Source organism: Stegostoma tigrinum, chromosome 11, assembly GCF_030684315.1.
Source record: "Stegostoma tigrinum isolate sSteTig4 chromosome 11, sSteTig4.hap1, whole genome shotgun sequence".
Classification (NCBI taxonomy): domain Eukaryota; kingdom Metazoa; phylum Chordata; class Chondrichthyes; order Orectolobiformes; family Stegostomatidae; genus Stegostoma; species Stegostoma tigrinum.
The window spans coordinates 18,060,698-18,178,927 of NC_081364.1; the positions used below are offsets into that span (position 1 = coordinate 18,060,698).

The following is a 118,230-nucleotide window of genomic DNA, read 5'->3' on the forward strand; positions in this document are numbered from 1 at the left end:
TGCACCCCCTCCAGTGCTAGTATATACCTTCTCAAGTAAGGAGACCAAAACTGCACACAGTATTCTAGGGGTGGCCTCACCAGGACCCTATACAGCTGCCTCATAGCCTCCCAGTTTTTAAACTCCATCCCTGTAGCAACTGCTGTTATTCCTACCAAAATGGATGACCTCATACTTATCAACATCATACTCCATCTGCCAGACCCTTGCCCACTCACTTAGACTATCTATATTCCTCAGCAGACTTTCAGTAAGGATCTTCTGCACATTTTGCTCTACCACTCAACTTTGCAAATTTTGACACACCACACTTAATCCCCAACTCCAAATCATCTATGAAATTGTAAACAATTGCGGCCCCAGTACTGATCCCTGAGGCACACCACTAGCCGCTGACCGCCAACCAGAAAAACACCCATTTACCCCTACTCTTTGTTTTCTACTAGTCAACCAATCCTCTATCCATGCCAATACATTACCTGTAATACCATGCAACTTTATCTTATGTAGCAGCCTTTGGTGTGGCACCTTGTGAAATGCCTTCTAGAAATCCAGATACACCACATCCACAAGTTCCCCAGTATCCACCATACAAGTAATGTCTTCAAAGAATTCCACCAAATTAGTTAAACGTGATCCACCCTTCATACACACATGCTGGGTATTCCCAATTGGACAATTTATATCCAGATGTCTTGCTATTTCTTCCTTAATGATAGATTCAAGCATTTTCCCCACTACCGAAGTTAAGCTAACTGGCCTATAGTTAGCTGCTAACCTGCTGCTTTGCCTTACATTAATTGTTATGCTCCCTGTACGCTCACTCCTCCCTTCCCCCCTACTTACTAGTTTAAAGTCCTATTGACCATCCTATTTACCTTTTTTGCCAGAGACTGAACGCAGCCCTGTTCAGGTGGAGCCCATCCCCGCGGTATAGATCCCTCCTGCCCCAGAACTGATGCTTTTGCCCCATGAAAAGGAAACCCTCTTTCCCACACCACTCTGTTAGCCACGTGTTTACTTCCCTGATCCTTGCCTCCCTATGCCAATTTGCAAGAGGCTCGGGCAGCATTCCAGAGATTATGACCCTTGAAGACCTGCTTTGTCACTTTTGTTCCTAGCTTTTCATAATCCAGAAACAGGTTTTTTCCCCTAGTCCTGCCTATGTTGTTGGTACCTATGTGGACCACAATGACTGGATCCTCCCCCTCCCTCTCTGATATCTCTCAAGCCGGTTGGAGATGTTTTGCACCCTGGTACCGGGCAGGCACCACACCAGGCGGGATTCTCTATCCTGCTCACAAAGGATACTGTCTACCCCCTGATGATGGAATCCCCTACAACTACAAACTGTCTTTTAGCTTCCCCCTCTTGAATGGCCTACCCATGGTGCCATAGTCAGTTGGCTCATCCTTCCTGCAGCCCTGTTCCTATCCACGCAGGGAGCAAGTGACTCATAGCCGTGGACAATTTCAAGGGCTGCGGCTCCTGTGTTTCTGTCTGTAGAGTCCCTCTACCTGCCTCTCTCGCAGTCACGCACTGCTGTCCCTGCCCACCGATTGAACTAACATTAGTTAATCTACCAGATGTGGCTGCCTCCTGGAACACAGCATCTAGGTGTCTCTTCCCCCTTCCAAATATGCTGCAGTGTTTGGAGTTCGGATTCCAGCTCATCAATTTTGACCTGGAGCTCCTCAAGCAGTCAATATTTTCTGCAGATGTGGTCACTCCCATTCTCAATGGGATCAGCTATCTCCCACATCATACAGCTACAACACATCACCTGGCCTGCCATGTCTACTTAGCTAATTATTTAAAATTAGTTAGTTTGTTTTTACTTTTGCAGTGTTGTCTCTTTAAGAGTTCTCTGCACCAGTGATGCTTGGGAACATCACTATAGAATCATAGAATTCCTACAATACGGTACAGAAAGAGGCCAATCATCCCACTGAGCCTACACTAACCTTCCAAACAACATCACATCTACACCTCCACGCCATTCCCATAACTCCAGATCGCTAATCCACCTAGCTTGCACATCTTTGGAATGTGAGAGGCAATTTAAACACCTAGCAGAAATCCACACAGACAAGGGGAGAATGTGCAAACTGACACTCACAAACCTGGGTCCCTGACCCTGTGAGGCAGCAGTGCTAACCATTGTGCCATCCGCTTACAGGTTTCTCTTCAGGTCTCACACCATTCTGACTTCGACATTTATCTCACTTCCTTTACCATCACTGGATCAAAATTCTGGATCTCCATCAGTCATTGTGGGTGCATAGCTACACCACATAGATCTCAACTGTTGTGAAGGCAGCTCAAAGGCATTTGGGTACATACAATACATCCTGGTCTTGTCAGCAATGTCCATGAATGAAAAAAATGAAAGAAAGCTTCTTTGCAAGCAACGTGTCATAATTGAGGCAGAACATCCAGCAAATGAGTACTGGAAAGAGCAAATTACTGTTTGTATATAGATCCTCCTTCCTGCCTTCTTAGGCTGAACTAGATTGTACCGAAGCTCAGCATCCAACTCAATCCTGAACTGTTTGAATGCCCAAGGTTAGTCAATTATCAATTCTATTCGTTTGTAGCTCCAGAGCACCACTCACTCAAATTGACATGAAGCCCTTATTTATTCCTCATCAGTTCCAAGCTTGACTTCTCTTCAGGAATCTGCTGAGTTTCACAGATACTAACTCTAACTCATTTAAATGTCAATGTCTCACATCCCACACTAAATTCACTTATCACCCCGTCCTCATTAATGTCCATTTTCTCCCTGTCCTATCATATAAAAAGATTGACAATTCCATTCTCTCTCCATAGATTTTCCTGACCTTAGTTTAAAACATTATCTGATCCTATATCTGCATGTATGTCATCTGGATTTCTAATTCCAGCCCCTCATTATTGACAGAGCTATCAAATCTTTTGGCAATAAGCCCTCAAAAGTCCTCCCTCAATCTGTTTGCTTCCCTATTTTTTTTTGTTCATCCATTCGATGAAAGCATCACTGTCTAGACCAGCATTTACTGCCCAGCCCTAACTGTCAGAGGGCAGTTAAGAGTCAACAACATCGCTGGAACTCTAGAGTCACATGTAGGCCAAACCAGGTAAGGACAGCATTTTTAAAAAAATAATATTAAGGAACCGGATGTGTTTTTCCCAACAATTGACAATGGATTCACGGTCATCATTAGACTCTTAATTCCAAATTTCTATTGGATTCAAATTCCACCATCTGCCATGGCAGGATTCGAAATAATGTCTGTAGAACATTACCTGGGTCTCTGGATTAACAGTCCAGAGATAATGCTGCTAGGCCATGGTCTAAATCTGTCTTGATCGTCTCTCCTGATCTTTAGAAGTCTTCTCAAAATTTGCCATTTTACCTACTCTTATGGCTGCGTAGGGAAGAATGTGGTGACAATCAATTCCCACTACTCCATTTTAAAGGATTTGATTTAATCACTAAAATAGCCAATTGTTTCCCTTTTGTGCTGCTATCCAGAATAAGAAAGCTTCAGTCAGCTTCTTTTATCAACTCAAAGTAATCTGTTTGTTCAATAACAAAACTCACTCCCAAAAACTGGCAACACTAAACATCTAAACTATGATCCAGAATTACAAAAATCTCTTTAGTTGTAAAACAGATGTGCTTTTACAACACAAAGGACTCTGCAGAGATGAAGGTTAAAGAAAGATAAAAGAAGAAAGTAACCTTATTTCCTAATGATCTAAAAACAAAGGCTAAAACTTGATGAATTCTCACAGTCTACCAGGTTTCTTGTTGACAGAATCGAATTGCTGACAGCTATGGAAAATTTCCAAACAAGGCTTCAATTCAGATGGAAATTGAGCTGTAACCAAATGTTTGGTATAGGTTACAGCACAGCTTTTCATGTTTTACAAGGTAATCCAAATCCTCAAGCATGGGAGCTTTATCAAGTTCCCAAGTACTTCAGTCAAGAGAGGGAGAGAGATAGCCTTTTCAGGCAAATTACAGCTTTGGAGGTTTTCTTGCTTCTCCTAAGAACCACCAGTTCCAGAATCCAAGTGGAGTTGCTGGGTGATCATTACTGCACAGTGCCCGTAGTTTATTCCAAAGCCAAGGTTTCCATCAAAAAGGACAATAAACCCCATCTCTTATCCTCCTAAAAGCTTTGTTTGGCTATTTTACCAATTTCTGTAATCAACAGGTGGATTGCAGCCCACAGTAAGCAATTGACCTTATCGCCAAGAAACCACTTGGATTCCCTTCAAACTCTTTTCAAAACACATTTTAATCCAGAAAGTGTCTAACCAGCTCAATATCTTCTGGACTTCCACGTAGACATAGAATCATACAGTCATACAGATGTACAGCAAGAAAACAGACCCTTCAATCTAACTTGTCCATGCCGTGCAGATATCCTAAATTAATTTAGTCCCATTTATGAGCATTTGGCTGATATCCCTCTAGACCTTTCCTATTCACGTAGCCATCCAGATTCCCTTTAAATGTTGTCACTGTACCAGCCTCCACCACTTCCTCTGGCAGCTCATTGCATACATGCACCACACTCTGCATGAAAAGGTTGCCCCTTACATCCCTTTTAAATCTTTCCTGTCTCATCTTAAACTTATGCCCTTTAGTTTTGGATTCCCCTAGGCTGGAAAAAAGACTTTGGTTATTCACCCTATTGATGTCCCTCATGATTTTATAAGCCTCTATAAGGTCACCCCTCAGCTTCCAATGCTCCAAGGAGTATAGTCCCAGCCTTTTCGGTCTCTCCCTATACTCAAGGCCTCCAACTCTTTTCTGAGCCCTTTCAAGTTTAACAACATCTTTCCTATAACAGGGGGACCAGAATTAAATGCAGTGGCCTAACCAGTTTCCTGTACAGCAGCAACTTGACATCCCAAATCCTGTAGTCAATGCATTGACCAACAAAGGCAAGCGTGCAAAATGCCTTCTTCACCAACCTGTCTGCTGGAGGCTCCACTTCCAATGAACGATGAACCAGCACTCCAAGGTCTCTTTGTTCAGCAACACTTCCCAGGGCCTTACCATTAAGTGTATAAGTCCTGCCATGAGTTGCCTTTTGAAAATGCAGCACATCGCATTTATCTAAATTAAACTCCATCTGCCTCTCCTCTGCCCATTGGCCCACCTGTTCAAGGTCCTGTTGTACTCTGAAGTAACCTTCTTTACTGTCCACTACACCACTAAGTTTGGTGTCATCAGCAAACTTATTAACCATTCCTCCTATTTCACATCCAAGCCATATATATAAGTGACAAAAGGCAGTGGAGCCAGTGGAGCCAGCATCTATCCTTGTGGCACACCGCTGGTCAAAGGCCTGCAATCCAAAATACAATCCTCCACCATCACCCTCTGTCTCCTACCTTCAAACTAATTTTGTATCCAAATGACTACCTCTTCCTGGATTCTATGTGATCTAACTTTGCTAAACAGGCCACCATGTGGAACCTCATCAAACACTTTGCTGAAGTCCGTGTAGACAATGTCCACTGCTTTGCATTCATCAGTTTTCTTTGCCACTTCTTCAAAAATTTCAATCAAGTTAGTGAGACACTATTTCCACAAGCAAGGCACATTGACTACCCCTAATCTGTCCCTTGACTTTCCAAATACATGTAAACCCTGTTCCTCAGAATCCCCTCCAACAACCTACCCACCATTGATATCAGGCCCACTGGTCTACAGTTCCCTGCCTTCTCCTTACCATCTTTCTTTATTAGTGGCATCATGTTAGCCAACCTCCAGCCTTCCAGCACCTCACCTGTGACTATCGATGACACAAGTATTTCAGCAAGGGGCCCAGCAATCATTTCCTTAGCTTCCCTGATCAAATCCCAGGGGTTTATTCACTTCTATGCATTATAAGACATCCAGCACTTCCTCCTTTGTAATATGGACACTTTTCAAGGTATAACTATTTATTTCCACATCCTTCTCCAGAGTAAATACTGACACAAAATAATACTTTGTCTATCACCCATCTCCTGTGGTTCCACACATTGACGGCCACCTTGATCTTTCAGGGGCCCCATTCTCTCCCTAGTTACTCTTTCATCCTTACTATATTTGTAAATTTTTTGAAGATTCTCCTTAACTCTAATTGCCAAAAGTATGTCATGCCCTGTTATCGCCCTTCTAAATTCCCTCTTGAGTACACTCCTACTGCCCATTTACTCACCAAGATTCACTTGATCCCAACTGTTGACACCAGCTGTATGCATCTTTTTTTTACTAACCAGACCCTCAATTCCTCTAGTCAACAAACTAAATTTAAAACAATCCCAACACTACTGATTATCAGACTCTGATCCTGTTACATATTGGAGGATATTTTTGACACCAACATAAGTAATTTAATGCTTATCAGGTTTATGGAGAGATTCAAATCAAAGTATATGTTGTTTCACTCACATCCCAAAATGACTGTTTTTCACTCTGGAAAGGAGGGAAAGTGGTTTACGTCTATTCTGAGAGAGAGAGAAAGAAAGAGATGCAGACAGATGATCCGACAGTTGCTTCTGGCAAGGTTGCAGTCCCCAGCAGAACTCTGTTTAAATCTTGCCCAGAGAGGCATGGACGCTGGGCCAGATCTAGGTTAGGAGCAAATTAATTCTTTGCAGTCAAATCCCATTATATCCTCCGTGATGTGTGAGGCCAGCTTCGGTGAGCACCGCCCCAACACATGGAGTTTTTGCCCATACGCAAACAAACATTACAGCTGGAGGTGCTTACTCAGCTCACAGCCGCCAGAGGAAGGGAGACTGACTGTTCTATACGTGCTACACTGCTGAAGAGTCACAGGAGCTGCGGTTTTATTTAGGGATGTGTTCGCATTTGAAGAACAGATTTCTTCAAATTCAACCGTGAAACGGAGTCACCGATTACATGCTCGAGTTAATGAAAATCCAAATCTGGGTCACAGATACCTGCTGCGGAAAAAGAAAAGACATATATCGAACTCAGCTGCCTGCCCAAGAGGATTTGCTGGATTCTGAAAGTGAAAGGGATTTTCTGTGCCTGCAGCACCTGGTGAGTCTGAGCCTACAAGGAGGCTGTAACATTACAGACTGTGAGACTCAGGTAATTCAACAGCAGGTAATGTCACTGAGGATTTCAGACAGTTGGTATGTTGCCGAGGAAAATTGCTAGCGGCTGGGTAACCATGGAAACCTGATAGCAGTAAGGTGATCAAGGAAAGTAGATACGCAACTGAGGGCTGGATAACCAAAGTCATGAGGTAGAGACTGTGGGAGTGAGGCGTGCGATGGTCTGTGCGTAATGCAAGAGTGGATACGTTTAGATCAGAGGACAGCAGCTGCGTGGCCAAGAATACGCGACAGTGGCTTTGTGCTGGAGGATCAATGAGGATATGAGGCAATGTCTGCGCAACGTAGGGCACACATTGGTGGTGTGAAGATAGTTTCTATGTGAATGAGGACACGTGACCCTGGCTTTATGCTGAAGTTAGATGATGTCTGACTGAACGTAGTGCAAAGGCTGAGATAATGCTTGGATGGCCAAGGGCATGTGACAGACGCTCGCTGAGTGAAAGTATGTAATTGTGATAATTGGAAAAGGACAAAATAGTTGTTGCAGGCCAAATGAGGTGTGATATTTGCTGTATGACAACGGATGAACAGATGGCAGCGTGTGATGGCACAAACAGTAAATGCAAGGACTTTGATTCATATTCCCATACCTTTTGAAACAAAAACTACATATCCACAATTGAAATGTGAATGATCTACTTTATAATGGTGCATCCTGACTTTCAGTTGATGAAAATCGCTCTTTTTTAAAATAAATCAATATGCACATTGAATTTATTTCTTTAAAATTATAAACAGGTTCACGGCTGCAAGGGCGCAAGTAACGCCATGGTAACAATGATGCAGCATGCACATAACATTAATGAGGCATGACTCGTAACCTGACTGTGTTGGATAGCAAGATATCCCATTGGCTTTACATGAACATTCAAGCTTTAAACAAATAGCTTAAATGTTGGAGGAAAATTAATCCTTTGAAGGTAACAACAATCTGATCATCACATTATTATCACTATTGCAATAATGACATATTTCCATGAAGGGGAAATGTTCAAAAGTCCCGATTCAACCCTTCTTGTTCCTGATGTTAAAAACAAGCCCCCATTTGGTCACCTTCCCAGTCTATTCACATAGTATCTGCGTGGAGTTTGATCCCTCTCCTGGTTTTAAGGAATACGAACAGGAGTAGGTTATTCAGGCATTCCAGCCTGCTCTGCCATTCAATAGGATCGTGACTGATCCAACATGCCTCACGTCCACTTTTTTGCATTTTCCCCATAACCCTTGATTCCCCGACTGATCAAGGATCTGTCTCTTTTAGCCATAAATGTACACAAGGACATTACCCTCTCCCAGCTATACATGGCAAAAAGCTCCAGACTCACAATCCTCTGAGAGAAGAAATTCCTCCTTGACTCAGCCTTATGTTGGTGTCCCTTCATACTGAGACAATACCCTCTGGTCTTAGACTCTCCCATGAGGGGAAATATCCTCTCAGCGTACCTCCTCACCCATTGCCAATTTTGTCAAGTGTTTTGGGATAATTTGTGACCTTGACAGTGTTACATATAGTGCACATTGTCTTTACTTTATGACCTGTAGATCACTGAAAAACTGGTACTTTTCATTTCTGCCCCATTTAATATTGAAAAGTATCTGCCCTGGTTACATTTTAGCTGTAGTTTTGCTGCATGTTTTTATTAACGTTCTTCCAGAACAATTTTCAAATTGAATCTCACGAAGTGCTTCAGAATTATTTCCATATTTTGGGCCCCTTTGGGGCCATCACAGAGTAACAGTCTCAATGTCTGAGTTTGCACATAACAGCAGTTAAGTGCAAAGTGTCTGGTGGCGTCTACTTAGGTTGGGATGTATGCCTGGGTGTGCATATGCATATGTTTGGAGGAGTGAGGAGTTTGGTGGCATTCATGAGCTAATGCGTTATGGGTCAAACCAATCATCTCACAAGGGTTGAACCTTGGAATCCCATTCCACTACCTTCCCCATGGTAGCCCAAGCATGTGTTCAGTAGTGTGAATGCTAATGCTCAAGACAAATGGATTCAAATTCCACCATGACAGCTGGTGAAATTATAATTTAATAAAATCCCAAATTAAACGAAACTGCAAAACACAGCTAGTGTAATGGCGACCATAGAATCACTGTTAATAATCTAAAAGAATCCGTCTGGTTCACTAGTTTCCGTCACGGAAGGGAATCTGCCATCCTTGCCCTGTTTGGACTACGTGTGACTCCAGACCCACAGAAATGTGGTTGATTTTTAATTGCTCTCGGAATGGCCCATAGTGACAACCAATTCCTAGGTAGTTGGGAATGGGCAACAAATGTTAACCTGCCAGTAATGCCCAAACCCCATGTGAGAGTAAAAAGAGAACTTTAGCCAGGACAAATGCAAAAGCATTTTTAACTAAAGGGAAGGCAGTCTGATATCTTGAAAAGGGGAATTGAGTGTTCTAGAGGCTTTAGCAACATAATATTCGATTTCTTTTCAGGGGGCATAAGGCAATTAATATAAGGATGAATTTTAAACTTTAATGTTCTGTATTTAGAGTTTTATGTAGAATGTTTATCTAGAATTCAGGGCAGAGATTACAGTGATCAATTTCCATCCCAAATGATCTCCATTGGCAATCTGCTTTTTATGTTCAAGTAGGGGATTGGGATATGGTGCGGAACAAAAACCCCTAATGAAATAAACATGATAAGGATTTCGATGGAACAGGTTTGGTTACATTTGATATGAACTTAGCAAATTTACCAAAACAGGTTGAACATATGGAGACTTGAACTTTTGCTCCCAAAGCAGAAGGGCAAAGTTGAGAGAATTCTCATATCTACAAAGTATCCCAGATGGTCAGAGTTTCTTTCTGGGAGACAACAGGTATTAACAGTAGTTGGCCCTCAGTGTGGAGGCAGCAGAGAGAATGCCAGGGCTGTGTGAAATGCCAGTCTTAGTGCTCCATGATTTGTATTAAAAGGAGTAAAGTAAATTCAGCCCACACCCTTTACCCTGCATGCTCCCAATGCCCCATTCATTCCAGCCCATGATGTTGCACCCTCCACCCACCAATCAACACATTACCCCTTATACCTCCATACCTCTCTGCCTCTTACTGAAATCCTATTGGCCTTTTATTGTCCTATGCCAATTTAATGCAAACCCATGCTCTCACCCATTATCCTTTGTCCTTACACTTTGGCAACTCATCCTAAATCCAAACTATGCCACATTAAAGTTTTAAGTCTCTGTTCCTGACTTTGCTATTCTTTAAAAAAAACTTCTATTAAAAATTCATTCATTATATTTAAGTTCCATAAAATACTTAATTCTTTATAAAAATAGGAATTCATATTCATAATCACACATCAAGAACTTCTTAACTACTTGATGTCAGTGAAATTATAAAGCAACAGGCACACTGCTGTCATAATAAGAGGTTACAAAATTAGCCCTGTAACTCAGACCATATAATGATATCTCTTAGGTTTATATCAACAGACAGTGAAATAGCAAACCTAAAGCTTTTTTTTAAAGTTAAAGGCCATGATAGTAAAATCCTTAACACCTCGATAGTTACAAAGAATTTATCCACTTTTTTAAATACGCTGCCAGAAGTAGATACTTTAGATAATCCGATAAAGGGCACTTTACCTCTTCCAAAGAAGACCTTACCTCTGAAAGAGCACCTTACTTCTTCTAACAGTGTTCCAGGACCAATCCAAAAAGTTAATTTACCTTACCAAAGAACTGTACTAAGTTGAGATCATCTCCCAAAAAGTGTAAAAACCCATGCACATGTCATGTTTCGGATGTCCCACTAACCAAAAAAAAAGTCTCTGTTTCAATGCGGCTGTTTTCTGAACCATGGAACCATATAACCTCTCCCCGTTGGTTCCTGCATTCCACCTGCTAGAAATACCATCCAACCTTGAAGTGGGTTGTACTCTGTCTGTGCTCACATGCAGCATCTGCTCAGATTAAAAACCAAAAGAACAGTGGATGCAGGTCTGAAGAAGGGTCACTCAACCCGAAACAGTAACTCTGATTTCTCTCCACAGATGCTGCCAGACCTGCTGAGCATCTCCAGCAATTTCTAATTGTTCAGACTGCCTCACTGAGACGGCTCCTTTTGGTGCATCACTTCCCAAAATGTTTGAGAGTTTAAGATGCATCGAGACAGAATTTAATCCCATTTGAAGCTCATGTTCATTTTCAGGAACGTCTCAGCATGGGTGCAATCTGACATCAGTGCAGACATTCAAATGGTATGCAAGTGTCATGTAAATGTATCATTACACCTCTCCCAACAGCTGGGACTGTACGGAGCAGGTGATCTGCACACTGATCTTACTGACCATTTGAATGTTGCAGGGTTGCCTCCCTGAAATTCAAGGGAATAGAAAGAGATTGTTTACTTTTCTATTAATCTCTGCTTGATACACAGCTTTATCCTTTGGTGCAGAAGAATGTCTGCAAGAGAATCTCTAGAGTTGGGGGAAAGCCATTAGGCCCATCAAGTCTGCACCAACCCTCCAAAGAACATCCCACACAAATCCAGAAACCCCATAAAATCCCAAAACCCTGTGTTTCTGAAGGCTAATCCATCTGGCCCTCACATCCTTGAACATTCCATGGCCAATCCAACTAACCTGGACTGTGAGAGGAAACCAGAGCACTCAGAGATGACCCACGCAGTCACAGGGAAGACTTGCAAACTCCATACAGGCTGTTACCCAAGGGTGGGATTGAACCCAGACAGCTGTGCTAACCACTGAGCCACCGTGCCACTCATGGAATCAGAGATAATGGGAACTGCAGATGCTGGAGAATCCAAGATAACAAAGTGTGAAGCTGGATGAAAACAGCAGGCCAAGCAGCATCTCAGGTGCTCCTGAGATGCTGCTTGACCTGCTGTGTTCATCCAGCTTCACACTTTGTTATTGTGCCACTCGTGGTAGGTGTTTTGCTGTTTCTGTCAGTAGATGGCAGCACATTTAAAACACAATATGGTAATTTAATCTGTTAGAGGCCTTTAGTTGGCACACTTCCACCTACGAGAGATGATGGATGCTCAGCACGCGGCCATCTAGGTTGGTGTGTGGAGTGGTATCTTAACTTGATGCACCTTTTTTGATGCATGTGAAGACCAATATTAAGAGTTTGGTCCTGCCACAAATGCCACACATGAAGGTGTAAAGTGACTTTTCTGGTTGTCGTTTTCAGCGCTGACAACTGTCTTGCAGCAGCCCCAGGTCATGGTGGTGGTGTACCCCAGATCATAGGGGCTGCTGCTATTTCCCCCTTTTGCGGTTAGTAACCCTGAGGTGTGATAGTCAATGTATAGGACCTGCATTATCCACTAGGCTAATCCTTGGGCACACCACTGGCCATCTGTGTCTAGCTACCTTACCATGAGGAACGTGTTTGGTAAAATGTTTATAGAGGCACATAATTTCTCTTTCCAAATTTGGAGGAAGCACTGATGCATGGGTACTAATAAAGTGAGGGAATGGAGAGACGAGATTGTTCCATAGAGAGTTATTACTGATTCAGTGGGTTGAATGGCCACTTTCTGCAAATTACTGTAAATAAAGATGGATATACTGGAGGTGATAGCCCTCACATCTCTTTATGACGTTAAATCGGAATATCAATTTGAGTAACCTTTCTTTCCTCCCTAGAATTTTAGTCTGACGTAATAACTTTGCGTAAGATATTGCATGTGAGCTATGTATGAATGATGGGTGTTTCTCAGTGAAACAAACTATTCTGAAATTGAAATGAAACATGATAGCAACCAGTATATTCCAGTGAACCAAGCTAGAATCTCTTAGACTCCTTCTCAAGGCTGTACAATTTTAAAGAGTTGCTTGCCTTGGTTAAGTGAGTTTGTTCGCTGCTCACCTTATGTGCTTTCCATCATTACTAACTGTGGAACTGCCTGCCAATTCGATTTCAGATATGAAGATTTCAGAGTTCAAATCCATCTTGTGATTCCAGGTGTGTGAGCAATGAATAATGGAGAGCATTCACTGAGAGTACTATTTATTTTAGCCCAATGTTATGGCACACCTCTGGTGCAGGTGGAACCTTAACCTGAGTCTTCTGGCCCAGAGCCAGGGACACTACCACTGTGCTGTGAGATTTTTCTTGCGAATGGGGGTAAACAGTGAGAGATTGATGACAATAATTAAGTAACACATTGCAAAACCCATGGAAACTGCAGAACATAGCATCTGTTCTGAATGTGTAAATTGCAGGAACAGTTGGGTGATGAAATCATGAATTTACACAGTGTTAGTGATCTAAGTCAATGGAAATAAAGGAGCTAGTCGAGCTGCTCATTCATCTATATCATGATAAACAGATTGCTGCAGGCAAGGAGGGAAAGAGAGAAGAAGGGAAGAGGGAGGAGTTTATCAAAGCAACTCTATAATCAGAATATCAATTAACAAGTTCCATCTTGTGTATTTGGTATAGCGAGCAAAGGGAGTTTATGTACTTACGTCAAAAAAGCTGATAAGAATCTGTTGAAACCTTATTTTCTGTTGTGCCCTCACCTTGATCTCAGTGAGTCTTTATCTACATGTATACATGTGAGATGTTCTGTTTTGGTACAGCTAGCATGGTTTCTGGTTGAAATAACTGGAATTAACCATGTAGCATTTGATTGATATGACCACAGCAGTTTTTTTCTCTAAACAGACATTCAAGTGTTTAATAAAACAAAGGGAACTGCTAGATGCTGGAAATCTGAAACAGGCAAAATCAGAAATTGCTGCAGAAACTCAGCAGGTCTGGCAGCATAGGTCACTGCACTCAAAATGTTGACTCTGTTTTCTCTCCACGGTTGTGGCAAGACATACTGAGATTTTCCAGAAATTTCTGTCTTTGTTTATTACATATGTATTTAAATTTCATATTGCAAACCTACCATGCATTAATCCAAAGAAAAGATCGATGTGGCAATTCAACCCTTTTGGCCTAAGAATTCTGAACTATTTCAACGCCATTCATGAAATAATAATGTTAGTTGTTTTTCCTTTCTCTGTGCAACAGTGTACAATTGTCTGTATTGAATTCAACCTGCCTTTGTTCAACCCACTTAGGATTTTGCCTCATTCATTCAGCAACTTTAAGCCACCTCCTCTAGTTGTACCGTTCCTCTTAGTTTTGTATCATCTTCAAAACTGACCATGTCTCAGAGTTTCTGAACACAAAAGGGTAGAAATTAAACCTCAATATGACATCAAACAAAAAGGGTTGATTTCAAGGTCCAACAACTTAGATCCAAACAAAACCCATTGGGTCAAGTCACTTTTCGCAGGAGGACTAATTTAATTTTGTGAAAAACGAAAGGCTTTTTTTTTGTATTTTGAAAGCATTTGCTATGAAGATGCAGTGCCTGCATGGAGAAGCATCAGTGCTACTATGACTTGGGCTTAGTGGTTAGCACTGCTGCCTCACAGTGCCAGGGACTCAGGTTTGATTCCAGCCTTGGGGAACTGCCTGTGTTGAGTTTGCACATTCTCCCTGGGTCTGTATGGGTTTCCTGGGGATGCTCTGGCTTGGCCCCACAATCCATAGATGTACAACTTAGGTGGACTGGCCATGTTCAATTGCCCAGCGTGTCCAGGGATATGCAGGCTAGGTGTATTAGCCATGGGAAATGCAGGGTTAAGGGGATAGGGTATGGAGGAGTGGGTCAGGGTGGGATGCTCTTCAGAGGGTCAGTGTAGACATGATGGACTGAATGTCCTGCTTCCACACTGAAGGGATTCTATTTCCAATCTATGACTCTACAGTTCACCAGAGATCCTTGAATTTTCCTAGTTGCCAAAACATGCAAACTGACATACTTGGGTACTCTTCATTCTAAAAAATGTAGGTTTAAAGCTGGAGATAGCGAGAACTGGAGATGCTGGAGTCAGAGATAACACAGTGTGGAGCTGGAGGAGCACAGCGGGCCAGGCAGCATCAGAGGAACAGGAAAGTTGACGTTTCGGGTCGGGACCCTTCAGAAATGGGGAGGGGGAAGGGAGCTCAGCAATAAATAGAGAGGAGTGTTGGGCTGGGGAAGGTAGGTGGGATGGTGGTAGGTGAATGTGGGCAGGGAGTGGTAGGGATTGGTCAGTGAGTTATATTTTCAAATTATACAGGTGTGTGCCTATAGCAATGCATCTCCATCAGGTGCTTCCCAGCAGACAAAAACATTGTTCCAACCAATCCCAGACAAGGATCCTCAAGTTATTGCAGTTCCAGATGGGATAGCCCAAATTGTGGCTGAGGAGGAATGGACTGGTTTCCTTTCTGTACTTACCAAACCCCTCAGTTAGTCTCAACAAGATCAACTTAAAAACAATCCCTCCTTTCTCCCAGATCAAAATCAATTTCTGGTTTAAAAGGGGCTCATTTAATCAGGCTTTCTTGAGTTAATAAAATGGTGATTTTATTAATTATTAAACCCAAAATAAATAATAACACACCACATATACACATACACTCACAGATTAGAAATAAGAACTGAGTCCAAAAAAAGACAAAAGTTAAAAGGCATACAGATCAGTCTCTCTGGTTCACTCATGTTCATGGGAGTTAAACAGTCACTTTTTGTTGTTTGTGAGTTTACAGTTCGTTGATATCCTTTTATGCTGTTTTCTTTTGGCTGGCCTTTTGGCTAGTTGGCTTCGAACGCTCAGTGATGCAGGGGTGTCAATGCAGGGGTAATTAGTGGGTGGATCTTTGACTGTGACATTTACATCACACGAGCATTCAAGCCCAGGCTAGTATATAAACCTAAAGAAAAGCATGCATTTATTTGGTACCTTTTACAACCTTCAAACGGCCCAAAATTCCTTTCTTTATAGAGTATACAGTGTAATAGAGACATACAAATTAGGAACAGAAACAGGCCATTCAGCCCCTCTAGCTTGCTCGCCAGTCAATAAAATCATTCCTGATTGGATCATGGCCTCATCTCCACTCTTGTGTATATACCGTGCCCCCCCCCACCTCCAATCATATTGACTCCCTAATTAGTCAATAATCCATTTGCCTTAGCCTTAGAATTATCTAACAACCCTGTCTCCGCTGCTTCCTGTAGAAGGCAGCCTCAAAGGCAAAATGACCCTCTGAGTGAAAAACTCCTTCCCCATCCACATCTGAAATGGGAGACCCCTACAATGCAGGAGTTTTGCCCCTACACCATATCCAAGCTTTCCATGAGCAATACCATGGAAGCTTGCCCAGCACTTATGTAAATTCTCTGTGTAGTACACCTCCTCATTTGAGCGAGATGGTTTCCTGTGCTCTCAAAGCAAATGGAGCTGCTATTAGTTTGATTTCCACAGGCTATGCTTTTGGAATGGGTCCAGCAGCTGTTTATTCTGACAGGAAAATGATTCCAAGAGGCACGGACAAGCTAGGACAATGCTGTGAAATGAATTTATCACACATCATTGCCACTGCTGCAAGAGCCAGCCTCCCATCTCAATCTGTTTCACTCTGATGATTGACATCACAGCAGAACACAACATGTTTCCCACTTGACAGTGAGTGCTGGTGCTGATTATATTGAAGTCACATCCAGTTAAAGTGACAGATGACCTGGAATACCATGCTTTTCCATCTCAGTCCAGGAGGACATTTTTCTGGAAGATTTTAAACTTGTGGAAAATTTGGCGACTGGGGGCGTTAGTCAATGTTTCCACACAACATACAGATTAGTCTAAGAAAGATGACCAAATTATTCTGTGTACCCTCAGTGCACATTAACTTTCAAAATGTGGATGTTAAAGCAGAAAAAAATGTGCAGGATTAAACAGAATTCCAATTCACTTTTATTCTGTACTTTCCTCTTCCTATTCCCATGTGCAGTCCATTTTCACAGCAATCATGGGACAGTTTGTGCAAAAGACACATCTTTAAATGTGAATCATGGAAAGAATGAGGTGTGAGTATCTTCAAACTGCAAAGGCTGCTCTGTCCTCATCTGACATCTGGCTAGCACTGCTGCCTCACAAGACCAGGAACCTGCCAGCCTTGGGCAACTGTCTGTGAGGAGTTTGCATATTCTCCCCATGTCTGCATGGGTTTCCTCTTGGTGCTCCAGTTTCTTCCCATTGTCCAAAGATGTGCAGTTTAGGTGGATTGGCCATGCTAAATTGCCTATCGTGTCCAGGGATGTGCAGGTTAGGTGGAGTAGCCGTAGGAAATGCAGGGTTACAGGGATGGGGTAGGGGTGTGGGTGTGGGTTTGTGTGAGACACTGTTCAGAGGATCAGTGTGGCCTTTGTGGGTCAAGTGGCCTGCATCCACGCTGTAGGGATTCTATGGTTCTGTCACATGAATACAGACACACAAACTATTCAATTATAGTATCCTCAAACTCAGCAGAAACTAGTGTTCAAATCTGGCACATTTCTGAATGTTTCAATATACTGCATCCTTTTAGTCATATTTTAAACCATTGTTTTGACACCTTCTCGAATTGAGGCTTGAGTTTTTAAAGAGGTGTACAAAACCATTCTGGACCACTCCTCCCTCTTTAGGCTATTCATTTACTGAGATGAAATTCCATCAACCAGAAACTAATGTTCAGCTTCTTTCACAGTTTCATGGCTATTAAACCATTTCATGCAGCAAGACCTGGACAATGTTCACTCTTGGGACAATAAATGCCTTGTGCTATACATGCTACACAAGTGCCAGCCAATGATTTTCTCCAATAAGAGCATCTCAGCACCTCCTCTTGACATCCAGTGGTAATGTGTTCCTTAGGGAGGACCAACTATTGATGATCTTGTTTCCATCATAAGGTCAGCAGCAGGGATATTTGCTAATGATATTTTCAGCATCATTGCAACTTCTCAGATACTGTACCCATGAGCATCAGGCTCAGTATCATCAGTGGCAAGTAACAATTGAGCGACATAAGTTCAATTACCTCAGTTGTATTGCCTAGCATCAGCAGAAACTGAACAGGAACGGCCATATATAGACAGTGGCTTCAAAGGCAGCTTAGAACCTGGTAATTCTGGTGTGTGAGTCACCTTCTCAAGACCAACTAAGAACGAGCAATAAATGCAAGCCTTTTCAGTAATAGCTACATCCTATGGATGAATAAATAAAGTAAGTTTAGAAAGCTGCAAATACTATGAACGTGTCCATTTAATGCAATTTTTCAACTATGCTTTATTTTCCTTTCTGTTAATATTTGAGTGACAACAGCCACAAGCTTTGACTTGTCCAAACTTTGGCTTGATGAGATGTTTTCAGTGAATCTTAGATTTGCACTGGTTTATGAAATCTTGAACTTGAGCACAAACCATTGAGCTTATTTATTTGCTGTGTGAAATCCCCTCACAGTTACTGAGATGTTTCCAGGAGACTGCAAATGTTGATGCACTCCCAGGGACTCCCTAGTCTTAACCTCAAAGGATCTGCTTTCAAAGAGAAACATTGCCATAAATTATTTTAAGAATAATGGCAATATTAATACCATACAGTAACACATATCAGGAGAACAATTTTAACCTATCTACTTCAGAGATAGTAAGAACTGCAGATGCTGGAGTCTGAGATAACACAATGTGGAGCTGGAGGTGCACAGTGGGTCAGGCAGCATCGGAGGAGCAGGAAAGATGACATTTTGGGTCAGGACCCTTCTTCAGAAAATCTGTTTTCCTGAAGAAGGGTTCTGACCCAAAACATCGACTTTCCCATTCGTCTGATGCTGCCTGACCCGCTGTGCTCCTCCAGCTCCACACTGTGTTAACCTAACTGCTTATCAGGATTAGATTCAACCTTGCCAAATACAATTCACAATCGATACATGGAGAGTAAAATGGTATGGACTATGAAACAGAAATTGTGTCCAATCCTGTAAATTGCTCAACAAATACCTTAGGATAAAATTTGTTCTTTAGGATCTACAAGTACAAAAATGATATGATTAGTAGAAAAATGTTTGGTATTGTGAGCCTCCTAAAGACTTCCTAGGGACCTATAGTTTGAAAACCCAAGGCTTAGATCTTTGAAGTTGTATATTCTAGTTTCCATTTTCTAGGATGAAAATGTCACATACATACAAAGGTTACTCCAGGCACCACTACATATAAATCAGACCATTACGTTAGGTCCAAACACCCCCATTTTTGTGGTGAATAGTTTTGGGGAAAGGCTAGGAGGGCAGGAGGAGTCAAACTTTGATCCACTTTCTCCATTTAAAATTTAGACATTGGCAGCTTTGATTGACAGATGAGGTTAATTGGTTCTATATAGAGAGCACACTGGGTGAATGTACATGGAACTGCCATAGGCTGGCATGGATGGTACAAGGGACCACAAAGTAGCATGATTCAGCATGGATGTGATATGGGGAGTATAAGGAAGAGTGAAAGAACATGAGAGGTGAGGGTTAGAGGGTCTAAAATTTAAAAGCAAGGACAAAGACACAGAACACAATGAGGTGACCTCTTAACCAACCTGCCTAAGCACTAAGCAGAACCCATGATTTCCCCTGAGCCCTTTCCTGTGGTGAAGGTGGGGGCTGATTTCAGTTAACACCGCACTCTCCTGAGTGAAAATTCACCCTTTCCAGGCAATTTCTTTAGAGTTGGGCACCTTGAGTTGGGAAACTGCCTGTGTCCTGCTCCTTGCCTCCTGAATTAAAATCTAGCCCATTAAAACACTTCCTGAGATTTATTCTATCATCAGAAAAGCTAGAGGTTTCTAAACAGTCCTGTGTTAACAGACAAAATGAAAACCCAAAGAACTGCGGATGCTGGAAATCAGGATTTAAAACAGAAATTGCTGGAAAATCACAACTGGTCTGGCAGCATCTGTGGAGGGAAATTAGAGTTAACGTTTTGGGTCTAGTAACTGTTTCTCAGAACTGGATTAACAGAACATGGGTAGGGTGAATAGCACATCTGTTCCCCAGGGTAGGGGAGTCCAAAACTAGAGGGCATAGGTTGACGGTGAGAGAGAAAAGAATTAACAAGGGCCTAAGGGGCAACTTTTTCCTGCTGAATGCATGGAATGAGCTGCCAGAAGTGGTGATGGATGCTGCTACAGTTACAGCATTTAAAAAACATTCTGGATGAGTATATGAAAAGGAAGGATTCAGGAGGAAATGGGTCAAACTCTAGCAAATGGAACTAGATTAATTTGGCAAAACTGGTCCACATGGACAAGTTGGACCAGAGGGTCTACTTCCGTGCTGTATGACACTAGGGCTCTATAACTGGATCAAATGCATTAAGAGATGATGTCCATGGAGACTCGGGGAAGGAAGTCCCAGGTAAAGTAATTGGAAACAGATCTTCCACCGAATGGGCTTGCTGGGTTGAATGATTCTTTCCCATCTATTATTTTTTTTATGTTGCCACTGAATGCTGCAAATAGCAGAGGTTTCAGAAAGGACTTCCAGAACTCCACAACACCCATTTCTCTGACAGCTGCTTCGTCAGTTTGTCTTATGCTTTCTATTTCCAGACCAATTTTCAAATATGCCAGCTAAGTTACCATGAATCCTCAGTGCCTACATTTGTGTTGAAACCCCGAAGTACAGAATCTTACCAAGCGGCTTCTGAAAATCAATCGTAATTACATCTGCCAGATAGACCACAGCAGTAACTTCAGCAAAAGTCAATTCTGGTTAAGTCACTTTGCACGGGTTAGAGGAAACTGAGTGTGACTTCTGCCCAAAGCTACGACAAGGCTGATTTTGGGAATTCTGGCAGGAAATGAGTCTGCTGCCAGCTGACTGGTCACGTTTATGGATGGAGTTGGGAGTTATTTTGCAAAGAAGGCCTTGAACAACGCAGCACCAAGACAGTGTATTTTCGTTGGCCAAGGAGATTTCCATTAAAATTTAACTTTAAAAACTTCCGGAGCCTTTTCACAAAGGAGATCGCCAATAAAATTTAGCTTGAAAATATTCCCGGGCCTTTTTACAAAACCCTTCAATTTTCTAACTATCTCATAGATGTCAACACAATTGAACTGGCATAGGACTGTTGCATTTTTAGCTGCTTTATATGGATTTTAAATTGTGCCTGAGCATTGCAAGTGATGGATTTTGAGGCGCAACCCACCTTGAATGGTCGATAGAGAAAGACATTAACATCTCCTCCAATTCTGTTTGTGAAGCCAATCTGAATACTGCACAAATTAAACTACTCTGATCCTCTGAAATGGGCTCCAGTCTACTTAAATGAATGTCAGTCATATCCCCTTCCTGCCCTCAATGAACAAGACAGAAATGAACAAAACACTTCTTTTTTGAATTGGAACAATTATATTATCAATTCTCCAATTCTCAAGGACAGGCTCGTATTTTTGAATCCTATAAAAATGAGGTAGAGACAATTACAAAAAAATTAAAAATAAGGTTGTTCTGGAGACATATTAAATGACTGAAATAACACGATGGGTATAACTAAAGTAATAAGTAATTCAAAACTGTACAAACTAAGTGAGGTAGAGAGATCATAACAATTTATCCAGATAATGGTGGCAAAACAGGACAGTAAGGAAGGTTTTACAGGAAGAGAACATTGTAGTGGTGTCACATGTAGCACGACATGAACCCAAGATTACGGTTCAGTCCATCTTCATGGGTACACAACTTGGCAAACAGTTTCTGCTCCGCTATTCTGCATTGTTGTGTATCTCAAAGGCTGCCTTGGAGGACATTACCTGAAGATGGGAGGCTGAATGTCCTTGACCGCTAAAGTGTTCCCCGACAGGGAGGGAACATTCCTGTGTGGTGATTGTTCTGTGGTGTCCATACATCTGTTGACATGGGTCTCATCAACATACTATGCCTCGGGCATCATTGTCCACAGTGTATGAGATAGACAACATCGGCCAAGTCACATGGATACTACCATCACACACGGGAATGCCACCCACCTTGCATATGGCAGATACAGGTAAGGATGGCAGTTTCCTTCCCTATAGGATATTAGTGAACCAGATGCTTTTTTAAACCAACAATCGATAATGGATTCACAGCCATCATTAGATTCTTAATTCCAGATAATTATTGAATTCAAATCCCACCAGCTGCCATTGCAGGATTCACACCTGAGTCCCCAGAACATATTCTGGGTCTCTGGATTAAGAGTCCAGTGATAATACCACTAGGTCATCACCTCTCCAGTTAAATACTCAATTAACTAGAAGTTCACCCTGGAGCTTGAAAAAAATCCACCAAATTCATAAGAAACTTCAATGACAACCTGTAGAACATCATTGTGGTTTGGAGCCAGTCCAGCCTACATTGGAGTCTTCCGCCCTTTCTGTCAGTCGCAGGCTTTTGTGTTATTGTAAAAAGGTGTGTGCATTTATACTAAAAGGTCAGAAATCCCATGACACCAAGTTATAGTCCAACAGATATATTTGAAAACACAAGTGTTCAGACCGTAGCCCCTTCATCAGGTGACAAAGGAGCAAGGCTTTGAAAGCTTGCGCTTTCAAATAAACCTGTTGGACTATAACTTGTCATGTGATTTCTGACCTTGCCCACCTCAGTCCAACACCGGCACCTCCACATCATTAAGAGACAGGTCTGATTAGAGAGAGTGAAAAATGAAGTAAGTTGTAGATTGTTTCATATTATACTACATTGGACTGGATTCCATCGTGTGTATTTTTAGGCAAGGAAGGCAGAACAAACAGAATTTTAATTAAGGAGAATGTGAATAAAACCCAGTTAATAAATATTAAATTCATCTGGACTGAATGTAATAACAAGATCAGACAGAGGTATGGAAGGAAATGAAATGCTGATTGTGTCTGGCCAAGTTGGATTTTTAAGGAGTGAATTGCAAACTGTAATCTCTCCCCAGCTACTCGCTCTCCCTCCCAGCAAACTTATACTTAAAAGGTGAGCTACTCTTTTCAGTGAACCCAGACAATGATTATTCACCTATATATGGCATCATAACTAAGCCTTCAACTAACTTTTGTTATGTCAGGAGGATAATTTAGCCTCCCTCTTTTTAACTCCGCTTTGCTGCTGCAAACAATGTTTGCCTTTATTTTTAATATGAAGGTACATCATAAATGAATTAAAGATGTATTTATCGAGATCAAAATAAAAGAGTCAATTAGAGGGCTTTCTGAAGTGAAAGTAAGAGGAGTTTTATTAGCTGCCAACCCCGAAAAAAGACACATGGTATCAAACACAAGTACAGGTAATAAGTACAAAAGAAGACAGTGTCTGGTAAGATAAAGACTAAAAGTCTAAATGTTTAAAAGCTCTTAAGCTCCTTGAGAGTGTTATAGTTTAAGTCTGAATTCACAGCCGTTTAATACTTTGCCAGAATTCTTAACAGTGGTGAAGTTTGTGGATTTTTTTTGAGTTCTCAGTGAATGGTTATTTCCCCAATGAAAGAAAATGTGCAAGAGAAACTCAGCACAACCGGTAGCCTCAATGGAGATGGAAGTAGAGTTTGCTTTTCAAAGGGTGCTGTTTATAAGATGCTAAAGGAAGCAGGCAGTGAGAGATCATCTTTCAGTTCTTACTTACAAATCCTTCTCTCTACCCTACATCCAGAAAGCATTGTTTGAAATAAAGTTCGGTGTGTATTCCTGAGTCAAGTTTGATTGTCTTTTCAGTCTGGTTAATGGACTGGTGAGCCTTTTATCTCCCACTTCTGAAATGATCACACAAGTGTGAGATAAAATAGGGGACATAATTTTCTTAATGCTCACTTTGGTTTTGATGACTTTAGACAAAAGTAGTAATTCCTATGCAGCTTCATTTATTACTCATCAAGCTTGCTTCAGTTTCTAGTCAGACAACCACAGCAATCATTTTAGGTCCACGTGTCTTCCTTTTTACAAACCATTTTAATCATGAAAGGGCTCAGCTATAACAATCAGAGAATAAAATGTAAAATTCAATAGTCCTTATTTACCATTATCATCACACCTTATTTGGTGTCTACATGTAAAGTGACATTAGTGTTCCTGTTTAGTGACTAGATTAGGTACCTTGCCCTTACACTATCAACAAGCCTGAAAGCATAGACCAGAAGTACATGATTTTGATGGGGTCTGCTTTTCTGACCTGTCATGAGCTTGTGCTTCCTATGCCCATGGGCTATTTGAACTTCTGTGACCTGAATTTCCACCACTCCAGCCAAATGCAACACATTCCGAGAATCACTTTTGCTGACATTACAATAAACAGAGGTGTTGGAAATAGTATAAATATTTGAGAGAACTGCCTTGGCTGGGAATGCAGGCAGAGAGAACAATGAAAGGCTGGATTTGGAGGACATTTTGAAGTGAAACCATTAATTAGAAACATACATCTTTCCAGCAGCAAGTCTGTCTCTGTATTACCAAAAGGTTCAGGCTTGGGAGAGGTATGCTTCCCACTGGTATGGTAACCAGTGCCAGGATCTGAGTCAGGAAACTACAAGTGAAAGTTGGATGGGTTGATCCAACAGTTTAATTATTTTTAACTCCTTGACCGTCTTGTCTTTTCAAACTGTTCTAAGATCTTTCATGAATTGAGATGTAGTTTTATCATTAGAAGAGAAATTTTAATAAGTTATAAACTATTAGCGCTGGCTGCAGTGCAATAGAGGAACTCTTCTCAGTTTCCGAGAATACTAGTCACAAAGTGGGAATGTCTCAAATTGCTGTGGTCTCTGAACAGCTGCCACTCTCAGATGTCTGATTTACACAGTGGATATGCTTTTAAAAATGTATAGAATGCAGAGACTATCTGACCATTTAAGACTTCAGGCAAGGTACAGGCACAAATTCAGCATTTCGCCACTGTTATGCTTGTAAAGGTCGCAAGAGCCCTGGTCTATGACGCAATCAAGTTAAATCGTTTTATTCTTGTTAATTAGCTACTATGGTTAATTAAGTATTTATTTACTTGCCCTTCAATCTGCTGTTATAGTTGTACTCTGACCACGCATGACAAACAGCAAAATGGATTTCAGATACAGTCATAATCAGTGAACAAAAAATTTCTGAGGGAGAGGCCGAGAAACTAAATCAGTAATTTGTTTTGCAACCTCTTTAAGGTGTGGGACAATATTCGTTGGGGCAAGATATCTTGTTTTATATAGGCAAAATATTGTAGATGCTGGGAATCTGAAATAAAACAGAAACATTTGGGAATAAACAGTGGCCCTGGCAGCAACTGTGGAGAGACAGAAACCATGTTAATATTTCAGACAGAGAACTGGAAAAAGCTGGAAATTTGACAGGATTTACAACAATATTGGCTTATATTTATGCAGTGCTGTCAATGTAACAAAAAGTGTCCCAAGTTGACACACAGAATGGTTACAAAATTAAACATGTCACAGATCAGATAAAAAAAGGTTTAGATCAACAGCTTGGCCAAAGTCTTAGAACCAGTTCTGAAGACCAGTCATACCAGACTCGATGCCGGAAATCAGAAACAAAAACAGAAATTGCTGGGAAGTTTCAGCAGATCCGTGGAGAGAAAGTAGGGTTGGCATTTCGAACCCAGTGACCTTTCTTCAGATGCTTAACTCTGTTTTTCTCTCTGCAGACCTGCTGAGTTCCTGCAGCATTCTTTGTGTTTGTTTCAAATTTCCAGCATCTGCAGTATTTTGCTTTTGAATAGGAATGGAGTGAGGTAAGACCAGTCCCACAAAGCTCAATGACAATGGTGGGGTGTTGGAGGGGGACAGTGTGGTCAACAATTTCAAAGGCTGAAGACAGTTCAAAAAGAACAAGGAAGAAGAGTTTACCTTTGTCTCATTCATGTGGAATGTAGTTTAGGAGTCTGATAAGCTAGAGTTGCCAATCATGTTTCAATGTATTCCTGGAGATTTCATCATATGGAAGATTTTACCTTCCTTCAGCTTTTAGTCAGCTAACATACCCATTCTTAAAATGTGTCCCATGAGGTAATTTAAAGAACTCCAATTGAGCAACTTACTTAGTGTCCTTCTTTTGCCTTCTCCCTGTGATCCTGAACGCTGTTCCTTCTCAAATAACCATCTAATTCCCATTTGACTGTCTCAACTGAACTTGCCTCCGTCATCTCTCATGATTTTGAGCACTTCAAACAGATCTCCTCTCAGCCTTCTCCAAGGAGAACAGTCCAAGTTTCTGGAAATTTATCTTCATTATTGAAGCTACTCAATCTAGTTCCAATCTTGAAGCTTTTTCCATACTCTCGCCAATGCCTTCACATCCTCCTTCAGATGTGGTACCCAGAACAGGTCATATTGCTCCAACCAAGGCCAAATCAGTGTCTAACACAAGTTCAGCACTATATCCTGGCTATTGCACACTACATTCCGATTAATAAAGTCAAAGATACAGTATGCTTTATTAACTGCTATCTCAACATGTCCTGTCAGCCTTAATAACATATTATTATGGCAAGATGCTGGACAAAGTTTAACAATTTGTTATGATTCCAAATGGGATGCACCAAATCATTCCTGTCCTCTTCAGGAGGGATAAACTGGCTCCTATAAGCTATTCAACTACCTCCCTCACTTGGTTGTGACAGGATCAATTTAAAAATGATCCATTTGCTGTGGATACCCTTATATCAGACCCAAATGAGCTTATGTTTTAAGGGAACCAAGTTACCCATGCTTTCTCGAATGATCAACAAAGTGAGTTTATCAATAACTAAAAACAAGAAGGAAAAAGTAATACAGCGTACATGCACAGGGTAGAAAGGAGAGGTGGCATTGTCATTGGCAGTTGGGCAATTGATCTTGAAATTCTTGGGTTCCTGGCTTGTAAAAATTCTGTAATCCTGATTTCTTTTGAAGAGGCTGGGAGCATCAGAATGAGTGATATCCTTTCCCCTTCTTTTACCTGCAGTGCTTAAAATGGCTGTTTTCAAGCTCTCACAGCATTCTAGTCCACGCACTACAACATCAGCCAATGACACACACCAACAAGCGTAGCAGTCTGTTTTCTATCACTTTTTTTGTATATTTGGTCCAAATACGTTCAGCAACTGGTTTTAAGCTGAGGTCTAGAGGAAAATCAGGCCCGTTGTTATCTCTTCTTCCTAAGTCTCTCCCAGTTTGAAGTTTCCCAGACATTTTAAAAGTGCACTATTCCATACATTATGATCATCACAGATTACAATGCTTCCAAGTTTCATATCATATATATCAGGACAAGCAAAGATTTTAACACTGACTTCTGGTGAACTCCACAAAAAACCATTCCTCAGCTCAAAAAAATCTATTAACCACTACTCTCTGTTTCCTGTCACACAACTAATTTTGTTTCCATGTTGCTATTGTCACTTTCTTTCCATAACCTCTAACTTTATTCACAAGTCTGTTGCATGGCTGTGCAAGAGATGCCTTTAGGAAGTCTGTATACAACACACAGCATTGCTTTATTCAACCATCTCTGTTAACTCTTCCAAAAACTTCAGAAGACTAATTAAACATAAAATTCCCTTATGAAATCCCATACTTGCTCTCCTTAATTAACCTGCATTTTTCCAAATGACTAAAGTCCCATAAGACCATAAGATATAGGAGCGGAATTAGGCCATTCAGCCCATCAAGTCTGCTCCACCATTTGATCATAGCTGTATGTTTCTCAACCCCATTTCCTACATTCCCCCCATAACTATTGATCTCCTTACCAATCAAGAACGTATCTCATTCTGAGGAAGAGTCACCAGACCCAAAATGTTAACTCTGAATTTTTTTCTTCACAGATGCTGTCAGATCTGCTGAGATTTTCCAGCAACTTCTGTTTTTGTTCCTGATTTACACCATCTGCAGTTCTTTAATTTTTTTTAACAGCATTTCTTTCTCTGTCTTAATGACACTCAATGACTTGGCCTCTACAAGGCTCTGCAACAGATTCACCCCCATCTGGCTGAACAAACTCACCCTCATCTTGGTCCTGAAGGATCATCCCTTTACCCTGAGGCTGTGCCCTTAGGTCATAGTCCCTCCTACTAGTGGAAATGTCTTATCTGCATTCACTATATCCAGGTATCTGAGTATTCTGTAGGTTTCAATGAGGTATACACTAACCTATCTAAACTCCATCAACTACAGATCCAAAATCCTCATCTGCTCCTCATATGACAGGTCTTCATCCCCAGTGTCATTCTTGTAAACTGCCTGTGGACTTCCTCCAATGCCAGCATCGACAGGAGGCCCAAAACAGCTCACAATATTTCAAATGTGAGTTAACAAGAGCCATATGCAGTATCAGAAGTGCACCTCAACTCTTGCATTCTAGCCCTCTTGAGATGAATGCTAACATTGCATTTGCCTTCCTAATTGTCAACTGAAGCTATATGTTAACCTTAAGAAATTCTGAACTCAGACTCCCAAAGTGCTTCAGATTTCCAAAATCTTTCCTAGTTTAGAAAATAGTCCGTACCTCTATTCTTCCTAACAAAGTCCATAAACTCAGACTTTCCCATTTCTATTCCATCTGCCAACTCTTTGTCCACTTTCCTCGCCTGATCAAGTCCTTCTGCAGCCTCCCCCGCTTCCTCAACACTGTCTGTCCCTCCACTTATCCTTCTGTCATCTGCAAACTTAGCAACAATGCCCTTGGTTCCCTCATCCAGATTGTTAATGTGTAATGTGGTTCCAACACTGACCCTTGTGGAACTCCTCTCATCACCCATTGACATCCCAAAAAGTAGACCCCTTATTTCTCACTTTCTGCTTTCTGCCGGTCAGCCAAACTTCTATTGCTGCCAGTATCTTGCCTCTAACACCATGGGCTTTTATCCTATTTGGCAGTCTCCTTTGCAGCACCTTGTCAAAGGACTATTCGAAATCCAAATGGATCACTTCCACTGGTCACTTCCAGGGCCTTTGCTGTATGCTGTGCCTTCAGTCAATTTTGATATCACATGTTGCGGATCACATTTGTTGAACAGGAACAACTATGATGTGGGTGACCTCAGGAGGAGACCAGTGTGACTTAAGATGGTTGCAAATGTTTCAATGGCTCTTCAGTAATAGGCTCTCTGTTGATGGAGGATGAGAATATTTGCGCGTGTCCTTCTGCAATGAGTTGTTTAATTGTCCAGCACCATTCACATTTGGATGTGACAGATCTCCAGAGCTTAGGTCTGATCCATGAGTTGTAGGCTCACTCTGCTCTCTGCCTGTTACTTGCTGTTTCCTCTGTTGTCATGCAAGCGGTCCTGTGCAGTGGCTTCTTCAAGTTGGCAACTTATTTCTGGTGCACCAGTTGCTGCTTCTGGCAAATTCTCCGGCAGTCTTCATCGGATCTCATTGATCCCCAGACCTGATAGCATACAGTTCTGGTCACCACACAACCAGAAGGATGTGGATGTTTCGGAGAGGGTACGGAAAAGATTTACCAGGATGTTGCCTGGTATGGCAGATTTTAACCATGAAGAAAGGTTGGATCGAATAGGTTTGTTTTCACTAGAGCACATGAGGTTGAGGGGCGACCTGGTAGAAGTTTATAAGATTGTGAATGGCATGGATAGAGTGGGAAGTATGAGGCTTTATCTCAGGGTGGAAAGGTCAATTACTAGGGGACACAGGTTCAAGGTGCAGGAGCAGAGAGGTGAGTTTAAAAGAGATGTGCGAGACAAGTCTTGCACACAAAAGGTGGTCGGTGCCTGGAACATGCTGCTAGAGAATGTGGTGGAAGCAGACACAATAGCATCATTCAAGAAATACCTGAATGAATACATGAATAGGAAGGGAGCAGAGATCTTATAAGTGAAGACAGTTTTAGTGTGGAAGGGTAAAACGTGTTGGTGCAGGTTTGAAGGGCCAAGGGTCCTGCTCCTGTGCTATATTGACCTTTGTTCTTTGTTCTGATTGTAATAGTAGAGTGGGAGATATACCAGGCCATGAAGTTACAAACTATGGTTGGATACAATCCTGCTGCTGATGGATGCCCAGTCTTGATATTGCTAGATCAGTTCAAACTCTAGCCCATTCAGCATGGCGGTAGTGCCACACTGCACAGTGGAGGGTATCCTCAAAATTAAGACAGTACCTTGTCTGCACAAACACTTGTTGTGGTCATTCCTATTGATACTGTCTTGGGCAGATTTATCTGCAACAGGCAGATTGGTGAGGATGTGATCGAGTTGGTTTTCACTCTTCATCTTTAATACCTGATGCAGACTCAATCCAGTAGTTAGCCCTTTAGGTCAATCAGTACTGGTGCTGCAAACTCCCTCCTGGTGATGATGCACATTGGAGTGCCCCACCCAAAGTACATTCTGATCCCTTGCTATCCCTCAGTGCATTTTGCAATTGGATTTCAACATGCAGGAGAACTGATTCATCAGTTGAGGGGGGTGTAGTAGGTGGAATTCAGAAGGTTGTTTCCTTGTCCATGTTTGACTAGATGACAATAGACTTAATCTAGTCTGGAATCAATGGTGTGAACTCCCAGTTCACCTCCCTACCAAATGTACACCGCTCTCCTGCCTCAGTTTGTTTGCCTTGTTAGTGGGACAGGATAGTGATAATGGTTTCTGCGATTGTTTGTAAGATATGATTTTGTGAGTACGACGATGTCAGACCAGCCTGTGGGACAGCTCCCCAATATGTACAAGTTCGCAGTAAGGACTACTTTGGTCAGCAGGACTGGGTGTCCCATTGTCATTTACTGTGCCCAGCTCAATATCAGGTGGGGAGTCAATTAATTTTCCATTAATTTTCTCAAGCAGTTTGATACAGCCGTGTGGCTTGCTAAGTGCACTCAACTGTCAGCCACATTGCTGTGGGCCTAGAGTTACATGTAGGCCTTACCAGTACTGCTGATTCTCCCCAAATGACCAAATGTATTCAATGTTATCACCAATAATGTCACGCTCACCCTAACTGTGGCTAGTTTTTCTTTAAATTCCAGAGGCTTATTAGCTAAATTTAAATTCCAGCAGCTTACATCTGGGATTTGCATTATGTTCCCTACAGTATCAGCCTGACCCTGGATTACTAGGTAAAGTCAACAGAGTCGCACTCTCACATTGGAGAGAGAGAGGGAGAGACAACTGATGGTGAGTTTAACTTGCGGGTCACCTCATTTCAGGCAATGGGTGAGTTTGAGAAGGTGGGATCTTAGCTGGTGCGTGAACTGACCCCATGCTGTTGGTAACGCTCCGCATTGCAAACCAGCTGTCCAAGCTGACTGGTCCAGTGACATTACTACAATGGAACTGTCTCCCCTCAATTAATAGAGTCAATAAAACTTCACTTTGGTAGCTTCCGATCAAAGAAGATTGTCAAACACCAGTGGAATATAACAATTTGTGCCTCAGCGTGATCTCTGGATCACAAGACGCAGCATCACTGCAGTGGCTTCAGTTCTGTAATCACCTGCATGGCCTTCATCTGATGTTCTGTTATCTTCTGATAGCGTCTAGCGTGACTGATTCAGACAGTGGAGACAGTGTGTATTTTAGTGAAGGTTAGAGAATACATGAGTGCTCAGTAATAGGTTTTTCTTTACCCTGGGACTGCAGAAGCATTTGGAGTAATTCAGACATTTTTCACTGACAGTTCATGTAGACACCAGGACCCAGGTCAGGTATGAATGTATGTATGGTTTATTATCCTTCTTTGCTGTAAGAGTGCAGAGAGAAAGATGTGCATGCCAAGCATAGTTTTTAATCTCTAATGGATTGGGAGGAGTTCTATTATAATTATTTTTAGTTAGCATTCCGGCAGACTCCAGTTGATTTTAGCACTGTTGTCTAAGATATCAGAATAATTCAGAATTCGCTCTGACCCCGTCGCGATGTGGGCTATCAGTGATTTCCATTCACCTTGTACGTTCACTTTGAACCTACAGTAATTGGTCTGTGATTTGTTATTTTAAAAAGCTTGCAAAACCATTTTCGCCGTTGATTAGATACTGCAGCAAGGGAACGGAATAGTGAACCACTGGCCCCTTGCACTGTAAGGCTGTGAGAATAAACAGGATCGTTTCATTCCGGAGTTGAGTGCAACCCAGCTTTTGTGTCAGTGGCTTTTCATTTGCAAAGATGCAGCACTGTCTCTGCAGATCTGTTCCTTTCATGAGAACGCATTGCCATCACGAATTTCTGGCTTGCACGATGGGCAGTTACACACACAAGTTCAACCTCTTTCAGCCATTATCTGAGGTGGTAAAATGACCACATTTTAAAAAATGACATATTTCGCAAAGCACTTTTGTTTTGGACAAGGTGACACCTTTGACCTAGTTTGTTAATATAAGTGAATCAGTGGACTGGAGTGATGTCCGAAATTGGGATCTTGCAAGCTGCTAACGTATACAACACAGCGACGTTCACTGCAGGGTAGTGGAGTTCTCTCACCATTTGGAAATATTTGTGGAAAATGCCCATGTATGGTGAGGACCCCAAGGATGCAGGAAAGTTGTTGGCTATGTGGTGGGTAAAGTGTTCACTGACTTCCAGAAATATTGGTTTCCTCTCCTGTTACAATTTGTGTGGAGACAATTTTGGGAAACATGGAGCTCCGATTATCTTCCTTGAGAGAGAATGGACAGGCAAATCCAGTGTACATGGCAGTATTGGCAATAAACTGCTGCACAGCTCTGTGTAACCGTGATGTGGGTGCTCTGATCTAATACAGCAAAGAGCATACCTGAACATCACGCAGTAATTTTTTCAACAATCCTGGATCCACACTTGGCTGGTCCCACTTTCCCTTCACCCTCAATTATTTGTCATTAAATCTGTAATGCTATTACTTATTTTAACCAGGGGTGTTGTGCTGACCTAAATCCAACTAATTGTTAAACAATTCCCCAAGGTCAACATTTTATGCTCCATTGTGCACAAAAAGGAGGCTTTTCAACTTTAATATATCAATGCAGGCTTGCCGTCAAAAGTAATTTAGTGTTTTCTTAGACATTCCTTCGCTTGTTCCTCAAGCCCATTTCCTGATGTAAGATTGTGACTTGGGAACCACAAATTTGAAATTCCTGCAGCCCAAAGGAAACATTAATAGTTACTGATCCATCATTGCATTGTCCCAGTCTGAAATGCCAGAGAGCAAATTGGTGCTCGAGGGACCATACATCCAATCTTTGTCATTCATGGCAGTGGTAATGTCGTTGTACTAGTGAGGTTCAAGTCCAGCTAATGATCCATCAGCATGAGTTCAAATCCCACCACAGAAGATATTGGAATTTAAATTCAATGAGTATATCTAAAATAGAAAGCTTGTATCAGTAATGGTGACAAAAAACAAAAATTGCTGGAAAAGCTCAGTAGGTCTGCCAGCATCTGTTGGGAGAAATCAGAGTTAACATTTCAGGTTCAATGACCCTTAGAACATAGAACATAGAACATTACAGCACAGTACAGGCCCTTCGGCCCTCGATGCTGTGCCGACCTGTCATACCGATCTGAAGCCCATTAAGCTTCTTCAGAACTGATGGTAGCTAGGAAAATGTTGGTTTTTACTGCAGAAGATAGGGTGAGCGTAGGGAGTAAAGAGTAAACGATAGGTGGAGATAGAGCCCAAGGACAGAAAAGAACAGTCAGACAGACAGAGGAGTGGATAACGATCAACCTGGGAGAATGAATAGCCATTAGTGGACTATTAGCGGCTGACAATGGATTATATGTAATAACAGACCATGTGATAACAAGGTCTGCTGTGTGGGAGTTGGAGTAAGGGCATGGGAGACGGTGCCTGAAGCCCTAAAATTGTTGAACTTGATATTAAGTGGAGAAGGTTGTAGAATTCCCAAGTGGAAAATAAGGTGCTTTTCTTCCAGCTTGTGCTGAATTGTACTGGAGCACAGCAGCAAGCCTGAAACATGGTGGTGTGTTGAAGTGGCAAGCAAATGGAAGTTTAGGGTCTTTTTTGCGGACAGAACATAGGTGCTTGTTTACCCAGTCTACACTTCGTTTCCCCAATGTAGAGGACACCACATTGTGAGCAGCAAATGCAGTAGTCTAGTTTGGGTGAAGCAGGTAAAGCTCTGCTTCAGCTGGAAAGGTGTGTTTGGAGACAGAGGAGGGAAGAAGTAAACAGACAGGTGTTACACCTTCTGTGGCTGCAGGGGAGGGTGCCATGGGGCTGTAGGGTGTCAGCAGTGGTGACCGTGACAACTAACGTCAATTGTTATACAAATTGGTTCACCATTATCCTTATGGGAGGAAATCAGCCGCCCTTACCTGGTCTGACCAACATTTAACTCCAGGCCCACAGCAATTTGGCTGACACTTAATTGCACTCTGAAATGGCCGAGTAAGCCATTGGAAATGGGCAAGAAATGCTTGGTTAGACTATTCTGTAAGTGTAGGATTTTTAAATGATTTGTCATGGTGGCAACATTTGTATTGTGAGCAATGGCTGAGAAGCTTTGCGATACATAACCCCCCTTTCTATTAATCAGATGCAAATAACAATCAGCCTCATCTTCCAGTGGGATTCATTGCTGCATCAAAAAGTGACAGAGTGGATCTGGAACCTGGCAACCTCCTCTAATTCCAGCCCACTTGTCCCAACATTTTCCCAATCTGCCAGGCCCCAGATCTTTACTGTCTCAAATTTTCAGACACTTCTTTCTTTATGTTGGCCATTGGAAGGTATGGTGAAGACTGCAGCTGACTCTGTCCTTTTTCAAATTCTGTTTAGAAATGGCTGTCTCTCCTGCAGCTGTGCAAAGGCCTAAACTTCATTTTCTGTGGGCAAGTTTAGTTTGAATCTTCCAAAGTATTTCAGCAGTTTCATCCCATTCAGTGATTTTTTGGTAGTAAGGCAACAAGTGAGATGCAATTTTGAGGAGTTAACTGTGGAGTGATATGATCCAGGCAATAATGTAAGCTTCCATACAGCTACCCATCTGTCCCTTGGTTGAACTTGCTCTCCCAAAAATGTTAGGATAATGTTGTCATTTGAGAGCTAAATCTGGCCCGTAATCTGTGTGCAGTCCTGTTTAGCGTGTGATTAATCTATCAAAACAATATTTTATCAGTGAGATTCTGGATTTTGAGTTCAACCTAATAATTACAGCATTCAAATTGAGCATTATTTCAGAACTTTAAAACTCTGGGGGCGATAATAGCATATGTAATGTTACTGGACTAAGTAATTCGGATATTTAATCTAATTCTCTAGGGACATGGATTTAAATCCCACCATGGCAACTTGAAGAATTTAAAAACTCAATTGAACTAACAAACGGCCTGGACATAAAATAAAGATGCCATGAAGCTATTATTGATTGTCATATGACTTACCTATGTGATTTACTAAAGTTCTTCAGGGAAGAAAATTTGACTTCATGTAGCCAACATGTGACTCCAGATTTACAGAAATATGGATGGCTTTAAACCACCTTTCAGTTCAAGAGGTAGTTATGGTGGGCAACAGATGGTGACCTTGCTAGTGATGCCTGAAATAAATCTTCAGAGGCTGGCATCCCATCACCAATCACCCTTTATTTACAAATGCATAGCCTTTGACAATAGCACTGCCTCTCACTGAGTCAGGCATTCAGGGTTTCAATATCCCCAACATTCACCCTTTTATGTCAGCCAGCTCTCCCTGATTGGCCCAGATTAACAACCCCAACCAGGTAATTCATATTCTATGAAGTCCATCTGGCTGACTTTGTTACAGTCACTATAATGCCCATATCACATAGAAAAGTAAAAACAATTGAAAGCTATCCATAAACAAATTGATTGCTGGCCACTGATTTGGTTCATTGCCCACAGTCACAAGAAACACTGTTAAAACTCAGTGTGCATTTTCCTCTATGCACTAAATATAAAAACAATTGCAGACTTTCTCAAAGAGACCAAGAAGTACAGAGGATCAAAGTCAGATTTGCTCCGATTAACAATGTTTACTTTCAGCACACTTAAAATGTCACACTTTGTGTAAAACACCAACAAGCACAACTGAGCAATCTTTAAAAAGACACAAGGAAAGATCACTTGGTACAAAACCAAAAATGCTGCAGGTGCTGGAAATCTGAAATGAAAACAGAAAGTGCTGTAAGAACTCGGCAGATCAGGCAGCAGATCTGTGGAGAGAGTAACAGAGTTGACGTTTCAGGTTCATGACCTTGTTTTGGTATATTTCCTGCTGCTTCTTCCATTAAAATAGCTTGCACTGTTTCAAAATTTACCTAAAGCTATAATTGTTTTATTTAAAACCTACAAATGGGTACATTACCTCACAACCAATTTCATCAGTTTCATCAAGTTTTTAAACCTGAATTAAAGAAAGACAAGAAGCCCAAAAGTCAGAAAGAACAGAAGAAAAACTTGAATTTATTTTACACTGTTCATCACCTTGGACCTTCCAAAAGCTAAATAAACAGTCTATGAAATACTGTTAAAGTGCAGCTGGTGTTGTAATTTAGAAAATATGGTAACCAATTTGGGCGAATGCAGTATTCTCAAATAGCAGTGTGATAATGACCAGTGACCTTTCGAGATCAGTGACCTTTCTGATCTGAAGAAGGGCCTTCAGTCCCAAAACATTAACTCTGTTTCTCTATCCACAGATGCTGCCAAACCTGCTGAGCTTCTCCAGAACTTTTTGTTTTTGTTTCTGTTCAGTAATTTTGATGGTTAGCCAGGATGCTGGTGGTAGCTTCACTGCCAGTTGCAACGTGTTCCAATGTGGGTTCTTTGGATCATGCAAGCTCTGGCCAGACTTCTAGGTCACTGTTAACCAACAATGACCAAGATATTGAAACACAGAAAATAGAAGCAGGAATAGGCCATTGAGCCCTTCAAGCTGCTCTGCCCTTCATTATGATCATGATTGACCATCAATTCAATAGCCTGTTTCCACTTTTTGTTTGATCCCTTCAGCACCAAGTGCTATATCTGACTCCTTCTTGAAATCATACAGTATAGCGAGTTTTGAGAAGATTTGTAGGTCAGGTTGAGGTTCTGGATGTGAGTTTGCTCGCTGAGCTGGAAGGTTCGTTTTCAGACGTTTTGTCACCATTCTAGGTAACATCATCAGTGAGCCTCCGACGAAGTGCTGGTGTTATGTCCCGCTTTCTGTTTATCTGTTTAGGTTTCCTTGGGTTGGTGATGTCATTTCCTACGTTGGTGATGTCATTTCCTGTTCTTTTTCTCAGAGGATGGTAGATTGGCTCCAAATCAATGTGTTTGTTGATGGAGTTTCGGTTGGAATGCCATGCCTCTAGGAATTCTCGTGTGTGTCTCTGTTTGGCTTGTCCTAAAAGACCCTATACAGACAACAAGCAAAACAAACGTCATCTACAAAATACCTTGCAAGAACTGTGACAAACACTACATTGGACAAACAAGCAGAAAGCTAGCCATCAGGATACATGAACATCAACTAGCCACAAAACGACATGACCCACTATCACTAGTATCCTTACATACAGATGAGGAAGGACACCGCTTTGATTGGGACAACACATCCATCCTAGGAAACCTAAACAGATAAATAGAAAGCGGGACATAACACCAGCGTTTCGTCGGAGGCTCACTGATGATGTTCCCTAGAATGGTGACGAAACGTCTGAAAACGAACCTTCCAGCTCAGCGAGCAAACTCACATCCATCATACAGCATTTAAATTACTGGCAAAGACCTATACCTCGGGTTGCAGATGAAGTTGTTGACTTATTCGCTGAGCTGGCTTGTTTTCGTTCAAACGTTTTATCATTATGTGACATCATCAGTGGAGCCTCTGATGAAGTGATGTTGTTCTACTCTGCTTGGAATTTATTCAGTCTGGTACGTTATGGTGAGTACTGTCATTTCCAGTTTTGAACTGTATGGGTTTGTACGTGGGGTCCAATTCTATATATTTGTTGATTGAAGTCTGGGTGGAGAACCATGCCCCTAGGAATTCCTATGCGTGTCTATGTTTGGCTTGGGCTACTGTGGTTACTTCATACCAGTTAAACTGATGGCCTTCATTTTCTGATTGTACAGATATTAAGGAGAGAATTCCTAGAGGCATGGTTCTCCACCCATCCTTCAATCAAAAAACATATAGATTGGGCCCCGTATATAAACCCGTACAGATCAAAACTGGAAGTGACACTACTCACCACAACGACTGGACAGTATAAATTCCACGCAGAGTAGAATAACATCACTTCATCGGAGGCTCCTCTGATGATGTCACCTAGTATGGCGACAAAACATTTGAATGAAAACAAGCCAGCTTGGCGAGCAAGCCAACAACCTGGACATACAGTCTTTTCAACTGCTTTCTGTAGTAGTGAATTCCACAGGTTCACCATTCTCTGGATGAAGAAATTCCTCCTCATCTCAGTATCATACGGCCAATACCTGTGGCTCCCGGTGGTAAGGCTAGAATGCAGTATATTCTAAGCATGTTCAATCTCACAGCAGAATACTTATATATGATTACTGAGGTCACAGTGGCATCACAGCATACCTCAGAGGCACATGTAAGTATTAATTTAACCCAATTGTCACATGTCCTTTTTTAAATAGTACTGTGAGATCTTTTGTGTCCATTTGAGAAAGCCCTGCAGTTCAATGGCTCACCTGCTGACAGAGCAGCACCCCTCCCTGTTGGGGAGTGTCAGTTTAGATGGTGTGTTCAAATCTCTGGAGTGGAACTTCTGCTGTCTCAGAGCTGACCTACCTGATTGAACAAAGGTGCACAGTCAGCAAAGTTAGATATAAAGGACAGACTGGGCAGGAGTTCTCAAACATTATTCTTCAGAAGCTCCTCCCTACTCCTGTGTTAAAAAAAATTCCATAATCCCCCGTAACAAGCAATTTTTCCTTTGTTCTATCAGTTCTGCCAAAACAAATGATTCTTGTCCTATTGTATTTTATGTTTGACTCATTAATAAAGCCAATTTAGATGCTTATAAAGAATCAAGTTTTGCCAATGTGAAAGTGACACACTTCTATTAGGACACACCTCCACTTATAGTAAGAACCAAACAAAGATTTAAATAGCCACTTCCACATTTCTTTGATTTTGCAGTGTTAACAGTAACTTTATATTCTGTTAGCTGTGCCTCCTCTACCTCCTTAGTGTTTCTCAGCCCTAATTGTTGAGGAAGGATCTGTAATATCACTCTGTGAGCTCTGTTGTTTTGAAGCTGATGACCATATTAAAAATGCATTTCCATCTGGTATTTATTGTCTTTGCTTACAATGACTTTTCATGGGCTTTGTAATTTATTATGTTCCTGCTAAAATAGTTCAATTACGCCTTACGTAAAGTAGGAGCATACTAGGTAACCTAACACGACATTCATTTCTGTACTTCGCAGCTTGTAATAAACCCACTTCAATCAGGAATGAATGTAAATTCCAACCTTGAAAACATCCAAAGCATCAACGTTTCAAATGCCCTTCACCAAAATGTGAGTAAGGTACAAGATCCAAACCTTATATGGATGGTTATGTCATCAGATACCCCACGTCAATGAACAAAACATCAAATGCCCCAAGTGAGTGAATTAAGGATTACATAACCCAAAACCTCCTGGAGAGTAGAATTATTGAATCCCTACAGTCTAGAAGAGTCCACATTAACCTTTGAAGAACGTCCCATCTAGAACCACCTCATCCCTGTGGCCATCCATTTCCCATGGCCAATCCACCTAACCTGCAAATCTTTGGACTGTGGGAGGAAACCAAAGCACCTGAAGAAAACCCATGCAGACACGGGGAGGATGTGCAAACTTAACACAGACAGTGACCGGAGGGTGGAACCGAACCCAGGTCCCTGGCGCTGTTACTGTTCTTTCTGTAGATTTTGACCCGCTGTTTTCCAGCCTGTGTGTTGTTGAAATGATTTGATTTTTATCTCTCCGGAAAATGGACACTTTGTTAATTGGGATCGGGAATGTGCACCATGTTAATCCCTAGCTCTGGAGAGATGCTGCCCAATATGTTGCCAGATCTAACCTCCTCTTCACAGGCTATAGAGGCTGCTGGCTTTGGGGGTTTTTTTCTGCTCATTCATTCACAGGATGAGGGTGTTTCTGGCCAGGCAAATATTTATTGCCCATCCCCAGTTGCCCAGGGGACAGTTACAAATCAACCACAATTCTTTCGGTCTGGAGTCACGTGTAGATCAGACCAGGAAAGATTTCCTTCCTTAGAATACTAGTGAACCAAATGGGGCTTTTATAATACTCAACAGAGGGTACAATGCTTTTAATTCCAGACTTCTACTGAATTCAAAGCTCACCATCTGCCATGGTGGAGTTTGAACCCATGTTCCCATTACCTTGGTCTGGGTTTCTTGCTTACCAGCCCAGTGAGACTGCCACTACATAACCACCACCACCTCCTCCCGGAAGGTGCATTGAATAGTGATCCCAGCACATCTGGAATCTAGTCAGAGCCGTTAGCAGAGGCAGACCCATCAGGTTTAGAAAGGTGAGGGCACATGTGGAAAATAAGGGCTTTGCAAACAGTCTCTCTGGCTGAATTTGATGGGAATATCTGCAAACACTGCTGTCTTACTTGTGGTACACCTTCACTTCTGCTTGACTCTTTTCAATGACACAACTTTAGCAGATGGAGTTGCTGGTAGCTTCCAATTGCTGTTGACTTTGATCCATTGACCTTATACACATTGCAAACAAAACATGCTGGAATTCACAATGGGTCAGGCAGCATTCATGGAGAAAGAGCAAGCCAATGTTGTGAATCTAAATGACTCTTCATCAGAGCCATCTTAATCAGAGTCATCTAAACTTGAAATGTTAACTTGCGGTCTCTCCATGGATGCTGCTGGACCCACTGTGATCTCCAGCATTTTTTGTTTTTAGTATAGATTCCAGAATTTGCAGTACGTTGCTCCAACCCGATACACACTGTAGGCCTGCACATGCCAATTCAGGAAAGAACACCACCATATTTCATCAGAGTCAAACAAATGTAGCACTTCTCCCTTAAGATTCTCAAATGAATGTTTCACTTCAGAACCTCTGAACTATGGAACATTCCAATGGTTATAACAGTGCTGCACTAAACACACCTCATTAATGGCAGTGTAGATAGTTCTACTGAATGGATGTCAAATTTGAGGAACACTTTACCAGGTGAATGTATAATAGTACGGTAGGAGGAAACACCAATAAAATAGACAGAGAACAGTTCTTTGTGTGAATGAACAAAGGACAACAGTCATTAGAGAGAGCCCCCTTCATGGTCAAAGAACGTTGGTCATGAACTTACAACAGGAACTGAAACACTTGTGAAATGTTATTTACTCAACAGGTTTGAAACGGCAATGAATAAAAAGCAGAGGTCAACAAGTGTGTTTCCCAACTTCAGATATTTTTCATTCTATCTGATTCGAAACTCAAAGGTCAGTTTTTCTGTCATCAGCCTTTGGGTGTGCCTCATTCAGTGGTTGTTGCCTCATGCTTTCATTGTATTGCTTTGTAGAAGCAACTTTGGAAGATAAAGGTGCTGAATGTGTAAATAGTTTCAAAGAACAAAGAACAAAGAAAGTTACAACACGGGAACAGGCCCTTCGGCCCTCCAAGCCTGCGCCGATCAAGATCCTCTGTCTAACCTGTCATTTATTTTCTAAGGATCTGTGTCCATTTGCTCCCTGCCCATCCATGTACCTGTCCAAATATATCTTAAAAGACGCTAACGTGTCTGCGTCTACCACCTCTGCTGGCAACGCGTTCCAGGCACCCACCAGCCTGTTCCAGGCACCCACCAGCCTGTTCCAGGCACCCACCACCCTCTGTGTAAAGAACTTTCCATGCATATCTCCCTTAAACTTTCATCCTCTCACTTTGAACTCATGACCCCTAGTAATTGAGTCCCCCACTCTGCTATCCACCCTGTCTATACCCCTCATGATTTTGCAGACAAAATTCTGTTTCTTAGAAGCAGTAACGCTTAAGTGGAAATTGTAGCTCTGTCTAACAATCTTGATCTTGTCATTTTTTTTTCTTATTGACTTATGAGATATGGACATGGATACAATGTGGATGGGGTGGTGTGTTGTAGCTTTTGCTACTAACTTTTACATTAATCTCACTTGTGCCATAGCCATAAGTTGATGAAGGAAACTGGGCTGAAATAGTGAATTGGATTACCCTGTTTATGCTCCGATACCTGGTTCCAGAGCAAGAAAATCTGAGAAAATGGAATGTAGCCTTCCCATCTTGGACAATGCAAGGAAGTTAGTGAAGTTCCTTTAAAGATAAGGCAGCGACACAGCCACAGTATGCTGTATAGTAAGCACGTTGTCCCCATGCGAACATTCTTGAAAATGGAGACTTTTCTTGAATTTTTCTTGAGTTCTCTCAAAAATTGCGACCTCTGAAACTCCATTCCTTATACATTAATTTCTGTCCTGATGTTTAATTAGTAAGTAATCATTAATTAAAGTTATAATGCTAAGTACTTCAAAATTTTAAATGCTGAACTTTTTATTTCAGGGATTAGAGAATTTCACTTCAAAGACACGGACATTTCAGACGTCAATGTGAGTTGCGAGATCCATGTGGTGATGGAGCACCGAGGTGCATTACAGACCTGGAGGCTTCTGCTCATCTGTTCCAGTCTATTTCAAGCTACCGCTTCCCCTCCTTCTAAAGGAGCAGCTCGTGACAGTTTCCTATTCAGTAATCCAACCTACGTTCATTGGCCTGAAGTTGAGCACAGCTTGAACTCAGTTGCTGTGAGTGACTCTTCCAGCCTCCCTCAACCTTTGCATGAGATGTCCAATGACAACTCAGTTCATGCCAAACATTTCTTGCCACCAAACACGAGCAAGTCCCCACGACACCTGAGGAGGTCCCTGAGAGACACTGGTTTTGATTTTAGTGGGGATGATGAGGATGTTGATAGTGAGGATGATTTCAATTTTGAAACAACTGAAGAGGATGTTTTTGAATCTGAACAGTTTATTTTAGAAAAAACATCTGCTCCACTGGTCCCTTCTGCTCGTACGAGTGATAACGCGGACTACTCTTTATTGAGGCCATTTGAAGGTACCCCAGATTACCAAGCAGTTCAAACACATCAAAGCTTCAGAAATTCTCAACATGTCAAAATAGTAGATGCCAGCTCTTTCCTCCAAAAGCCCACAGCGGCATCTCCAAATGACTTGCCCGTTTTTGAGGTCACCACCCACCACACAGTTCTTGAACAAACTGAGTTTGTGCAGCCGGCAGATGGACGCATCATCGCCCTTGGCAAAACAGCTCAGACGTCAACTCCAAATCATTCAGAGACCGAGCAACAACATTTACTTACTAGTTCCTTTGTACTGGGAAAGGAGGAGGCTGTGGTAGAATTTGAAGGACAGCCTGAATACATTTCACCTGCATCAGTTGCTGGTCCTTCTCTTGCACAAAGGGACCAATCCTTGACTAAAAATGAGCCAGGTGAGAGTTACATGATTCCTGGACCGTTGCAGTCTGTTTCTCCAATGATAACAGGAACAGATTATTCTCCAGTGACAGGTGGAAGCTCGCTCAGAGCTGGTGAGCCCAGTGTTGGTGTTCAAGGTTTCTTGAATGTGACCGATGCATCAGAAGCCGGGAGGCAACACAATTATCAGTACACTGCTAACATTGTAGAAAATGCCCTGAATTTGTCCATTTCTTCTACCACTGAGTATTTAGAGCCTGGAATAGAGAGACGAATAATTAACCAAGTTAATCCAAGTGAAAAGTCCTTTGATACAGTTGACAGTGCAACTACAACACAATGGCATAGAACACCAATGAACGGTGCTAGTAAATCCTCAGCTGCCCATCAAATGACTCACTCATACTCTACCTCGGGACATGGACATGACATTGACACACAGCCAGCAGATAACATGACAACAGTTGTTAAGGTGCTACAAGATGCACAGTCCTTTGATATCCCAGAGGCAGATCTTGATGGGAGTCCAACAGCAAGAGACATGCTTTCTACAGAGACTGTTACCATTCGCCCAACAGCAGGACTGTTGCACCTGACCATGAAAGATGGCAGAAAGGGACTGACATCAACTGAGTCACCAAGGACAGACACTTCGACTTATTTCTTTGCGTTAACTGCACAGAGACGCATGCTGTCAGTTGGGGTCAACCCTATTCATACAGCCACCAGAAATATGAGAGCAGAGTATACCCCAAGTGGCAGCTACATGGCAATGCTGCAGACAAAACCTACAGAACTACCTCAAAGGCTGACAGCAAAGGTTTCTAACAAAACACACGTTCCTACGACCCAGCAACCTGAGATTGGCACCAAATGGACGACGACCAATTTGAGTCTACCTCGGACAACATCGAGGGCTCCTTTGCCCACTTCCCATCCCACCAAAGTGTTTCAAACGGAGACATCAACTGTGAAAGGTGAGATGCTTCCCTGGTTCCATTTTTAACCACCTATTCAGTTCGTCATTCTCTCCGGGCTGATGCCATCTCCAGCTGACTGTGTGAGTGAAAATTGTGCACATGGTAAAAATCCTGACTCAGTCCACATTGTAGGTAGTCTGCAGTGAGATTTCTTTTGGCGTTAGAGCATATGTGGACATCAACTAGGACCTTTGTATTGGAGCGTTCCCAAAATCACTGGCCCTACTTTGACAGTGAGGGGAGCAGAACAGGAATGCAGCGGGTCTACATTCAATAAACAATCGTGCCTTCATTGTTAGGAAGAGGCTGCATATACTTTGACATATTGTTCCATTGGGTTTCAGGGCAACATGATCACACAGCCACACTTGTTAAACCTGTTCTTCTTTACTTTAAGATACAAGCATGAAATATACCTACCAATCCCGTCCCTTTAACTGGGGACAGTCAACACAAACCGGTTATTCTTGTTTCCTTGTGAAGGAAATTTATGCACATGTTAAATTTTGTCTACTCATCTGTGACTGAGAATACTAATTGTGGAAACAGCAATTGTGTCTTCTCATTTAGAGGCTTCTGCACGCATTCGGTATCGTGGTTCATTCAGAGTCCTTGGAGTGAGTCAGATCAGACTCAAAATGTTAACTCTGTTTCTCCCTTCACAGATGCTGCCAGACCTGCTGTGTTTCATCAACACTTTCTGTTTTTATTTCAGATTCCCGCCGTCCACAGTTCATTGTTTTTGTTTTACCTGCTTTCTGTATTTAGAACCATGCATGCACTTGCGAATGATTTCAACCGCACACACTCACTGATGATATCTTCTCATTTAGAGGGTCAGTATGCTTTTGACCAATTCTCTGCCCACAGCTAGACAGATCTGAACGTGCCCTCAAAACCCATGCTCTAGTTATGAGGGGGATTATCTACTTTCAAATACTGAACCCCTTTGGATAGCAAGGGAATCCATGTGCGCACAGTAATATGATTATGCAGCAATTGTTGGTCTTTATGTTTCAGAATATTATGAAGATTGTTACATTCTTGAGCTCTGCCTTATTATAGAGTGGGGTATTAAATGAAAAACAGATGAACCAAGTGCATTTCTGTCTTCTAGTTCTGGTTAGTTTTATTCTGTCTCAACTGCAATTTGTCTGTGTTGCCTGGGCCTCATTAAACCAGATGTTAAACATCTTTTTCAAGGTACTGCGACAGTGAAGACAACTCCACCAGTTACCAGCAAGCCTGGAACCCATCATAATGTCATGACGACGTCAGTGGCAGGCAAATCAGGTGGGAATCTGTTTCATAACTGCTGCAATAGTATCTATGGAAGCCAAACTGTACATGAGTGCCTTTCACTAGCAAGGCTAATTCCTGTATTTGGAATAGAATAAATGCTTCTCCTATGTCTGACAAGCTGTATTTTTTACTTACAGACCCCTAACACACCTTTCTATCAAAAATGGCACCCCGATTTTCTGAAAACCTGCAATATTAAAATACATTGATATTTTCTCTTTGTCTCTCTCTATCTCCCGCACGCACTCCCTCTCTCTCACGGCACACACACACATATACACGCACACACACGCACACACACACACGCGCGCACACACATACATGCACACACACACGTGCACACACACGCACACACATACATGCACACACACACACACACGTACATGCGCACACACACGCACACGCACAGTTATCTCATGACTTACTTCACTGCTATGTTTTACTTTAAACAGATTAAAGAAAGCTCTTGAGAAAGTCCAAAGTTTATTTATATGCCTGGTAATTGAAGCAGCCCTGAATCTGCAGTCACTTGGGCAAAACCTCACACATTGAGTCCTTCAGCTATACCACTTGAAAAACACTTTGCTCAGGTTGAAACTCTGTTTTTGGAAGTGAATCCAGACGGGATTCATTTGACAATTTTGACCTACTTTTTCTTCCAGCTGTTACAAGTTTTAAAGTTGCAATCAGCCCTCCTCTGTTGGCGCAGAAAGAGTACACAATAGGTTTGAATATCTAGGTGGCGCCTCAGTGTGATACAGATGTGCAATTTAAGAACAGAATGAGGGCATTTAGCTTCGCAAGCCTGCCCCGCTAATCAATGGCTGCAATTCCATATTCCTGCCTACCCCAAAAATCTTTGATTCACTTGTTAGTCACATGTCTATTCTCCTTTGTAATCTTCTTGCCCTTCACACCTTTGTTACTTCTAAGCCTGATGTCCAATGCGTGCCTGGCAGACATTCCATCTCATGTAAAGTTGTGGTCATTCAAAACTCACATCAAATCCATCACTCCTATCCTCACTGAATTCTGGTTAATAACATCTCAATTTTGAAATTCTCAATCCTGTTTGCAAATTCCTTGGCCATCCCCATCTCTACAATCTCTTTCACACCCCTATAACCTTCTGAGAAAGCTACACTCATCCAGTCCTGGTCTGGAAAGCATCTTCAATTTCAATTAGTCCACCATTGGTAGCCTTGCCTCCAGTTGCCAAAACTCTAAACACAGGAATTCCCTCACTGTCCACTTCCCTCTTTCCTTTAGACCATCAGCCTTGATATCTCCCTATCTGTCTTGGTGTCACATCTGGTTTCATTATGCTGTTGTGAAGTTGAGGAACATTTTACTATTTAAAAGCTGTTATATAAATGAAAGTTATTGTTGTGTTTACCTAAAGTTATAATCATCTGGGATTCAAGCCAGTTGAAGGTCTTTCACTCTAATTAAGTTGTAAATCACTTCATTGAGTAATTACTGAGGAAGAAACAAAGACTTGATTTTGTGTGATAAAACTGATGAGGTCACTGTATGTCGCTTTTTGTGCATGAGTGAAGTTTGTGTTTATTGAAAAAGAAAAACACCGGGTATTTAATTTTGGTTGTCTAGCTTGGCTATCCGAAAGATATCTTTGTTACTTATTATTTGATGCTATTGACACTGATGTACACATTGTAGATCAGCCATGATCTTATTGAAAGGAGGAGCAGACTCAATGGGCTGAATGGCCTACTTATGCTCCTAAGACTTATGGCCATAAAGCTTCCCTAGGCAACCTGTTTGCTGTTGAGCGACCCCAGTATACTCATCAATGGCGTTGCTATTAGATAGTTGCAAAGAAATGCAGGGTTGGGGGGGGAAACGATAGTTTTAATTCAGTCACGGGATGTAGGCATTGCAGACTTGCCCAGCATTTAATTGCTCATTCCCATTTGCCCTTGAGAAAGTGTTGGTTATATGCCCTTCTTGAATCACTGGCAGTCCATGTGCAGTAGGTAGTTCCACAATGCGAAAGGGAGATGAGTGCCAGAATTTTGACCCAGCAACACCGTAGGAACTTTAAATGGAATTGCAAAAAAGCCAAGACAGGTAATATCTGACACTGACTGCCTGAGCCTCTAGGCATCAGAGATCTTGGACATTTTCCAAACTTTACAAAACGGTCTTAATTATCATCCTGTTTCTTCAGAAAGGACAGAATGGGAGACTGGATGTGACAGTCAAACTTGTTTTCAGATTCTGTCCACAACGTTGGAAGTGTTTCACCCAGGTCTTTCATTACACTTTTTTCAGACAGACTTAATTCTATTGCCAGGAAATGGTTGAAGTTTCTTCCTCCACACTTATCCACTGGCCAGCCCATGTATCTCCAGACAGGCAGTAAAAGTCTGGCCATCTCCAGAGAGTTGCTAACAACTCTTTCCAAAGAATTCTCTTTAAAACATGTGTTTTTGAGTTATGTTAACAATTGTAACCAATCCTCATTTCAAATTTCCAATTTCAGCTTTTTTTCATACCTAACCACTTAAAAGACTGTACAGACATTCAATTCTGTCATTTCCTGCATGGAAATGAATTTAGTTTCCATGGGCCGCACGGTGGCTCAGTGGTTAGCACTGCAGCCTCACAGCGCCAGGGACCCGGGTTCGATTCCAGTCTTGGGTAACTGTCTGTGTGGAGTTTGCACTTGCTCCCCATGTTTGCGTGGGTTTCCTCCGGGTGCTCCGGTTTCCTCCCACAGTCCAAAGATGTGCAGGCTAGGTGGATTGGCCATGCTAAAATTGCCCATAGTGTTCAGGGGTGTGTGGGTTATAGGGAGATGTGTCTGGGTGGGATGTTTCAAGGGGCAGTGTGGACTTGCTGGGCCGAAGGGCCTGTTTCCACACAGTAGGGAATCTAATCTAATCTACTCCATTCTGTGATTATTATGACAAACACTGACATTATCATCTACTTAAGAAAAAATTTAGGTTGGGATACAGGGCAAGAACAGGCAGTTGACCCAATTGGATAACTCCAGCAAAGGGCTAGCACAAGCATAATGGGTCAAATTCCCTCTCTCTGCTGTACATTTCCCTGAGGGTGAATGTAACTCATCTAAGGATATGTGGATTGGGACTGGTGAGAAGTTAAAATTTGAAAAATTTCATTTACTGCTGAAATTCCCTCACCCCCACTTAATGGTGTTAACAGTTAGGAGGAGAGGGACAGGCAATTTATATGCCCAAATCTTTTAAGGATGCTTCAAGTCCCCATTTTCTCGTGGTTTTTAGCTTTGTGAACATTTTGTCATTCCCTCTTGGTAGTTCTCCACAAGCTTAAGTTAATGGATGAAAATTCCTGTCTTTTTAAATAAAAGCTGCCCCCTTTGGGCTTAAACATAGTTTCCTAATCAGTCTCTTCAGAGATAAAATATTGCTATACTCCTCTGGAGAAGGTGAGATTTGAACCCAGGTCTCCTACTCTTGAGGTAGGTATCTTATCTCTGCACCACAACAGCCTAGGCTTGCCTTCTGTTTCTTCCTAAAGGTAAAGAAATGAACCTAAAACTAGTTCTGCTCATTGCTGCTAACAGTAGCACTTATTCCAGGATTGTAGTGTGTTGTATGATGGAGTGTGTATCCTGAAAGTGTTAACTGACATCACAATATAGGCTGCACCCATCAGGGTAGATATTTTATAATCAACCCATTCAGCAAGAATATGAAACCTTCAAAGCAGGTGGTACATGAACCCAGGCCTCCTGGTACAAAGCATGGAAATTGCAAATGTGCCATGAGAGGTTCTCTTTGTTTCTGAGCCTAGGAGCTTTCTAATTAGCAATGGTCAGGGCTGAACCAATTTTCAGTCATTGTCAGAAGAGGCACTTGTCTAACACAACAAGATTTTGGAAGAAAACAGAATAGTCACTGACAGGCAGCGTGGTTTTATACGGGGAAGGTCATGTCTCACCAACTTGATTGAAATTTTTGAAGAAATGACAAAAACAATTGATGAGGGAACAGCTGTGGATGTAGTTTATATGGACTTTATAAGGCATTTGATAGAGTCCCACATGGTGGATTGGTACAAAAACTAAAATCATATGGGCTTTGGGGTAATAAAGTGTGAAGCTGGCTGAACACAGCAGGCCAAGCAGCATCTCAGGAGCACAAAAGCTGACGTTTCGGGCCGAGACCCTTCATCAGAGAGGGGGCTGGGGAGAGGGAACTGGAATAAATAGGGAGAGAGGGGGAGGCGGACCGAAGAAGGAGAGAAAAGAAGATAGGTAGAGAGGAGAGTATAGGTGAGGAGGTAGGGAGGGGATAGGTCAGTCCAGGGAAGACGGACAGGTCAAGGAGGCGAGATGACGTGGTGGGTAGGAAATGGAGGTGCAGCTTGAGGTGGGAGGAAGGGATGGGTGAGAGGAAGAACAGGTTAGGGAGGCAGAGACAGGCTGGGCTGGTTTTGGGATGCAGTGCGGGGAGGGGACGAACTGGGCTGGTTTTGGGATGCGGTGGGGGAAGGGGAGATTTTGAAGCTTGTGAAGTCCACATTGATACCATTGGGCTATAGGGTTCCCAAGCAGAATATGAGTTGCTGTTCCTGCAACCTTCGGGTGGCATCATTGTGGCACTGCAGGAGGCCCATGATGGACATGTCGTCTAAAGAATGGGAGGGGGGAGTTAAAATAGTTCGCGACTGGGAGGTGCAGTTGGTTATTGGGAACCGAGCGGAGGTGTTCTGCAAAGCAGTCCCCAAGCCTCCGCTTGGTTTCCCCAATGTAGAGGAAGCCACACCGGGTACAATGGATACAGTATACTACATTGGCAGATGTGCAGGTGAACCTCTGCTTAATATGGGATGTCATCTTGGGGCCTGGGATGGGGGTGAGGGAGGAGGTGTGGGGGCAGGTGTAGCATTTCCTGCGGTTGCAGGGGAAGGTGCTGGGTGTGGTGGGGTTGGAGGGGAGTGTGGAGTGAACAAGGGAGTCACGGAGAGAGTGGTCTCTCCGGAAGGCAGACAAGGGTGGGGATGGAAAAATGTCTTGGGTGGTGGGGTCGGATTGTAGATGACGGAAGTGTCGGAGGATGATGCGTTGTATCCGGAGGTTGGTGGGGTGGTGTGTGAGAACGAGGGGGATCCTCTTTGGGCGGTTGTGGCGGGGGCGGGGTGTGAGGGATGCGTTGCAGGAAATGTGGGAGACGTGGTCAAGGGCCTTCTCGACCACTGCGGGGGGAAAGTTGCAGCCCTTGAAGAACGTGGACATCTGGGATGTGCGGGAGTGGAATGCCTCATCCTGGGAGCAGATGTGGCGGAGGCGGAGGACTTGGAATAGTGGATGGAATTTTTGCAGGAGGGTGGGTGGGAGGAGGTGTATTCTTGGTAGCTGTGGGAGTCGGTGGGCTTGAAATGGACATCAGTTTCTAGCTGGTTACCTGAGATGGAGACTGAGAGGTCCAGGAAGATGAGGGATGTGTTGGAGATGGCCCAGGTGAACTTGAGGTTGGGGTGGAAGGTGTTGTTGACGTGGATGAACTGTTCGAACTCCTCTGGGGAGCAAGAGGCGGCGCCGATACAGTCATCAATGTAATGGAGGAAGAGGTGGGGTTTGGGGCCTGTGTAGGTGCGGAAGAGGGCCTGTTCCACGTAACCTACAAAGAGGCAGGCATAGCTGGGGCCCATGCGGGTACCCATGACCACCCCCTTTGTCTGTAGGAAGTGGGAGGAATCAAAAGAGAAGTTGTTGAGGGTGTCGGTGGAGGGTGACAGGTCGGGCCTACGGGACAGGAGTAGGCTGGCTAGATAGATACAAAATTAGCTTGGTCATAGAAGCCAGAAAGTAGCGCTGCAAGGGTGTTTTTCAGAATGGAGACCAGTAACTAGTGGTGTTCCACAGGGATCAGTCTTAGGTCCTCTGTTGTTTGTAGTACATATAAATGATCTGGAGAAAAATGCGGGCAGTCTGATTAGTAAGTTTGCAGGTAACACAAAAAGTGATGGAGTTGCTGTTAGTGCTGATGATTGTAAAAGGATATTCCAAGATATAGATAGGTTGGCCACTTGGGCACAGAAATGGCAAATGGAGTTTAATCCAGACAAACATGAGGTGATGCATTTTGGAGGATCAAATTTAGGTGTTAATTGTACTGTAAATGGCAGTACCCTTAGGAACATTAACAACCAGACAGATCTGGGTGTGCAGGTCCACAGTTCCCTAAAAGTGGCAACACAGGTGGCCATGGTGGTTAAGAAGGCATACGGCGTGCTTGACTTCATTGGCCAGGGCATGGACTACAAGAGTTGGCAAACCATGTTGCAGCAATATAAAACATTTGTTAGGCCGCATTTGGAGTATCGTGTGCAGTTTTCGTCACCATATTAACAGAAGGACATGGAAGCTTAGGAGAGAATACAGAGGAAGTTCACCAGGATGTTGCCCGGTCTTGAGGGCATTGGCTATGAGGAAAGTTTAAGAAGATTAGGATTGTTTTCACTGAAAAGATGGCAGCTGAGAGGATTTTAATTGACGTCTACAAAATTATGAGGGGCATAGACAGAGTGGATAGTCAGAGGCTTTTTCCCAGGGTTGACGTTTCAATTAATAGGGGGCACAGGTTTCAGATGAGAAGGGGAAACTTTAAAGGAGATGTGTGAGGGAGGTTTTTCACACAGAGAGTTATAAGAGCCTGGAATGCACTGCCAGAGGAGGTGGTGGAAACGGGCACGTTGGCAACATTTAAGGGGCACCTGGGTGGTTACATAAATAGGGAAGGAATACTGGGATACAGACTGAATAAGTGCAGAAGGTTTGTTTTTTAGGTTGGTTAGGGCATGATGATCATCACAGGCTTGGAGGACCAAAGGGCCTGTTCCTGTGTTGTACTTCTCTTTCATTGTTTGGTTCTTTTAAGATATAGTTAATTCCCTGACAGTAACAGGTACAATTTACATTGACCATGAGGCATGGTTGCAAAGACGATCAGGAGCCAACAATGACATGTTTGTTCCCATTAGGACCGTGTAGAATGCTCTTCTCCACCCACAGAGCAACAACAGCTTAGTGGAACTTAATGCAACTTCAACATTAGCTCGTTCGGAACTGCTATCTCAGACAAAACTGACGATCGCTTCAGATGCCGCTTGGTAAAATTGCAGGGGCTTCTTACGACAGCATTGAAAACTCTTTGAAAGCTGAATGTATTTGCAAATGACTCCTCTCTAGAAGGTTGGCAGAGGAATAAGTTTGAGGGGTCAACATTGTCAGCAATTCTATTCATGGAACCCTAGGGAGAGGATAAGTGATAACACAGGGTGGAGCTGGAGGAAGACAGCAGGTCAGGCAGCATCAGAGGAACAGGAATGCTGGCATTTCGGAAGAAGGGTCCCGACCCAAAATGTCAAGTTTCCTGCTCCTCTGATGCTGCCAGGCTTGCTGTCTTCCTAGAGTTCCCCCCAACACTGTGTTAACTCTCACTTCAGCATCGGCAGTTCTTACTACGTCCTAGGGAGAAAAGGTATTTTTTAATTAAGGTGAAGGGTGACAATTTACAGTGTGAAAAAAAACAGTGAAATTAAAAAGATGAGGAGAAAAGGCTTAAAGTAATGATCATTCCTAACAGCTCTGAGGGTACATCTATAGCACATGGACTGCAGTGGCTCAAGAAGGTAGCTCACCATCATCTTGGCAAGGGTAATTAGTGATGGCAATAACTGCTGGCACTGTCAGTGACACTCACATCGCATGAATTAAAGAATAAAAGAAACTAACACCAAACCTGGATTTCAAAAGCCAAAAAGTTGGACCAGGAGAGAAAAACTCTGAGAATTTGATCCCTTTTATGAGGTTCTTGGAAAGGGTGATTTGTCGTATGACACTATTGAATAATATATTGACTCTAATACACTTGATTGTAATACTGGACCAGAAGATTGATTTCATCCTAAATTAATTCTGGACAGTGCAACAAAATGGAAACCTGTTGGGTCAATTCTGTTTTTAGGTATTTAGTATAACCTGCAATTTTGCTCATGAAAGGTGTAGATATATATAAGCTGACAGAAATGAATGTGATGAAACATTATTATCAGTGCTGCTTGACTCAAATTGGCCAACATTTTGCACTGTCTGCTGGAACTTGTGGTTGGCTGAACTTTTCTTTTACATTGTCAGCAACTGGAAAGAAACAGTGTGGGTAAAATGCTTCAAACTATTTGATCACATGGAGAATAAACACTGACTCGTTGGGCCAAAAAACCTGTTTCTGTGTAACATTTATGCTTGACTGTTTCTTCAGATGTGATGGCTCACTTTCACATCTTTTTTAAGGTGTGAGCGTAATGGTAAAGGATTATTTTTCGTCCATTGGAGTGAGCATTTCAGATCAGCAGTTATTGCTCATCCCTACTCCTTGGAGAAGGTAATCGTAGTACAGTAGGATAATAAAAAGAGGATGATATAACTGACAATGGAAGAATGATGTCTGTAAAAGAGAGTGAAAGAAGGTGTCAATTTGGAGGAAATAAATAGAGAGAGACCTGAACACTACACTAAAGGGCTACGTGTGGTAACCTGCAATATATCTTTATAAATAAAGGTGTTACAGTAAATCAAGAGAGTAAGAGCCTTATTGAAGGCAGAGGAACAAGAAATCTCAAAGAGTGAATGTGTAGGCTAACCCTTACCCTAGCCCACAGGCCAAACATACCAAGGAGAAGTATCTAACAGCAGTAAACACCCACTATTTGGCAGACATGGAAAATAGGGAGGTTACATGAATATGCCAGTTGTGGCCAGGACCACTCATTAACACGGTCAGCTGGGTCTGATCTAAAGGATAGACCGAGAGAGGCAACCAAACAATCAGTTCCCAGAGCGAGAAGACCTACTTCCATCGATTGCTGGTCAGATGAGAATTCCGGATAACAGAGACTTTACTGTATATTTAATAGCCTAAAGCAATTGATAAAGCTGCAGAAGTGGTGGGTGCCAATTGATTTTTTAAAAATTATTAATTCATGGAATGTGTGCAGCATTTATTGCCCAGAGGGCAGTTAAGCGTCAACCACATTGCTGTGGGTTTGGAGTCTCCTGTAGGCCAGACCAGATAAAGATGGCAGTTTCCATCCCCAAAGGACATTTGTGAACCAGATAGGTTTTTCCTGATAATTAACAATGGATTCATGGTCATCATTAGAGTCTTAATTATAAATTTTTTTAAAAAATTGATCTGCCAAACCAAGAATTGAACACAACTGCCCCAGAATATTCATTGGGTCTCTAGATTAATAGTTCAGTGATAATATCACTCAACCAATGACTTGTTAGGGCAGTTACAGATCAAATGCATTGATGCATTTTTTTAAAAATTCCAAATTGCTAAATTCGTTGAGTGTAAATTTCCTCAGTAACTATAGCAGATTTTGAACACTTCTTTCTGGGGCTTTAAACTAGGCTTCAGTATTACTCATCTGGTAACATTACCACTACACTACCTCACCTACAAATGCCCCTCGTGTAGGCAGAGGTAGTACATTGGTAATGTTACTGGGCTAGTAATACTGAGGTCTAGACTAATACCCTAGAGAGAAGCATTCTAGGCTATGCTTCAGCTGACTTTCTTCTTCTCAATGGTAAAAATTGTGGTGTTGAACATTACTATTGAAGGGGGCTTGACAAATTGCCGGTTGCATCTTGTAGAATGAGTGTTCTTTTCAGTTGTGTCTTATCCAGTTAATTCACACTATTCTACCATAAAGCCAAAGACACATTTAATCTGTAGTGGGGAAATCAGCAAACAAAATCATCCTTTGATATTTTAGAACTTAATATTATAATATATTTTATATAAATTGACATTGTAAGAGTACTTTCTTTTGTCATGATTTTCATTTTGACATTCATCAATGGTATATTAAAAGTCTTGTGAAAAATCTGCAATGTTGTAACTTCCTGTTGACATCGATCAATAAACACTTCACAGAGCCACACTTCTTCAAATTCAAATTTATTTTAATTTAAGCAACTTAATTCCTCAAAACCAATGCTTCCGTGTATAGCCCCAAATAATTCACGCTCAGCGTTGGTTCTCCCAAATGTGACTCCACTTAATACCTTTCGGATACCTTCATAAGACATACATCAAAACAACTGAAAGCAATTGTTAAAAATCAAGACAAAATGAGGGAAGGTTTGGTTTTGAGCAATTAGAATAATTGACATTTTCCATCTGCAGCTCCCACTTTTCTTTCCCATGCACTTGAAATGACCCGTAAGAATGAGACGATACAACAATAAGAAATAGGAACTCCTCGAGCCTGCTCCACCATTAAATAGGGTCACTGTAAAACCAACAGTCCTCACTTCCACTTTCCTGCATTATCCTTGTAATCCTTGATTCCCTAACTGATCAAGAATCTATCTATCTCAGTCTTAAACATACACAAGAGCTCTGTCCACCGCTCCCCCGCCCCCGCCCCAGCTGTCTGTGGCAAGAAGCTCTAAGCATTCACAACACTCTGAGAGAAGAAATCCCTTTTCTCACAGAGAGATAGTAAGAACAGGATAGTAAGAATTCCTCCTTTTCTCAGCCTTAAATTGGCGCCATTTTAATTTGCGACTATGCCCTAAATTCCTAGACTTTCCAATGAGAGGAAACATCCTCTCAACATTTAGAACATAGAATACAGCGCAGAACAGCCCTTTCGGCCCTCGATGTTGCGCCAACCTGTGGACTAATCTAAGCCCAACCCCCTACACTATCTCATCATCATCCATATGTTTACCCAAGGACTGTTTAAATGCCCCTAAAGTTACCCTGTCAAGTCCCCTTACGAATCTTTTATGTTTCAATGAGATCACCTCTCATTCTTTTAAATGCTAGTGAGTAGAATCTGAACATGTTTAGGCTTTGCTCATAAGCCATACTGGGAATCATCCTCATGAACCTGCTTTGAACTGCCTCCAATGATTCAATGTGCTTCAGTTTCTCTTTCTAAGAATTTACCAGGCCCATAGAATCTCCCTAATTTTTAATTGACTTGTCAAATGAGCAAACACCCTCCATCTGATCTGCAGCTGGATCTATAAATCAAAATTTGTCCCAAGAATACATGATAAATATACCTCCCGTTCTTAAAGAAATACATGGATGTGTTGGGCTAGATTTTGTTGCAGGAATACATGTGAGGCTATAAGTGTTCACTGTTACTGAAGTTTGAAAAAAGTCAGTGTGTTGCTTCTCGAACCCATATGCACACTGGAAAATGTAGAAAATAGGAAGTCTGAGTTGTCCTATTTGCTCAGAAGGGACTTTTCTGGTACAGTGCTAGTTACCCTACCCCCAAGACCAGAGGGTCTGTGTTCAAGTCCCACTTGCTCCAGAGGAATGTAATAACTTCTCTGAATGTCCTTGATCAATGATTTAATAGTAGACCACTTGGAAACAGTAATAGGATTAGATAGAGTCAGCATGCATTTACAAAAGAGAAATTGTGCTTGCCTGGAATTCTTTAATGATACAACTTGTAGAGTTGATGTGACAGGGAAGCCAGTGGATGTGGTTTACTTGGATAAAGATGAGATGGATAGAAAACCAGTAGGTTGACAGAAACAACAAGGAGGAACAGAGAGGCCTTTTTCTGAATGACAGCCAGTGACTAGTAGGATACCACAATGATCAGTGGGAGGACTTCAGCTTTTCACAATTTATTATGCTGATTTAAATGAGGGTACTAAATGTAATCTCTCCAAAGATGACACAAATGTAGGTAGAAGAGTGAGCAGAAATGTTTCAACATGTTTTGGAGAGGGTGAGTGACTTGCATGGCATATGCAGTATAGTGTGGATAAATGTGAGGTTATTCACTCTGGGAGCAAAAATAGTAAGGCAGATTATTATCTAAATAGCTATAAATTGAGATATGGGAATGCACAATGAGGCGTAGGCACCCTTAAACATTAGTCACTGAAGTTAAAGATGCAGGTGAAGCAGTCAAGAAGGTAAATGGTATGTTGATCTTCATAGTGAGAGGAATTGAGTACAGGAATGGGGGTGTTTTGCTGCAATTATACGGGGCCTTGATGAGACCACATCATGTGTGCATATTTTGGTCTCCTTATCTGAGGAAAGAGTTCAGTGAAGGTTTACCAGACTGATTCCTGGGATGGCAGGATTGACATATGGAGAGAGGCTGAATAGTTTACGGTTATATTCCCTGGAGTTAGGAAAAATGAGAGAGGATCTCATAGAAACCAACAAAACTCAAAAAAGACTAGAGCAGTTACACGTAGAAGGGATGTTCTCGATGTCTGGACAATACAGAACCATGAATCACAGTCTAAGGTTACGCGGTAAACCATTTAGGACTGAAATGAGGAGAAACTTCTTCACCCAGAGTGTGGTGAACCTGTAGAATTCTCTACCACAGAAAGTAGTCAAGGCCAGACCATTGTACGATTTCAGGAAGGAATTGGATGTAGTTTTTGAGGCTAAAGGAATCAAAGGATATGGAGGAAAAGCAGTAATAGGGGACTGAGTTGGATGATCAGCCAATATTCTAATGATTGGCAGAACTGGCTTGAAGGGCCGAATGGCCTGCACCTGCTCCTATTTTTCTTGATTAAAAAAGTCACTCCTCTGGAAGTTGAGCCACTCGCCTGAAATATATAGAAAAGGTGAAATACGTACCCACTAAATTCACCAGAAAGAGTCCATTCAGTCTAAGTGATTTTTTTAAAATTGCGTGATGAGACTTATTTATTACTGCTAAATAATTCTGACACTGAAAATTAAATTTATAAGAGTGAAGCCTCACTAATTCAGATTTATTGTTGTGTTAATTATTATCATTTAAGAACATCTTTTCCGTCTGCCTCTCATATTCTCATCTTTCTTTACCTCTCGCTAATTTGCTTTCAGAACCTGAGTTGATATTGCATTAAACATCTAACGTGCACTTCCTGGTTCAGAACCCACGTTATTCATTTGATCTGATTGTTCAATGAGAGGTGGAATTACTTGTGCTAGTTGCACAGTTCTCCATTCTCTTGTAGAAGTTGCTTCATCATGTGGGAGCTTGAATTTACAAGTAGTTTCAGTGCAAGATCTCAGTGAATGCAATGGCTAGCATTGACAGAAAGACCTAGTCCTAAATTCATGTCCAGTTAAAAGTGGAAGATCCATCAAATTATTGCTAACAGCACCACAATAGAAACAAATTATATTTATACAGCACTTCAAACATAAAAATCATTCCAAGGCACATTTTTTATAAGTTGTTTGAAAACAGACTAATGTAAGTCATAGAAAATGTCAGCGAAATGTAGTGATAAATATTTTATAAAAGCCAAAAGAACTGTGGATGCTGTAAATCAGGAACAAAAACAAAGTTTCTGGAAAAGCTCAGCAGGTCTGGCAGCATCTGTGAAGGAGAAAACAGAGTTAACGTTTCGGGTCCAGTGACCCTTCCTCAGAACTGATGAATATTTTATTATGCGCTCACACACAGACTGTGAATTTATTTATCCAGGATTTCCTTTCCATATTGTTTTTTATATTTTTATTTATATTAGGTCTCTGGGCTCCCCTTTTCAGAGGTTACTCCCTCCACGTCCCCTTCATGTCATGCATTATTGCGATAATGTGGGAAGGTATTGCCATTCCTTCATTCTTACTGTGCCTGAGTTCTGGGACTCCACACCTTAACAGCACTGTGAAGGCTGCTCCACTGCATGGACTGCATCAGTTTGACAGAGGATTCACCACAATTTTTCCAGGAACAGTTAAAAATGAGCAGACATGTGAAACCCTTGCTAAAGGTAGCCATTTGTCAAGAATGAACCTAAAAGGAAACCTTCAAGTTCAGGTTTACAAGTTTGAGATTAAAGGCAGAATTGAGAGCCATCTCCCCCTCTCCTTCTCTCTTCTTTTCCAGTGGGCACTCACTCAGGCTGAGATATGAGGCATAAATCTCCCCTCCCTGGTAGTGATGAGAGGTGGCAAAAAGAGGAAATAATTGGGAGAATTTGCCCTTGAGAAAACCTCACCCCCTTCTCGCCACATACTGAGCAAGAAGATCTTCAACTTGCGAGCAGTAATGGCTCTTAAGCGGTCAGCTATTAGCCACTGAAGTTACCTCCTGTCCCATCGCCTTTATCCCCGTGGACCGAAAGTGCGTCTAGTTACCCAAGAGGGAGACCTGACTCCCGAGTTAGTGGTGGGGCCTCCAATTGTTCAAATGTGGGGGCAGTCAGATACACAGCAAAGGAGTGGCCTCCGTAAGCCGCCTCTGAATCCTCACCCCCTCCTCCCTGACTTGCTTTCCCCACAGCACCATACCTCATAAAAAGAAGTGACAGGGTGAGCCCGGAGTGGTACTCTGGCAGTGGTGTCGAGACGGTAGCTGGCAGATTGATATGCACAGGACATGGCATTGCCTACTAGGTTGACAGAGGCAATGTCGGTGAAGTAGGTCCCATGGCAAAAGATGGCACCTGAGCAGTGGTGACTTTCGACGTTGGTTAGGTTTGGACATGGTGGCAGTGAAGCGGTGGGGGAAAGGGTCATGGACTGTCTTTGATTTTTTTTATTATTCTTAAGCTATGCAAAATGATGCTGGGACATGGTGACAGTGGGAGCTTTTCACTGTATTTTTCACTGAACTTTCGACAAGGGGACAATGATGAGGGCTGATCAGGTGACAATAAAATAAATCATTCATACATTCATTCAAGAAGAAAAACAGTTTACTTTCCCACCACAGGATCTCCCAATGTGTAGGCTTCAAATAAGAAGTTAAGAACCAGAATTCGCTGGACCGCTGATTGGCTAGTCTGATGACTCAGGTCACCAGTATGCAGACCTGTAATATGGTGGAATACTTACCCTTGGGTTCATGCCAATTGCCTGGAGGCCCAGTGAGTTAGCTTGTTGCTGGGGGTTGGAGCAATAATTGCCACCTACGATGTACCATCCCCGACACTGAGAAAATGATCAGAAACTCACGCCTCTGCACCATCTCAGTGCCCTTTACTACCTAATTTAGCGTGAGTCTACATAGTGAGTGTTTGCAAGATGGTTGTTTAGGGTGATATTAGAGCCAGGCCTCAACTTGTTTGATTGTGCAATTGATTATCCTGTGCTGTAATGCTGTAAGTTTTGGTGCTAGTAAGTCTTGGACTGAACCCAGTGTCCAAGCACAGACATATTCCAGCTAGTGCCACTGGTTGGAAACTGGGTGTGGGGTCAAGAGGCAGTTGAGGTGGGTGGCTAAGAAGAGCTCACACAGCACAGACCTGGGTGGACCTCGGTTTTTACCAATCTATGACTTCGTTAACCAGCAACTACATTCTTGTTGATTGCTGTCTGGGTTAATTGGCTATCAACATACAATGATGAGAGTTTACTTTTGCTTCTGATTATTAACTATTCAATGTAGCTGAAGTAGAGGCTTTATAGAAGGAAATCCAAACCTATAAATTGTGAAAGAACATTTTCTTTGGTCAAGGGGACAATGATGAGGGCTGATCAGGTTCAAATAGCCACTCAGAGATGAAAGGAGGTAGTCAGGAGAGAGCTGATGGGGTATGGTTGAAGCAGAGAAACACAGAGCTACAGGGAGGGCATAAAGCAGTGTGACTCATTTGAATTGATTGAGCAAAGAGCATAGGCATAATAGGTCAAATGGTCTCCTTTTGTGCTAGAAACCTGTACAATGTTCTGTTGTCACTGACATGTAAAGAGGTTTGTCATGGACGGAATTGGAGAGCCCAACAACAGGTTTGGAAGCCAACTGTGATCACTGTCGGGCTGTTAGTGGGAACTATGCTGTCATTTTACAGTGGAAGCTGGTGGTGGGAGTCATTCTCTGGTAACCTTTACTTTAAAGTTGGCAGAAGTTACTGCCACCAGAAACCTCTGACCAGTTAGGGGCTACTAAAAAGGAAGCCACCCTCCTAACCAGCTAATCTGTGAGCATATGTTGTGTTTTCATTTCTTTTCACATTTATAAACTCACTCTTTTGTTAACTCAAGCCTGGTTAAATAGGCCCCTTTTAAATCGTAAATTCATTTTCTCTTAGATCATGGTACTCACTAGAAAAGGGGTCATTTTTAATTAATCTTGATGTCATCAACAATGGGGTAGGCAAACAAAGAAGGGGAACCAGCTCATTTCTCCTCACCTTGGAGCTTGAGAGGTCTCCAGTCTCGTGTTGTAATAAATTATGATTAATAAATCTCACCAAGGGACAGGTTGTAACATCCATGCCCAATATCCCTTGAGAAAGTGATGGTGAGCATCTTTCTTGACCCTCACCAGGTCAAGACGTGTAGGTGCATCCACTGTTAGAAATGGAGTTCCAAAATTTGGACCCATGAAGGAATGGAGATATAGTTCCAACTGAGGATGGTGCATGGCTTGCAAGGCAATTTGCAGGTGGTAATGCTCCCATGTATTTTCTGCCCTTGTATTTCTAGGTGGTAGAGTTTGCATTTTTGGGTTATGCTGTCGGGGAAGTTTTCGTGAGTTGTTGCAATGCATTTGCACATGTTACTCACTGCTGCTACTGTGCATTGATGCTGGGAGGACTGAATGTTCATGAGGTGAATGTGGTGTCAATCACGGGACCTGCCCTGGATGGTGTCAAGCTCATTTAATTTTTGGAGATATATTTATCCAGGCAAATGGAGAGAATTCCAACACACTCCTGACTTGTGTAAGATAGTGGATGGGCTTTGGGGAGAAAGGAGATGAGTTGGTTGTCACAGAATTCCTATCCTCTGAACTGCTGTAATAGCCACAATATGCATACAACTTGTCCACTTAAAGGAGATTGTACTGTATACCAAGTCAGTCGACTTTCAACAGTAAGTATTGCTGCAGAGTTTCCCCATTCCTGTAAACTAAATATGTCAGAGCATTCCAGATTTGGAAAGTGATTCACATTGACCACACATTTCAAGTTTTGAGAGCAACAGTTGGCTGGTTCTGCCTTTCTGGCAGGGCAGGAGGACTCTAAAGAGCAGTAGGTGACTCAAGGAAAGACTGTGCATATCTATTCCGCAATGAGAATCTCATGAACATGCCAATCTTAAAAACACCTTCTCTCAAACCTAAATGGAATGTCTTTTAAAATGAACAACAGATAGAACTACATGTGACCCTTTACCATCCAACTGAACGTTCCATTCATTTCTTTTTATCTGACTCAGAGATGTTTGAACTAGTACTGAAAACAACAAATGCTGGAGATCACAGTGGGTCAGGCAGCATCCATGGAGAGAAAGCAATCCAACGTTTCGAGTCTAGCTGACTCTTCATCACAGCTGAAGTGAAGTGTGGAGGGGACAGCAATTATGCTATAGTTTCTTTGGGGGGATGGCAGTGTGTGTGGGTAGTGGGTGTAGGGTGTTGGTGGAGAAAAGATGTTAATAGTTCAGATTAAGTGATTGGAATGTGAGAATGTACCTTTTTTGTTAACAATAAACTATCTATTTTATAGAATCCCTACAATGTGGAAACAGGCCCTTTGGCTCAACAAGTCCACACCAACCCTCAGAGCATCCCACCCAGACCCATCCCCCTATAACCCACACATCCCTGAACACTATGGGCAATTTAGCATGGCCAATCCACCTAGCCTGCACATCTTTGGACTGTGGGAGGAAACCGGAGCACCCGGAGGGAACCTGCACATATCTGGGGAGAATATTCAGTCTCTACATAGACAGTCACCCGAGGGTGGTATTGAACCTAAGTCCCTGGTGCTGTGCAGCAGCATTGCTAACCACTGAGCCACCGTGCCAGAGGCTGAACCCAATGTATTATGACCTGATGGTTTGACTACTATTTTCCATAGTTTCAACTTACAAAATTCACTGGAGGAAAAGCCAGTAAATTCCAAACTAGTCTTGTGTGTGTCAAAATAGAATTCCAGTTCAGAGCAGTACCAGTCATTTCCAAGATCTATTAGTTTATCCCTGCTGAGCATGCAGTCTGATGAAAAGGGTTTTTAATTGAAAACAATTTTCTTTTGAATGCTAACAAAAATACCTTGCAATCTGAGAGGGTCCCAATGGTGGAATGGAATTGATCGTTCTTAGCACTGCTGACATGGTCAAGCAGGATTGGAATGTTGGCAGCACAGCTGATGGGCAACAGGACCATATAAAATTGACACTTTAAATAAAGAAAGCTGTAGAGCTGCCATCCCAGCCCCCACAGCACCATGCTTTCCAACTCTTTTTTTCCAGCATTCTGCTTATTACAGTATAAGTGGAGGGAGACCTTATGATATCTCAAGAGAATTAAAGGGACGTGTTGCTGATATTTTCTCAGCCTGCAAGGTGAACTGAATGCTTGAACTGAATCTTCACTTAACTTTCAATTAAACTCTTGGGTTAACATCATAGCCCATCATTTCAGCTAACTTAAAACAGTTGAATGTAAAAGATTATTTTGACATGAAAAAGATTCTTGCGGGAGGCAATGTGCTGTTGGAAGATGAATCCAAACCACACCCCAAAAAAGGCTCCTGTTTGATGGTGCGCTATAACACAGCACATATTCTTAATCTGCTCAGAAACAGCTACACCCAGAACCCAGAGCAGACATAGCAGTGTGACGTTATTTTATCAAGATGTGTAACTCTGAGAGAAGCAGCCTTTGATGTTTAAAAATAACTGTTTTCTTTAATCCCTACTGCATCATGTCTCTGTGAAATTCAACGCTTTATCAATATGGTATTTGCTTTGAGGGGTAAGAAACGGCATTGGTTCCAGAATCTTGAAAAAAAAACATATTGACGCACCAAACTCAAAAGCCAGGCAGAATCCCAATAATCTAGGCATCATCTTCCATTTATCTGAGTTAATGAATATGATTTATCTGACTTTACATTAGATGTGTTTGTAGACAGGCTCAGCTGAAATGTCTGAAGACTCAGTGGATAAATATTCAGTTGCTGTGGTATTGAACTGCACGCATCAGGCTGGCCCCAAAGTCTGCAGAGGAATTTTGGTATCTCCTATTGACGTAGTGAGAAACAGTCCAGGACATATCTTCTGACCATCTTCAGTTGGAAGAAAAGTGCACACACGACATTGAGTGCCAATGAGATTTGAGTTGGCTTTGATCCTCGTCATGAAATCCTTGATCCCTCCTTATCTCTGTAATCTCCTCTAGCCAACAAATCTCCTAGGTTTCCGTCCTCTTCTACTTTTGACCTTTTGAGCATCCTTCAAATTAATTGCTCCATCATTAGTGGTTGTGTCTTCAGTGATCAACTTTGGAAACCTTTCTCTACACCTCTCTGTCTCTTCACCTCACAACCAATTAAAACTGATTGCTTTGATCAAGCTTCTGGTCATCTGACCTCATTTCCTCACAAGGATTATTGTCAATTTTCTTTTACCTCTGGTGCTATGAGGCTTCTTCTGAGGTTTCACTATCATACAGGTGCTAGATGAATACAATTCGATGTTGCTTGGGGCTTCTTATTGTTGATTGGTCCATCCAAGCTGACGATCTAGAACGACAGGATGGATGAGGGAAGAGGTGAGGGAGGGGGACCTGGAAAAATTTCTGGAGCTAACATTCCAACACATTCATCAGGGTGAGAGGATGGAGAGGTGCATAGGGGAAGATTAAAAAAAAACCAAATAGACCACACTATTTTAAAGTTCTGCTCAATGGAATAACTGCAGAAAATGTTCATGGGGAATGTGGTGAGCAGTGGAGACACTGTGCCCACTGTTCACAGTATCGGCAGCATGGTAATTCAGTGCAGCCTATACTTTGGAATGAATGAGCAGCAGCACATTCCATCGCATTGTGTGTGTGTGTGTGTGTGTGTGTGTGTGTGTGTGTGTGTGTGTGTGTGTGTGTGTGTGTGTGTGTGTGTGTGTGTTTGTGTGTTCGTGTGTATATCTCATCAGTGGGTAACCCTTCTCAACCAGTAACACCACCCTCTGGTTTGTCACTTAGTTCAAATATGGCTGACACAGCAGGTAGTCACAGAATGAAGGATTGAAGTCAAGATGCTGGACTTCGAGTAGGGTGATCACACAACAACTGGACATTGACGGAACAGAATTTGCTTTGTTCTGGTACATGTCAGAATTAATATGTGACACCTGGAAAGTGATGAATATGGAGTCAGTCACGGTCTGCATCAAGGAGGACTCTGCAATCCTTGCTGTGCTGCATACTTGCTCCACCTGCTTACCTTAACTCTCTCTGTGACTCGATAGCCACTGTGACCTGCTTGTGCAGCAACAAGCAACAGACTGCAAGATGTTGTAAATAACTCAAGCTGCAGCTTGAAAGCAGTCAGGTACGTGGAAAATCAGTGTGTCACCCACTCTGTCGGTACTGTTTTTGCCCTTGCCCCAAGGATACATTGTGGCCGCATCAGTTACAGATTTTCAGTTACTGACATCATTATTGACTTACCCAAACTTGGCAGTCTAAACCTCTTGTACCAACAGTCTCATTTCAAATTAAATCTAAATGTGCCTCTGGGTTAATCAATTTGTCAGAATGCTCCTTCCTCTTGAGTTGCTTGATTAAACTAACTCTGTGTGTATGTGTGTGTTTCTGTGTGTGTGTGGCTGTGTTTCTGTGTGTGTGTGTGTGAGTGACTCTGTCTGTGTGTGTGTATGTGTGTGATTGTGTGTGTGTCTGTGTGTATGTGTGTGTGTGGCTGTGTGTGAGTATATCTGTGTGCACGTGTGTGTGACTGTATGTGTGTATGTGTGTGTGCCTGTGTGAAAGTGTGTGTGTGTCTGTGTGTGTGTGACTTGTTTGAATCGACTCATTCAAATACATTCTCAGCCGTGTTTGTTTAAACAAATATCATTTTTAAAATACGTTCAACAAACAGAAATATAAATGGAATTAAAATGTATTCTTTGTTAATAAATGTCAAACAGATGGCGTGACCGAGCCCTGAGATTTCTGACTCTGCATAGTGTTTCTCTTGCTCTCAATCATATAGTTGAGCAATGAAGGACTGCTGTTTCCTATTCCCAGTCATAGCGCTGGATATGGAAGGGTTACTGTCTACAACTCCCAGTCACAGGTCTGGGCACTAAAGGATTACTGTCTCTTACTCCAGAAGGTGTTTGAAAGGGGACGACACATTAGGCTGCTTAATAAGAGCCCATGGTGTGGAGGATGCTACATCAGTATGGGTAGAGGATTGCCTAGCTAACACAACTAGAAAGTTGGGTGAAGAGTGCATTCTCAGGATGGTAACCTGTAACCAATGGTGTGCCACAGGGGCCACAGTTATTTGCGATACATATTAATGACTTGGATATGGGAAGTGAATGCACTATCTCCTCGTTTGTGCATGAGAGAAAAATAAGAGGTTAGTGGATCTATAGAATTCTTTACTGCAGAGGGCTGTACAGGCTGGGTCATGAGTATATTTAAGACTGAAATAGTCAAATTTGTAATCAGTCAGGGAGGTAGGGTTTATGGGGCAAAGGCAGGAATGTGGAGTTAAGGATTAATTAGATCAGCCATAATTTCATTGAATGGCAGTAGACTAGATGGACTGAATAGCCTTTCTCTGTTCCTATACTTTATGGCTTATCACAGGTCTGAACATTGAAGCATTAGTCTTCCTTTTACTCAGTTGCATTGCATAAAAAAGTCAGTAAATAACTGTTCCACCACAACCATGATGCTCAATATAGTTTACTCTCTTACACCTGCTTACATCAGACCTCTGCGTGGTAATTGTGTTGTCTACAATAGCTATTATTATTAATTAGTCAGAATGTAAACCATGACAATACCAAGCTGTAACTGACATGAGGAGCCCCATCAAATCATACACTGCGCATTCATACAGGTAAGTTTCATGTCTGACCCTTGTTCATGATTAGCAATGTTCAGTGGACAAAAATATTGCTTGGCCATTTTGTCACACTCAACTTCCATCTGACTCGGTAGAAATTTAAAATTCTGACAATATTCATGAATCAACCTCACACCTTGGTCCAAGACCCAAGTCATTCATTTCTGAGAGGTAGCAAGAACTGCAGATGCTGGAGTCAGAGAACCATTTTTGGAGGCTCTGGATATTGTGGATGTAGAGGTCTAACTTTGTCCTGGTATCCCAAATGAAAACGGACATTGGTTGTCATTGTGGCCTGTTTCAGGGCAATTAGCCGACGTGGAAAATTGGATGCTGCTTCTTATACTTTCTAATTCGACTCAGGGAATCTATCTTTAGCTCTTTCATAAACGACTGAATGATTTTCCATTCATCGTGAGTTCAGAATGGGGATGTTTGCATATGATTACATAATGAAACTGAACTGGACCAGCCATTTGAAATACTGCGGCTACAAGGGCAAATCAGAGATTGGGAATTCTTTGGCATGTAACTCATCTCCTGACTGCCCAAAGTCTATCCACTATCTATAAGACTCACATCAGGAGTGTGATGGAATCCTCTTGACTTGCATGGGTGATTGCAGCTCCAACAGGCAAGGAGCTCAAGACCAAAGGAAAAACAGCCCACTTGATTGACATGTCAACTATATGTTCAACATTCACTCCCTTCACGAGCATGCTGAACAACAGTTGTACATATTGGCTGCACTGTGGGTTTTTCCACGCCCCAAGGACTGTAGCAGGAAGCTCACCACCATCTTCAGAACGGGGATGGGCAGTAAATGTTGACCTCCTACCTGCCACGTTCTTTTCTCCTGTCTATCGGTTACTCCCTCTGCCTACAATTCCTGAAGTTGTGGGGTTGCCATGCCCAGAAATCTGCTATCCATGAGCCTCTCAGCCTTGCGAAGGTACATTGTGTCACAGCTACCCATCAAGCTCCAAAACCTGTAGTTCAAGTTGTTCCAGAAGGGGCTGTACACATGGTCATTCAGACGGCTAGGAGCATGTAGGACTTGTCACACACTGTAAATCACATGCCTGAGCTCCCCAGACATACCAAAACTAAATAGAATATGGGACAAACGTGGTGGCTTGGTGCGTCAGTGGTTAGTACTGCTGCCTCACAGAGCCAGGTCCGCACGTTTGATTCCAGCCTCAGGCGACTGTCTGTGTGGAGTTTGCACATTCTCCCTGTGTCTGTGTGGGTTTCAATTGGATGCTGTAGTTTCCTCCCACAGTCCAAAGATGTGCTGGTTAGGTGGATCGGCCATGCTAAATTGCCCTGTAGTGACCTGGGATGTGTATGTTAGGTGGATTAGCCATGGGAAATGTAAGGGTTACAGGGATAGAGTAAGGGGTGGATCTGGGTGGGAGGCTATTCTGAGGGTCAGTGCAGACTTGATGGGCCAAATGGCCTGCTTCCACACTGTGGGGATTCTATGACTCTTGTTTTTATTTTATCCTTACTCCTACTTAAATATAGACTAGACATCGGAATCTTGTTTCTGTCTGACATACAATCAGGACTCCTTAATCTTATCAAGCAAAGACATTTAGTTTTGAAGTTGTAAAGGACTAATTATCTATGTAGAGTCTCTTAAACTGTACTTTCAGTCTTAATGTCAATAAATATCCAGTTACAAAAGACAAGAGATGCCTCACACTGTGTATGTTGAAGCAGTTCTGTAGTTGATCTGTGTGTATGTGTGACCTCTTTATTCTTGCTGCCACCAATCTTGAGTCCCAAACACTCTTGTCACCAATCTGTCCTCTCACCTGCTCATTCAACTGCTGGTTACTCTCTCGAGGTCCATTGGATCCAGGGTAATTTGGCAAATTAGATCTAAAGATTGTCCTTGCAGCAGAAAACTTAAAACGATGGTTGAAGAGTGTTTTTGCAACTACAAATCTGTGTCCAGTGGCATAACACAGGGTTCAGTGCTGGCTCCTTTGCTGTTCATTGTGCATTTTACTGATCTAGACATGAATATAAGAGGTTTGATCAGTAAGTTTGCAGTTGACATAAAAATTGGTGGTGTGGTAAATAGTGAGAAGAAAAGTTTAGACTGTAGGACAATGTAGACATGCCGAATCAAAATCAGAAATTTCTGGAAAAACTCAGCAGGTCTGGCAGCATTTGTGGGGAGAAAGCAGAGTTAATGTTTTGAGTCAAGTGACCCTTCTTCAGAACTGTGCATACAAGCTGGTCAGATGGGCTGAACAATGGCAAATTCCTGATGCATTTTGGGAGGACTAACAAAACAGAGGAGTATACTGTAAACAGAGGAGTATACTGTAAACAGTAGGATTGTAGGAATTCTATGAGCGGCCTTGGTGTGCATGTCCATAGATCCTTGAAGGTGACAGGACATGTGGATAGGATGGTTAAGAAGATGTATGATATACTTGCCTTTATTGGTCAAGGAGTTGAATATAGGGCAAGGAAGTTATGATGGAGTTGTATGAAATGTTAGGCCTCAGCTGGAATACTGTCTTTGGGTCTGGTCACCACACAATAGGAAGGATGTGATTTTATTAGAGAGGGTGCTGAGGAGGTTCTGCAGGATGTTGCCTGGGCTGGAGTGGTTCAGCTATGAAGAGAGGCTGGATAAGCTGGTCTCATTTTCCTTAGCGCAGATAAGGCTAAGCGGGTAACACAGTGTGGAGCTGGAGGAGCATAGCAGGCCAGGCAGCATCAGAGGAGCAGGAGGGACCGGACTGAAGTTTACAAAATTATGAAAGGCACATATCGAATAGGAAGCAGAACCATTTCCCCCTCAGTAGGGGCATCTGTTACCAGGGGTATTATGAAAGTACACCACCTTACACTGGAGGTTGTTCCTCAGAGAGCTGTCACATTGAGCCCCAGCTGCCTGTTAGCCATAGGAAATGTCTTAGTTAAAACTGGTACAATGCTCACCCAGTGGGCATGCTGTACTCAGTGTGAGGCTACTGAGAAACAGGCAGATGTGCATGGGAAGAACAGAAACATTTAATTTTGGCTCCACCCAAGCTCACTTGATTTTGTTTATTTTTGTCCAAACAGTTTCAAAGATGCATATGTGTGCATTTAAGAAATAACTAGCTGTGCCACCTCAACCAGCTACTTTCAATTCCTTCAATGCTTCAAAACTCAGAGCACTTTTTCAGTCCAAAAAGGAAAGTGCTGTGATGTTATGTTAATATTGAGAGATGCTGCATAATTGCAAGGATCATGATTTCAAGGTAAGGAGCAGGAAGTTTAGAGCTGATTTGAGGAAGATTTCTTTTACCCAAGGGATAGTGGGTATCTGGAACTCACTGCTTAAAAGGTTGGTCAAGGACTCTCAAGATATTTAAAAATAATTTAGATGATCACTCGAAACACAGTAGCCTACAAGGCTAGAGATAAATGTTGGAAAATGGGGAGATTTTGTTTGCAAAAATATACTTTATTCATAAATTATCTGTAAGTAAATACAAAAGGCCCAAAATAGATCAGACTTTCAGAAATACATTCCTCATTGGAGTTGCGACAAAAGGTATTTCCATTAAAGCAATGAGGGTATCTCATTGTGACAGACCCTCATTATATTTTGTCAGAAAGACCTTAGAAGGTGATCTTTCCCCACTGTGCCTTTATAGCATAATAAAAACCAAAAGAACTGTGGATGTTGTAAATCAGGTACAAAATCAAAGTAGAAGGAATAGCTCAGCAGGTCCGGCAGCATCTGTGAAGAAGAAAACAGAGTTAACATTTCGTGTCCGGTGACCCTTCCTTAGGACCCGAAAGGTTTTCTCCTTCACAGATGCTGCCGGACCTGCTGAGCTTTTCCAGCAACTTTGTTTTTGTGCCTTTACAGCTGCTGCCCCGAGGTTTAGTGCATCCCTCAGCAAATAGTCCTGGACCTTGGAATGTGCCAGTCTGCAACACTTGGTCAAGGCCAACTATTTGCACTGGAAGAACAATAAATTTCGGGTAGATCAAGAGCGTCTTTCACTGAGTTGATGGTCCTCTAGGTGCAGTCAATGTTTGACTCAGTGTGCATCCTGGTGAGCAGCCCATTGAGTACAGAGCTCCGTATCCCAGAGCTGCTCAGGACGAACCTCGACAGAAACCACTGCATCTCTCTCCAGACCTTCTTTGCAAAGACACATTCCAGAAGGAGATGTGTGAGATTCTCTTCCCCCCACCACCATCTGCCTAGCAGCTGCTTCGAGGGCAGCGTGTAATGGCTCAGAGAATACATGTGGATCTGATGGGTAGTGCCGTTCTCACCCTAGCGGGGTCTTGGTGCTTGTTGGAAAGTTCTGGTGATGAGGCATTCTGCCAAATGACTTTGACAGTCAGCTCAGAGAGGCACTGGACAGCATCAATTCTTTCTTTTTCCCACAGCGTCTCAAGGATGTTATGTGCTAACCACCTCCTGATGGATTTGTGGTCAGAGGTGTTTCTCTTTGCAAATTTCTTCATAAAGGTGATATGGAACAGCCCAACTACTTGGAGCATTCTGCAGCAACAAGGCCAGACCCATCCTTCACAACACTGGGGACAGGTAGAGCCTCAGTACACAGTGACACTTGGCACAGTTTGTTGCAACCACACATAAAGATGGCCAGAAGGATGAAGGCAGCATTGGGTATGTTCTTCTCCCTTCTGCCTTACCCAGAGCTTTGTACACAGTGTCCCTGCAAACATGGTCCATCATAGACCTCCAGATGAAGTGGGAGATGTCTAGGCAACTGCAGTGACACAGGTTCTGGGAATGGGCCAGACCTGTGCCACGTACAACAACAGAGAGAGTACCTCACACCTGACAACCAGGCTTTAACCTGCAATGGTGAAGGGGTGGTGTTCCTGTTTGCCCAGTTGTGTGACCTCCTGTCAAAGATCTTCTCCCAAAGGTTTTAATTCTCTCCTTGGCTCCTCCAAACCACATTTCCAGTGAATTCAGATAACCTGTCCCGATAGTGAAGGGAACGAAAGATCGGTCGGCTCAGTTCCCAAAGGACATGGCCTGGCTCTTGCCTTGATTCACCTTGGTCCCAAGGCCAGTTGGAAATGGTCACGAATGCTCATGAATCTGTGCACTGACAGTATCCAAACAGAAAATGCCTACGTCATCTGTGTATCGGGAGGCTTTGACCTGCAGGCCTCTGCTGCCCTGGAATAGTCACCCCTCTCAGGCTCACATCCTTCCCGATGGACTTGTCAAAGAACTCTATATCATACACAAATGAGGCAGGAGAGAATGGGCAGTCCTGCCTGGCTCCAGGCCTAATCAGGAAATGCTCGGATTTCCACCCATTGATTGAGACTGCACTAACGATGTTGGTGAGGATACAGGATAGTGGTGAAATTTTATCCTGGAAAAGTAGCTATTGTGGTCTGATCTTAGGATGCTTTTGGACAAGGCTTTTAGTTGGAAAAGCTGAAAAGCAGTAACACAGTTCCTGAGAAAACAACAGGATCACATTACCCAGAGATAGCAAGAACTGCAGATGCTGGAGTCAGCGGTAACACAGTGAGGAGCTGGAGGAAAACAACAGGCCAGGCAGCATCAGAGAAGCAGGAAAATTGACATTTCGGGCAGGACCCTTTTTAAGTTCTGAAGAAGGGTCCCGACTCAAAACATCAACTTTTCTGCTCCTCTGATGCTGCCTGGCCTGCTGTTTTCCTCCAGTGTTATCTTGGGATCACATTACCCACTGCTTCCCCAATGAGGTGAATAACCAAAATAAGGTTGAACCATGAATATTTAAAAACTCAACATTGGTGACCAAAAGACACAGGAGCAGAAACTAGGCCATTCAGCCTATTAGTCTACTCTGCCATTCAATCATGACTGATAAGTTCCTCAAACCCATTCTCTCACTTTCTCCCCACAACCCTCGATCTCCTTGATAAATGTTCTCAATGACCTGGCCTCCACAGCCTTCTGTGGCAGTGAATTCCATTGATTCACCACTCTCTAGCTGAAGAAGTTTCTCCTTATCTTTGCTCTAAAAAGTCTTCCCTTTACTCTAAGGCTGTGCCCTTGGGTCCTAGTCTCTCCTACCAATGGAAGCATCTTCCAACATCCATTCTGTTCAGATCATTCAGTATTCTGAAAATTTCAGTTAGATCCCCCCTCATCCTTCTAAACTCCAATGAGTATAGTCCCAGAGACCTCAAATGTTTCTCATATGTTAAGCTTTCCATTCCTGGGACCATTCTCATGAACCTCCTCTGAACCCACTCTCGGGCCAGTACATCGTTTCTGAGAGATGGGGCCACATATGCACTCAGTACTCCAAATGGGGCCTGACCAGAGCCTTTGAAGCCTCAGGAGTACATCCCTGGTGAGTCAAAACAGAAACTTAGATTGTTAGCTGTCCTCATCCTGGTGAGCATCAGGCGTGTTCGAAAACATATTTAGGTTTGAGTGTATCGTTTATCACTGTTTCAGCCACCATCATGGCTCCTGTGGAAAAAGGCAGATGCTTGTGAGGATAGCAGAAACATTTTATGTTATTTCCATCCAAGCTCACTCAGATCGTGTTTACTTTTATATGACTAGTTTCAAAGATTGTGCCTTTAAGAAATAACTAGCAGAGCCATCTCAGGCAGCTGCTTTTAATTCCACCGATGGTTCAAAACTCAGAGGGTAGAGAGAGAAAAAGAAAATTCAGAAGGTCTAATCTTTCAGGCCAAGTAAAAGAAAGGGAAATGCTGTGATGTTGTTTTAATTTTGAGAGATGCAGCACCATTTCACAGCTCCTTCTAATGTTCCAAAATCAATAATGAGCATGCAACAACCTGAAAAATATTCTCATACTAGCCTGTGGAGGACTTTGAGGCAGTTAACTGTTTTACTGTTACACTGACGATTGAATATTTATTGTACATGTACAACCTGTAGAAATCAATTTCTCCACTTGGTCTTCTCAGGTTTTCTTTTTAAATTGGTGGGGTGATAAATAATGAGGAGGATAGCTGTAGATTACAGGCCAGTCAAAGGCAAGATGAACGCTAGCACTCTGGGGAACACCAAGGTTCAGAGGGAGGTCGTTGTGTATGTCCACTCGTCTTTTAAGGGACAATTAAATAATGTGTCTAAAAGGGCATTTGGGATACTTGCCTTTGTTAGCTGAGGGCATAGAGTTCAAGAGCAGGGAGGTAATGTTGAAACTATATGAAGTGTTGGTTAGGCCACAGCCGGAGGATTGTGTGCAGTTCTGGAATCCACATTGTAAGAAGGTTGTGATTGCACTGGAGAGAGTGCAGATGAGACTTTGTGGCTGGTTGGCTCGTCGAGCTGGTTCGTTAGTTTGCAGACGTTTCATTAACCTACTGGGTAGCATCATCAGTGTGGCCTCTGATGAACCTCTTGTGTTTTCCTGCCTGGAAACTCTGGGGTCCCCAGACTTTAAATAACAGGCAGGAAAACACAACAAGAGGTTCATTGGAGGCTGCACTGATGTTACCCAGTAGGTTAATGAAACGTCTGCAAACTAATGAACCAGCTCGACAAGCCAACCAGCCACAGCCTCCACAACCCGAGCTACAAATCTACTGTAAAACCTTGGTCGAGGAGATTTACCAGGATGTTGCGTGGACTGGAGAGTTTAGTTATGAAGAGAGGTTGGATAGCCTGGGGTTTTTTTGCTTGGAGCAAAGGATACTTGGGGAGAGGTAACGGGAGACATGTTCGAGATTAATCATTTATGTGGGGCTCACACGGAGTAGATATGAAGAAACTTGTCCCCTTGAAGGAGGATTGATGACAAGGGGGCATAGATTTAAGTTAAGGTGCAGGAAGATTAGAGAGGATGTGAGGAAGCATTTTTTTCACTCAGAGAGTGGTGGGAATCTGGACCTCACTGCCTGGAAGGGTGGTAGAGGCAGAAACCCTCATAACATTTAAAAGGTATTTAGGTATGCACTAGCTATGGGCCAAGTGCTGAAAAATGGGATTAAAATAGTTAGTGGTTGTCTTTGACAGGTGCAGATTTGATGGGCTGAAGGGCCCTAACCTGTGTTGCAGACCTCTTTGACGTATGACACTGAGCCACAGTCATTAGAAAAGTCCTGGTTGAATTTTAGCTGGTGAGGCCAAGGACTAATTACCAAAGCTAGCCACAGAGGTCCCATGCCAGGGAAAAGACAAGGGCATGGACACTGGGTAAGGAATGCGCCAGGTTTAACAAAGGAACTTGCCCAGTTGAATAAGCAGCCGGTGCCCACTATGCCAGCTTTCATGTGAGGAATGACCATCTCAGTGAGGTGGCAGAGGGATACCAGCTGTGGAATCATGAGGAGTCAGGAAAACCAGAGGAAAAATAGTTGACAACCAAAATTGATTGTGCTCGTGTGTGTTTGTGTGTGTAAAAACCTGCACATGGAGTCCTTAAACAGAGAAGATGTTGTGTTGCACTTTCTCAGCTGGAAATTCTGCTTTTACTACCTCCCATAGGTAGATCAGAAGGATTTACAAGCTGACAGTTCAGTCTGCACTGTTTCTGTCCAAATGCTGTTTATGACCAAACATCCCAAGTCCATTCGAGTTATTTAAGACCCTGGGATGATAAGAAATAGGAATGAGAGTAGGCCATTCAGCCCCTCAAACTTGCTCCAATAGTTTATTTGATATTCTTCACAATCACTTTCCTGCAATTACCCTGTAACCCATGATTCCCTTTCTGCTCAGGAATCTATCTATCTCAGCCATAAATATACACCAGGACTCTGTCCTCACAGCTGTCTGTGGCAAGGTGTTCCAAAGGCTCACAACTGTCTTTGAGAATAAATTCTTCATCATATCTGTCTTAAATTTTCATCCCTTAATTCTGAAACCATACTCTTTGGTCCTAGACTCTCCCTTGAGGGGTATCATCCTCTCAGCATTTAGCCTGTGAAGTCCCTTAAGAGTCCTATATGGTTTAATGAGATCATCCTTCATTCTTCCAAACCAATGTCTTGAGGGAACATAAGAACTAAAGGTGAGAGATGTGGCTAGATTATTTTCTAAGGTATAGCTGAGCCATTGGAAAAGTCAGGGGGAAGCTATACTCTACATGCCATCCATTGCTTTTGCAAGCATGTGTTGCTACAGCCTTTGTTCGAATATTGTTTGAGCCCGTAGAATTGCATCCCAAATGTTGGCACCTCTGTACATGCATATGCTGGGCTGCTGTAACCCAGATTTCCATCAATTGTGGAGTGTTGAGAAATTTTCTTAGGATGTTCAGTTGGAAGCTGTGCTAGGTCAGGTAATCACTTATTACTTGGAAATCAGTTTTCATGAGATGGCAGTGTGACAGTTGTCAAATTTCATAGTCAGTTCTCTCATTGCAGTAATCTGATTTTTCCCAATGTGACTGCAAACAGTTTCCCCTCCACTTTGTCAATAAGCAGCTGAGAGAATAATATTTAGAATGAAGGTCAGAGTCTCTTGCAATAGAAAAGAGGAATGAGTACTGATTCGCTAATATAATCCACTTTGATCACAAACATACAGAACATAGTCCATATGATTTCTTCATGCAAAGCTGGCCAATAATAGGGTGTTGTGTTTAACAGCTAGCTCCTCAACCCCAGCCTTCAAGTGTGTTACATTCAGACGGTACCAGAGATATGCTTCGGTTTCTGCTCTCTCATGGCACATGTTATGCCAACTCAATTAATCCTTTACGCAATTCTGAGCTACTGATAACAGAAGCAAGACCATCACAGTTGCCAGAACACAACCTTTTGATAGATGACAGCGTCATTTTCCATGTTTGCATAATAAGTGAGGAGACTTTGCTGTTAGTTGCTTCATTTGTGAGATCATGATTGGAGTGAGGTAGCTTTTAGTCTATTTATTTCAGTAAAGGGTTAAATAATTCCTAGAGTGAAAGGAAAATTGCGGGTTGTTTGCATTGTTTTCAGAATATTCAGTTGTTACTGTGGAAACTATGGTTACCCAGCCAGAAGAACACTTGGGCCAGATGGTACTGCAGTGTACTGAAATGCACTTTGAATGCTGTGATAAAATAAAACAAAGAACTGCAGATGCTGAAGGTCTGAAATGAAAACAGAAATTGCAAGAGAAACTGAGCAGGTCTGGCAGAAAGCAGATTCATGTTTCAAGTCCAGTGACCCCTCTTCAGAACTGGACCTGAAATGTTAATTCTGCTTTCTGTCCACAGACACTGTCAGATCTGCTGAGTTTCTCCAGCAACTTCTGTTTCTGGTGCTGAACACTTTGTTGAGCCAACTTACCAAATCACTGAGGATCAATGTGAGGGTCTCAGAATAACATAGAATGAGCTATACCACAATAAATTTACATAGATGAGGTACAGAAGAATGTAGAAAGAACTATAATTCAATAAGTTAAGGTAGATGAGGAACACTTGAACGTCATCCAGATTCTCAATTGATAGTTGAGAACAATATTATCAAAAATGGTTTTGAAAGGCTGCATTTCAAATGAGCTTGAATGGAGTAATGTATGTACTAAGAGAAACAGTGAACAGACAAGTGCACCATGGGTAACATGTGTGCCAATGTATAATTAGCTTTGAAAGTTGATTTATTCTTGCATTATGCCATGCCCCCTCAACAATATGATTAATGTTCACTTGCTGCATCTTTTACAGGAAATGACAGACAAAGTCCAACCGTGATGATCACAGCCAATACTTCAATTGGTCTCAACACTTCATCCAAAGAACAGGACTCACAACATGGATCAGAACGCAAAAATAGCAGGCCGGTCGATGCCCAGAAACCAGATCACACATCAAACTCAAAGCCAACTATTGACAATAATTCAGATGAAAATAAATCCTACTCCCGATTGTGTTCCACATGGGATAGGGAGTGCATCTCCAATAAAACTTCAGCCCAGTGGAATGATCTGAAACAGACATTGGGCTTTGCTTGGGAATTGCATGTTTATGGGGCAGGAATACTGTTTGTTATCCTCATGCTAATGTCTCTTATCAATTTAATTGGCTCTCCTATTTTATACATTCCAGAACTTAGCTATCTCATGGCAGCCAATGCCCAACTCTTTGCATTGGGTCTCTTAAGAGCTATTTATTTGTTCCTTGATCCCTATGGCAGCAGGTCCAAGCTTCCTCCAGTAGGTAGTTTGGTGTTGTACAACATTACGTTTCCTCTTCTTATCACAATCTTTGGCATTCTAACACTGATGTTGCTAAAGATGGGGCAACTTCAAATGCTGTCTTCAAACATACAGAGCCCAGCTTTCTTGGCAGTAATTGCAGTTATCCATTTTGTCGTTCTACTAAGTGGAGATCTTTTATACTTACTGCTGAACCCTGCTGTGAATATAATCCTCCATATCTTCTCAGTTTCATGGGGATCATTTCTAATCTTTGCATTTTTTCTCAGCTGTCGTAAGCTCAAGAGTCGGTCTGAAGCCACAATTGGGCAAAACCAGCAACCAACAATCCACAGTGAGGAATCAGTTGATCTCCAGAACCCAGAGAGGGTACTAAAACAGCTTTCGATCTTCACAAGAGTTTTGGCAATTGGAGGTGTCTTTGGCTTACTTTGCTGTGCATTGCAAGTCTATGCTATCTTATGGTTGTATGGAATTTTGGGAGAGAAGGGTCACTTCTATTGGTCTTGGTGGTTCCTCCAGTTCTGGTATCGATGTTTTGAGATTGTAATATCTTTTGCCATGTGTTTCGTGACCTCCTATGCATTCTGTCAGCACCAAGGCCGGCCTGATCACATTTGTTGGAGCAAGATTGTTCAATACTTCAATCACTACAGGAAGAGGGAAGCACCAGGATACCCTAACAACTGCTATGATTGGTCATCTGGAACCCAGGACAGGATAACCAACAATGACATCTGCAAGAACCTTATACGGAATCAGTCAGAGAGCATGCCTCTTAAAGCATTGAATGAACCAAAGCCTAACAAAAGTTACTGCAACAAAGATGGCTCGTTGATCTCTCTTGATCACAGGCCCAAAATACCAGTCCTGGGACCCAAATCTCACAATTTAATGATGGGTCGTTCATTTACCAGCATCTGCATTGAGAAGGAGTCAGTGTTATCTCTCAATGTTTTTGACTTACGTCCACCTTCGCCCATCAATCTTAGCCGAAGTATTGACGAAGCTCTTTTCAGGGAGCACATCGTCAGAGACAGCTTGTTTCACACTTCGAGGTTTCACTATCCCAGCGACGTATCTGTAGAAGACTCTTGCTCCACTTTGACAACACGCAAAGCGCTTGACCAGGGTAATGTCACACTGGGGCCATCAGAGACCAAGCGTCGCAACAGTGACTCAGACTATTTGTACAGTATAGCCAAATGCAGTTCGCTGAACAATGTCCGAACGGACACATCCCAGCAGACCAGCCAGGATCTTGAGCACACTCAAGCATCCAGCAAGTTACACCGGTCAGCATCGAGCAGTTCCTTGGACAGTGCTTCTAAAACATCCTTTGGAATCCACTGGTACTCATGGACTCGTAACCATTCCTCTGGTGAGAGTGTCCCCTCTGCTGACCCAGCTAGCGAGAGCCTTCTTCCACCAAGCAAGAATTTAGACAATTCTGAAGTGAAATTGACGACAGAAGACCCTGACGTTGAAGCACATAAGAGCTTTTTAGAAATAAGAGTGACTGATGATGTCAGTCTTTCTAGCGATACCATTGAACTTTAATTCTTGGATACAAATCGATTTGTTTAATAGCATTTGGAGAAAATATCAGGTCTGAGTAAAGACCAGGCATCTTGCATTATTTTTTAATAAAAAGGCTCATGATTATCACTGATTGAGACCAGAGTTACAAGAAATGCAGAGAAAGGAGCAGCAATATTTCATCCTCTTTCACTGAAACTTGGTCAGTTCTTCACTGTTTGTGAGGCCACATTTATAGTTCATAAGACCAAATTGTTTTTCTGTGACCTATTACATATTCAGTTTCAAAATTCACTTGCTGTCATTGAAATTCATTGTAACACTCAACAAAAGTAACTTTTGTAGGTTAACAGTTGGGTCGGAGACTAATAACAATCCAGAAATCACCCAACTATGGTGAAAAGAGATTAACTAGAACCCTGTTATAAGGAGGTAGTTATGGATAATGAATAGATTCATTCTCGTGGCAAAAGAAAGACTATTTACTTGATTTGAAAAAATTCATCACGTGCTCTTATTATGAAGGAACATGTTATACAAACATTTAGCACTTTATTGGTCTGTCTCAGTGACTGACATGCCAGGGTTCCTGAGGATGCCTCAGCATATATCCAGGAAAACATTATGTGACCATAGTATTTTACTATTAGTCACATAAATTTTTGTATACCCTTATTATGGAGTATGACACCAACTCTTAGTATAGAGAAAATGGTTCTGGAGCAAGAAGTCACCTGTGAGATAAAATACATTATGTAAATGGTGCAATACAGATGAAAGCTGTTTGATCCAACATCCCTGTGCCAGATGAGGCCACATGCCTGAGAAAGGTTTGCATTTATATAGCACCGTTCATGCCCTCGGGATGTCCCAATACCCTTCCCAACTAATGAAGTAGCTCTGAGGGGTAATCACCATTGTAATTTAGGAGATGCAGGCAGAGGAAGATGATTAAAGGCAGAGAGGAAGGGAGAAAGACAAAGAGGCAAGAGAGAGCAAAGGGGAGAATTCTGCTTGTTTTATAGCATTGCAACCAGTGTCCGCTGCACAACTGACTTTTATTGTTGTGGTAAATTTTAGAGTTCGTTGGAAACAGCTACAGAATTTCACCATTCAGTTAATCAAATATATTGTTTGAAGGGTTCACCAGCTGTTGTAGGTTTTCCAGTATGGTATTTACTCAGCTCTCCTGTTTCTAACAGTGGCTATTGTATTTCTGAAATTAAACTGCCAAGTCTGTTTTCACAGATCAATTTGAGATAGAGAAGCTTGGAAATGTTAATCACTGTGTTTTATTCAATTCTGCCATCCTTGTACATCCCCCATCCATCATCATTTTTGAACACAATATAAATGAGAGATTACTTTGTAATGAAAACAGTCCCCTGTCACCACCAGTCCCCATACTTTACTCTACAAAATCCTAAACACAACGCATATTTTTCGATCAATGTCACCTCGCTGGTGGCAAAGTCTTTACTGCATATTCTTCCTCACATTTTACAAGATGTCTTTTTAAATCATAACCTGGTTGGCAAATCAGAATAAAATGGAAGGGACTAAGAAAGGGAATTTACCAGGGAAGAAAAACACCTTGCATAAAACTAACAGAAGCAAATCAATATGTACAATTATACCCACTGTTGTTATTTGTCAAATCATCTCCAGTGGATCCATGTTGGATCATGTGGCTTAGACTGAACTGGAGTGTATAGCAATGGATTCTATTTTATTTGAATTCTATTCTATTTGATTTTATTTGAACTTTTTTATTTCAGAATTCATTTGTTTCCATGAATAAGCAAAAACCATAATCTTAAAGGGGGTGCAGAGCAGAGGAACTGGGGAATATGTGGAAAATTCATTGAATGCAGCAGGGCAGGTTGAGGATGTATTTAACAACGTACATTGGACCCCAGGTCTGATATCTATAGACATAGGGTACCAAAGCAATGAAGCTAATGTGATCCTGTATAAAACACTCATTCACCATCATCTAGAGTATTGTTTTCAGTTCTAGGCACCACATTTCAGGAATGTTGTGAAGGCTTTACAGAGGGTGCAGGCACGCTACATGAAAATGGTTTCAATCATGATGGACTTCAGTTGCATGTAAGGATTGGAGAAGCTGGCACTGTTCTCTTTAGAGAAGAGACAGTGGAGAGGAGATTAATTAGAGATAGTCAAAATGATAAGGGATCTGGAAGAAGACAGAGAGAAACTGTGCCTTATTGGTGTAAGAGTTGAGAAACAGAGGACACAGATGTAAGATGAATAACAAACAAATCAAAGGCAATATTAGGAAAGACAATTTTTTTTGATGTGTGAGTGGTTATGACCTGGAGTGCAGTGCCAAAAATTGTAGTGGAGGTAGATTGAATTAAGGCATTCAAATGTAAAAAGAGATTTACAGGGTTATGGGGAAAGGGGCAGGGAGACTTAGGAAGGAGTGCATTGTCTCTCTGAATTGCTGAGCAGTCAAGAAGGTTTGTTGCTACAGCTTGTTCCAGGTACATATGTACCTGTGTTTCAAATGCTGCTGGTCTTATTTTAGCCCATGGCAAAAGAAATATCATTTTATTGATTTGCACTGCACCAGTTACCACACAGTAAACAAAATGTTGAGTTTAAAGACTGAGTTTCACTCACTTTATTTCTAAATTTGTTGCATCATTTGAGTGTTAATGTGGACGAAATCACAATTTGGACTTGTGTTTGGAAAGAAAAAACACCTGACAGAATATACATAGTTCTGTTGCCACGAAATCTATGAGAACAGTGAAAAGGCAACCATTGAAAATCAAGGCTCCTGTAATTATTCACAGATGTAGAGCTGTTCAAAGGATGTCTGTAGGAGCTGATGATTAAATGCATGACTCAACAATTTCATGCAGAGAAGATTGAAGAATGTTCTCCAGCCTACATTTGAAATTGAACTTGGACATAGTATTAAGAAAAGAAAATCAGCAGTGATTCAGAGTGATTCCAGCAATTCATGACTTAATTTCAGATACTTTTAAAAGTTCCAAACTGAAATGATGTTCATGAGAATCACAGTCCTACAGAGGCTGGGTCTTTTATTTGACCAAGTGGGAAGTAAAAAGACCTGAGGAAAACTTTGAATTTGGCGGTTTCTAGAAATTAGCTGATTTACATGCAAAGTGAGACTGAACTGGCTATATTCGTTTGAGGTTTAAATGTCAATGTATTTAAACAAGTTTACTTCTATTTTTGCTTGTCTCAATTTGTAAAATAATTATGTATTTTTGTGAGCCGTTGTTTTTGATATGTATTCTAAGTTTACCCCAACCATGACATTGCAAATTCCTTTAAATTGAATATTTAGACTTTAATTTTAATTTATAGAATTAAAGAAGTTACCCAGCAAGGCAGGACATCACTAAGATGTCACTGACTACATCTGAACATGTGCAAGAAGTGCTCCCTTGTGATGCAGTGCCAATAGATTCAGCCATGATAATTTCTCTTTGCTGTATTCCCAAATAGCAATATTCACAACTTGCAGCTACAGCCTTATAAAATATTGCTTAACATTGGCTTGCTTCTGGATTGCAGTATTATATATGATGAGATCAGTGCAACACAACTAATGGTTTACTGGAGTAATAACTTCTTTTCTAAAGATTTCCCAGGATGTACGAATGGAAATGCATTGTTTGCACAGAGCATTAACTTGCTAGGAGCTAATCCTATTTCCCCACATCTATAGTAAATACTACCTACAGTTGCCAATATCAGCAACTGAAATAGACAATGCATAAGAATTTGGCAACAGAAATTTCAGGACACTTGCTGCATTGTCATTGTGCTGATATTTTTCAGGGAGAGGTGGTGATGTGTGTGTTTAAAGGAGAGTTTGTATGTATGTGCAGAGATTTGTGAAATGCGCAGAGAATATATGCCAATTTAGAGAATAAAGAAAGAAGAAAAGGCTGGAAACTGGTCAGGCGGAATTTGTGGAGAGAGCAACAGATTTTCAGCAGTTCAGCATTTTGCTTTTGAGTTAGTAGTGTCATGGGGGTGTGTGTGTACAATACATGGGGGAAGTGTGTTTGTGTGCATGACTGTGTTTATATAAGAGGCATGTATACTTGAGTGAAGGGGTGGGGAGGATGCATGTGTTTTTTATATATTTGGTGGATGTGCAAGTGTTGTGTTTCCAAGAGGAGAGAAGATGTAATACCTTGCATCATCTTCTTGAAAGGGCATCCTTGTCTAGGCAGATCAAGTATTTCCTGAAACTCAAATGAAATGATGTGATATTCAAATATTTTGAGGTTGAAACAAGCATTTTCTGAGCGAAGGCCGTTTTAATTAGACTGGTTAGTGCCATTGTTTGGGGATATTTTCTCTCAGTGCATTTGGGGCCTCTTTGCAGTTGAGGTCCTGAGGTCATTACAGCTAAATTCTCTCTCTCAATAAGGTGCTTTAGTGCCTTGATATTTAACCTGGCAAGCATTTGCTAAAACCATTGGGGTCTATTTAAGATGCACAGTAAGAATAGATTAGAAAAATATTTTAAAGACAGGAATTGATAGCCTAACTCTTTTTATTAAGATTGGTATCATTAAGAGACCTGCCTTCTAAATGCTCCATGTTTAAGTCTTCTCATTTCAGTACTTTGGCCAAAGTGACCAAGTTGACCTTATTTTTATTTAATCTCTTATATTCATTACAATTGAGATTTGTGGCTTCTAATTGCACAAGATCTTACAGACAATAATGTGTTACCTTTTTTTCTTTACCTTTGAGCTCAGCAATTTTGACTAAAGGACACTCCCTGTATGGTATTAGACCAAGTACCACAAATGACTGTCAATTGTTCATTGACATACTGCAACAAATCCCCACCTGGGACTGAGAGACAGACATTAGGCATGGCTCCCAGATGTTGTCGTCTTATTAAAGACTTGTGTTCTTGTGGTGCAATGGTGGTGTTACCTACCTCTGAGCCAGAAAGTCTAGGTTCATGTCTCAACTCCCATGGAGGTGTGTCATAACAAGTTGATTCAAAGTAATTTATTTTCGGACTTACCTTCCATACAAGGCAGACAACCTGGGTTCATGAGTTTCCATTAAAGAGAGACAATTATTGGAAAAATGTAAAATGCTTAGATAAGTAGAAATGATGCATAATGTGGCAATGTTGGTGATATTATCTGTATGGAACACTTTGTACAGCCAAGGCAGAGCAGTACTTGTTTAAATTTCCTTGTAATTATTCTATATGTTGCTTTTGATGTTACTTTATAGCAAATTTATACTTTTTTTTACATTTTGTTCATATAATAAACCAAATGTTTGTTTTTGCTTGTTCTGCAGTCTCCTTCTCCTCTCTGAGCTCTTTTTACATGGTGCAACTGCAGGTTATAACACTGGGGAATACTGTACATCTGGTGTGCATTGAAAAATAATGCAGATGGAAGCTTATTCCAGCCTCTCACATTTTAAGACAACATAGAAATAGATTCTCAGTCTGTGATGGGTTTTGTGGTTTGCAGTTAGATACACAGAGGTTTCCATATTGGACAAGAAACTCAGAATTTGTGACTTGAAATTCCACCACAGCAAGTTGTCAAATTGAATTCAACAATTCTGTAAAAAAGTACATGTGAAAGCTACCAGGGTGACAGAACAAAATGACCATTTTCTGGAGCTGGGAGGGGCATCTTTATTATTACTTTCTTTGTGGCAAAGTGAAATAAAAATAAAAAACAGATTACTACTTTGTTGGTGATTGGAAATGGAACGAGTTACATACAAAAAAATTACCAGGATGTTGCCAGGAATGGAGGCTTTGAGACATTAAAATAGACTGGAAAGACTGGGACATTTTCCCTGGACTATTAGGTTTAGGGATGGCACTATTGAGGTTTATAAAATTGTGAGCTGCATGGATAGGCTGAATGACAAGGGTCTTTTCCCTAGGGTGGGAGAGTTCAAAACTGAAAGAGTCTCTTTCCATGCTGTATGACTGTATGATTCTGTATATAAATACTGTGGCTATAGGAGCAGGTCTGAGTGTGGGAACCCTGCAGTAAATAACTCACCTCCTGGCTCTTCAAAGCCTGTCCAAAATCTACAAGGCACAAGTCAGGAATATGATGGAATGTGTTTACAGACCTGGATGAGTGCGGTTCCAACAACATTAAGGAAGCTTGACAATATCCAGAACAAAGCAGCCATCTTGATTGGCATCTCATCAAATACCTGTGGCATTCACCATCAACGGACGATGGTAGCAATGTGTCAGAGATAATGGGAACTGCAGATGCTGGAGAATCCAAGATAATAAAGTGTGAAGCTGGATGAACACAGCAGGCCAAGCAGCATCTCAGGAGCACTCAGTGCTCCTGAGATGCTGCTTGGCCTGCTGTGTTCATCCAGCTTCACACTTTATTATCATGGTAGCAATGTGTACCATTTACAACCCCCACCCCCCCAATCTATTGACTGTAGTGGTTCAAGGAGGAAGCTTAATGTCCCATATGTAGGGGTAATTAGAGTTGGACAATAAATGTTAGCCAACCTGTGATGCCTATATCCTGTAAAAGAAAAATGCCCAGCAGTTCTTTTTATGGATTGTTGTATAGGCCACAGAAGGAATGAAGGAGTCATTAACAAAAGAAAAATCCATCAATCTCACCTTAAGCATTTCAATTAATTCAACACCCACTGGCCTTTTGAGGAGAGTGTTTCAGATATCTATTACCGTCTGGCTGAAGAGGTGTTTCCTGGCTTCGTTCCTGAATAACAGTTGTAATTTTATGAATATGCCCCTTTAAGATTCCTCCACCAGATTTTTTAAATCTACCCCAATGATTGTTTTGTTTCACTTCACATACCTTGGTTAGATCAGCACTCTTGAAGGAATGCAAGCCATGTTTATGCAACCTGTCCCCATAATTAATCATTTAAAATCATTTTGGTGAATTTGCACTGCACTTCATCCAAGATAAATACATCCTGTCTTAAGACTAGACTCACTGTGATGAGTGACCAATGCTCCAGACAACTAAAGCATAATTTCCTCCTCTTTTATATTCCAGCATCCTTGAAACTCCAAACTAGGAGGATGAAACTGTCCAGTGGAAAGTGGAGATCCAATCCTTGAAGTTGGAAGCATTAAAGTAGGCAATGACAATGTAGATAAAATAATGAGCAATAACAAATCAACGACTTCACTTGAAGTTAGAATGGGTGTTTTGTAACGAGCCTACTTTGCCTCCACAATGGACACCAATGAGAGGACTTGGCATAATGATGTGAAGGAATGTGAATATTTGCTATAAATGGAAACCCAAACGTATTTGTGTTGCCGGACAAAGATACGAGCACATAAATAGATGAGTTATTGTTGCTCAGGTTTGCATGACAAAGGATGTAGGGAAGGATATTTGGAAGCAGAAATGTTGGAAGCTTGTGCAATGTGACATCAAGAGGCCAAGTCCTCTGAATGTGGAGGTGCCAGTGTTAGACTAGGATGGACAAGGTCAGAAGTCACATGACACCAGGTTAGTGTCACCCCTTCAACACCCGATGAAACAGCAGCGCTCCAAAAGCTTGGTAATTTCAAATAAACTTGTTAGATTATAACCTGGTGTCATATGACTTCCAAACAAGTCCTCCAGACGGCATAGAGGGGATGCTGGGGAACAAGTGTTTGGACATGGAAATGTATTTTTACTTTTGTAATAATATCATCTTTTGGAGGACACTCCACAACACTCTGGTCTGACCACTAGCTTTAGGAATTCCATCAGCTGTTCAGTTTACACTTTGATTGAAAGACACATATCTTTAACGTCATAACCTTTTTTTCTTTACAGATGCTGACTCACTGGTTGTGCATTTTCAGTACAGTCCATTTCTTTGAAGATTTGAAATTTTAAATACATATATATAATGTACGTATTTGGCTGTTTTATTTCTGAAATGGTCAAAGTTATCTGATATGAGCCAGAGAAACAAATGAAGTTATAGCACTAACTTCACGGTTCTTTGCATAAAATGAGCTAAAAATCCTCATTCTGATCTCCAGCCATGCTAACTGTACAAAAAGGTAAATAATCACTCAACTGTGATACTTTCCACAGTCAGTCAACCAGAATATAGACGTCCAGACTCCCTGCTGTGGGAAAGATGCTACGGGAAAGAGCGCAAAAAAGCTTTACAAGGATGTTGCTGGGAGTGGAGGGTTCGAGCTAGAGGGAAAGGTTGAGTAGTCTGGGGCTATTATCCCTAGACCATCAAAGACTGAGGGGTGACCTTATAGAGGTTTATAAAATCATGAGGGCGGTGGACAGGGTGAATTACCAAAGGCTTTTTCCCAGGGGGGGGAGTCCAAAGGTAGAGGGCATAGGTTTAAAGTGAGAGGGGAAAGATTTACAAGGGACCTAAGAGGCAGCTTTTTCACACAGGGGGTGGTGGTTGTATGGAATGAGCTACCAGAGGAAGTGGTGGTGGCTAGTACAATTACTACAACATTTAAAATGCATCTGATGGGTACATAAACAGGAAGGGTTTAGAGGGATGTGGGCCAAATGCTGGCAAATGGGACTAGAGTAATTTAGGATGTCTGGTCAGCATGGACAAGTTGAACTGAAGGACCTGTTTCTGTGCTGTACATCTCTATGACTCTAATTTATTGCATTTGAATAGCACCTTTAGTGTAGTAAAACATCTCAAGGCTTGTCACAGGAGCATAATCAGACAAAAGTTGCAATTGGTTAAAGAGGACATTAAGTAGGGTGACTAAACACATGGTCAAATCTGTAGGTTTTACACAATACCCTGAAGAAGGTGAACACAGTGGAGAGGTGGAGAGGTTTTGGAAAAGGAACTCCAGACTTCAGCCTCACAGATGAAGAGGAACTGCTTGCATGCAGAACTGGAAGAAACTGACTTCAGCGGGCGTCAGAAACCCAAGGTGAAGTAGAAAGAATGCTGGCAATGCACAAAATACAATAAACAATGAAGGAAAGTTTCTGATCAAGCTTGCTGCTGGCAGAAATCAGCTAGATTTCCACTGATTAATGCAATGTTGAGGTATGTAAGTATATACTTAACATTTTCAATGATAGTAACCTTATGTTTTAACATCTGTGTTGAGGAAAGCACAGGTAGGCCAGGGACATCTGGTTCAGCAGCTAAGTACAGGGGTCAGAAAACTAAGCATTAAAAGTGCCCCCAATCACAAGGAATTCACACAGCTGGTATGTATACCCTGAGGACAAGACTAGGGTAATTAAATAAACTTCCTAAGAAAACTATAGAACTGAAGTTTAAAGCTAATTCTTCTTGTTCCTTCGAATTTACAGTTATGTCAGAATATCAGGAGCAGATTTAAGAGTGATGCATGATGTTTAATATAACAAGTGGAACTTGGCAATGAAATCCCACTCAGTCTCAGCAGAAATGTGATCTACACCATCCAAAATGTAAATAGTACTGATATTTACAGATCATAGAATACCTACAGTGTGAAAACAGGTCCTTCAGCCCAAGTACACACCAACCCTTCCCCATATAACCCACCTAAGCTCCACATCCCTGAAGACTACAGGCAATTTAGCATGGCCAGTCCGCATAGGCTGCCCATCTTTAGACTGTGGGAAGAAACTGGAACCATCTGAAAAAAAAACTCATAAAAGGTGAAAGATAACAAAGTGTGAAGCTGGATGAATACAGCAGGCCAAGCAGCATCTCAGGAGCACAAAAGCTGACGTTTCGGGCCTAGACCCTTCAGCAGAGAGAGGGATGGGGAGAGGGTTCTGGAATAAATCTCTATATCTTCGGTCTGCCTCCCCCTCTCTCCCTATTTATTCCAGAACCCACTCCCCATCCCCCTCTCTGATGAAGGGTCTAGGCCCAAAACATCAGCTTTTGTGCTCCTGAGATGCTGCTTGGCCTGCTGTGTTCATCCAGCTTCACACTTTGTTATCTTGGATTCTCCAGCATCTGCAGTTCCCATTATATCTCATAAAGGGTGAAACATCACCGATCCTTCTGTTTATCTGCATTTTGCCACATTCCCTCTCTTTACACATTATTGTTAAAATTAACTAATGGCCTTCATTCTTCATCTTTTATTTCTTCATATGTTAGAGGTGTTCAAAATTATAGATGGTTTAGACAGGGTAGATATGAAGAGAATGTGACAGAGTCCAAAGCAAGCTCTAAGATAATTACGAACAACTCCAATAAGGAAAGAACTTTCTTCATTCAGAGGACAGTTAAAATGTCAAACTCTCAACCACAGGAAATTGGGGAGTTGTCGAGATATAAGGGGAACAGAAAAGCTGGATAAGAGAAAGTATTTCCTCTGATAGAGGAACTTTGGACAGTATTAGGTGCAGTTTAAAATCAGAGACAAATCTTCCAGAAGTGAAGTTAGAAAACACCTCTAAACACAATGGTGACAGAAGTCTCATTCCTGCTGTTTTGTTTTGTATTGTTCCCTAGCACGTTGTTTGCTATTTCTTTGCTCTGTTTTAGCTTTATCCCCGCCCTGCTTCTGTTCTTTTCCTGCACTGAGTTCCCTTGTCTTTTTCTCTCTACTGTCTTCTTCCTGTCAATTTGATTTCTCAATCTCTGCTATTCTTTTTCCCCTTCCTAATTCGGGTCTGGGTCTCTCTCTGTCTCTTTGTGTCATCGTTGTGTAATTTATCCCCATGCTGTTTCGTTTTGGACGCTGTAGATGTATACCCCGTACAGTCGCCCTGCGCTCTCTGGCTGTCCCCATTCATTGATATTTCAGTGTCAATTTCATTGTCTCCAGAGCAGCGGACAGTCACGTGGCACAACACAGGATGCTCGCTGTGCGGGAGCCAGACTCGGGTAAGTATCAAACTCTGCAGAAACTTTCCCAAACTTTTCCAAAGTGCGCGCTAATCGACAGAAAGCGCTTGTCATAACAAAAAGCGCGCGTTAAGTTCAACCCCATAGGGACGGCAGATTTTGATTTTCTGATGGTTGTACTGGATACGCTGGTGGTGGCTGGGTTTTGATCTCGCTGTGCAACCGTGTGTCAGTTCCTAATCTGGTTCAAACCACTTCTGCAATACCTGTATCGAAACCAATGCTTGGAAATGACACCAGAGGGGAAAAACAGATTAAAAAAGCGATTGCCTCTTTCTTAACGAGTCATATTTTATCCACCGTTTTGACTAAAATCAGTTTCCCACTCTCAGACAGTAGGTCAGCTGAAGAGAGCTGGATACTAAACATAAAGTCAGAAATTGCTGAAGAAACTCAACAGGTCTGTAGAGAAAGAAACAGTGTTAATACTTTGAGTCCAGTCTCCCTCATAAAAATTGGGCATCCATAGAGAGCAACAATTTTGCCTGGCATTTTACAGCTCTTCAACAGCTTTAGATCAGAGCCATACTTGTAATTTTTGACATAGCAGGTGTTTAACATGGCAGTGCTGTTACCATTCACAACTTTCTCTGACCCAATCCTTAATTCTTTACTAGGAGTTTGGTCCCCACCATGTACTCTTAATTATAAATCCTGAGGGTTACGGATCCTGTAAGGGAAGACAGTTTTACTATGGAAGGGCAAAAGGTGCAGTCTTGGAGGGCCGAAGGACCTGTTCCTGTGCTGTGTTCTTCTTTGTTTGTTCCTCAAGTCCAAGCCTGATGAATGGGAACTGATCTATCGGCAAACACCATTCTACTGGCCAACCTATGGGGCACTTCCAGAATTTTTCATTTCCGCTTCCCTTCTTTCTTGTCTGCTTCCTTTCAAAGTGATTCTCACAGGTTAAGTGAGTGTCAACGTGGGCGATAGGGCATATCTAATATGGGGAAGTATGATGGTATCACTTGTCTGTAAAGAATAAAACATTTCCAGAATGATGAGAAACTGTGAAATGTTGGAGTTCAGAGGGATTTGGATGCCCTTGGGCATTGAACATACAAAGTTAATGTGTGGATTCAACAAGGAATCAGAAAGGCAACTATTGTGTGGACCTTTACTGCAGGTTTATGAAGCAAGAGAGAGGAAATGATTTTGCTTCCACTCTGGGCTTTAATCAGACCACAACATGAACACTGCATTTAGTTCCATATTTAAGAAAGGCTATATTCTGGGGGGAAAATCCTAGGTTAAACAGAGTTAGTTCTTGAGATGAGAAAGTTTTTCCATAAGCAGAGACTGAATTCATCAGACCTACATTTCTGGGAGTTTTGAAAAATGAGAGTTGATTTGTATGAAGTGTACAGGACACTGAGAGGGTTTGACAAGGTCAATACAGGCTGACATGGAGTGTCGTTTCAGAATAAAGAGTCAGACATTTCAGACTGAAGTGAGAAGAAAATTCTTCACTTGAGTTTGTGAGTTTTGGGAATGCTTTACTCCAGAATTGGGTGGAGGCTCAGTTTTTTATTAATATATTTGATACTGAGCATGATGGAGTTTTTGAACTTTTAAGACAATCTGGAGACACAGGAAGCAGACAAGAAAGAAGAGTTGAGCCTGAAGATGAATCATGATTTCAATGATTTGGTGCACTAGGCTTGAGGAGTTGACTGACCTACTCTAGTTCCTTTCTCTTATGATATTTTGCACAATCGTACGCATGTTCCTCTGCCACTTGGTCTTGGGACAATTTCATGATGGTCAGGAGTCCTCCAGTACCTCAACCATGTGACCATACGAGTAACATTTCAAAATGTTGCACGTCTTGATTTTGGAACTACTGGCTTGGTTCAGTTACAGCTAAGTAACCATGAACATATCGCGTAAGGTAACAAGTTATGATAATGTTAAATAAATGATTTCACTCAGGGGTCAATTTCAGCACCAATTTTTTAACTAGTGTATGACTTGACTGTAAGTGGATGTAGGAAGCACATCAATACTGAGCAGTATCTTTACACCCTGAAAACTTCCATTAATGACAGAAAAATCTTCCTGGTAGAATTCTTCATGAAACGGTGCCTTCAACTAAGTATCTTTCCTCATTCACTTGCACTATGATCGTATCTTTCATGAACTCACTGGGTGGTCCGTTTCTCAAACATCTCGTTTATTTAAGTGTTATCCTTTACTAGACTCTAGCCCACAAAAGAAAGACTGAAAACTGTTGAGAAAATCAAGGTATGAAATTACCGAATTATTAAACTTACTGATTTTGCCTGGGATCAAACACCTCTTTAATGTCATCTGCTGTCACCCTCTGCAGCATTGTGTTTGGGCTCACTCGCTGTACAGTAAGACTGGCTGATATTCTACTTCATACCAGTCTGGCCCTATGTTAGATACTTTGCATTGGTTGTTACCAGTTCTCTGAAATGTAATTGTTGACTCATATCTTTGTGCACATTTTTTTTCCTTCTTGAAAGTTTAATCATCAACCTGTGATATCAGATCACAATTGCTCCCTCTACAGCAAACTAGACCTGGACAGAATCTTTTGCACTCCCCTACTGCAAGATTCATGCCTCAGGGGTCATTTAATTAGGGAGGAGGGTGACATGTAACGGACCCAGCTGCCTTCCTTCCAGTATCCCAATGTGGTCTGTGAAGAGAAAATCCATATTAGACTCAATGAATGCTCATGGAAGAGCCTCATCTTCCTCCCATAGTGACAGGTTGGGAGTCTTGCCATGTGGGGAGCCTGACAAATAAACTCATTTGACACTCATAAGCACTCAGTGCCCGATGGAAGATAATGGCATCAGGGGTTTGGTAGGGGGAGAATCACTAAGAACCACTAAGAATATTCCTGGTGTGGTCTCACTAAAGCCCATTGTGATTGCAGGATCTGTTGTAATTGCTGCCAACCTCTCTCCTGTAACTACTATCCATGACCCTCCTCTGCCATCATTAACCAGTGGTCTGGGATCCAATGTTGATTCTATCCATCATGTAGATATTGTACCAGCAGCAGCTTTGTGGTGGCCCTGATGTTTCAATAGGGCTGATGGCTTTTGTTTCGCTCTCAGTGATGGGACTTCAAACCCTGGGGCCCTTGACAGGGCATTGGGTTAGATGTGAATGGCCTGTCAAATACTTGAGTGACATATGATATGCTGATTCTTCCCAGACAGAGATGATGCAGGGTTTGCAGCAGCATTCCAGCCAGGAGCCGAGACCCCTGTCACCTCGAGATTCTGGACTCACAGTGAACTCGGGACTTCTGGCTCAGAAACAAGGCAGCTCACCTAATGAACCACAATGCAATGCCTTCCCATTGTTGCCATTCAGGTGCAGTAGCAAAATAGGTGAATAGAATGTTAATTCATTCATGTTTATGATATTGACTGACAGAATGTCTCTTCCTGAGATGTAGGAGCCTGAGACTTGGGAGCAGGAATAGTCTATCTGCCCTTCAAGACTCATTTGCGTTCAAGAAAATCAGGGTTGATCTTGTGGTCTCAGCTCCACCCTTGTGTCTGCACTCCTATGTTTACCAAAGGCTCTATCCAATTCAGTCTTGGTATATACAAAGGTATCCAGTGTGGTCAATATTTTCTGATTCCTCTCACCTTCTATTGACAACTTGTTGGAATGATATATGCCATTATCTAATTGAATAGAGGAGCAGTCTAAATGTGGTGAATAGCCTATTTCTGCTCCTGTGTCTGGTGGTCTTATGGATAGCAGGTGTTCCTATATATCACCATATAATGTCCAATCTTGAAACTTGTCAACCAGGTCAAAATAACTCAAAACAATTCCACTTCAATGGCTACCTGCTGATATTGAAAGCAGGTGAGCTTGCTAAACGAGATTTTTTCAGGATGATTGAAGCAGAAACCATCTCTCTTCAGAAAGACTAGGAAACAGAAGCTCTGGAGTTTGCAGATGAAGATGTGTCAGATCTGACAATTTCTAAAGAGCTGCAATGTGCATTGTAGTGTCAAAAATGGTGAAATGTTTCATGCATTTTGTGCATTTGAAGGGTAAGTGTGAAACTTGATGACTTATGATTCACTAAAATGATTCCATGTTTCTTTATGATTTAAAATTGATTACAAGATGTGACATTTCTCGAAGTTGGTTTGCCATTTTCATCTTTTTATGATGTTGTGCAATGCTGCCATTTTTAAGATGGGCTGCTGTATTTGCCATATGGAATTTAGGCAAGAAAAGTTTGATGCTACTATTTCATAAAATTCCGATTGGTAGAATGTGTGAGATTGAATTGAAGTTCAGCTTCCACTGTATATGTACAGTAGTTACTGGGGCAATTGGTCCAATTATAGCCACAGTCTGTCCTTTTCTTATTGCCAGAATAGCCCGATCTATAATAGTCACACTCTGTCCTGGGACAGTCATGTCATGAATGTTGCTTGTAATATTGCAATCTATACATGTTTTAACTAATCCCCTACTATAAATTGCTCATAGTAATTTTGATGGTATGAATCCCTTATTAAGCTTAAAAAAGTGCCGAAATTCTGCACTGGCAGCTCAGCTGATGGAAAGTGCCAGGGCTCCTGTCTACCCACAGATCTTGACCATGAACTCCACCCCCAAGAATGGCAATGCAGCCATTTGCATGAATCCTAGCAATGTTCCCCATATTAAACCCAGGACATAATTTAAAAAGTCAGCTATTAAAAGACTAACTTTCATAAACTTAGCAATAAAATTAGGATTTTGAATATTTCAACCCTGGAGTTTGTTAGGATGAGCAGCTCCCAAAAAATAAAAAAAAGGTCAAGATTTTCTTTAAGAGGATTATAATGTAGTATGTTTGAACTGCAAAGCACTCTGAACTACAGCAAAATGGTGCATCTATGGGTAGCACAATCCAACTCCGAACCACCTTAGCCAGTGGTAAGTGGTTGCCGCTTGAATTTCTGTCAGCACAGTCTCTCCGGTGCACATATTAGTCACAAGTATTTGAGAAAATATATGAAATGGTTTCCCTTCTGCAGAAAGAATGCCATTGCCGTGCACACCTTTGACTGCAAGCGGGAGAATTAGCGGGACGTCAAGAATTTTCACGTCAACGCCATTATTACTTCCGAAAGTGAGTCAGGCTGTCATCCCACTTTCGGTCAACCAGGTAAGCAACTTGTTAGGAATATTTTGTTTTAAATCTATTCAACGAATCTCATAATTGACAAGGTCAGCATTTGTTGCCCATCCGTGTGAAGGAAGTGGTGAGCTGCTTGTTGAAGGCTGCACTCCATCTTGTTGTATGTGCATGTACATAGCATTTGGATATCCAGAGCTTTTGTCCAGTAACACTGAAGAAACAGTGACATAGTACCAGGGACAGGTAATACATCTGGCTCAGGCAGCATGTCCCATGAGTGAATCAAAACAAAATGTCTCAGTTAGGGATGATAAGTGACTTGGAGAAAAACATGAAGACAATAGTGTTTCCATGCGGCTACTGACCCTGTCCTTCTAGGTGAAAGAGGTCAAACATTTGGAAGGTGCTGTTAGTCCTTTTGACCTGATGCTGTGCATTTTATTACTGGAGAACATTGCAGCCATTATGCATTGATGGTGGAGGTAGCAAATGTTTAAAGGGGAGCATTTGGTATCAATCACTCTTACTGCTTTGTCTTGGATGCTATTGAACTTTGAAGTTGCTGGAGATGCACACATTCTGGAAGGTGGACAGCATTCACACTCCATTGTGCCTTATTGATGGTGGAAAGGCTTTGGGTAATCCAGACATGAGTTATTTCCCCCAACCTTGCTAGCCTGTGACCTGCTCTTATGGCACAGTATTTATATCGCTGTTCCTGTTATGTTTCTGATCAGCAGTGACTTTCAGGATATCAGAGGTAGAAGTTTTAACAAGGGTAAAGCTGTTGAATGTAAAAGAGAGATGATTTGGTTCACCAATGTTGCCGATTGCCCAGCATTTGTGTGGCACAAACAATGCTTACCATTTATCAGTTCAATGGATATGTAGTTGGATTCCCATCTGATACCAAGGTTCAGACAGTTGTCAGGGCAAAGGGTAAAGTTGTTGGTTAGGAATTAAGTTTATGGCAATGATCGCAATCATGGCTTCAGTTTTTCAAATACTGAAGGAAATTTCTATTGATCCAATACCGGTGTGTAAAGCATGACCATTCGACCATGCAGGACAAACCTTTAAACAGAATTAAGACGAAACCACTGAATGGAAAAATATTGTTTTTAAATTCCAAGTCAGAGCACTTAGGTTTATTTTCAAACTAGCAAACAGATGGAAGAAGTTGTTCAGATCCGTAGAGATACCAAACTGTCAATGTGTTCACTTTTCGATGATCATGTGCATATCAAGGAGAATATTTGTGAGTCTGTCTGTTTCAGTGTTAGGAGCTTGAGAAGAAAATAACTGAGTGTTAAATACCTTGTCAATTAAAAAGGAAGATTATGCTGGCATTAACTGCATTGGTTATAGGCCAGTGGATCAATGTTTACACATGGGAACTTTAGGGAGCTGCCCAATTATGTAGCTAATACGTATAAATGTGAACACTAGTCATAGAACCATTTGATCTGTTTTACGAGGAAACTCAGGACTGATTTGTGGTCTTTTCCTATTTAAAGTGTGGTCAACGCATTAATCCTCTACATCCACCGGGGGTGAAGCGACGGACAGTCAGCCTGGAAACCTTTGCAGCTCATCACCATAATCAACAAAGGGCTGTGGTGATGCGACAGAAGGAGTATAACAGGTATGAACCAGAAGCCACTGGAAGAGAGGCAAATCTTACTTACTTGATATTTTAAGTTTTTGATGAGATTGTACATTGGTTAAATCACAGAATGGTAACAGCACGAAGTCATTTGGGGTCATGTCAATGCTGGTTCTCTGCATGTACAAGATGGCTCTAATCACTGCCCCCAGCTTTTTCCTGTAGTCATCCAATATTTTCTCTTTAAATAATAATCCAATTCATCTTTGGATGCCAGATATGAACTTCTTCCACCATAGACAGTGTATTCCAGATCCTAGCCACTTGTTGCTTTCAAAGATGCTTCCTCCTGTTACCTTTGGCTCTTTCACCATTCACCAAGAATCAATGTGCTCTTACTCAGTCCTCTGCCTACGCGTACAGTTTTGCCTTACCTTCCCTGCTCGGGTCCCTGACAATTCTGAAAACCTTAATCAAATCTCCTGTCAATGTTTTCGCCAAGAAGAGTCCCAGCTTCTCTGATCTATCCAATCTAGTGTCTCAACCTGGAGCCATATCTTTTTTACATTCCCACTAAAGCCTCAATGGCTATGGGAATAAATCATGCCACATAGGGTAAAATTGGATAGATAATGACATGAAATAGTAAAACAAATATTAGCTATGAGATCCAATATTTCTGGGTCAGAACAGGTTATGAACATGACACCTCAATTTCCATTCCAAGGTACAGCACTCTAAGATGTATTCGTAGCTTGTACAAGGACAATAGGAACAACATTTCCAAATGTGAAGATGATGCCAAAATAGGAGACAAAGCAACTTATGTTTAGAATGCAGGAAGATTTGAGAGAAATCTGAGCCTAAAAATTATTGTTGGCAATGTTAATGAAACAACATTTAACATGATCATATGTTATTACAGAGGGATCTTGGTGTGCAGATACATAGATCCCTTAAAATGGCCACCCAAGTGGACAGGGTTGTTAAGAAAGCATATGGTGTTTTGGCTTTCATTAACAGGGGGATTGAGTTTAAGAGTCGTGAGATCTTGTTGCAGCTCTATAAAACTTTGGTTAGACCGCACTTGGAATACTGCGTCCAGTTCTGGGCGCCCTATTATAGGAAAGATGTGGATGCTTTGGAGAGGGTTCAGAGGAGGTTTACCAGGATGCTGCCTGGACTGGAGGGCTTATCTTATGAAGAGAGGTTGACTGAGCTCGGTCTCTTTTCATTGGAGAAAAGGAGGAGGAGAGGGGACCTAATTGAGGTATACAAGATAATGAGAGGCATAGATAGAGTTGATAGCCAGAGACTATTTCCCAGGGCAGAAATGGCTAGCACGAGGGGGCATAGTTTTAAGCTGGTTGGTGGAAAGTATAGAGGGGATGTCAGAGGCAGGTTCTTTACGCAGAGAGTTGTGAGAGCATGGAATGCGTTGCCAGCAGCAGTTGTGGAAGCAAGGTCATTGGGGTCATTTAAGAGACTGCTGGACATGTATATGGTCACAGAAATTTGAGGGTGCATACATGAGGATCAATGGTCGGCACAACATTGTGGGCTGAAGGGCCTGTTCTGTGCTGTACTGTTCTATGTTCTATGTTCTATGTTCTAATTTGGCTGCTATTATAATGGTGACACTAATGCTTTTATTATACATATGTAATACTTCTGACAAAATAGTAAACAGGAAATATGATATAAACCCTTGCTCTGCTAAAATCAGTAATTGTAATTCCTAGGTAAACTATTTTGGGTCACTTGGCAATTAGAGAGTCAATGCAATTCAACAGGTAAGGTAATTGCTATATGATTAACCAAGTATGACATGGCAACTTCAAACCACAATCTCATAGGCTAAACCAGGAAATTTGCTAATGGCATTCTCGAGCTCTGGCTCAGCTGGAGTTTGCAGTGCTAGGGAATGTCTTTAGTATGGAGCAGGCAGACAAAATCACAATATCAGATGCAGCTCTCAAACATGCTATACACACAAAAGCACATTATATCACCCAGGGGAGCTGTCCAAGTCGCTTCTGCTTGACCCTTGTCATTAGTTACAATAATACCCTAATTTATTCCATGAGCAGCAGGTCACATCAATATTTCATCTACACAAAAGACTGGCCATTTAATTCACAAGGGTCATGCCATTCTCTGTCATTTTTGACAATTTTCTAATTGATTACTAAGGGATGGAGCCTATGTTTCCCTAAGCAAGAAGTGAATCTGAAGAAAATTTGCCCAGAATTCCCGTTGTCTTAAAAGATCCAGAATACTTGCCCTCATGTGTACTTCTGTAGGCTAATACCCTACCACTCAGTTGGTATACTAATCATCGCGTAAGTGCCAGGTATACATTTGCATCAGGAGCAAGAACTCTTGGATTATGGAGTCACGTTGGCCCCTGACATGTGCCTTTTAAGAGGTAGACATTAGATCCATTCCTTATAAACCAATGAGGAAATTTTCAGCAATGACAGAAATTGGCACAACCCTTGTGACTTAAATGACCAGTGTTTAGTGTTAAATAACATACTGCTATAACCCGCAGGCCATGGAATAAAACATATTATGGTATTAGCATGAATAAGTCTGCAATGCAACGAACAACAAATTTCACTTGTATAGCACCTTTATCATGGAAAAATCCCAAGGAATTCGAAGTCATGCCAAGATACAGTAACCAGAGTACTGTCTCATTGCCAATAGGTGTACAATGAGCCAAAGAATGTATGAGAAATGCTAAAGATTATTGTAATCATTATAGATATCTTTATTGAGTTGTAGACATGATAGAAATATTAACAGAGAAAGAACATGAATAGGAAAGGAACTGCCAAATTGGCTGGCAAAATTCTAAAATTCAATTGCATTGCCCACAGCTCAAGAAGGTACGCAATGCCTTTAAATGAATCTCCAGTTCCGTTGCTAGGCTGCAGTTTCAGTAAAAAGAGTCTCTGAATGTCAACTGCCAACACGATCATTTTTAAGTGTTGGAGCTTTATGCAACAAAGTAGTTTCCTTTACAGAACATGTGCAGTAAAATAAACTTAATGAAAAATGAAACTCTGCTTCTATCAAACACTGGTGTTGATTCTACAAAATGCTGGGTATTGCCTGGCCTTGGTGTTGCTAGCAATAGAGCCTGGTAACTCTTATTGATAGTTTAAATTTTAATGTTCAAAATAAAAGTAAAAGCCTCTTGTTGTGAGACTGATTCTTTCCATAGGACAGATTTTCGAAATGTAATGTGCAATAGAACGGTTGGTAGCAGACTGGGCTTGGAGGATGAGTCATGTATTAGTAAAAAAGGCAAATTAGCAAGTCAAATGAGGCAGATATAGAGGTGTTTTTAATCTGCAGTGCAGAAGCATCAGGCATTTAGACCATTTTCATCATAAACAGGTGCAGTCATACTGGGTTTTGTAGATTCTCATATTTACAACATTTTGTCATGTTGAACAAGAACTATTTTTGACAGACAAATACTACAACTATGACAAAAAAATGCAGATATTTCATGAACATAATTCAAGGTTTCTATCATAATCTGGCTATTTTTGAAAACTGGTAAACCATTGCTAAACAATTTGTTCCTGATTGGTGCCTAGATCTATATCTGTTGTAAGACCCTCCAGATATTGTCTCCTGTGACAACTATAAATCTTTGAATATGATATGCTCCCTTGCAATACTGGCAGGGTTAACACATGCACAATAAGAACGTTCCAGCAGTGTTAACAGATGCAATGTAATACATGACAGACTCAGGTCTTTGTAGTGGCCAAACCCCTTGTGTCAGTCATATTTTAAGGGTAACCTTCTTCTAAGTCAAAAGGTTCTGGGCTCAAAAGGAGCCACTTCTGAAACTTAAGCCCAAAATTTAGGCAAATATTGGAGTCCTGATCAATATTTATTCTCAACCTATGTCACTAAAAAAGATTATCTAGTTTACTGGAACATTATCATGTTTCCATTTATGGAACTTGCCTTGCGCAAGTCAGCTGTATGCTTTACAACAATATAACCATTTGAATTAAGAACAGGCATGTCATTTGGTGCTTAAGTCTGTTTCACCGTTTGCTAACATCATTACCGACCCGATTGTGGCCTCAACTCTACTCTTCTGCCTATCTTCCCAATCCTTTGTCTATCAAAAATCTATCTAACACAGCCCTAAAAATATTCGATGACCCCACCTCTGCTGCTGTGAGAGAATTCCACAGATCCTGAAAGGAAAAAAAATCTTTCCTTGTCTCTGTCAGAAATGAGAGATCTATTTTTAAACAGTGCCCCCTAATTTTACTGTCCCCCAGAAAGGAAAATATTCACTCAATATCCAACTTGTCAAGTCCCAATGCAAGTTTTTCTTTTTGAGGGTGCACCTCTAGTGGCAGGATTAGAATGCGGATCCCCAGGGACATATACCTGGGTCTCTGGGTTACAAGTCCAGCGTCAATGCCACTATAGGCCATCACGTTTTATGCATCTTTGGAGTCAGTTTGTTCAGTTGGCTGGATGGTTGATTTCCAATACAGTGTGACACCAACAGTGTATGTTCAATTCTCACACCAGTCGAGGTTACCCTGAAGGACTCTCCTTCACAACCTCCCCACCACCTCATATTAAGTGGTAATCCTTGGGTTAAATAAACCCTTTCTCTAATGAGAGTGGGGCTGTGTTTACTTCTTACACCTTGTATCATGTATTATCCTTGGGCATCCTAATTATCATATGACTACAAGTTACCCAAAACTATCACAGTATTTCATAATACTTGACAAAGCACAAAACATTCTACCGTGATCTCATTCTTCACAAGATTAATCTGTTCTTCCATGTTGCAAATTTCACAATGATCATGTTTAAAACACCACAAATCTATCGGTTTATGGTGATTATTGTTTTCTAACATTATAAGAGTTTACATTCCATATGTGGTCAATCCCCTTTATGACTTTAAACAGGTATCCACTCTATCCATTTATTTCATTTCATTCCAGGTTAAACAACTTCCCACTTTACACATATTGTAGTGGTCATGTCCTCCTCGGTGATTTTAAACAGGTGCTAGTTGTGGGTTACGTATGTCTCAACCGTCTTCACTGCTACACTTTGTTTATCTATTAATATCTACATCCATATTTTCTTCATCCTCCAAATAATTGTTATATCAGCATTAATTCTTTCTTCCAGTTGCAGCACAACATTTTCACTGTTCATACCTGTCTTTCCCTGGTGATTCTGTGTTTGCCAACCTGATCTCAAATAGTGCCCAGTTTCTGAGATTTGTGCCAAGCCCTGATATCTACATGCAAAAACTCCAAACTTAATGTTTTGTAACCATTGTCTGTTTACTTAACACATCTTTTCAGTTTTCTTGGTATTTTTCACTTTTGACCTTGGTCATCAATGAAATGATAAATGTTGTAGGCTTATTTGCATCCAGTTATTTTCACACATAGATATAATAGCCAGATGTTTTGCACATTCAAGTCAAACAGCTGAGTGATAGTGATAATAGGAATGCAGATACTGGAGAATCCGAGGTAACAAGGTGTAGAGCTAGATGAACACAGCAGGCCAAGCAGCATCTCCAGAGCAGGAAAGCTGATGTTTCGGGCAGTGGACAATGTTAAACTGATTGTGTCTTGTTGAAAAATGAGACATACATTGCAGACCCTACTGAGAAGGGCACATAGAAATGTAAGAATTGGCACTGAAGTTGCACTGAAGTGATGAGTGACTGTCTCAGGCTCCACGATAAGGACAAACAAGTATTAAAGCAAAACTGAAGAGCACAATGAGTAAACACTCTGAGTGAGCAGGAGTGCCATCTTGTGTACTTCTCTCAATCTGCAAATGCATGAATGCACAGTACCCAGTTTGCAGCATTAAAGCCTAGATACGCACAGTGTGCTGATATTCTAGTTGACAAGTACAAGCTTCTCCACCCATTGAATTCCAGATCTCAATGAGGTTATAATTAAATGGCGTTCATATTTCTCCACAGGTGGCAAACACAAAACAATTTTACATTTAAGAATAACAATTGACCTTCTCCTTAAATTGCCGATAGTGATTCTACATTGATGTAGAGTCCAGGATTTTAATCTTGCAATTATGAAGAAATGGTAATATATGTTCAAGCTAGGATTCTGGTTTTCTTGGAAAGGAACTGGCAAGTGAAGACATGTCTGCGGTACTGCTGCCCTTATCCTTCTTTGTGGATGAAGCTGTAGGGCTGGGAGGTTCTAGCAACTAAAGATAGATTCGTAGAAGATATGGTGCAGAAGGCGGCCTGACTGCCTGTCATGTCAGTGCTGGCTGTCTCTCGAGTTAATCAGCTAGTCCCATTTCTCCACCTTTTCACTGCAGCCATGCAACTTGTATTTTTTTTTTGAATGATTATTCCAATTTGTTTACATGTCTTGAATGAATCTGCCTGCATCATACATTCAGGGAGGAAACTCTACATCCCACTGTTCATGTATTTAAAAAAAAGTATTTCTTCACGTCATCTCTGGTTCTTATCTTAAATCAGTGCCCTCTTGTCCTCTGCCTTCCCTCAAACGAAAATAGTTGCCCACTATCTACTCTGCCTGAACCCCTGATGGTTTTGAGTGCCACTACCAAATCTCCTCTCAAGTTTCCCTCTGTGTGGATGGCAATCCCAATTTCTCCGATCTATCTACATAACTGAATTCCTTAAGCTGTGGAACCATGCTTGACAATCCTTCCTGCCTTCATATCTTTCTTAAAAGTGTATTGCCCAGAACACAATATTCCAGTTAAGGTTGGCCCAGTGACTTATAAAGGTTTGTCATCACTTCATTGCTTTCTACATTATTCTTATTTTTGGTTTATAATTATAAATAGGTGACTTGGTGCAGTGCATTCTGCAAATATCAGATACTGCTCCCACAATGCACTAACATCGGATACAAAATCCAAAGGCAATCTAATTAACTTGGTGTGAGTAGTGTTGAGCTTTATTAACGTACAATGTTGCACCCTTCCAAGCATATGGCACACATTCCATTATACACCTGGATTGAATCATTAAAAGGATTGAGAGCCATTAAGGGTGAGGGAGTGATCCACAGTTTACAAAGTATTCAGGCTCAACTTGCATATTGCCCACAAATAGGTGCTTTTTGACATGTTAACAACTCCTGTAATCTATCAAATTACTGCGTTGATAGAAGACAGAGGGTGGAAATTGGCTTGGTTAAATGCATTCTGCAAGGCATAACTGGAGTAATTTTCTACATTGTCAAATTAAATGTCTGTCTGAAAATTGTACTGGAATGGGTTTCCAGCACCACAGCTGAATTGTTGTCAACACCCAGCACTTTTGCTTCACTCAACATATTCAGGACCTTCTGAATGTTACAATAAGTGAAGTAATTTTGGTGAATATTGGCATCTATGCTGGCAGGGAGCTCAGAAGTAGACAACTCATGATGGTCCACTGATCACTTTTTATTTAAATGGCTAGCAAACATTTCAGCTTTGTGTCTTGCATTCATGCTTTTGAATCGCAGCAAGTTAATAATAAACCAAAAGAAAAACAAATGCTGGAAATCAGAAACAGAAATTGCTGGAAAAAAAGCTCAGCAGGTCTGGCAGCATCTGTAGAGAGAAATCAGGGTTAACATTTTGTTTCCAGTGACTCTTCTTCAGAACTGTTCTGAGGAGGAGAAACTGCACCCAAAACGTTAACTCTGATTTCTCTCTACAGATGCTGCCAGAATGGCCAAGTTCCTTTCAGCAATTTCTGTTTTTGTTACAGTAAGTTAATATACAATAGATATTGAGGGAGGCAAATGAAATGTAGGCATTTATTGCTAAAGGAATAGAGTACAAAGTAGGGAAGAGTTGGAGGTTTACAAGGCATTAGCAAGACCGCACCTCAAGTCCTCTTACTTAACAAGGAATGTGGTTATATCGGAGGCAGCTCTTAGGAGGTTCACATGACTGATTCCAGAGATGAGGAGATTGTTCAATGAAGAGAGTGAGAGCTATTGAGGACTATACTCACTCGGGATTAGAAGAATGAGAGAAGATCTGAGATATATCAGATATAAAAGGGAATTGATAATGCAGACATAGACAGGATGTGTCATCATGCAAATGGAGTTTAATGCGGAGAAGTGTGAGGTGATTCACTTTGGTAGGAGTAACGGGAATACAGAGTACTGGACTAATGGTAAGATTCTTGGTAGTGTGGATGAGCAGAGAGATCTCGTGTCCATGTGCACAGATCCCTGAAAGTTGCCACCCAGGTTGATAGGGTTGTTAAGAAGGCGTACGGTATGTTAGGTTTTATTGGCAGAGGGAGAGTGTTTCGGAGCCATGAGGTCATGTTCAGCTGTACAAAACTCTGGTGCGGCCGCACTTGGAGTATTGCGTACAGTTCTGGTCGCCACGTTATAGGAAGGATGTGGAAGCACTTCTAAAGGATGCCGAGGAGATTTACCAGGATGTTGCCTGGTCTGGAAGTAAAGTCCTATGAGGAAAGGCTGAGGGACTTGAGGCTGTTTTTGTTAGAGAGAAGGAGGTTAAGAGGTGACTTAATAGACATGCAAGATGATCAGAGGATTAGATAGGGTGGACAGTGAGGGCCTTATTCCTCAGATGGTGATAGCACGAAGGGACTTAGCTTTAAATTGAGGGGTGATAGATATAGGACAGATGTCAGAGGTAGATTCTTTACTCAGAGAGTAGTAAGGGCGTGGAATGCACTGCCTGCAACAGTAGTAGACTCACCAACTTTAAGAGCATTTAAATGGTCACTGGATAAACATATGGATGATAATGGAATAGTGTAGGTTAGATGGGCTTCAGATTGGTTTCACAGGGTGGCGTAACATTGAGGGCCGAAGGGCCTATGCTGCGCTGTAATGTTCTATAATCTAGGATAAGGGGTAGTAGATTTAAAACAGAAATGAGAAATTATTTCTCTCAAAGAGCTGAGAATCTGTGGAATTCACTACTCCAAAATGCAATGGATGCTGGGTCTTTGATTACATTTAAGGGACAGATGCATTTTTGTTTAGAAAACAGTTAAAGGGTTGTGGACAATGAGCAGGAAAGTGGAGTTGAGGCCAAGATGAGATCAGCCATGATAGTATCAAATGGTGGAGCAGGCTCGATGGGCTGAATTGCCTAGCCTTGTTTCTCATGTTCAACTCTTCCCTGTTTGAGAATAGGGATACTTCAACTTTCCACTCCTGTAAGTTACTTGATTTCTACTATCATTCTTGACTACAGTAACTGAATTTTGGTCCAATTTCATTTGATGTGGAATTATTCATTGGGTTTATAAACTTCTTTCCCTCTGCTAACCAAACAGTGAACTGGGGTATTTTTCATTGGTTGGTTCAACGACTTGGCATCCCATTTTAAGAAATGCACGATACCTTCACTGCTCCTCCATAATCCCAATGAACCAGGATTTATCTACTTTGTACATCTGACATTTTGGTGCTATTAGACTATCACCTTGAAGACTATTAACTGACTATTGCTTTTCAGGTATCACCAGAGTTGGCAGCGTCCATTTTATGGATCTATAGCTGAGAAGGAGGAATATAGGTAAGGGAACATGCAAGAGTTACTACCAACCAGTCTGTAGGGTTTTTATGTTTAAATTTTCATTGGTTTGTATGTGGTAATATGAACATACAGAGACTCAAAATGTATGGTGTTGAGGAATCTTTCATCTGCCTAATCATCACAAGTTTTCTGATACCCTTATATAAAAAAGTTTGAGTCAGAAGATAGGAGTTCATGTCCCAATCCAAAGACTGACGTGGATAATCTATCTTGAAGCTTCAGAACCCTTGTGGACACTGACACTCACCCTCTATTCAGGCTGACACAAACAATCACTACAGAAGTAGTACAATTCCTTATGTAATGGCCAACATTTATCATGTAACTATCACAACAGATACCTGGTCATGCCTTCATTACCTGATAATGGGGTCTTTCTGTGCACAAGCTAGCTCTGATATTTTTCCACGTGACAGTAAATATACTTCAGAAGTAATTGATTCTTCATGAAAAGTTATGGGGCCATCATAAAGCAATGTAAGTTATTTTCCTACTTCTGAAAACTCAGGCCAGTTGATTCTGCATGTGCTCACTACCAGCCCCACACATATGACCTAATATCCAACCTACATCTGTTTGGTTACTTTAATCTGAAGCTTTTGAAAGCTGCTGTATCAAGGTGAATCATAGAATGTCTAGAGTGTGAAAACAGGCCCTTCAGCCCAACAAGCCCACACCAACCCTCAGAACACCCACCCAAACCCATCCCCTTATAACCCACCTAATCTACACATCCCTGAACACTACAGGCAATTTAGCATGGCCAATTCACCTAACCCGCACGTTTGGACCGTGGGAGCAAACCAAAGCATCCAGTGGAAACCTGCGCAGACATGGGGAGAATGTGCAAGTTCCACACAGACAGTTGTGCGAGGATGGAATTGAACCCGGTCCCTGGCACTGTGAGGCAGCAGTGCTAACCACTGTGCCGCCCAAAGTTTTGACCAAATGAGAAATCAAAATGTATATATAGTTTCTCAGTGCATCTATCATTCAAAGACCCCCAGGGGCTCATTAAATGGAAGAGGCCATTTGGGATACTCTGCAAAATGGGGGATTAAGCATGCTAAATGCTGCTTATTCATTTTGAATTTAAAGACATTTTTATTTTTGTGGGCAAGTGTACATCAGCGAACCTGCTGCAGCATCATTCAGTCACTAATTAGGAGCTTATGAAGTCTGTGTTTGGCTGCTCCAGGCGTGAGATCAGGCAGCTGTTAAAATGGCAGATGAACCAGCAGTGGGAGTCTCAGCGCTATGCCCTGTTCAATCGGGCCAAAGAGGGAGAAGCAGCACGTGAGGCAGAAAGACAAGCAACCCTTCAGGATTTGGAAAAGCAGAGCACACGTTCCCGTTTTCTTCAAGCGTTCCGGGATGAAAACAAAAAGGTGAGATAGTCAGGTAAAAAATAATTTATCCCCTTTGGAGGGAACAGTGGCCTTCACTGCCACTATACAGATGGTTACGTTCAGGGGACGGAAAGGGAACAAGCAGACAGTGCAGGGATCCCCTGTAGCCATTCCCCTCAACAATAAATATACCGTTTTGGATACTGTTGGGGGGGAATGACTTAGCAGGGGAAAGCAGTGGGGCACAGGTCTCTGGCACAGAGTCTGTCCCTGCTGCTCAGAAGGGAAGGGGGAAGAGGAGCAGAGCAGTAGTCATTGGGGACTCCATAGTGAGGGGAACAGATAGGAGGTTCTGTGGGGACGAGAGAGACTCACAGTTGGTGTGTTGCCTCCCAGGTGCAAGGGTGCGTGATGTCTCTGATCGTGTTTTTGGGATCCTTAAAGGGGGAGGGGGAGCAGCCCCAAGTCGTGGTCCACATTGGTACCAACGACATAGGTAGGAAGAGAGACGGGGATTTAAGGCAGAAATTCAGGGAGCTAGGATGGAAGCTGAGAGCTAGTACAAACAGAGTTGTTGTCTCTGGTTTGTTGCCCATGCCACGTGCTGGTGAGGCGAGGAATAGGGAGAGAGAGGAGTTGAACACGTGGCTACAGGGATGGTGCAGGAGGGAGGGTTTTGGATTCTTGGATAATTGGGGCTCTTTCTGGGGTAGGTGGGACCTCTACAAGCAAGATGGTCTTCACCTGAACCAGAGGGGTACCGATATCCTGGGGGGGAAATTTGCTAAGGCTATTCGGGTGGGTTTAAACTAATTCAGCAGGGGGATGGGCACCAAAATTGTAGTTCGAGTATAGAAAAGGTTGAGAGTAGGGAGGTCCGAGATAAAGTTTCAGGGACGCAAGATGGCACCGGCAAGCAAGAAGTTGGTTTGAAGTGGGTCTACTTCAACGCCAGGAGCGTCCGGAATAAGGTGGGTGAACTTGCAGCATGAGTTGGTACCTGGGACTTCGATGTTGTGGCCATTTCGGAGACATGGATAGAGCAGGGACAGGAATGGTTGTTGCAGGTTCCGGGATTTAGATGTTTCAGTAAGAACAGAGAAGATGGTAAAAAACGTGGGGCGGGGGGGGAGGGAGGGAAAGGTGTGGCATTGTTGGTCAAGGACAGTATTACAGTTGCAGAAAGGATGTTTGGGGACTCGTCAACTGAGGTAGTATGGGCTGAGGTAAAAAACAGGAAAGGAGAGGTCACCCTGTTGGGAGTTTTCTATAGGCCCCTGAATAGTTCCAGAGATGTAGAGGAAAGGATAGCAAAGATGATTCGCGATAGGAGTGAGAGAGACAGGGTAGTTGTCATGGGAGACTTCAACTTTCCAAATATTGACTGGGAACACTATAGTTCGAATACTATAGATGGGTCAGTTTTTGTCCAGTGTGTGCAGGAAGGCTTCCTGACATAGTATGTAGATAGGCCAACAAGGGCCGAAGACACATTAGATTTGGTACTGGGTAATGAGCCTGGCCAGGTGTTAGATTTGGAAGTAGGTGAGCACTTTGGTGATAGCAATCACAATTCTGTTATGTTTACTTTAGTGATGGAAAGGGATAGGTGTATACCACTGGGCAAGAGTTATAGCTGGGGGAAAGGCAATTACGATGAGATTAGGAAAGATTTAGGGAGCATAGGATAGAGAAGGAAACTGCAGGGGATGGGCACATTAGTAATGTGGAGTTTATTCAAGGAAAAGCTCCTGTGCGTCCTAGATAAGTATGTACCTGTCAGGCAGGGAGGAAGCTGCAGAGCGTGGGAGCCGTGGTTTACGAAGGAGGTGGAATCTCTGGTCAAGAGGAAGAAGGCGGCTTATGTTAGGATGAGATGTGAAGGCTCAGTTAGGGTGCTTGAGGGCTACAAGGTAGCCAGGAAAGACCTAAAGAGAGAGCTCAGAAGAGCCAGGAGGAAACATGAGAAGTTGTTGGCGGACAGGATCAGGGTAAACCCTAAGGCTTTCTATAGGTATTTAAGGAATAAAAGAATGACGAAAGTAAGATTAGGGCCAATCAAGGATAGTACTGGTAAGTTGTGTGTGGAGTCAGAGGAGATAGGGGAAGCGCTAAATGAATATTTTTCAACAGTATTCACTCTAGAAAACGACAATGTTGTCGAGGAGAATACTTAGATACAGGCTACTAGGCTAGGTGGGATTGAGGTTCACAAGGAAGAGGTATTAGAAATCCTACAGAGGGTGAAGATAGATAAATCCCCTGGGCCGGATGGCATTTATCCTAGGATCCTCTGGGAAGCCAGGGAGGAGATTGCCAAGCCTTTGGCATTGATCTTTAACTCATCATTGTCTACAGGAATAGTGCCAGATGACTGGAAGATAGCAAATATGGTTCCCCTGTTCAAGAAGGGGAGTAGAGACAACCCTGGTAATTATAGACCAGTGAGCCTTACCTCAGTTGTTGGTAAAGTGCTGGAAAAGGTTATAAGGGATAGGATTTATAATCATCTAGAAAAGAATAAATTGGTTAGGGATAGTCAGCACGGTTTTGTGAAGGGAAGTTCGTGCCTCACAAACCTTATTGAGTTCTTTGAGAGTGTGACCAAACAGGTAGATGAGTGTAAACCGGTTGATGTGGTGTATATGGATTTCAGCAAGGCGTTCGCTAAGGTTCCCCACAGTAGGCTGTTGTACAAAATGCAGAGGAATGGAATTGTGGGAGATATAGCAGGTTGGATTGGAAATTGGCTTGCTGAAAGAAAGCAAAGGGTGGTAGAACATAGAACACAGAACAGTACAGCACAGAACGGGCCCTTCAGCCCACAATGTTGTGCCGACCATTGATCCTCATGTATGCACCCTCAAATTTATGTGACCATATGCATGTCCAGCAGTCTCTTAAATGTCCCCAATGACCTTGCTTCCACAACTGCTGCTGGCAACGCATTCCATGCTCTCACAACTCTGTGTAAAGAACCCGCCTCTGACATCCCCTCTATACTTTCCTCCAACCAGCTTAAAACTATGACCCCTCGTGTTAGCCATTTCTGCCCTGGGAAATAGTCTCTGGCTATCAACTCTATCTATGCCTCTCATTATCTTGTATACCTCAATTAGGTCCCTTCTCCTCCTCCTTTTCTCCAATGAAAAAAGTCCAAGCTCAGTCAACCTCTCTTCATAAGATAAGCCCTCCAGTCCAGGCAGCATCCTGGTAAACCTCCTCTGAACCCTCTCCAAAGCATCCACATCTTTTCTATAATAGGGCGACCAGAACTGGACGCAGTATTCCAAGTGCGGTCTAACCAAAGTTTTATAGAGCTGCAACAAGATCTCACGACTCTTAAACTCAATCCCCCTGCTAATGAAAGCCAAAACACCATATGCTTTCTTAACAACCCTGTCCACTTGGGTAGAAATGTTAAGGGATCTATGTATCGACACACCAAGATCCCTCTGTTCCTCCACACTGCCAAGAATCCTATCCTTAATCCTGTACTCAGCTTTCAAATTCGACCTTCCAAAATGCATCACCTCACGTTTATCCAAGTTGAACTCCATCTGCCACCTCTCAGCCCATCTCTGCATCCTGTCAATGTTCCGCTGCAGCCTACAACAGCCCTCTATACTGTCAACGACACCTCCAACCTCTGTGTCGTCTGCAAACTTGCTGACCCATCCTTCAATCCCCTCATCCAAGTCATTAATAAAAATTACAAACAGGAGAAGACCAAGGACAGAGCCCTGTGGAACACCACTCACCACTGACTTCCAGGCAGAATATTTTCCTTCTACTACCACTCGCTGCCTTCTGTTGGCCAGCCAATTCTGTATCCAGACAGCTAAGTTCCCCTGTATCCCATTCCTCCTGACCTTCTGAATGAGGCTACCATGGGGAACCTTATCAAATGCCTTAGTGAAGTCCATATACGCCACATCCACAGCTCGATCCTCATCAACTTTTCTAGTCACATCCTCAAAGAACTCGATAAGGTTTGTGAGGCATGACCTGCCCCTCACAAAGCAGTGTTGACTGCATTTGATCAAGCCATGCTCTTCCAGATGGTCATAAATCCTATCCCTCAGAATCCTTTCTAACACCTTGCAGACGACAGACGTGAGACTTACTGGTCTGTAATTGCCGGGGATTTCCCTATTTCCTTTCTTGAAGAGAGGAATTATATTTGCCTCTCTCCAGTCCTCAGGTACGACTCCAGTGGCAAGCGAGGATGCAAAGATCCTCGCAAGTGGCGAAGCAATTGCATTTCTTGCTTCCTAAAGCAGCCGAGGACAAATCTAGTCCGGGCCTGGCGACTTGTCAATCTTAATGTTTGACAAAATTTTCAGCACATCAGCTTCCTCTATCTCTATCCATTCCAGCATGCACACCTGCTCTTCAAAGGTTTCATTCACTACAAAGTTCGTTTCTTTCGTAAAGACAGAAGCAAAAAACTCATTTAGGACTTCCCCTACCTCCTCAGACTCCACACACAAGTTCCCTATGCTATCCCTGATCGGCCCTACTCTTTCTTTGACTATTCTCTTATTCCTCACGTAAGTGTAAAATGCCTTTGTGTTTTCCCTAATTCGTTCTGCCAAGCCTTTCTCGTGCCCTCTCCTGGCTCTCCTGAGACCATTTTTGAGCTCCTTCCTTGCCTGCGTGTAATCCTCTCTAGCTGAACTTGACCCTAGCTTCCTCCACCTTATGTAAGCTACCTTCTTCCTTTTCACAAGAAGCTCCACCACTCTCGTCATCCAAGGTTCCTTTATCTTACCCCTTCTTGCCTGTCTCAGAGGGACATATTTACTCATCACTCGCAACAACTGTTCCTTAAACCGTCTCCACATGTCTATAGTGCCCTTACCATGGAACAATTGCTCCCAGTCCATGCTTCCTAACTCATGTCTAATCGTGTCATAGTTTCCTCTTCTCCAATTAAATATCCTCCCATTTTGCCTAATCCTCTCCTTCTCCATAGCTATGTAGAATGTGAGGCAGTTATGGTCACTATCACCAAAATGCTCTCCCACCACAAGATCTGATACATGCCCCAGCTTGTTTCCGAGCAACAAGTCTAGAATGGCCTCTCCCCTCGTCGGCCTGTCAACGTACTGCGTTAGGAAACCCTCCTGAACACACCTTACAAAAACAGCTCCATTCAAATCTTCTGCTCGAAGGAGGTTCCAATCAATATTAGGAAAGGTAAAGTCACCCATTACAACAACCCTACTACGTCCACACTTTTCCAAAATCTGCCGACCTATGCTTTCTTCAATCTCCCTGCTGCTATTGGGGGGCCTGTAGTAAACCCCTAACGAGGTGACTGCTCCCTTGCTGTTCCTAATTCCCACCCATACTGACTCAGTAGGCAGATCTTCCTCGACAATGGAAGCTTCTGTAGCTGTGATACCCTCTCTGATTAGTAGTGCTACACCCCCTCCTCTTTGTCCCCCTCCCTATTCTTTTTAAATGTTCTAAACCCTGGAACATCCGGCGACCATTCCTGCCCATGAGAAACCCATGTCTCTGTTATGGCCACAACATCATAGCACCAGGTACTGATCCATGCTCTAAGTTCATCACTTTTATTCCTGATACTCCTTGCGTTAAAGCAAACTCACTTTAACTGATCCCTTAGTTCCTTCCCAGGAAAATCCTTCCCACTAGCTGGTCTACCTCTTGCTACTGCCTCACCTGCATCAACTCTCACCTCCGGTATACAGCTCAGGTTCCCACCCCCCTGCCATACTAGTTTAAACCCTCTCGAACTACTCGAGCAAACCTTCCACCCAGGACATTGGTCCCCTTCCAGTTCAGATGCAACCCGTCCTTCTTGTACAGGTCCCACCTTCCCCAGAAGGCATCCCAATTATCTAATATCTGAAGCCCTCCCTCCTACACCAGCTGCGTAGCCACGTGTTAAGCTGCGCCCGCTCCCTGTTCCTCGCCTCGCTATCTCGTGGCACCGGTAGTAAACTAGAGAACACTACTCTGTTCGTCCTGCTTTGCAGCTTCCATCCTAACTCCCTGAAATCACTTTTTATATCCTCAATCCTATTTCTGGCTGTATCTTTAGTGCCGATATGTAACATGATTTCTGGCTGTTCACCGTCCCCCTTTTAGAACCTTATACACCCGATCGGAGACATCCCAGACCCTGGCACAAAGGAGGCAATATACCATCCGGGAATCCCGATCCTGACCACAAAATCTCCTGTTGATTCCCCAAACTATCGAGTCCCCTACCACGAGTACTTTTCTATTCTGCCCCCTTCCCTTCTTTGCCACAGTGTCAGGCTCAGTGCCAGAGAACTGACTACTGGTAGTTGATGGGAAATGTTCATCCTGGAAACCAGTTACTAGTGGTGTACTGCAAGGGTCGGTGTTGGGTCCACTGCTGTTTGTCATTTTTATAAATGACCTGGATAAGGGTGTAGAAGGATGGGTTAGTAAATTTGCAGATGACACTAAGGTCAGTGGAGTTGTGGACAGTGACGAAGGATGCTGTAGGTTGCAGAGAGACATAGATAAGCTGCAGAGCTGGCTTGAGAGGTGGCAAATGGAGTTTAATGCAGACAAGTGTGAGGTGATACACTTTGGTAGGAGTAACCAGAAGGCAAAGTACTGGGCTAATGGTAAGATTCTTGATAGTGTAGATGAGCAGGGAGATCTCTGTGTCCATGTACACAGTTCCTTGAAAGTTGCCACCCAGGTTGATAGGGCTGTTACGAAGGCATACAGTGTTTTAGCTTTTATTAATAGAGGGATCGAGTTCTGGAACCAAGAGGTTATGCTGCAGCTGTACAAAACTCTGGTGCGGCCGCACTTGGAGTATTGCGTACAGTTCTGGTCACCGCATTATAAGAAGGATGTGGAAGCTTTGGAAAGGGTGCAGAGGAGATTTACGAGGATGTTGCCTGGTCTGGAGGGAAGGTCTTACGAGGAAGGGCTGAGGGACTTGAGGCTGTTTTCATTAGAAAGAAGAAAGTTGAGAGGTGACTTAATTGAAACATATAAAATAATCAGAGGGTTAGATAGGGTGGATAGGGAGAGCCTTTTTCCTAGGATGGCGAGCACGAGGGGGCATAGAACATAACAGCACAGTACAGGCCCTTCGGCCCTCGATGTTGTGCCGACCTGTCATACCGATCTCAAGCCCATCTAACCTACACTATTCCATGTATGTCCATATGCTTATCCAATGACGCCTTAAATGTACCCAAAGTTGGCGAATCTACTACCGTTGCAGGCAAAGCTTTCCATTCCCTTACTACTCTCTGAGTAAAGAAACTTCCTCTGACATCTGTCCTGTATCTTTCACCCCTCAAAAACTTTAGGTACATTTAAGTCGTCATTGGATAAGCATATAGAACATAGAACATAGAACATTACAGCACAGTACAGGCCCTTCGGCCCTCAATGTTGTGCCGAACTGTCATACCGATCTCAAGCCCATCTAACCTACACTATTCCATGTACGTCCATATGCTTATCCAATGACATCTTAAATGTACCCAAAGTTGGCGAATCTACTACCATTGCAGGAAAAGCGTTCCATTCCCTTACTACTCTCTGAGTAAAGAAACTACCTCTGACATCTGTCCTATATCTTTCACCCCTCAATTTAAAGCTATGCCCCCTCGTGCTCGCCGTCACCATCCTAGGAAAAAGGCTCTGCCTATCCACCCTATCTAACCCTCTGATTATTTTATATGTTTCCATTAAGTCACCTCTCAACCTTCTTCTCTCTAATGAAAACAGCCTCAAGTCCCTCAGCCTTTCCTCGTAAGACCTTCACTCCATACCAGGCAACATCCTAGTAAATCTCCTCTAGATGGACTTCAGATTGGTATGACAGGTCGGCACAACATCGAGGGCTGAAGGGCCTGTACTGTGCTGTTATGTTCTATACAAAACTAATATTTTCTGGAGGTAAATGCCAATGTTGCTTTAGATATGTTTCTTTTAAGTTATACATTCAATGGAAAAATAGCCAGAAGATTTCAAACCGTGATCAGAGATTTCGGAAATTTAGTCTCAAAACAGAACTCGTGCCTGGCAGTATACAAATGTCAATTTAAGTATATAAATCTATCTTTCTTCTTTTTGTCAATTTCCTCTCAGCTGATGGAAATTCAGTGGAAGGAGAAGAGATTAGCAAAGTCCCTGGATTCTCTACGAGAGCGTGAGCTGCTACAATATAACCCAATCAACTGGAGCTGTACACTGAAATAGATTCTCAGCCCTCAATTTAACTGTGTCACTCACAACAAAAAAAAGACACAAGTTGTGATGTTTTCTCAATAAAGATTAATTTTACACATTTTGCAATTGCTTCACTGTGAGACAAAATGGCTCATTTGGAACACGGCTCATTTCTAGCCCCACTCTTGGGTTTTAGCACAAAATTAGGGCTGAGTTCCAGTAGAATACAGAGGGACTGCTACACTGTCAAAGGCGCTCAGAAGGCTGTAAAAGAGAAGAACACACAACACTATTTCAAGAAGAGGCAGGAGGGTTTTCATGGTCTCCTGGTCAAAATTTTATAATCTCTGAGGAAGCCTAAAAACGAAATGACCTCCAAATTTTACTTCTTGTAACATCAACATGAATCAGAACCAACAGAGATAAGCGTGAAAGTTAGGGAATCATAGACCAGTGAGCTTTACATCAGAGGTGGGTAAGTTGTTAGAGGGGATTCTGACAGACAGGATTTATATGCATTTGGAAAGGCAAGGACATATTTGGGATAGTCAGCATGGCTTTGTGTGTGGGAAATGGTGTTTCACTAACTTGACTGTTTTTTGAAGAGGCGATAAAGAAGACTGATACCTGGCAGATGTTGTATATACGGACTTCAGCAAGACATTCAACAAGGTTCTGCACTGTGGTTCAGGAATCCAACAACCTTCAAATCCAAGTTTCACAGCTACAATTATCATCAATGTGACATACCTGTACAAACCCTCTCTCCATCAGATCACAACAGTCCTGATGGTGTGGCTGTCCAAAATTCCTTTGCAACCAACCATCAACACCCTAGTTCACTGTTTGGCTACTTCTGGCAAAACACTCAGCTCTTCAGCGTCTCAGCTATTCGCACAGCCTGTTATGTACTGTATTACGTAGATAACAATAATAAATCATACTTAGAAGTTTCATTATAAACAGTTTAATTATACAGTCTTATCAAAGCCATTTCCTTAGCTTTAAGGTATTGTTACCATCCCATGCCCTAAGGCTCTAAAATAACATTGCCTTAACCACCAAACATAAATTATTGAAGGTGAGATTTATCTCCTTGAAGCAAAGGACATTGATGGGAGATTTGGCACAGGTACATCAAATTATGACAGGCTTAAAGAAGGAAAACTCTTCCACTTA

General features: G+C 42.0%; 2 protein-coding genes across 11 annotated transcripts; both read left to right on the forward strand.

Annotated features, from left to right (window-relative positions):
- Window positions 1–6,741: 6,741 nt before the first annotated feature.
- On the forward strand, window positions 6,742–85,579 carry LOC125460438 (uncharacterized). Of its 9 annotated transcripts, none has more exons than XM_048547945.1 (5): window positions 6,742–7,060; window positions 41,318–41,408; window positions 42,502–44,415; window positions 45,622–45,711; window positions 78,220–85,579. In XM_048547945.1, the coding sequence occupies exons 3-5, from the start codon at window positions 42,573–42,575 to the stop codon at window positions 80,268–80,270; spliced, it is 3,984 nt and encodes a 1,327-aa protein (XP_048403902.1). In that variant the 5' UTR covers window positions 6,742–7,060; window positions 41,318–41,408; window positions 42,502–42,572; the 3' UTR covers window positions 80,271–85,579. The 9 variants fall into 9 exon arrangements, with proteins under 9 accessions (XP_048403902.1, XP_048403907.1, XP_048403901.1 ...); XM_059649804.1 differs by lacking the exons at window positions 6,742–7,060; window positions 41,318–41,408 and adding exons at window positions 31,517–31,661; window positions 38,027–38,511; XM_048547946.1 differs by lacking the exon at window positions 6,742–7,060 and adding an exon at window positions 31,517–31,661.
- A 5,482-nt stretch (window positions 85,580–91,061) lies between these two features.
- LOC125460400 (uncharacterized) lies at window positions 91,062–117,169 on the forward strand. 2 transcript variants are annotated; one of them, XM_059649638.1, is made up of 7 exons: window positions 91,062–91,109; window positions 94,328–94,501; window positions 96,164–96,294; window positions 97,785–97,912; window positions 107,417–107,476; window positions 108,696–108,885; window positions 116,971–117,169. In XM_059649638.1, the coding sequence occupies exons 1-7, from the start codon at window positions 91,082–91,084 to the stop codon at window positions 117,079–117,081; spliced, it is 822 nt and encodes a 273-aa protein (XP_059505621.1). In that variant the 5' UTR covers window positions 91,062–91,081; the 3' UTR covers window positions 117,082–117,169. The 2 variants fall into 2 exon arrangements, with proteins under 2 accessions (XP_059505621.1, XP_059505622.1); XM_059649639.1 differs by lacking the exon at window positions 94,328–94,501 and having other exon boundaries at window positions 91,068–91,109.
- Window positions 117,170–118,230: the final 1,061 nt, after the last annotated feature.

Excerpts from the sequence above, each read along its gene's own strand:
- LOC125460438 (XM_048547943.1), top strand. The coding sequence starts at position 39,477 with ATGGATGGTTATGTCATCAGATACCCCACGTCAATGAACAAAACATCA. Across the intron at positions 39,535-42,501 it reads CAAAACATCAAATGCCCCAA|GGATTAGAGAATTTCACTTC; the intron begins GTGAGTGAATTA and ends TTTTTATTTCAG. Across the intron at positions 44,416-45,621 it reads GGAGACATCAACTGTGAAAG|GTACTGCGACAGTGAAGACA; the intron begins GTGAGATGCTTC and ends ATCTTTTTCAAG.
- LOC125460400 (XM_059649638.1), top strand. The coding sequence starts at position 91,082 with ATGCTCGCTGTGCGGGAGCCAGACTCGG. Across the intron at positions 96,295-97,784 it reads TCCCACTTTCGGTCAACCAG|TGTGGTCAACGCATTAATCC; the intron begins GTAAGCAACTTG and ends TCCTATTTAAAG. Across the intron at positions 107,477-108,695 it reads GCTGAGAAGGAGGAATATAG|GCGTGAGATCAGGCAGCTGT; the intron begins GTAAGGGAACAT and ends TGGCTGCTCCAG.